The following is a 144,179-nucleotide window of genomic DNA, read 5'->3' on the forward strand; positions in this document are numbered from 1 at the left end:
ATTAATTATAATCCCATGAAAAATGTATGCAAAAAAATAAATTATTGAGGCTAGGTGATAGGTACATGCTAGTTCAAGCTACTTTTAGGTATATTTTTAAACTTCCATACTTAATGATATGAAAGCAGAAGAATTATTAAAATAAGATATAAAGATGACTGCTATTCTCTTTTTTTGCCATAGATTGCCTGCTATTCTTCAAAATTATGCTGAAATAATTCTGTAATAAGACAAGAAACAGAAATAATAGCTAAAATATTGAAAAGCCAAGGAAAAGCTGTCTTTATTTGCAGATCATATTTTTGCCTAAAAAAAAAAAAAAAAAAAAAAAATCAAGAGACCTGATTGGAAAGCTACTATAAAATTATTTTTTAAATCAATAACTTTTCCAGTGACCTAATAATAACTTATTGGGAAATATATATTAAAATCCTATTCACATATAAATAACATTGGCAAGAACTGGAAGGGGTCTATATAAAAAAAAAAAGAGAGAGAGACAACAGGAGAACAAAAAGATTTTATAGATTGAGAAATCCATTATTCTCTGAGATACATTCATCTATTTTTGTGCAATTTTAACCAAAATTCTAGTGGGCTTTTTTTTTTTATGTTGAAAAAAATTAATTTATTTTTGGAGGAGAAAACAGGAAAAAGTAGCCAGAATACTTTTGTAATGGAAGAGTAATAACAGGAGATTCATTGTACCAGCTATAAATACATATTATAAGCCCACAATAATTACAATGATTTTGAGCTACTAAAAAAAGATTGATGAATAGATTAATATTTCAGAACAGATAGCCTTGAAAGAAAATTCAATATACCAATAAATGAAGCATCACCAATAAGGAGGACATGGATTATTCAATAACTAGTACTAGGAAAACCAGGCAATCATTTGGGAGAGAAAAAAACAGATTAGATGCTTGCTTCATACTATATACTGAAATACATTCCAGATAAATGAAAGAGGCAAATGTGAAAAACTGTAAAAGAACTAAAAAAATATATAAATGAATATTTATGGGAAAGAACTAACCACAAAACAATGGAAGAAATCACACAGATGCATAAACACCTGTATGTCAAAAAATTATAAACAATATTGAATAAGCTGCAAAGTAAAAAGATATTTGACATACATATCATAAAATGGCAGTTAGTATTTGCACAAAGGTCCTTAAGTCTTTTCAAAGAAGAAATTCCAACACTTTTTGGGCAACAAGAGCATTGTATTGTGGACATAAACTCAGAGGGAACCACTTTGAGGAAGAGAGTTCGTTTGGAAGAATCATTTGTCCCATTTTTAGAATGCTCAGTTTTTGTTGTCTGTATGTTTTGTTTTGTTTGTTTCCACCTCATTTCATGTGTACAAGGTGATATTTGTATTACAAATTCATTTTTCTCCAATTTCTTTTTCAAAAACACCCCTAGAATATTGTACTTTCCTGGATCCTCTGGAAGAGGTTCACTTGATTTAGCTCATTACAAGCCCAGAGGTAGGTATTCTTACTAGCCCCATTTTCTAGATTAGGAAGGATGTATCTCTGACTTTAAATGCAAATAGGTAGCAAACTGAATTATGAACATAACTTATCCAAAATAAAGTCATCATCACAGGAGAAGCTAAGACAAGTGAACACAATATATAGAGCAGCAACTGGTAAAAGCACCTGCTGCCCAGCCAGTGTGGCTCAGTGGTTGAGCACCAACCCAAGCACCGAGGTCACTTTTTCCATTCCTCAGGGCACATGCCTAGTTGTGGGCTCGATCCCCAGTCGTGGGCATGCAGGAAGCAGCAGATCGATTCCCATCAATGTTTCTACCTCTTTCTCTCCCTCTCCCTTCCTCTCTCTCTAAAATCATTTATTGGGGCTACAATGGGGACTGTTCTAAGCATGTTCTGATCTAATAATATGCATGAATTGTCTCATGTAACCATCAAGAAACAACCATCACCCAGGATTTAGATGCTTTTATGATTTGTTTTCCACATTAGGAAACTGAAGCACTGAAAAGTTTTTTAGTTTGCTGAAGTTCACACAGCTAGAAAAATACTAGAAGCTATATTTGAACCACATAGTTGGAGCTGGAGCCCAAGCTCCTTGGCCACATGTAACCATACGATATACAAAGAAAGCCCTTTCATCCACAAAGAGCTCCTTTGACCCTCACAATTTTGTGAGGAGATCAGGAAATATTCTCCCCAACTTACACTAAGGCAGTGGGAAGCCAGAAATGGGTTATTGGAGTTAGTAAATTTTTTTTAATGATCTGAAAGAAGCTGACAGCAGAGAATGGGTGGACATTGTGATAAGGAATGACTGGAGGAAAAACAAGCCTTAAAGGCATGGATCAGAGAAAGAAGTGCCCGAACTTTAAGCGGATTAGCCACAAGCCACAGGGAGGGTAGGAGAGCTGGGAACAGACAAGAGGGGGTTATCCTGAGCATGGTGAGAATGGAAATTATTCCAGCTCACAAGCCATCAGGCCTATGGTGAAGCTAGATGATAAACAGTGGGGAAAAAAAACCCACATCCCCAGCATTCCCATCATGTCAAACTCAGTGGCTACCTTCCTGAAATATTAGCTCCTCTTAAATGTCATTGTTTGTCTAAGAATCCTGTTGTTAAATTTATATCTCTGTTTATTTACCTCCTTTGTTAGTTTAGATAACAAGGCTAAAAGTGTCTAAACCACTAAAATGAAGTTCCCATTACAAAAAAGGATTTTCATCTAGTTTTTAAATACAATCCTGATAATAAAGTTCATATAAATACTTTTAGAATTTACTTCCATAGAATTAAAACAGTACTAGTTAACTTCTGAATTTTTGCTTCCTTTTTCATCATATTATTTTTTTATTCCATAATATTGTGAATTGAAAACAATGGACAAGAAGCATACATGTTCTGAGAAACTTATATAAAAGGATCTATGTTAAATATAGTGGATCTCCACCATTTAAAAGTAGGAAAATAAAGAATGTTTTTGCTCTATGACTGTTGCCCACTCATTTATCTGATTTTTGTTCAAGTCTGAATTGATAGGTATCAGAAAAGATACACATATTCTCTACTTATTTCAAAATGCTCTTAAAATCAGTATGCATCATCAACTTCAAGGGAAATTCTTTTACTACTATAAATTACAGCATTAACCTCAAGTTTTATGTAATATCAGTATCATAAGATTTATCATAAGAACATTATCTCTTTAGGTATAAACATTTTAATAAATTTCCATCTAAATCCTCTCTCAAAAGTGAGTAAATTCCATACACTAAGCCCTTTCTAACTTCCCCTTCCTACTCCAAACATGCATTTTTTTCTTTGTATAATTTTTTGTCATCAAAATCCTTCAGTGACCTGTAGCAACCAAACAGATTTCCTGTATTTGATCTCAAATAGTTAAAAAGAAAAAAAATGGGGGATCATTCAGATTTAAATATTTGGTTATGCCTCAGGGATAAAAATAAAAGGCACTCTTAATCCATGGCTCTAACAACACTGTTCTGATTTTATTATTATTATTATTATTATTATTATTATTATTATTATTATTAGTGCTGGCATGAATGAAAGATAGGATGATTCATCCGATGAGAATTTTAATACTGGTGGAAAACTACAGAAAATCCAAATGAGTTAAAGGTGAAAGAGATCAGGGCTTTGTGAGGAAAATGTATTCAGGAAAAAAGAGAGTTTTATGAATGCAGGAAAACAAACATAAGTTTGAACTCTAATATTTAAATCCTGTTAAATTCCAGTGACATATGACACCAGGACAAGAGAAGAGCCGAGGGTGAAAAGTTTTCTAAGCTGACTATTAAGCAGATGTAACTCACTGATGAGTGTGCCCATATGGGATTTTAATTACTGGGACATCTGTTTATCGAAGTGTACTACTAAATAGCGATCAAATACAGAGATCAAATTACATGGGGAGGAGAGTGGAGATGACATTCATGGCTCAGAAAAGGAGAGCTATTGGCCAGGGGAAAATCAATCCCGGCTTTACATCTCACCAACAGAGAAGCAATTATTTTAGATGTGGGGCTGGTTAGCATCCTAGGTCATGAATTTAATTAAATAACCCTCAAGTGGCAGAAAACAGAGCAAACCACTGTATTTAACTGTCAGTAAGACATGCTGCAAATAAATGGTCCAAATTCCTCCTCTTTTCCTTCCCTCCTCCCTCGTAGATTTGGTGTAGTTTTCTTAAACTCACAACTCTCTTCCTTTTCCTGGGTTAGCCTTTCCTTCCCAGTGGCATCCAATAAGCTCATCAAAATAGATAGCTTGAACCAGAGGGAGGATTGCCTTCCATAGTCTCACAATGAGATACTTGGAAGAGGAGGGAAAGGGGCAACTATTTGAGTTGCTTCCTTGGGCTTAATAAAAAGACTAACAATTCAGAGAAATATCTTGGAATCAAAGAGAAAACCATGTGGCCCTCTTGGTAGTTAGTTAGCACCTTGGAAGGTAAAGAAAAGCTGAGGGAGGGAGACTCAAAACAAGTGATTGGGGAAAGAACAGTAAGAGAGATAACCAAGCAAAAAAGAGGGCAAAGATAAAGCATTGAATTTTGAAATGAATATTTAAAAACCGATCTTATTCATTGTGGCCCCTGGCAACCCTCTGCTGAGCTCCACTCAACAGCTGGCAACCTCTTGTCCATAGCTGGCTCTCAGTAGAAAGGTGATTGTTTTTACAGCCTTCACCCCAGCTCTCCATTCAGCTTTCCTTCCCACACCTCACCACTTCCTTCAGCGACACCACCATTCTTCCAGCATCCAACTTAGGTACACTGGTTCCTCTAAAACGCTTTCCTTCTCTTTGCAAATAACAGAAACCAACAGGGGAAAACTTAAGAAGACGTAAAATTGCTGGACAGATACTTGGGTAGCTCATGGAACCCAAGAAAGAGTTGAACCAAACCTTCCACAGGGAGAACTGGACCATGGCAGTTCCCAGGACTTCAGAAGCTGGAATCCACTCATTACTCCAAAGAGGTCCATTAATGACTTAGCTACCAACTTCCAATCACTGGCTCTCTGTGTAAAATCCGAAATTCCTGGGAAAATCTGATTCATTCATTCTCTCTCTCTCTCTATCTCTCTCTCTTATTGTATGTATGTACAAGCTCATGCCGTTTAATAAACTCTGAAAATCATCCTATAGTGTGGGTTCATTCCTTTGAAACTGGTTCTTTTTGCTACAATTTTAAAGTCCTAACAAGAACTATTTCAGACACTGCTAACATGAGTTAAGTGGATGTGGCTGACTGCACAGCCAGATTTCAATGCCAAGTGTGAACAAAGTGGCAGCAGCCTTGACACAGTAGAGCTTGAAAAGAGCCTGTTCTTGCTTGGTTGAGCTACATTTTCAAAATGTCCTGGCCAAAGTCCCCTCAAAGGGTGCCAACAACCAGGTTGGTTTATGGACCTCGCAGCTTCATTCAGTCATTCATTATTTACTGATCGCCTGCTGAGTGCCAGGCAGCTATGCTAAGTGATGTACTGGATACAAAGGTGCTTGGTTCCTGCCCTCATGATGCTTAAACCCAGACCTGTATCTCTTGTGTGAGCAACAATGCAAGAGCTTCTAAGAATAATTTTTCACATGAATACTGTTATTGTTTTTTAACTCCCTACCCCACCCTGTTGGATGAGAAACCCAAGAATTTTGTCTGAGTTGTGAGGCAACCTCATTGTTAATGAGGTGAAGATTTCACTCCTCATACTCAGAGAATTAGTTGAGAACTGAGATTGCTTCACAATTAACCACAGCCAGGTATCACTTATTTTTATGATGTGATTTGAAGGGTATGAGGCTGGGTGGGTATGGAATTACTTTTTGAAAAATAACTGTTTTCTTCCCCATCTGAACCAGATAGATAACTGAGCGCAAGTTAATTTTTTAAAATTCTAGCCATTTTCCCTAACCTCAGTTGTGAGCTTACTTTTGGAAGCTCCAAAGTCAGGAGCTTCTAATTAGCAAGAGCTGCTAATGCCACAGAGAGTCTACCCAGGGCTACATGTGCAGTGTCTATAACTGGTTTGGGTTTAGATCTGAGAAAATTTGATGTTCTGGCTTGGTTTGATTCCAATTTGAACAAGTTGACAGAGCACTTACCTTTTTTGGTTCAACTTAAGGTGTTAATTTTAAGGTTTAGCAAATTATTAAGGTTCATTCTAGCTGTGCGTTGAGGATTTAAGTCAGTTTATATCTGTGGTAAGACTATAAAAGGTATGACTAGAAAATAGCAGCAGCTGGAGGATGGGTGCATTGGCCCTTGGCCCTGAAGAGGAGATATGCGTAAGTGGAGCAACAGAGTATCTGTTATAGTTGACCTCCTGTGGTGCTCAGATCCACTCGTTTCTTTCAGTAAGTTCTGCCACCTAGTAACCAGCAACTCTGGGACTCTGGTTGGCCTTTATTACTGAGGAAACCCAAGAAAGTTAGTGGGAAAACTACAGTTGCTGCAGCTGCAGTGGATCTCAATCCTAAAGTAACTGATACTTTATTCCCTTCTCCACCACCCATTGTAGATTTGCCTCAGCCTCAGCTAGCAACCATGCTAGTCTAGGCAGATCACATCACAGGCGTGAACACCATAGTTGTGAACACCAGCACAATAGTGACAAGATGACATGGGGATCTGGGCCATCAGCTAATACAGCTTTGTATCATTGGCCCTACTCATGGTCAGTCTTACATCTGTCACTTCCATTTGGTGATGGATAGATGCTGGGCTCACCCAATTTATGACTTGCTGGATCTGACAGAACCCAGCTCATGAGAGTTATCTCCAGCTGCAAAGTTGCTTTATGTCCCATGGTCAGATACTCCATTTCAATCTTTAGTCTGTAAGAGCTTCTATTTGAGTGGTGTATAGATCTTTACTAGATATGGCATGACCTTGCTTCAGAGTCCTAGGAGTCTATGTTGTGGTTCTCCTGGTAGATTACTCTACATGGGAATCTTTTTCCTTTTAAAAGCTTTATTAACTTTAGTAGATGACTGTAATTGAGCTAACAGTTTTGTCTGGTCACTGGGCAAATGAGACATTTGAGACCTCACAAAAGGGTGCAGTGTGGAGACTAGAACTAGTTTTATCCTTTCTTCACAGACTAGTCACCTCAAGCAGCAGAGGACAATCTGAGAGCTTTCACTGCTGCTCCACACAGCTTAAGAGGGGAGATGAAAATTCAGGGCTTCTGCAGTCACATAGTACCGGGAAGCTACAGGTAGGATTGCAGCACATGAATTCTTGACCTGGGACAGCAGTGTGCAGCATGGTGCTGTCGTGCTGCACAACCCAGGTGGTTGCAGTCTACAGTTCACATTTTCTTAGGAGGAAAATGCAAACATTTAAGAAACTGTTTCCCTATGTTGATCCCCAGCCCAGATATCTGTGGTCTCATCATAAAAATATTAGGTGGTTGTTAGCTATTCTGTCACTTAAAATCTTATAACTCACTTTAATTACTTAATGATGAGAGTTAAACTTGTATATGTAGTTATGGCTTAACTGGAGGTAGTTAACTTGCTTTGCTTTTAAGAACAACAAAGAACACACAGTATAGATTTAAATGAGGTTTGTCAACAGGCATAAATGTAGGGATGCCAACAGCTACTTTAGTTTGTTAACAAACATTTCATGACCAATATAATGTGTCTGGCACTAATTCCAAACATATCCAGTAGTTCAATCAACTTTCCACTCCGAGGAACTCTTTGCACTGACAGCCCATGGACCAAGATATCAGGCTCCAGGGAAACAGCTGCACAGACAGCCTCCCTGATGCCACCTTCTGGGTGGTGATCTTCCACTGTGATACTTGGGCCATATGTGCATTTTGCATTGGAGATGATGGTGTCAGCATCCAGGGGTTTAATGGTAAACAGGTCGATGACGTGGATAGAAATATCTTGTTTGGAAAGATCAGCAGCAGCTGCTAAGACTTCATGCAGAGTAACTCTAGCTCCAATAAGTGACCTTGTCATTGACTCTCTGGCAACTCACGTTGGCCTGTCCAATCTCAAATCTTTTTTGTGGGGTGTAAATAATGTCAGTTTGGGTCGATTGGTCCAAATGTAGCTTATCCCCTTGGTATTGGTCACCAGGAACACAGCATACTCTGTCAGACTGCTTCACTTAGGTAAGAAATGGTGCAGTTGGGAACTGCTTGGAAAATGGCCAAATCCTCCAGGACCATCTGGTGGGGGCCATCTTCACCAACTGATAGCTCACAGTGGGACCCAATAAGGTTGATGTTGGTTTAGGAGATGGTTCCCATCTGGATCTAATCAAATGCTCAGGTCAAAAAGACAGTGAAGGTGCTAACAAAAGCAATGGTCCGACCATGGATGGAGCATCCCAGTGCCACATTCACTATGTTTACTCTGAATAAGACATTTGATGAAGCACTCAGGATGCTCCTTCTTGAATATCTCAAAGAAGGTGGAGTTCTTGGTGTCACCGTCCAGCACAATGACTGTATCATTTGCATGGCCTGGCTTAGCCAGAGCCAAACCACATGCTTTGAGAGTAGCTACCTTGTCACCCACGTTGTAAGCAGGTGGAAAAGCCATCTCTGTGTCCGTGATGTTGATTTGAGGCATGTCTTCAACAGGGAGTTTTGGTTCTAGCTGCCTGTTGGTCTCTATCTGGCTCTCAATTAGTTTGATAATTGCATATGCTCTTTCTGTTGGCATTGGCTTTCCATGCCAATTTTCTGCAACCTCAATGCTTGGAGTGCTCCGGCCCTTGAAGGTCTTGGCAATTACAACAGTGGGCTTGTTCTTCACTTGAGTGGCTTGCCCAGAACACCTCACACAGCACCTCGACGTCACAGCCATCTACCACTTAAGTATTCCACCCAAAAGGCTTTGTTTCTGATAGAAGTCTCAGCAGTTCTCAATGGACAAGATGCCACTGTGGCCCAGGCAGTTCATGTCAAAGCTGGCCATGAGATTATCCAGATTGTAGTGAGAACTGAAGGCCAATGCCTCGCAGATGGAGCCTTCCCAAGATTTGCCATCTCCCAAGAGGCAGAACACCAATAAGCTGGCATTGTCAAAGTACTTACCAGTATATGCCATCCCGAAAGCAGCTCCCAGTCCTGGTCCAAACTATCCCATTGCCACATCAACAAATGCTTGCAAAGTATGAATCAATCATTGTTCAGTTTCTCTGGGTCCTCCTGTTTATATTTCACGATGTGGAAGAACAGCATGGACATGATCTCAGCAGCACTGCTGCATGATGTGGGGTGGCCAGAGATCAAGGTGCACTTGGCTCTTAGGGGTGTGCAGGTGATTGGCCAGGTCCCACAGCACCTCCACAGTATCTGCCTCAGATTTGCCTTCTTTGGCCATGGTGGTGCTCACCTCAGCATTGGCCATAGCTGCTACCCCAACAGAGTCTGAGGAGAAAATGTCTACATGGGGATCTTTCCCCATTACAGATCCCTTTAATACCATGGAATCTGCTGAGTGATATGGCAGGGCTGCTTGCACTGGTGCCTAGACCTGCTGCAGAGCCAGTCTTTTACAAACTCTGTCACCTGGTAAAAGGACTGAAACAATATTCTGAAGTGCATGGGAAATAACTACTGAGTACACTTAACGGTGGTCTTTCAGGCTCCATTCTCAAAGGAACCAGCTTCCCTTCAGTCAGTGGGTTCCAGATATGAGAATTGACTCAGGTCTAGAAACTAGGCCAGTGACTGTGACTTTGTATTGGGGCAGCTGCCCTTAGTTTCCTGACCATCCACTCTTAATTTTTTATATAATTTATAAATTGATACCCTTATTGACTGCCTATCTATTTTGCCTCTAGGAACATTGAGTTCTGTTAACCATCATTATAGCTATGGATTGGGTCCCTGGATGCCACACCAATTTTGCAATAATTACACACATTTTGCTTCTGACAGTTACATTCTGTCCCTGGCATCTATTGTGTCTGGACCCTGCCATCCCTATTAAGGAGCCCAGTTCTGTAACAGTGCCTTCTCCAGTCAACCCTGGCATACAGAAGAACACCACCACTGAAATTCTCAGTAATCCTTACCCTCTTGATAGTGCATTCCTTATCACTTTGGTAAATGGTGTATTCTCTAGAACTTTGAACACAGCCAGCTGGTGAGTTTTTCATCCCTACATGCTGAAGTACATACCCACCGCTATGAGCTATTTGATATCTTTTTCCAGTCAGCCATGGCAGTTGTGGCATTTCCACTTCACTTAAGTGTGGGCTGTTGATTTCTCTACGCTTTCAAAAGCCATCCTTACACATGGGGTCCTTCTTGGGGTAATAAATCTTTATCCTGGGAGAGTGTTCCCATTATCTAATCCAAATCTAGTCAGTCTTCTTCACAATTGTACTAGTATGTTTGAGCTAAATTTTTCCCATTTGTGTACAAAAAAAAAAAAAAAGTACTATAATGGTCCCTGAATAAGGATGATCCCAGCTCATGTTCCAGAAAGAAGAAAAGCGAATGCAGCCTCGGCAGAGTTGCTTTCCAAAGATCTGCCATCTTGCAATAATGATATAATATTCTTGATCCAATCTTAAAATCAAGATTCAAAGCTATAAGGATTATTCCAAAATATGCTTTGCTTTTGCATATAAAATATGTCCCTGATTTGGCCTTACATTTAGTGTTTATGAATACTAGAGTAATGGTTTAATTAGTATATCTGCTAACTTAAATTGCAGGTTTTATTATAGAACATACTTTTCTGTGGAGGAAATGGGAAGTGAGGGAAGCAGTAAGCTCAAATGCTTCCAGATTTTGTAATAAAATGCTGATTCTTTTTATAGAGAATAACTTTGACTCCTTGATTTTTTAAAATGAATTGCTTCATTTATAAAAGTGAAAAGAAGAGTAGCAAATACTATCTATTGAGCACTTATGTGCACAGTTGTGCAGGTTGTGATTGCACAAGGGCGCCAACACACCTAACGGGGTGTGGTTCACATTGTAGACATCATTATTGACATATTTATTAAGAAAATTTTCCAGCAGATGGCAGTAAAGTGTCTTGCTCAAACAAAAATAGAATATTATAATTTCTACCAAATGGAAGTAAAGTGTCTTGAGGACTGTATACCTTTTTCTATGTACATAAAAGCATCATATAGACTAATGGTGGCACCGCTTACTAAGTTCCAAGACCTATGCTCACTCACCCTTGCTTAATCCTCAGGATCCAATGAAATGGGTGCTATTAGGAACTTGCCAAAAGCCACTGAGTCAGGTTGTAGTAGTTTTGAGATTCCAATGTGGGTCTGTAATTTTAGAGTCTGTCCTCTTTTGCACTAACCGATGATATTTCAGAAAACTATGGCCTGGGGATTTAAGGAGACTTGACCATAGAGAGCCTTGTTGCCCTAATGCTCAGCGCAGCCTGCCACCTGTTCTACTATGTGCTTACCACAGGGCTGGGTGCCATTAGGGACTGAAGAGCAGGGCACATATCACTCATCCCAGAGAAAGGTCATACTTGAGTTAGCAAAGAAAAAAATTGAGAATGATGACATTCTTTTTGGCATTTTAATTACATTTGTATGATTTAAACTACACATGCCACAGAAATTCAAAAAACAGAGAACCCAATATAGGTTATAATAGTTCTCAAAGAATTGAAATTTTTATATAAAAAATACATTAGTACCACCAGTAATGCATAATGTTTATATTTTAGTATAAATTTTAGCAAGATTGCATTGCCACAAGTTCTATATGCATGTGAAAAGCTTTTTTAAAATGTATATTTATATCAAATACCCTTGCAAAATGATATATTAGTATAATATTCTTGATACAATGCTGTAAAAGTGATAAGCCATAAATAGCACTCAGTTTAAAATCTCTATAGCAAATACTAGTCCATCATTAATAAAAAGCAAGCCATTTATAAATATTTTACATTAATCCCTAAATTATCATTGAGGATACCTTTTCCCTAAACCCACTATAATAAACAAAAAAGTGAAAACTCCATCTTCTGTGAAACAAACTGCTGTAACTTTTACTTTTTATTTTAAAGTAGCATGTATAGCATGAATACACCTTTCTAAAAGTTTTTCTATCTGTGCAAAGACTCAAAGATGAACTTGAAATTATATTAACTTGTAAATGACAATTATTATCTGGGTTGTGGGATTTGGAGTGCTGCTTTTGCCTCTTTATTTATCTTTTCATATATCCTAAATTAAAAAAACAAACGTATTGATTTTTACAAACAATAAAACTCACCATTCTTTGAAGCAATTATCACTGAATATGTATCTAATTTTATGGCCTACCAAGACCTCTTAAGAACAAAACATAAGTATTTGTTACTAAAAAAATAATTTTATAGACAAATCAAATTTTAAAAGTCCAAAGTCCCTTCAACAACTGGTAAAATGTAATAGTTACAGTTAAGGCTGTCATTTGATCTGTTTAATCTCTGAAACAGAATAGCTACAAATCAATATTTTCTAGGCAGTGAGTTTTGTGGTCAAATAAGCCAGAGTATACACAAGTCACATTTGCTAGCACCTAGTTTAATCAAAGGGTTGGCAATTTGAAAACACAACAGACAAATCCTTCATTCTTTCAAGGTCACTCTCTAAACTTGACATCTTGGATTGGAGATGGCCTCACCCAGGAATTTAAGGTCAGGGTTTATGAACGTAAGGAAAGGGCTGACAATTTGAAAGCACAACAGACAAATCCTTCATTCTTTCAAGGTTAGTTTTTAAACTTGACATCTTGGATGGGAGATGGCCTCACCCAGGAATTTAAGGTCAAGGTTTATGTTAAGCAGAACCTCAAATCAAGTTTAGAAACAAGCAAAGTTTTAATCCTTTCTTTAAGGGGGTAGTTTGAGAGGAAAATGTTAGAAAAAGAGGTCAACCTCCTATAAATATGAGGTTGTCATTTGTTTTTTATACTAAATGAAATATACCTCCTGTTTTGTGTTCAGATTCTTGTGCCTATTTTACTCCCTATGTGCAGGCAAATGTGTTTATATTAGAAAACTCCATGAGGGCAGGAAATGTAGTTTTTCTTTATCATAAATCATCTGGTATAAACTTCATTTATCTGAGAGAATGGGACCTGGTCTGCCCAATTGCTTGAATTTTGGCCCAAATGCGTAATCTGTCATTGACTGTCATTGCCCATTAAGCCATTAAGCACATATTAGCTTACACAGAATGGGACAGTTTACAAAATTGATACATGCATTGATTACTTTTAAGAAGCATCTTATTAGTAAGCTGAGCAAGTATTATCACCCTTGCTAATTAACAGCTATGACTAGAACCCAGATTTTCAACATCTCTTTCAGGCACCACTGATTGGCATCTATTTCCACAACAGGGGAACTGAATGAATGAGGGTCAACCAACAATGAGATTCAACCAATTCTATTCCTCAAGTCCTAACAATAAATTGTTCAGCTAAATGAGATAGCCTAATGATAGCTGAATTTTAAATAAACTGCAAAGGGAGGAGGACAGTGGGGACAGGGGTTGGTCTGCCCAGAGAACTGGAATTGTCAAAATTCAAACCATGGGTGAAAATACCAAAGAACACCATCAATGAGAGATACTATTTTTGCTCTAGCACAAATTAAAAAAGAAAAGGTCTTATAATAGACTTTTCAAAAAATAAAGTTTCGTGTGCTTTAAATGGTTTTTGGTCAGGAAATATGTCATAGTATAAATTTTCCAAATTGCATATGATCGAATTATAGCACCCATCCACATACTATCAAATATTTATTACTTTCTTAGTTTAATACTCTTTGATAAGCATAAAGTGATGTGTGAAGTGAAAACCTTGGAGAACAACATACAATGGCAGGAAAGACATAATAGGAAATTCACCATTCCCATGACATCAGAGGATGTTTTATAGTATATAGACCAGTTTATTCATGACTGACATGGTCATCTAAAAAAAAAAAGTTCTTACTGTAAAAAAGGTAAAAACTATCTTTCTTTTCTCAGATTCTTAAAAGGTTCATAAGACAAGCAGGCAGACAGGAAAGAGGAACAAGACTTACAAAATTGGGAATAAAAATTATATTTTCTTATGCAATATGTCAAAGAAATTACTGCAAGGAAAGAAAATAGGTCCAAGGAATATTAAAAAGTCAAACTGCAAGCATCCTTGGCTGATATATGGAAAAAGAAATGGGACAATCTTGGATATAATGATATTTTAAAAGATGCAAAATCTACACACTCTGAGGAAATAATGATAAATAGATTAAAAAAACACATACATACCAACAACCAAAGATTCCTAAATCTAATCACATATTCTTCAAGGTTAGAAACACACTAGATAGAAAAAATGAAAAAGACAATTCTAATGCTGTTTATTTAAATTTTATTGAAACCTCTTTTTACCCTATTTTAGCTCCCCAAGTGAATGAAGATGCATGTAAAGCCTGAGCCATATGGTATTCTTTTCAAATTATGGCTTAAATCTCTGAAAATGGGACTTTCTGTCCTAGCTTCACTTTCACTTGGGAAAGTAAAAAAGCAGGCATGTTAAATGGGTCATCAGTATTCCCTTGTCCTTCACTTGAGAAAGTGAAGCCAGGACAAGGGAATACTGATGACCCAGTTTACATGCCTGTTTCCTTGTTTATTCATGAGCAGAGCTAGACTAGGAAACCTTTCCATGAAAGTGGAAGGCATGTCTGCAGTAGCATAATGCTTAATGTTGACTTCTATCCTCTCCAGCCCTATGAAAGGTAAAAAATCTTTAGGTGGGGTAAGTAAGGAGCTTAGAAAACTTGGGATGAAAAAAGAGTTTCCTAAGTTCTTAAGGTTACCTATGTCCTGTTATTCATAGAATCTATGTGTTCAGTTAATGCATTTATGTCACCAGCATTAGAGTCTCTGTACTCCTGTCATCAGTTTCCTCTTTCAGCTATTTCCCTTCTATAACCTACTGTGGAACTTGGAAGGCCAGTTTTCCTTGCCTATGCCTATGAAGAATTGGCCAAAATAACTATGAATTTTTGAGTACCATCTTTCATCTGTATCTAGTTGGAGGTGTATGTGTATGTATGGTTTTTAATAGACAATAACAAATGCCTTAAAATTCTTTAATGTCTTTTTAAATCTACTGTTAGAGTAAATCCTGTGTAAATGACTATGACTAGCTTCTCATATATTCAAGCCACTAATTTTTAAAGTACTATACAAATTTAGAAAATATTATCTAAAGATATTTCACATGGAATAAATCTAGAATGGACTTAGTTCAAATATTTAACAACTGTTATTTATTTAACAACTGTTATTTATAAATACTTTGCTGCGAATTTGAGCATAAAACATAACTCTGCTCGGTTAGTAAGTGGTTGATAGCTGTCCGCTCTCTGCAAAAGTATATCTGAAGGCCCAGCAGGGCGTGGCTCAGTGGTTGAGTGTCAACCTAGGATTCGGGACATCGAGGTTCGATTCCCGGTAAGGGCACGTGCCTGGGTTGCAGGCCTGATCCCCACTCGGGGGCATGCAGGAGGCAGCCCATCAATGACGACTCTCTCATCATTGATGTTTCTATCTCTCTTCCTCTCTCTGAAATCAATAAAGGTTTTTTGTTTTTTTTTTAAAGTGTATCTGAATATCCAGGAGAATAATATCTGAAAAATAGAATGTTTTATTAGATACTGGTGAAAAGATTCAGCCCAGTAGGTACAAAAGATTAATATAAGGTGTTTTATCCGAAATAATTTTATGAATGAAACTTCTGAATAATAATGCTTTGTGCACAAGGATGGAGACTATCAAGAGAAAGAACACCAACTCACAAGACTGTGCTAGATAATTAACAAAACATTTAAGGGGTAGCAATTCAGTGACAAAGAATGGATATTTTCAAAGCAAGATACTTGGATTCAGTGGTAGTATTTTATTAAAATGAATTTGTTTTTATTTATTGTTTACTTTTTTAATCCTCACCCGAGGGCATGTTTTTACTGATTTGAGAGAGAGAAAAAGGAAGAGAGAGAGAGGGGGAAACATTGATCTAACCTGCAAGTTAGGTATGGGCCTTGACCAGAATCAAACCTGCCACCTTTTAGTGTATAGGACAATGCTCCTACCAACTGAGCCACACCAGCTCGGGTGAAAGCAACTATGCTTTTATCATGTTGTGTGATTGATGTTGCTTTAATGAACATAGCTAATAGATTTTGTTTCATCAGTTAGACAACACACTAATCAACTTCTGCATTCTGATTGTTTCAGAGGTTATTCTCAATGTATGTTTTAATCAGGCCTGGTTACCCATAAATACAAAAATTTCTGGGACCATACTTCATATTAAAGAATTATTTCATATGTGGTTTACAAATATTCCATCATATAAACCTAGGAAATTAATCTATTTTATTTCTAGGGCATCTACAGTACTATAAATTTATATTTATATATAAAACATTTTATGAAAGATTTAGTATAAAAGTATTAAATATATTGATTAATGTGGGATGCTTCATACACCATAGAAAAATTTTACATTCATATAAAAATATGTCAAATATAATTTGGCAGACATTCTAGAATATAATAAATGACTAAAAAAATCTAAAGTATAATTTCAAAATTTCCAAAACATTTGAAATAAGTAAGCCTCCTAAGGTGTTTTTTCCAGATAAAACCTAATGTTCGAGACTTGCTTTGTCCTTTGTTAGTTATCTTTATCCTCAGATACTTGACTTATAAACTCATAATTGAAAGTATACTAATATCTTCCACAATTTGTCAAGTTATAGTGGACAAAACAGCTGTATTTTCTTAATAGTGTGCTTTTATAGGTAGCCATAGTTAAACAGATATATACAAACATAAAAAGCTACCTTAAAGAATGTTTTTCCCCTAAAGACCACCTACTCTAGGCAAAATTGTCCTTCAACAGATCTCTTCAAAGTATTCATATCCTGAGGAAGTCACAACTGTTTCTCTCTCTATCTGAGTTAGTCACAAATTTTAAAGTGGCCCTCACCTTCCGAGGCTTTATAAATATGCCAGACACAAGATAGGTATTTTTTTAAATGTAAATGGCAAGAAGTATATATTTTTTAAAAACACCCAAACTTTAAAAATTGTGCTGCTATGTGGTAGGTGCTAACCACATACTTCTCATAAAGGAATCAAAATGAACTTCCAAAAAAAACCTGGAAATTTATTTTCTCAGCCCGTCAGCCACTGCTATCCCAATTTACCTCTATATGACCTTTAAGAATATAAGTGAATTAACCTTAATCTAGACCCATGTAGAATTTGGGTTATTGCACCCATTCTAAATCTTTCCCCTAACTACAAAATTAAAGGCATACTCAATGCCCTTAACAATGCCCAGAAGGCCATCTGGGACCCAGCAACTAAATACCTCTCCAGCTTCCTTTACGATTAATCTCTATCCCAGATTTTGTCAATAACCTCAAAGGGTACGCGCCAGGCCATTTCTTGCTTTGCCCTGCTGTTTCCTCTCCTAGGATTCCCTTCCGCCTTCCACGCACCTCCCCGCATTTCCTTGGCTAACTCCTGCTTATCGTTTAAGAGTCAGCTCAGGTGTTACTTCCTTTCAGAAACTTTCTCTGGGACACCCCTATTCCCCTATCCCAGGGTGAGTTAGGTACTTTTCTTCTTTCATTGTATTGTTAAACCCCATGCACTTGCCACATAATATTTTAATTATCAGTCTATATGTCTGTTGCACATAAATGTCATGAAGGCAGAAACTGCACCTTTACTCATTCATTTATTTCTCTAGTGCCTGGTGCCTAATAGATGCTCAATTAATGTTCAGCAAATGAATGAACATACTAAGGAGTAGGCAGGAAAAGGAAACTGAGATGTTACAAGGACAGAAGAAGAATCAGGAAAGCAAGGAATCAGCAAATCCAAGAGGTTTTAAGAAGCAACCAGAGAGAACTACAGAAGGTCCCTGGGTTTGACAGCAGGTCTGTGTGTGGCAAAGACAGAGCCAGTGCGGATGAGGAAATTTACTCTGCGTGACCACAGCTGACCAGGCAAGGAAGGCCGGGAAGGGGTTCACAGTGTGGGGATCGCCCTCATCCTTGGCGGTCGCTACTATTCCCTCTGACAGAAACACCCTTTCTTTGCCCGCCATTCCGACCTTTCTTCAAAGCCAGCTTTTTTCACTTGTACTTGCTCCACTGAGTTCCCCGGGAGCACCTCGGTGCACCCACTTATTCCTTCTTTCTAAGATGAGTTTATTAGGAAGTCTCGCACACTGATTTTCTAACTGTTTCTTCTGGTCTCCCCAGCTAAGTTATAAAGTTCCTTGCAGAAGAACTTTGTCTTATTCTTTTTTGTCTCTCTCAGAGCTTTAAGGGTACATGTAGGCATTTAACAAATACTTAAAACTGCAAAAGGAGTGGGCTAATAGAATGTTAATACACATCACAATAAAAGACAATTAAAGATTACACTAGTATATGTTTTTAAAGAATGGAGTGGTCTGCAGATATATCAGTTTTAAATATTTTTTTGGCCTGGAGAGTTTTCATCCCTCCTATGTCTGTCCCCAGCCACAGTAAACTAGTATTTTTTTACTTCCTGCCTGGCTTTCCCTCCTCTTTCTAGTGCTCTGGTACTTTTAGATTTAAGAAAACACAAAATTCTGCCTGAAGCAAATATTCCCAAAGGCATATTTATAAGAGTACATAATATGAGGTATGTATTTTATCTTGGCTATCCAACCTTCCACAAATCTCACTGATTTATTTTTATTTACTTTAGTGGCTGATTTTTAACTCTTAATTCAGGTTAGTGTTCATTTTTATAGCAAGTTCAATAAAACTAGAACCTCAGTAGTCTAAAAGATTAGACTAGAAAATGAAACATTCAGAAATAATGTCAACTACTCATTTTCAAGAGCTGATGACTGTCTATAGATGATCCACTCAGCTCCTTACTGCCCCCATCGCACTATAGCTGGTCAGTTTCTTACTTAGAACTGGGGGTGGGGTGGGGTGTAATTATTTTATTTGAGTGTTCCTTTGAAGGAGGAAGACAGAACATAGGTATTTGATGCACAGAATTGTATTCTGAGGTAACTTTAGCAATGGAAAACCTACTATCCTGTGGCTATGGTGCCTGAGGTTCAGCCAAACTGTTGGAGATCTGGAAAGAGTTCAGAGAAGTGAAGGCTGTTAGTAGCTTTCAGATGAGTACCTAAAAATAGACCTATTGAACTGTAGAGATTAGTTTACAAGTTATAATAACATACAGTTTTGCTCATTATTTGAAGAAGTATACAGATAGTAGTGCCTCTTTAATATAGTATTATAACTGACTATTGAAATAAATTTGACCTCCATTCCTTTTTATTAATTTTTAAATTAGTCTTAACTACTTTCATGTTTTATATCTTAAGAACAACTTCGTGTGTGTGTGTGTGTGTGTGTGTGTGTGTGTGTGTGTGCTGAATATGTGCCTGGGATTGACCTAACTCTCTTCATATAACATCTCATTTAACTTTACAATGACCCTATAAAGTCAGTATTCTTATTACCCCATTTTATGGGTAATCATACTAAGGTTTAGAGACATTAAGACTTTGATAACGATATTACAGCTTGTAAATATAAATCCAGGTACCCCAATTCCACAGCCTGAGCTCAGAGCCACTATGGGATACTACTTCCACAGACCCTATTTTCTTAAATCAAAACTCCTGAGCTCAATTTAACCAGCTCTTGATAGCTTAGGGTCACACCCTGGCCATCAGTGGCTGTGGGAAGGCAGTCATTCTCTCAGCCTTTGCTATCAGTAGTCAGTCCTGCTGGCTGCTGCCCACTGCTAGCAGCTTGACCTTCCTACCTTACTACTTTCAATCTGCAATAATCTAAGAAATACGACCACTTCATTTGTTAAAACTGTTCGTAAAGAGTCAATGAACTTCAAATGACTGTCTGAGGGCATCTCTGGTAAGTCCATGAACTTTGTGGAGAATATTTCAGTGGCTCTGAGACCTTTCTCCTTTTCTTTCCCTTTTTTAAGAATTTTATTGATTTTTAGAGAGAGAGGAAAGGAGAGGGAGAGAGAAACATCAATGTGTGAGAGTGAAACATCAGTTGGCTGCCTCCTGTACGCCCCCTACCAGGGATGGACCCTGAAACCCTGGCATGTGCCCTGACCAGAATCAAACCAGCAACCTTTCTGTGCATGGGATGATACTTGACCAACAGAGCTACACTGGCCAGGGCTCTCCTTTATAAGATCTTTGCAGTGTTCCCAGATGAGTGACGCTAACACACAGCAGGAAAATTACTAAAAGTTACTTATCAATATTACTAAAAGTTACTTATCAATACAAATTATGTATATTATGAGGTTTTTATGTGTTGACACACTATTTACTTCCCAAGAACACTAAAAAGAGGGTACAAAGATTGTGAAGAAAAGGAAGTGTGAATTATGTATGTGTGAATTTTATTCATCTATGTTACCATCCCTGTCAATACAACCAGTGAGAGTTAAGTAGGAGAACCCTCCCCCCATCTTATGGAAGAAAACATTGACCACCAGAAAAAACAATTGACTTCATTTTCATTTTCTTCACCCACTTGCAGGCTAAGAGCCCTTCTTACCTTACTGAACTGTCTGACCACATGCTTCAGGATATTGGGAGGAACATCATAGAGAAATGGCTCAAGGGCTGGTAAATAAATAGGCACATTTTTTTAAAGATCCTCTTTATGGCTTTTTTACTATATTGAAATACAAAGTAAAATACATACCAAAGTAAGCAATCAATGGAAGCTTGACAAAAATTCGTGTCTCATATTCCTGGAATTTGAAAATAAAATCAATTTCCTGGTCTAAGCTGCAGTTGCTTCATTTTTTAAAAAGAGTTGTCAGAAAAACTTCTTTCATTGGTTTTATCATAGAATAAATACCCTGCCAGTTGTCTTTATGCCAAATTTTAAAACATATAGTGTATTATTGAGCTCTTAAAATACCTTTGAGGAAATTAAAATTAGAAATCATAATGCTATAAACTAAAAATTAATATGTATTTTATTAGAGTAAAAATTTGTATATGTGAAACTGTGAGATAACTAGTCTCCTATTTCTTCCAATCAAAAAATGAGAAAATGCCTAGTTTAGTGTAGAAAGCCATTATCAGGCATTCCATGTTCTCTAAAAGGCCTCATGGCTTATAGGTATGTAGTCAGAAATATCCTACTGTGTGCATTATTCAGTGAGCATTTGCAGATGTGCTGCTATCATGGGTAGAAATTGCCCCACTCACAGATAGGAGCACAACAGAATCTCCTGAACTGTCGAGGAAAGCTCAACAATAGTGAGTGTATCATCCACAAGCAACAGAATAGGAACCCGCAGGTACCTTTCCCACCATCCCCCAGCACTCTGTATTTCATGGGGACACCATGTGGTGCTGCCCCCCTGCCAAAAGTGTGGCTGAAGAAGAACTCTGATGTGACTGGAGCACATCCCTGCAGCCAGCTCTAAGGCCAGGGCTGGTTGTGATTCTGTTTCCTTGTATTCAAGTCAGCTCCCTTCACTTTGGAAGGCTTCACAATTGGGTTTATCTACAGCTGTTTCCACTAGAAATCCACATCTGCTTGTTTGTACAGGGATGGGGAAAAATAATTTTAAGATTAAAATTTGTTTTCTGTTCACATATATTCTACAAGTAAATTCTTTCCAAAGATATGTCTATTCACTTTTGGAGGTTTATGAGAACTCCTTACCAAAAAAGTTCCAATAAGTTAGCTTTGAAAATATTAATACATATAAAATATATCATAAAATGTCAACCTACATATATAATTTATAAATACAATAATATACCAATAACACACAAAATATGTGTAAAACCACTAAGTGAAGAAAATATGAAAATCTTTTCTCAAGAAAAGAAAATAAAGTTAATTTTTACACATTTACATATCCCTTTAGGAAGAATGCTATTTTATGTAAATTTAAAATAACTTTCAACACAATTTTCTAACAAACAAAATTATAGAAAAATGGAAAAAAAAGCAAACTAAAGGGCCCCCTAAATGGAGTAACCATTGGTTAATGGTAAAGCACTTTCTTGAATAGAAGTCATCTTTCTACTCTTTTCTAGGATTATTTTACAGAGCATGAGGGGAAATAAAAACTCTGTCATGTTAGAATCCAATCTGGTGCTTTTTCAAAGTACTATCCTTTAAAAATACTATCCTTTTCACATTAAATTGCCTTGGCACCTTTGTGAAAAATCAATTGACCAAAAAGGAGTCTATTTCAGATTCTCAATTCAATTACACTGATATATAGGGTATCCCCCAAAATGTATACACACTTTGAATTATTATAAAGTCAGTATTTATTAACATACAGTTCATTTTTAAAATTTAAAAGAATCTACAGAAATGAATAATTTTTTTTGTCAATGCCTGTTTTTAAACTGATGACTCTTCTGGTCCAGGCACTACTGATAACGCGAAGCAATGGAATTGCAAACATCAGGAGTCATTTCATTCGGTATTTGTGCATCCTCAATTCATCAACTGTTGCCAGTTTTGTTATCAGCTGTATACACACTTTGAATAATTATAAAGTCAGTGTTTGTACTTCAACTCTGTTTTCAAATTTCCAGTAGCATTTTAGGATGAATTTCCTTTGTTCAAAGCTTAGTCTGACTGAAAAGAAAGAAATATCAATTGAGCTATCAGCTGTTAAAGTGTGTTTACATGTTTTTGGGACACCCTGTATATGTCTTTCAGTAAGTACCACACTATCTTTATTATTGTAACTTTGTAGTGAGTTTTGAAATTAGGCAATGAAAAATCTTTTTCAAGATTGTTTTGGATAGTCTGGTCCTTCACATTTCTATGTGAATTTTAGAGTTAGCTTTTCAATGGGGGTGGGGAATGGGGACAGGGAAGTCAGCTGGGATTTTTGATAGAGATTGTGTTGAATATATAGATCAACTTGGGGAGTATTGTCATCTAACAATAGTGAATATTCCAATCTATGAACATGGAATGTCTCTCCATTCACATTTCTTTAAATTTTTTCAGCAATGTTTTGTAGTTTTCAGTATAGAAGTCTTATATTTCTTTTGTTAAATTTATTCCTAAGTAGTATATTCTTTTTGATGCTATTATGTATAAAACTATTTTCTTAATTTTATATTTGAATTGATCATTATTAGCATATGAAAATAAAATTTTTATATTTTGATCTCATATCCTATAACTTTCTCTAACTCTTATTATTTCTAGTATTTGTGTGTGTATGTGTGTGTATTCCATAAGATTTGCTACATACAAGATCATGTCATATGATGGATTTAAAATTTGGTAGCCTTTAGGTAAATGTGCCTTATATTAGGTTATTTATGGCTGTGAGCAAAATAAAATAGTTTTTGCAACTTCATACTGTGATTGGAAAAAATTATATGAGGTTAACAAACCCTTTTATTTCTTTAAATCAGTAAGTCAAGTAATATCTTACTTTGAACTAATGAATAACAGATTATACATTTTGCTAATTGTCACTGCATTTAGTAGCTAGTGTTTACCCTTAGTCATACATAATATATGATGACGTCAGAGAAGGAGTCATGAGCTATCTATTTAGGGCAGCCTGAATTTGAGCCTGGTTTTCCTATGAACTATCATAACATCTACAGTTCTATATTCATTCATTTTTCTGTCATTTCTTAAAACTGACTCCTGTCCACACTGATCAAAGCTGTTGTAGCCTTGGCCGGTATGGCTCAGTTGGTTAAGCATCATCCTGTGCCCTGAAGGTTGCTGGTTTGATTCCTGGTCAGGCCACATGCTTGGGTTGTGGGCTTGATCCCAGGTAGGAGGCACACATGAAGCAGCAGATAGATGTTTCTCTCTCACATCGATGTTTCTCTCTCCCTCTCTCTCTCTCTTTTTCTCTCTCTAAAAATTAAAATAAAAAAGAATAGTAATTAACAAAATAAAATTATCAATACAAATACTTGATACCATTTCAAATGTTTTTCACAAAAAAATGAGAAATAATAAAAATTATTCATTATTGCTTTGCTTAATGGATGGTTTTTAACAAAAACTGTTTAAAATAAAAAAGTGTTTCTTATTTAAAAGTTAATTTTGTTCTGAAAGTATTCTGGCAGAAAGGGTAATAATTAAAGGGGACCTTAAAAATAAATTTTATGACTTTGGGTTAGGCAAAGTCTTCTTAGGTATGGCTCCAACTGCACAAGCAACAAGAGAAAAAAATATATAAATTAAATTTTATTAAAATTTAAAAGTGTTTTTGCTGCAAATGATACCATCAAGAAAGTAATAACAAAATCCACAGATTGGAGAAAAAATACTTGTAAACCATACATCTGATAAGTGCTTGTATCCAGAATATATGAAGAACCCTTACAACTCAAGAATAGCCTAATTTTTAAATGAGCAAATGGTCTGATTAGATCTTTCTTCAAAGAAGATATATGAATGGCCAATAAGAAAATGAAAAGATTTTCAACATATTTAACAATCAGGGAAATACAAATCAAAACCATAATGAGATACCAATTCAGACCAATTAGGAAGGCTATAATAAAAAAACAATGATAAGTGTTGGCAAGGATGTGGAAAATTGGAATCCACATACATTGCTGATGGGAATACAAAATGGTGCTCACATTGAAAATTTGGCGGTTCCTCAAAATGTTAGTTGTCATATGAGCTAGCAATTACACTACTAAGTATCTACTCAAGAGAAATAAAAACAGTCCACACAAAAACTTGTACAATAATGTTCATAACAGCATTATTCATAATAGTCAAAGAGTAAAAACAACCCAAATGTTCATCAATTTGGTAAATTGCTGGTGTGGCTCAGTGGTTGAGTGTGGACCTAGGATTCAGGCGATCGGGGTTTGATTCCCAGTCAGGGCACATGCCTGGGTTGTGGGCTTGATCCCCTGTTGGGGGTGTGCAGGAGGCAGCCGATCAATGACTCTCTCGTCATTGATGTTTCTATCTCTCTACCCCTCTCCTTTCCTCTCTCTGAAATCAGTAAAGATTTATTTTTTTTAAAAATTGGTAAATGGCTAAACAAAATGTAGTATATCAATACAATAGAATATTATTTTGCAATAAAAAGGAACTAAATATTGATATATGCTATACAAGAATGAGCCTTGAAACTTATGCTAAGTGAAAGAAGCCAGGCACAAAATGCCATATATATAATATGATTCTATTTAAATTAAATGTCCAGGAGAGACAAATACAGAAAGACAGAAAGTAAATTAATGGTTGCCTGGGGCTAGGTAGGGAAGATATGGAGTGATGGGGTGATGAAAATGTTATAAAATTAGATTGTGGTGTGGTTGTCAATTCTGAATATACTAAGAGCTAAAGAACTGTGCACTTTAAATGGTTAAATTATATGGTATATAAACTATATTTCAATAAAGCTGCTAAAAAATTAAAGGGCCAACCATCATGATAAGAACACAATAAATCAAATAATTATCTTAGTAATCATTTTATAACTAAGGTGATAGAATGAACTTATTCAAATACCAAAATTAACATAGAACATTTTAATAGGATGCCTCTAAATAAAAACAAATGAAAATGCAATTGCCTGAATATTTTAAAAATATGTGTAGGGCCTGGCCAGGTGTGGCTCAGCAGTTGAGTGTCGACCTGGGATCCAGGCGATCAGGGTTCGATTCCTGGTCAGGGCAGATGCCCGGGTTGCGGCCTCTATCAATGACTCTCTCATCATTGATGTTTCTATCTCCCTCTCCTTTCCTCTCTCTGAAATCAATAAAGATACATTAAAAAATAAAAATAAAACAAACAAACCAAAAATATGTGTAGGTAAGCTTATTAAATAAAAGATGCTTTTTCAGTTTTTAACCAGGTATTTGAAATAACATAGGCACGGGCATGTAGTAAGGCTATCTGAAAACATGCAAGAAATTTCAAGGGGCTGCTCATTGGTTCTCTTGGACCGGAACCGATTAGAGAATGCTTACAGAAGTTGACAAGCCTTTGGCACAAAATAAACTTCAATATGGCCTTATAATTTGAAAGCTGCCGCAGAGTAACAAATGAGAAATATCATTAGTCCTGAAGCTCCTGCATTTTCCCTACTGAGATAGTGTCAAGTCAGACAGACTTGGACTCTCATCCAACAACTGACAGAATCCAAGAGACCTTGAGGTAGGAAAAAAGGATGATCCAGTCCCTACATGAAGAAAATATTTGGATGGACTTAAAGCCTTGGAAGATTGCTAACAGGACAATGACAGACAGAACTGAATTTAATACCCAGTGTATTTCCCGAAAGTAAATATTGTATCAAATGTAGGCCGGAAGAGCCTTAACTTCTATTAGTAAACCTAAATATTTTACTAAAACCACCTTTGTTAAAATAAAACACAATAAAAGTTATCTTACTTTTACTCCAGTGATATTTATACATCATAATATCATAATAATTCATTAAAAACCAAGTTATATAAACTTGGTAGTTTATAAAAAGTATACAGGATGGGGAAAAGTAGGTTTACAGTTGTGAGTATATGAAACACAGAATTTATTCTTGTATTATTATTTATTAATTATTGTATTATTTATTTATATTACAACTGTAAACTTACTTTCACCCACCCCTGTATAATGCTACCTAATAGACTATTTGCAAGGGTTCTCAGCTATAATTACTATTGACTCCACTATGAATTATTCATGCTCTAGCTCACACATTCCTTTATTTCCAAAACTTACAGGAAAATGAAACTGTTAAGTGCAGGAATCTGAAAGTGATAGAGACTTTTTTGGGGATATTAATAATGTATCTGTGGAAAATCTAAAAGTTGAACATAATTATAGTACAGCCAGGGCAGCACAGCTTATGCCTGTAGAGACCCTGCAGAGGCCAGAGTCACTGGATCGCTAGAGGGGAGGGGCAGGAGGACGGGCTGTGGGAAGAGGGAGGAGGAGCGAAGAGTTTGGGGTACGGGGAGGGAAGAGGGGGAAAGAAAGGACAATAATGATAATGGGATAAAGAAATGCGAGGTCAAAGAAGAAATACATATATAGGTTAAAATTACATATATATATATAAGTACGCTGTCCTGGACAGCTCAAAACTGAAAATAGAATTGTGGTTTCTCAACCAGAAAGTAAAAGAATCACAGAATTTGTTAAACGGGAAAAGGCATTAGCACATTTACAATCTTATTCTTCCTACCATGCATTGCTAAAATTACAAATTGAGTCAAAATCCAACAAATCTTCACGAAACACTAAAAATTAACCACTTATTTTACTTGAAGATCCTCAGAGCTTTCTGGTGACATGTACAAAGAAAGCAGCACTGGCAGAATGTTTGTGACCGCGACAGCCAGTGCATGCTCTGGAGTGTGTCTCCCAATCTGTGCCAAGGCCCAGGCAGTAGCAGCCTTAATATGGTCTTCTGGTTCTTCTGACAAGCAGACTGACATCTGGGGTGCACCCTGCAGCGTTGATCAAAAGAGCAAGTGTTATGAATCTAGAGCAGGATTAGAGCCTTGCGTGTCTCTCAGACATTAGAAGAAATCATTTTGGCCTTGATCCTTTTTTCCTAGATGGTTCAATAAGTGAGCACAGCACAGGGGCTGTCATTTTTCAAGTCAATAAAATGACTAGAACTAATTTACCTTAATTATCTGTTACAATCCAACTAAACTATCTCTGCTAGCATTTACTCCCCAAATAGAGGCATTTAACCAAACAACAGATGTCAAGATTAGTATATAGGAAAAACCAGATTCCACTGTGACAAATTTAAAATGTTTAGATTTGAAAACCTTTTATTTTCCTTTGTAAAAAAAGTTAATTTAGAATCCTTTAAAATTGCATTTTTCACTAAGTATAATAGATCTGACAACAAAATACTATAGATTTGAAATCCAATGAATAATGTGAGCCAGAATTCTATTTAAGTAACTTTTAGATGAAATATATTCACTAAAACCTTTCCTGAACTAGTGGATAAATTCCCATTAATTTTGGTAAACTTTTAAATGATCATTTTGCCCATTTTAACATGACTGAATGTCAAAGTAGAAGTGATTATTTTTGTTACACAGATAGCACATGATTATATTTTGCACTTTAGGATTCAGTTTTATCTAAATAAAACAGAGTTAACTCAAGGGCCTCAAATACATCTGTTTCTATATCTAAGGCAGCATCAAATAGCCAAATCACATTATAATTACAGATTCTGTATAGGAGTAATTTTATTACGAATTTGAGACTATAATAATTATCACCTTAATTTAGTACCACTATGGCCAATGTCACATTGTCATGTACCATAGCAAAGTTCAAGTGATCATATACACTTTTTCCCCTGTGCCTTTACATTTGATTATTAAGATCAATTTCTTGAAGAGAGCTGCCATATTTCTTCATTGGCTTCTTTTTTCCAACTAAAACTGTTTGTCTGGCAATACAAAAGGTCAGACCTGTCTTCCCAATGAGGCAACTTAACAGAAAGTCTGTACTCTGGGACGTATCAAAACTGCAGAAGCTGGAGGGAGCGAAGTCAGCCCCCCACCACCCCACCCTCCTAACACTGACTCACTGGCCTCAGATGTTATGAATAGTAAATGAGATAAGAAACATGCATGTGCTTGGAAAATTATAAAGTATTATTTAAATGTGAAGTGCTGCTATTAGTCCTTATGGTGCTATGTGGGAAAAAGAATGACACAGAACTGTGCATTTGCCTCAAACTGCTAGTTTCAGTTAGTTGACCTTCAACTAACTGAGAGACAAGTAGGTGGGAGAGGCCAGCAGCCACTCTGCCCTCGACCAAAGGAGGGGAGCGCCTCCTGGTTAGTTTAGGGAGGAAATAGAGAAAGCAAAAGCAGTTGCTGCTGCTTTCATCATTCTTCCTATGTGTAAGCTTTCTGATGATCCACAACGGCACCAAGAATCAAAAATCCCAGTAATATCCCCACAGTGACCCTTCAGAAAGCGGCACTACTGTTCTAGTCACTATCATAGTCTTTGGTAATAGGAGAACAAAAGGAAAAGCGTAGGATAAAAAGCGAGTAAAGCAAAGAATTATCAAGGAATAGGTAGAAAATAAAGATCTGAGGCTCTCTTTTATTCTGAGGATTAGCAAGGGATAAAAAAAATCCACACTTCTGTTTAACATACAGCAGCAGGTTTTCTATGCTGATAAGAAACCCACACATTAGAGGGTCACTGGAGACACTGTAAGCACACAGCCTCTGAAGCATTGCTCAGATCAATATTTATGCACTCAATCAATATTTTTGAGCACCTACTATGTGTCAGGGCTACACTGTATGGTGGGTTAATACCAAGTTGTAAATTGAGATGAGGCCAAATTCCTAAAGCAAAGACATAGCATCGCTCTCTGGCATGTGCTCTGAATTGCCTTCATCTAAAAAGAGAAATTAATTCATGAAAGCAGAAGGAAAGTGGATAAAAAGGGATGTCCTAGCTATTGTCATCTCCTACCCAAATGACAAGAAAGGGGAGGGTGACTACTGCACATGTAATTACACTAGTTGTCTTTAATCACAGTGTGCTTCACGTGTTTGTAAATGTACACAGTCAACCCTTCAGGATGCAAACACACTGAGTATTTCAAAACAGGTAATACTAATACTCAGAGGTATCGATGTTTTGTAGATATTAAGTACTGAGTAAAGCTTTAAAACTGCCTACAAAGTAAACCTTACTTCAAGCATTGCTTTCGGAAACTTACTAATAAGCCTTGAAAACAAGCTGAAAAATTCTTCAGGTTCCTTTCACTCTGGTCAGTCATATTTGATAACCTGTGGGAGAGTATTACTGTGGTTCTGTCTTAGAATATCTCACTGCAGTAACCAGAAGAAAATCAAGAACAAACCTTGCTAACGATCACCGCCATTGCCAGGTTCCCAGAATGAGCTGCCACATAGCCCAGCATCATGATGCCAGGCAGCCTTATGTTTCCTTTGCAGGACCCAATGCAGTCAATCACGGCGGCAACGCCTCCTGCGTTAACGATCAACTGCGAAAGCTGAGGGGAAGGAAGGAGAGCTAGGTGGCTGTGACTGGACAGGACAGGATGATCTGTAAACATTACTATTGTCAAACATTTTTACTTAGACCTAAAAACACCTGGTAAAATTTGAAAAAGTATGATTTAGTGAAATTACTATACTTATTGAAATATGCAAGTACAATAATTCTATTTTGAATGTACAAATATACTCACTGTGCAGAGTTTACTCTGTGCTTCATTTTTCATGCATCAGTGGCACAACTTTTATCTCTATCCTAATGGATGTCAAAACTCCCACCTAGACACTAAGCCTAGGGCTAGTTCATAACTAGCTAACTACTGAAAGCCCCAAGCACAATGTGTGAGCATGAAGCAGATTACTCATTGAATGCTGAACGACAATGTCAGACTTGAAATATCCTAGCCTAATTATTCCCCTTTGCAAACAGTGATTACTAGCTGATTACATTTCAATTATAAAAAAATTTCAAGCAAATAAAGATGTTAGGTGAAATAAAGAATGAGGACTTTCACTTTAGTGAAATGAAACTGATTAGTCAAAATATACACAGAAAAAGATACAACTGCAGAAGGCACCCAGGCTTGCTTCATTTCTATGCCTTTGGCATCTAAGAACTCAGGGCAGGAACCACCACAAAAGGGCAGCTCCTAAAGGAGTCACACTAGGCTGGGGCCTGCTGGTCTCTCCCACCTGGAACTGTACAGCTCTCACTACTGCCAGATCACCTAAATGACAAGAATGGAAAGTCTATGGTCCCCACGATCTAGAAATGGAAAGCAGGAAATGATTAAAAACTGAGATTTCTGTTTCAAACTATATAACCCAGTGGGGTTCTCAACAAGGGGTACTTTTGTCCCCTGGGAAACATTTGGCAACATATGGAGACACTTTGAATAGTCATGATGTGGAAAGGGATGCTACTGACAGGGGCCACGGATGCTGCTAAATATCCATCCTACAGTGTATAGGACAGCCCCCTACAACAAAGAATTATCTAACCCAAAATGTCCATAGTGCTCGGGATGAGAAACCCTGACCTAACCAAATCATGTGGCACAGCACCTGGGTCTTGTATACAAATTGCTATTTTACTTTACAACAAAAACTGACTGATACTATTATACTTAAAAAGCTTCCTTTTTTTTTTTTTCTCTTCAAACCTCAGGTGTATGCTTTGCTATCTCTCTAAATAAAGTAGAAGCATTTTTTTTCACGTATTCATCTCTGTCGTTAAGGCTGGTAAGTACAACTGGAAAAATCTCTGCTTCAACCACCATTTCTGCCAGATCCACAGAATGTTTTGCAATCCTACTGAGAGCTGAAAGGATCTGACGCTGTCAAGCAAAAACTAAAATAAAACATTACATAGAGTCCACTGCAGAGATCAGATAGAATTTAAGGAGCTTTATACAATCAAATTCCCTTATAAAAAGAAAAAACAATTACATATGTAACATAACCTAAGATTTCTGAATCTCAAGACATTCATTCATATCTTAGTCTTATACCTAAATACTCAATTTCTTAAATTCCCTAATTTCCAAATTGAACACCTTAGTTTTCTATGGACTATTTAAATCTTTATCACAGATGATCAAAGAATATGACCTTTAGATAAATACTATTTCTTAATTATTTAATGCTTAAGTTGTTTATTTACAATACATGTTGTAATAAGTATAAAAGCAATCAGGCAGAACTAACATCTTATGTTTGACATGAGGCTGATAACATTTCAAAAAACTTTCCATTGCTTAGTTAACATTAACAATATTTAAACCTTATGGGATATAACTATTAGCATATAAAAGTATAATTGATGACTATTAACTGAAAATCAGATTGTAGAAAGCTATAAAAAAAAGACAAACATAAATATGACAATTTTCATAAAAAATTTAAATATAATAGTGGTGAGCTAGAAAACCTTTAGGTGCCTTCCCACCTTGAGATTCAATCATTATGTGATTCCTTATTTTAGTGATTAATGTTAATACGGATGCTACTTCTAATTTTTAACATTGAACATGTTTTTCCCAGTGATGTCTTTATTATCTAATCCTTACAGCACAATTTTCACATATTAAAAGACCAAATACATAATATAGTCACATCTGTTTTCAATAATAATTTATAAATTATCTTTGAAAATATATTAATCTATACGCATTTCCATTTTCTTAGATTAACAGAAGTCTGTTTTTTAACTTATTTTTAAATACCTTCAAGTGGGCATCAGGGTTCAGAATCATCTGGGCTAAGTGAGCAATAGCTCCTGCATCCACTACCGTCTGTGCTAACACGAGAATGCTTTGAAATATCACTGAGGTCGGAAGCAGCAATCCTTTTCAAAGCAATCTCTGGCTCCTGGATACAGAATACTAAAAGAGGAACTGCTCCCGCATCCACCACAGCTTGTGACAGTTCTGTGGGTCCAAGAAAAGTAATTAAGTGAGTATGGGTGACTGACCCTTGTGCAAGCCATTTTTCACCCTGACAGATACAGCAAAGAAAAAAAGGGGAGGGTGTACTTCAGTGTCTCGACATCTGCATTTCAAATCAGCCTTCCTGGTTTCATAAACCATGTGGACCAATCCTGAGCTGAAAAGAATACAGGTCAATAGATGGACCTCCATTTACATGAACACATTTGAGGTAGATTAGGCTGAAATGGCTTGTTATTTTCTTTTTTAAGAGAGTAAGCAGATGTCAGCTGTTTAAGCTCTGACAATTCTACACTCCTCAATAGGCAAGCATTTTATGCATGGTTTACAATAACAGAGAAAATTAAAGTACCAAAATTTACCAACCACACTAATTAGGCAGTATTTTGTACTATTTACATGAGTAAACATTAACATGAATCTTGTGCTAATCATTCCGATTTTTAAATTTCATTCATCTTATAATATTTTTAAACAATTTTTAAAAAACATATAAAATAAAAAGATACATTTTTATCGTACATATAAAACACTTTCAAAACGAGTTCTATGACTAAACAGCACACTTTATATCAATGTTAATGTTTAGATAAAGGAATAAATTTATCTTAACCATTTTACTTGCCAGAAACAAACATCTTTAGAATATACACATTGATTTACTTGTGTGTCTAAGAATAACAGCTATAAAAATAACACATTTTAAATTTTAGATAATGAGAGATAAGCAGACCCATATAATATATATGTTAAAAAAATGTATTTTTGAGAAGCATAAAGCACAATACATAGTTACAAGATTCTACTTTCATTGTATTCGTGGCCTCCCTTACTGATCACATATACCCATATCTATAATCTCTTCCTTTCAAATTATGTTCTCATTTTTTCACATATGTAGTGCCTTGACAATTTTTGTCTTAATAGCCAAGCTATCCATTTAGCATATTATTTAAATTTTTTTAAAGAAAATGTGGTGTTAAATTTTTCAAAAGATGGATAATATCACATTTTCTAAAAGGAAATAATGTTAGAAAATACAGATTAGAGCCCATTACTTGTTTTTCTTAAATTATTACAATTACCTTAGAAGTCCAAATATTGTATAAACAATTCATTCATTCTTTCATTAAACAAGTATTAATGGGAGGTTATTACATGCCAGACGCTTTCAATTCTGGTGCCGATGACCGACTTTTACAAATTAACGCTACATTGATGAGCAAATATGTTTCAATTTTTAAAATCTAGTGTGAAATATGAAATACAATGGGAAGTCAATATGCAATCTCAAAAACCAGAGGCAGATAAGAGAAAAATGGTTTTTGACAACAGCTGCAACAGACTGGAATATCAATCTAGTACTGTAACATTCCCCAGAAATATCTCTGTGATTCTACTGCAATTGCCTGAAGACCAACAAAACAGCAGGTGAAACAGGTGATCACTGTTTCTCTTCCCTCCTACACCACTCAGAGAAAATGGAAAAAAAAATAAAGTGTGATATTATGTGTAATTTCTACATATAATTTTCATATTTTATGTTAAATACTAACATGTTAATTCAGTCCAAATTTTACGGGTGTTGTAATATCAGCTTTATTGTACATATTTAAGGATATATACATACATATATATATGTATGTATATGTATATATAAAATGGGCTGAGCTTTTTTTTCTATAAAGTATAAGGATTAATTCATCTATTTATGTATTTTTACTTTTATAGTTTCTAAGAGTCAAGACTATGCAGTAAACTACAACTGTTTAAAAGTACTATTAATAAAAATTTAAGATTCTTTTTAAAAAACAACATCCATTATCTTTGTAATCTCCACACATTTTTTTCTTTTTTAAAAAATTATTGATTTGAGAGAGAGAGAGAAACATCAATTTGTTGTTCCACTTATTTATGCATTCATTGGTCGATTCCTGCATGGGTAGGATCGAACCTACAACCTTGGTGTATTGAGCTGACACTAACCAACTGAGCTTGGGCTTATCCTTTTCTTTTTTAATCCTCACTTGAAGACATACATAGAGAGAGGAGGGGAGAGAGGGAGTGAAAAATATCTATGTGAGAGAGAAACATTGATAGGAGGGATCAAACCCACAACCCAGGTATGTGCCCTGACTGGGAATTGAACCGGCCACCCAACCGGCAACCCTTTGGTGCACAGGATGATGCTCAGTCAACTGAGCCACTCCGGCAGAGCCTTATCCTTTTCTTAAATAACAAAGTGCCATGTCCCCTTTCCCTTGGAGTCTATAATGTTAATAATAAAGCAACCTCTGTTCTTCTAACTTGTTACCCAATTCCATTATAAGCTGTTTTCTGTTCTCTCTAGAGTAGTGATGTTAAATGCGGGGAAGTCTGGGAATATCAGTGAAGAAAGATTTGCTATGAAGGTAAAGAAGCATTCAAAGACCTGGATTGGGCCTAGTGATTTTGTACTTGCAATTTCCTATAATTTACATCTCCAAATTTATACCATTCTACAAAACTGACATTGGCAAAATGCACACCCTACTGTATACACAAAATACAGGCCCTTTCAACCTGCCTCCTATCACTACTCTTTCTCCTGTAGCGTATCTTTCTGCTCTTCCCTACTATTGTGTCTTCTGGCATTTTGGTACTAGTGATTAACGGTGTCTACCCAACAGCCTTTGTCAGCTAGGGCATGGGCTTGTGAACCAATCCTGGCCAATGGGACCTGAGTAGGAATCAGCTAAAAACATCTGGAAGTATTCCTCAGTCACAGACAGAGACACACAGGAGGAAACACTGCCTTTTTGCTGGACATGGCCATGTCTGCATATGACATCTGGAATTCCTATGTCCATCTTGCAATGATAAGGAAAGAAATGACCAATATGCTGAGGATTACTGAGTACAACAGTGAAAAACATCTGGGTCCTCCATGACACTGCTCAGCTTCATAACCAACCTTGGAGCTGCCCTGACTCTGAACTTTGTGTCCTGTGATATTAAAAAATATCGTTATTGTGTGAGCCACTTGTAGTTGATATTCTGTAACTTACAGCCAAAAGCATCCTGGTGTAATTCTGTCCTCTCTCATGCTTAGTGTATATTATCCCCTCTTCCTTTAGTCATTGAGTGTTCATTAAGTGCTTACTCTGTGCTAGAAACTTAACCAGATATTGGGGAAGCAGAATAATAGAGTAAAACATTGTTCTGTTCTAGAAGACTCTGCCCAGGGTGAATATACAGACCGCTGCAAGTATGGAGCAGAGCTAGGAGTCAAGTTTGTAGAGTGGAGAAAATGTATACAGGGGTGCCACTTCAGGAAATGCTTCCCACCTCACTTCTTTTTCCCTTTTTCTTTTTTCCTTCACTTTTCTGCTCTAAAAAAAAAAAAAGCAGTGGTAACCAAAACGTACCAAATTCTGGAGAAATTTCACAGAGCTCATTTTTAAACTCTAATCTGGGGATGAGTTTTGGTTCAATTAACTATCATGTTATGAAATCAAAGGTTAATATGTACAGATTCAGAAGCTCAGAAAGGTGTGACCAAAAAAAAAGAGGAACCAAGAAATTTCTTTCGTATCTGAAAATATCATAGCCTCATTTCAAATTTTAAATGAACCTTCAAAAAAGATTTTTTTTAATCCTCACTTGAGGATATGTTTGATGTGTTTTATTGATTTTAGAGAGAGAGGGAAAGGGAGGAAGGGAGAGAGAAGGGGGGAGAGAGAGAGAGAGAGAGAGAAAGATCAATGGATGAGAGAAGCATCATTCAGTTGCCTCCATACTCACCCCTACCAGGGAACAAACCCAAAAGCTAGGTATGTGCCCTGACTGGGAATTGAACTGGCAACCTTTCGGTGCTCAGAATGGCGCTCCAACCAACTGAGCCACACCAGCCAGGGCAAAAGAGATTCTCAAAAAATACACCTTCAATTGTGCAATAACTGACATAATCATATATTATTAATAACAAGCAAGAGTAGTAGTTAGGCAAAGAAAAATGCAGAGAAAAAAGGCTATATGTTATATCAGCATACTTACAGGATTTACACTGGGTTGATGGTACTATTGGTGATATAGTTTTCCTACATGCTAAATTTTCTTCTAAGTAATTACATATTATTTCTTCTTTGATTATTAGAGAGAGAGGAAGGGGGAGAGAGAAACAGAGAGAAACATTGACATGAGCGTGAAAATTGATTGGCTACCTCCTGGAGGAACCCCCACAAAGGATCAAACCTGCAACCAGGCATGTACCCTGACTGAGAATCGAACCAGTGACCTTTTGGTACACAGAATGACACCCAACCAACTGAGCCACACCAGCCAAGGCTGATTACATATTTTTAAAAAATAAAAGATATATGAAGATGTTTTTTGTCCATACATGTAGCTTATTGCTAGGGCTAACTATATTAACATTACTATTGTAAATGACAAATATAAACATTTTAGCTTATTTCTCAATATGGCAGAAAGTTTCTTATTTTAAAAAATGGTGGGAATGTATGTCTCCTTTAAAGAAAATATTAAGAAAGCATGTATATTCTTTGAAGAATTACTAATATACACTAAAAATATTATCCATTTACTTTTTCAAACTTTCCCTCTTTCCTTAATCTATGCCCTTATTAAATTTAAGTTAAAATATTACATTTTTTTAAATGTTAAGTGTTATTAATCACTTTTAACATTTTTAGTTTGCAAATTGTCAGAGAGAATAAACTAAATTCCCCATTCAAAAATAATAATAAAACCCATTTGTTGCATACATTGTAGACAACTAAATATACAGTCTTCAAATTTGATGATCAGCTGTCTTCAGTAGGAATAACTAGTTCTATTGGGCCTCGTGAATAGCTCCGCCACAGGACTGTGACAAGGATTGGTGGTCGGGTCATCCCATCACAGTTTTGTCTTAGTTTTTCCATGGTTCTTTCTAATAACATTTATGAGGCTTGTGTGCATGAAATTCTTCAAATATTAATAATGTGAAGATTTGGGGTGACAACTCTTTGATTCTTAGACAGTTTCTGTTTCCTTATTTTATTCTATGTTGTTCTTAGAACCCGGATTTTTGTTTTCTGAGTTTTTCCCCCTAAAAAATAAATGACTGAACTTATAGTACTCTCTCACTGACAGTTGTGAAGTGTTACCACTTAAGCTGATCAAAATCTTCTATTTAGAATATTCAACAAAGCTCAGTATAACTTTAGATTTAATTTTAAAGCAAAAAGAGATGAATAAAAGGGAGGACTTTTAAGATGAACAACATTTATAAAATTAGTACTATCTAAAGCTGGATGAATGGAACATTAGAAATGACTTCACTCTGACTAAAAGGGAAGGATGCAGACAGGCATGCCCATCAACATGTAATAGGTATGACTGTAACAGGAAAAACTAGATGAATCAGGCAAAAGTAATTTTGCTTTAGTACTCACAATGGCCTCAATCCCTCCTCTTAACTGTTATTTATGACTAGTTCTTTGTTTAGATTAAGAATGGTAAACTGAAATGTCCACAAGGCCCAGGCAAGTAATTATAGTGAAGCCAAAGGGTATAAGAAAAATACCCAACAGGGGAGCAGCAACAGACTGGAAAATTTTAGGCACCAGCTACAAGGAGCAGCAGTTACTCAGCTTCAGCCCAGTGTGGCCAGGTAGGAATATAGGCCTGCTTTTGTCAGATCTTCTGATTTTTCAAGAGAAGCCAGAAATCTGATTTTTAATAAGAAATTGCCTGGCTTTTAAGTATTGGCACCTTTTTTTTCTTTCTTTTAAAGAACCCTATGGGAGACAACATAGTGTAGACCAAATAAAACACATCCACCTGTGGGCCAGCTACAGCCTGCAACTGCCCATTGTACAATCCAGGCTTAAACCTCACATCTTTTAAAATGGCCTGGGGGGCTTTCTGGGTGTGGAAAGGTGATGTACTTTCTACCTTTGATTCTTGCAGTCATGTTTACGAGTCATAAAGGAAGAACCACTCTAGTGGTTATTTAAGAAAATTCCAAAAAAAATTAATGAAAACCTAAAAATTGGCCTTCAAAAAAAAAGGGTTAATCTAAACATATTAATCTCAACTAATATTTTGCCTCACAAGGCAGATGTATGAGAGAATTTAAGCAAAATTAACTGATCTGTGATGAGAACTCAGAAAAAGAACTCAAAATGAAGGGACCCTCTAAAAGGAATAAAGGAAAGTTTGTATTTAGCAAACTAATTTTAAAATAATCAGGCAATTCTAATTTCTTTTAACTTTATTGCTTTTTAATTTATTTCTGTAAACACTACTTTTAACTCACTGTTCCTAAGCCCTACAAAAAGTTATATTTTGGTTCATTGAAAATTAAAAGAAAGTCAAGAATTGTCATTTCCCTGAACTTGGGTGGCCTCGTTGATCAGTTTAAAGATAGGCTGGTATTTGCATCTAGGTTTAAAACATATAGGTATATCGCTTCAAAATCTTTTTGAAATAAAGCAGGTTAAAATATATTTAAAATTTAGCTACCCTTTATGTTAATCTTATGTTATAATAATCAGTCACCTTATTCAACCAAATTTTTCATGACTTGATGAAATTATAGCAAAAACAAATATGCTTTTGCAATTTCCCAAGCTGGTTATACAGTGACCATACTCCAATATGATTTTAGGAATGTCACTTCCCAAGTAGAAAAAATTTATCTAGTTTTTGGTAACAGATCTACTTCTGTGTAACAAATCACACCAAACTTAGCTGCTTAAAACAGGAAACATTTATTATCTCATAGTTTCTGTAGGTCAGGAATCTGGGAGCGGCTTAGCTGGGTGGTTTGGTCTGTGACCTCTCACTAGGCTGCAGTTAAGATGGGGCTGTAGTTACCTGAGATTTGACTGGGTCTAGAGGATCTGCTTCCAACCACACTCCTGCAAATGTTAGAAGGCTTCATTTCCTTCTCTTTTCTAGGGCCTTTCCAATATATGTTCATGTCGAGGCCTGCCCCAAAGTGAATGATCCAAAAGAGAAAACCCAACACAAAAGCTGCAGTTTTTTATAATCTAATCTCAGAAGCAATATATTATCACTTCTGTTATATTTCATTGATACAGTGTGGTAGGAAACTATACAAGGATGTGAAGGAAGCAGGCAACATTAGGGGGCCACCATGTAGGCTGGCTACACAAAACCCTTACTTCCTCACCAACGCATCTGAGACAGGCATCACCCTTCATAGGTAATTTACACTCATAGCTATAACTCTGAGCTGAGAAATGGGTATCTCCAATTTCAGGGGACAGTGAGAAAAGGGTGGAGAAGTGATTTGCATATTATTATTAAAAAGTCGAATATATGATTTTTATCTCTCTCCCCCACTCACAAATGTCATTTTTCCCTCTTCTTATCATTTCCACGCCGTTTCTCTCCATCCAATCTTCAGAGTCACTGGTCTAACCCTTACATGTGAGTTGAGTATTTGAGAGATTAAGGGTTAACATACATACATATATATGATTTGAAGGTCAAATAATTCTGGCTCCTTTAAAAGGTCAAGTGAGTCAAATAAGCCACTGATCTGAAGTTAAAGGGCCTTCATAAGAAATTACAATCAGCTGGAATGGACAGCTCACTCTTACAAGGCTCAAGTATAAATAGCAACTTCAAATTATGTTAAGAAGCGGAGATGAGAGAAAGCAAAGGTAGGAAAAGATAAAGACTTGAGAATGGCCTTGGGAAATAATAAGTAGCATAAGATTTAAAGAAAGTTTTAAAACCCCAATTTTAACAATTTTTAGTTTTTGACTTAAAACTACTTAACAGCTGAGACTAAGTGAGAATGAGGCAACCCTGCGGAGAGAGCCTGGAGTGCTCTTGTGGTGAAGAAAATAAATTACTTGGAGCCAGAGCTTTAAAAAATATACTTTTGCACCTAGAATTTTTTTGTTTTCCACTTGCTTTTATATAGTATTGCAACTATGGTTGCAGTTTCACCCTACCTACAATTTTGCATTCTGCTTTTTAAAAAACTTAAATGGAAAATGCATATTTATTATTCAGACTTCACTGGCATTCACACTTTGCTCCAGCCCAGTTTAGATAAGTCCCTGACTTTAAGGAGCTCAGGTCATGGAGGAGGCTAGATAGTAAAGAGCTCCTGGTGCCCTGGTGGAATTCTCTATAAGAACACACAAAGGAAAGAAGAAACAGAAAAGGGAGACAGAAATGAGACACTGGATGGTTAGAAAGTTTGCATGGCATTTTTATAAAAGTGGTCCCTGGTCAGCAGTTGTTAGTGTGACTCATTTTGAGTAGTTCCTTGAAGCTACACGCAGGCTTCCACTGTCCACTTTCATTCCTGAGGATGAAGCCAGCCCAAAATTTTTAACAACTGCATAGTATTCCACTGAGTAAATTATAAAGTACAGTATAGTGAAACCCTTTGTGCATTAAAATTATGTATTAGTTATCTACTACTATGTAACAAATGAACCAAGCTCAGCAGCTGAAAACAACATCATTCATTGTCTCACATTTCCTGCAGGTCAGGAATCCAGGAGCAGTCTTGCTGGATGGATTTCATGAAGTTGCCATTACACTATCAGCTGGGGTTGCAGTCATTTAAAGGCACAACTTGGGGAGGATCTGCTCCCAAGCTCACTCATGTAGTTGTTGGGAAGCTCAGTTTATTGCTGGCCACATGGACCTTTTCAAGGCTGTCTGGGTGTACTCATGTCATAGTAGCTGGCTTTCCCCAGAGCAAGAGATGAAAGAGAGAGAGATGCCACGACAGAAGCCTTGATCTTTCATAGCTGGTCACCTGTTCTCAGAAGTGATATACCATCACTTGTGCTGTATTCTAGTGGTCACACAAACCAATCCTGGTGTGATGTGGGAGAGGACTATACAAGGGTGTGAATACCAGGACCCAGGATCTTTGAGGGGCCTCTTGGAGGCTGGCTAACATGGGACATACATACTTATATATATAACTCCACTGGTTATGCAACCATACATATATACGTATGTGCATGCATGTGTGTATTTACTTAGGATAGAGGCCTAGAGGTGAACTTACTTAGGGGAAGAATGTTGACATTTTTTGAGGTTCTTGATATTTTAAATTAAACCACATGAGACTGCTATTTTTGTTATGTCAAAACAAGTCAAATATAGGTAATTTCATATAGGTCAACCCAATATGCACTACAATATTGTTTCCAAAGGGGATGTATCAGTCAGTATATGTCCCTTTCAACAATGTGTGAGGCTAGCAGTTTGGCAGTTTACCTTATAAAGTTCATTTTAAAATTGAATCATCCTTACTTCTCCCCAAATGGTATTTTTAGGTCGATATTTCTTAATTACAGCACACTACAGTGAGTTAGAAAATATGGTTGAATTACACAGATTAATAAACATGAATATTGCCCAGTCAGTATGGCTCAGCAGGAGGTCGCTGTTTGATCCCTGGTCAGGGCACATGCCCATGTTGCAGGCTAAATCCCCTGTAGGGGTGTGCAGGAGGTGGCCGATCAATGACTCTCATCATTGATGTTTCTCTCTCTCTCTCCCTTCCTCTCTCTGAAATCATAAAGACATTAAAAATTAAATAAATAAACATGAATATTAAGTATGACTTTTTTAGACTATGGCATTACCACCATATTTGCCTTTTAACAAATAACTACAAAGCATAAGACACAGTAATTTTAAGTCAGTGCTGACCACTATATATAAACATATATTTGAAAGTACATTAATTAGCATTTCGCAATGCTATATATATAATTTGAAATTTTCCAGTTGCCACATTTAAAAAGTAAAAGGAAATAGGTAATATTAATTATTTTTTTAACTTTTTTAAAATTTTTGTTTAAAATAGTACAGATGTCCCTTTTTCTTCCCAGTGACCCATGCCCCTCCCCAGTCCCTCTCCACACCATTGTCAGTGTCCTTGGGTTGTGCATATATGCTTATAAATTCTTTGGTTAATCTCTCTCCCTCCACCCACCTGCCCTCCTCCATCCCTCTGAGATTCATCATTCTGATCCATGCTTCCATGTCATTGAATCTATTCTGTTCATCAGTTTATTAAGTCCTTTGGAGTCCATATATAAGTGAGATCATGTGATGTTTGTCTTTCTCTGCCTGGCTTATTTCACTTAGCATAATATTCTCCAGGTCCATCCATACTGTCCCAAATGGTACGAGATCCTTCTTCTTTACATCTGCGTTGTATTCCATGGTGTAAATGTCCCACAGCTTTTTTAACCACCCATCTACTGATGGGCAATTGGGCTGTTTCCAGATATTAGTTATTGTAAACTGTGCTACTATGAACATCAGGGTGCATATATTTTTTCTGATTAGTGTTTCAGGATTCTTAGGATATATTCCTAGAAGTGGGATCACTGGGTCAAAAGGCAGCTCCATGTTTAATTTTTTGAGGAACCTCCATACTGTTTTCCACAGTGGTTGCACCAGTCTGCATTCCCACCAGCAGTGTACCAGGGTTCCCCTTTCTCCACACCCTCGCCAGCACATGTCATTTGTTGACTTGTTGATAGTAGCCGTTCTTACAGGTGTGAAGTGACACCTCATTGTGGTTTTAGTTTGCATCTCTCAGGTGCCATCAGGTAGAGGAAGTATTGAGTAGGGTAGAGAGCTAAATGTCTCAAATACTTTTTGGTCAATATAATGATGATGGTGATAAAGAAATTGTTTGCTAGTCTCATATATAAAGTTCTAAGTGATTTAGGGATCTGAGATTACAAGGTTGTATTTTATTGTTCCATATTCTGAATTCTGAAAAGAAAAAAAAAAATGCCAAAAAAACTTCAGACGATTTTATCAACCAACTGTTCATAACTTTAAAAATCACAACAAATAAAAATACAGGAGAATTTACAACATATGTTTTAACTAGCATGCAAACCCCAAAAATGACTAAACAAATTAGGTAACTACTGAGTAACATTATAATTAAAATGCTATCTTGTTTAACACACTTGGCTCCTATGCCCAAAGAACATAGAAAAGACATTTATTTTCACTTTGTCTTTTTTCACCAACACCTAAGTAAATAGGAGAGTATTTGTGGAAATAAATATTAGAATAAAAGTAGGTAGAATATATATCATCTCATAAACATCATTTGCCTCTATGCTTGTGTGTTTTCAACCCCTCCAAGGTAAAAAACAAGAAAAAAGAAAAAAAAAGTATTATAAAAAGAATAAGATGGTATAGAAATCAACATTATTTATAGGCATCTGTAAAGACAGTTATCTGTAGGGCTTTTAAAATAGTTTTTATTAACAGGCTCTTGTCCCCTTCTCCTGTCCACCCTTACTTACTCTAAGACATACACTACAAAGTCCCTAGTTAACTCAGGTATTTGTTTGTAATGTGGATTTTTAATTACTGCTTCCTACGTCTGTTCCATACAATTTGGGATATTGGTATTCACATATAGGTGGTATGAGTGGATGATAAGAATACAATGCTTGCAAAAAATCTGAATTTTAAAATTGTTTTCCCCTTTAATCATTTCACCATTCTGTATAAGAGAGAAAGGAATCGGGCTGGCCAGCTCTGTCTGGATTCTTCCCTTACATTATTTATTTAGTAACCTGGATACACTCTAGTAAGTGTCCGTAGCATCCAAACCAGCCATTTCCTGGAGGCGCTGCTCAGCTTTGGCAGCTGCAGTCTCCCCTCCTAACTGCTCCTGAGCTGAATGGAAACGCCTCACTTGATCTAGGTCCTAAGGACATCAGTCGGGTCTGTGGGAGGAAGAATAGTCACACGTGGAAACCAGCCACCGGGGCTGAGAGCAGAGGCACCGGGCGTGGCCTTCAAACAGAGGGAGGAGGCGGCAGGAGGGGTGATGAGCTCGGACACGGTCCTTCCTCGCGTGAAGACCAAGGCGCTCTGAAGGGTTTCGAGTAACTGCCAGGCGGCTCCACCATAAACTGCTGTCTGACCAGAATAAACCCTTTAACCTCTCTACTTCAGTTTCCTCATCTAAGATGACAATTACCTCGGTGACTGAAACGCTTTAGAACACCTAATCACACGCATTCCTGTTGCCAGGCTTGAGAACAGCCAACACTTATAAGAGGCCAAGTTCATCAGGGACAGCATGTTCAGCAAATGCTCCCAAAACAAGCACCTAAAACTTATTTCTGAGCCCAAACGTGGAAGACTGTTCCTGCAAAAAACACATGGCTCCCCCTTCCTGGCACTTGCAGCCAGACTACTGCCCTCCTGTCACCAAGTCCTCCGGCGGCTGCCACTCCTGACACGGTTCCCTGGAAGAGCTGGGCGTCAATGGGACTGTCCTGCAGGCGGGCGAGGCGAGCAGGCTGCCTGGGGCGGGGAGGGGGCCCTCCCAGGGGAAGCCTGTGGCTCCGCAGCCCCTGGTTCCTTCTGCCTCCCCCTCAGACTTCCAGCCCGCCAGGGTCCTCGCCTTGCTGCTTGGATCTCCAAAGCAAGACTGATCTTTAGAAACAGTGAGAGCGTTTACACGGATTAGGATCATTCTGCAGAGTGGGAAAGTGTGGCGAGAAGGAAGGAGAGAGACAACCAATATGAGAAGAATTCTACCTCAGCCTTTTTAAGGAGCAGCACAAAATTAAATAACATCCTCAAAGTAAGAGATACTTTTATCAGTGTATTCAACAACTGGTGGTTCAATCATAGAAATTTAATGACACAATTTGTATGGAATTAAAGAAAGCACACATGCCGTTTCTGGTTGTTAACCCCCTGTTCTCTTTGGTTATCTATAAAAAGCTTTAAAATCCATACACAAAAGTAACCTATAGAAATTGTATTTTTTATTTTTTTAAATTTATCTTTATTATTGTATTATACATGTCCCCTTTTTAACCCCATTGGCCTCCTCCACCCCCTCCTACCCCCTCCTCCTGCCACCTCCCCAGGTCTTCACCTTACTATTGTCTATGTCCATGGGTTATGCATATATGCATATAAGTTCTTTAGTTAATCTCTATCCAGGCACCCCTACCCCTTTCCCTCTGAAATATGTCTGTCTGTTCCATGCTTCAATGTCTCTGGATCTATTTTGTTCATCAATTTATTTTGTTCATTAGATTCCACATATAAGTGAGATCATGTGATACTTGTCTTTCTCTGACTGGTTCATTTCACTTAGCAAAATACTCTCCAGGTCCCTCCACGCTGTATCGAAGGGTACTAGGATCCTTCTTTTTTACAGCTGCATTGTATTCCATTATGTAACTGTACCACAGATTTTTTTATCCACAGCACTTGGGCTGTTTCCAGGTCTTAGCTATTGTAAATAACCGTGCTATAAACATAGGGGTGCGTATATTCTTTCTGATTGGTGTTTCAGGATTCTTAGGATACATTCCTAGAAGTGGAATCACTGGGTCAAATGGCAGTCCCATTTTTCATTTTTTGAGGAAACTTCATACTGTTTTCCATAGTGGCTGCACCAGTCTGCATTCCCCCCATCAGTGTATTAAGGGTTTCTTTTTCTCCACACCCTCGCCAGCACTTGTTGTTTGTTGATTAATGATGGTAGCCATTCTGGCAGGTGTGAGGTGGTATTTCATTGTTATTTTAATTTGCATCTCTCTGATAATTAGTGATGCTGAACATTTTTTCGTATGTCTCTTGGCCATTTGTATGTCCTCATGGGAGAAGTGTCTATTCAGATCCTCGCCCATTTTTTAATTGGGTTGTCTTTCTTTTGTTGAGTTGTATGAATACTTTAGATACTTTGAAAATTAACCCCTTATCAGATGTATCATTGGCAAATACATTCTCCCAATCCATAAACACGGTATATTCTTCCACTTATTTGTATTTTCCTCTATTTCTTTTTCCAACATCCTGTAATTTTCTGAGTACAGGCCTTTGACGTCCTTGGTTAAGTTTATTACTAAGTACCGTAACTTTTTTTGCTGCAATGGTAAATGGGTATTTTTTTTTTAGTTTCTTTTTCTGAGAGATTATTATTGGCATATAAAAATGCCATTGATTTTTGGGTGTTAATTTTGTGTGCTGCTATGTTGCTGAAATCATTTATTAAATCTAGTAGTTTTTTGGTGAGTCTTTAGGGTTTTCCATGTACAATATTATGTCATCTGCAAATAATTACAGTTTTACTTCCTCCTTTCCAAGGATATTGGCTTGTAACTTTCTTTCTTTGAAATGTCTTTATCTGGTTTTGGGACTAGGATAATGCTGGCCTTCTAAAAAGAGCTTGGAAGTGTCCCTTCCTCTTGGAGTTTTTGAAATAGTTTGAGGAGGATAGGTGTTATTTATTCTTTGAATCTTTGGTAAAACTCCCCTGTGAAGCCATCTGGACTAGGGCTTTTGCTTGCTGGGAGTTTTTTTTATTAGTGCTTCAATTTCATCAACTGTTATTGGGCTATTCAAGTTTTCTAATTCTTCTTAATTCAGTTTCGGAAGATTGTACTTTTCTAGGAATTTGTCCATTTCATCCATGTTTCCAGTTGGTATATAGTTGTTCGTAGTATTTTCTTACAATCCTTTGTATTTCTGTGGTATCAGTTGTTACTTCACCTTTTTCATTTCTGATTTTATTTATTTGGGTTCTCTCTCTGTTTCTTGATGAATCTGGCTAAAGATTCATCAATTTTATTTATCTTTTCAAAGAATCAGCTCTTGGATTCACTGATCTTTTGTATCATTTTTTTAGTCTCTATGTCATTTATTTCACTCTGATCTTTATTATTTCTTTCCTTCTACTTACTTTCAGCTTTTCTTGTTGTTCTCTTTCTAATTCTTTTAATTGACTTATTAGATAATTTATTAGAGCTTTTTCTTGTTTCTTAAGGTAGGTCTGTAATGCTATGAACTTCCCTCTCAGGACAGCTTTTGCTGTGTCCCATAGATTTTGGGTTGTTGTGTGTTCATTTTCATTTGTTTCCAGGAAGTTTTTGATTTCTTCCTTGATCTCACTGGTAACCCATTCATTGTTTAATAACATGCTATTTAGCTTCCATGTGTTTGAATGTTTTTGAGTGTTTTTATTGTAATTGATTTCTAGTTTCATTCCATTGTGATCTGAGAAGATGCTTGATATGATTTCAGTCCTCTTGAACTTGTAGAGAGACTTGTTTTATGTCCTAACATGTGGTCTATCTTTAAGAATGTCCCATGTGCACTTGAGAAAAATGTATATTCTGCAGCTTTGGAGCGGAATGTTCTGTAAATGTCAATTAAATCCATCTGATCTAGTGTGTCATTTAAGGTCACTGTTTCCTTGTTAATTTTTTGTCTGGAAGATCTATCCAGGGATGTCAATGGGGTGTTAAAGTCCCCTGCTATGATGGTATTGCTCTCAATCTCTCCCTTGAAGTCCTCCAAAAACTTTATTATATATTTAGGTGCTCCTATATTGGGTACATATATGTTTACCAGGGTTATATCCTCTTGTTATATCAATCCCTTTAGTATTATGTAGTGGCCTTCTTTGTCTCTTGTTACAGCCTTTGCTTTGCTGTCTGTTTTGTCAGATGTAAATATTGCTACCCCTGCTTTTTTTTTCTTTTCATTTCCATTTGCATGGAAAATTTTTTCCATCCCTTCACTTTCAATCTATGAGAATCTTTTGTTCTGAGATTGGTCTCTTGTAGACAGCATATATATAGGTCATGTTTTCTTATCCATTCAGCTATCCTATGTCTTTTGATTGGAGTATTTAATCCATTTACATTTAAGGATATTATTGGTAGGTACTTATTTACTGCCATTCTCTTTCTTTACACCCATGTTCCTCTCTCAATTTCTTCTTCTTAAAGCACTCCCTTTAACATTTCCTACAATGCTGGTTTGGTGGCAATATCCTCCTTTAGCCTTTTTTTTTTTTTTTTTTTTGGTCTGGAAAGCTCTTTATTTCCCCTTCAATTTTAAATGATAGCCTCGCTGGATAGAGTAGTCTTGGGCTCAGGTCCTTGTTTTTCATTACTTTGAATACATCATGCCAATCCCTTCTGGCCTGAAGTGTTTCTATAGAGAAATCAGCTGACATTCTAATGAGTACTCCCTTGTAGGTAACTTTCTGTCTCTCCTGCTGCCTTTAAGAGTCTTTCTTTGTCTTAATGTTTGTCCTTTTGATTATGATGTGTTTTTTAGTGGGTCTCTTTGGGTTCATCTTGATCGGAACTCTCTGTGCTTCCCGAACTCTTGTGACTTTTTTCTTCACCAAGTTTGGGAAGTTTTCTGCCATTATTTCTTTAAACAGGTTTTCTATTCTTTCTCACCTTCTTCTCCTTCTGTTACCCATAAGATGCAGATGTTGTTACGTTTCATGTTGTCCCCAAGTTCCCTTAAATTATCCTCCTGCTTTTTCATCCTTTTTCCTTCTCTAATTGGGTGTTTTTTTCCTACCTTGTCTTCCAAGTCACTGCTTAGATCTTCTGCCTCATTTAACCTACTTTTGATTCCTTCTATTCTTCATTTCCATATGATTCTTATTTATGGTTTCTATTTCTTGTTTCATGCTGTTGTAGTTCCTAATAAGTTTCTTGATATTATCACTAAGTTCCTTGAGCATCCTTATAACCATTACTTTGAACTCTATATTTGATAAATTGCTTGCCTCCATTTAGTTTAGATCTCAGTCTGGAGTTTCTTTTCTTTCATTTGACAGTTGTTTCTTTGCCTCCCCATTTTTGCTGTCCTTTTGTATTTGTTTCTATGTATTAGATTAAATTGCTATGCCTCCCAGTCTTTGAGGGTGACCCCATGTAGTAAGCTTTTTGCGGGATCCACTGGTGCAGTCTCTTAGGTCTCCTGAGCTGGGAGCTCTAGAAATGACCGTTGTGTGAGTTATTTGGGCTCTCTGGTTATAAATGGGTCTTGAATGTTGTTGTCCCGTTCATGGGAGGAATCTCCTCTCAAGCTGACTGACTGTGAGGATCACCCCCGACCATGTCGTGCAAGCTATTGTGCAGGTGCTGGCAGAAAAAAACAAAACACAACAAAACAAAACAAAAACATACACATGACCCCTACAACAATAACAAAAGCAACCACAAAAACAGAGAGAATTAGGAAGGAGAAAAGAGAACAATAATAGAAAAAAAAATACAAGGAGAGAAATAAAAGAAAAAAAAAATACGAGGAGAGAAAAAGGGGAAGAAAAAGGAATATGAAAGGCAGAGATGAAAGAAAGAAAATAAGAATAAAGAATAGGGGAAGGAAAATAGTATAAAAGAGAAAAGGAAGAAAATAATTATGAAAAGGAAAATAGAGGAGAAAGCAGATAAACAAAAAATAAGAATAGGAAAAACAAAGAAAAAGCAGGAGAAAGAAGAAAAATAAGGGTAAGAAAAAGGAAGGGAAAAACTAGATTTATGAAAGAAAAAAAGACTAAAATAATAACTTGACAAAGAAGATAAAGAGAAAAAAAAGTAGTGTCATTCATCTCAGCAGAGTTTAGTGCCTCCTGGGAGCTCCCTTTGGATCCTGTTCTTCTGATGACTGCAGCTGACTGTTCTGTCTGCCAATTCTGGGCTTCCCAGGAGGTACTTAGGTGTTAACCACTGCCAGAAACTACCTTCTTTTGACTCTCAGCAACCTGTTTGAAGCTTCAGGGAATCCACAGTTTGCGCCTTTCTCCACAGGACTTGGCTGCACATGAGAGGGGCCAAGCCGCACTCCAAGGCAGGTTTGTTAGCAGCACAGAGCCCAGGGCTGGGTCAGAAAACTTCCCCAGGTTCCCCAGGTTCCACCTCTACCTGCCTTTACCTGCTAGCCAACTATCAATCTTAATCACTCAAAAGTCTGTTTCTGAAAGGCCTCTAGGCAGAATCAGGAGTCTAGGTCTCCTATGAGTGGGCAGTGCTGCTCAAATTTCAGGGAAAGTGATGACTGTGTTTCGTTGTTCCAGAGATACTACTCTGACAGTGTCCCAGGATATTTTCCTGCCCTTGGCTGGGCGGAGATCCTGGTATGCAGACCAGTGAGATCAGCTGGAAACCTGGAATTTCTATCAGCTCGCCTATGAGGAACAAGAACCCATCAGGTTCCCGGGTTAGAGGGGCAGGAGCTCTGTGAGGTTTGGCCTCTGCTGTTATCTCCTCTGCAAAGGTCAAGATGCAGGGGGTAGCGAGCAGGGTTCCTGAGGGTCTGACAGGCTGTATAACCTAGAGTGGGCCTTTTTCCTTTTCCTGAGCTGTGGCTTCTGGGAGGCACCAGCACCTCTCAGGGAAAATGGCCATTTTGGTTTGGGGGGTGCAACCAAATGCAGGTCTCCCAGCTGCCTCTTTTCCAGGTCTCCCCCCAGTGCTTCCTACCCCAGCCTCAGGCACCTTCAGTCCACACCACATTCCCTCTAGTGAAGCCTTGGGTGAGTAGCTGCAAATGAAAATCCTGTGCTCTGGGTTTAAAAAACAACAACAAACAAACAACTAAAACCTGTGGCTTTATCTCCTACCAACTCCAGACTCCCAGGGGCCAGAATTCCCCCCACCTTTCATACCTGGATGTTATGTGGCCTTCTGGTATCAGCTCCAGTGCTCCGGGTTGTGGAGCCCAGCCTGGGTTCAGGGCCTAGATCTTCTCAGAGAAAAGACCCTCCCATAGCCAAGAGGCTCCTCTTCACTCTCCACCTGCCACAGCTGGAAGCTGGGTCAGCCCTTCTCATGACCTTGCCCTTCCTACCAGTCTCCGGGTGTTTTGTCCAAGTCTCCTCAGCTGGACCTCAGTTGGTAATTCCTGGTGAATGATCCCCAATTTAGTTGTATTTCCAGTCTGGCCCTGGGAGAAGGTGCAAGAAAGGTCTGTGTATTCAGCTGCCATCTTCCCAAGTCTAATCCAGATAGATTTCTTCAGTTTTTGGACAAGAAATTGTATTTTTTAAAAGGAAAAGTCAAATCATGCCCATTGGTTTCTGTCTTCTACTAATTGTATGCCTACTTTATTTTTATTTCCTATACATAAAATCTTTTCCTTCTATTGTCCTTAAAGATACATTTTATTTCTTTTGCATCTCTATTTGAGGTATATATTTCTTAACCAGTCTAATCAAAGATTTCACCACTAATACTAAGAAGAAAACATTGAATGACTGTCCTCCCATTAATCTCAATATATTCCATTTTTAGGAAATCGTGAAGAAAGAAATCAGGTTATTTGGATGTAAATCATCTATTCTCACTGATATTTAGGATGTGAATGATGAGTTCTTTTATTGCTTTCTATGTAACAATTCCCTTTCCTTCAGAGAAGTCTATGCAGTAAAGCTCCTCTGGGAACTCCTGGGGCCCAGGCCTTTAAGTACTGTGAAATATTGAAATTACAGGGGGAAGTCCATGTGGGAACTAGATTATAGCAAACAATTGGAATGGCCCTAGCTGGTTTTCTCAGTGGTTAGAGCATCAGCCCATGGACTGAAGGGCCATGGGTTTGATTCTGGTGAAGGGCACATACCTCAGTTGCAGGCTCTATCCCCGGCCCTGGCCAGGGTGCTGCAGGAGGCAACTATTTGATGTGTCTCTCTCACATCGATGTTTCTCTCTCTCTGTCTCTCCCCCTCCCTTCCACTCTCTCTAAAAAAAATCAATGAAAAAAATATCCTTGGGTGAAGATCAACAACAACAAGAACAAATTGTAATGGAATCCCTAAAACAGACCTTATTTACAAACTATTATATTTTAGCCTCAAACTCAACAAAAGGGAAGTATGAAAAGGTTATCTATCCGTACCTCCCTAAGAATGAATCTGCATAGTTGTCCCTCAAAGCTCTTTTGCACCACCCTTTGAAATACTCATGTTACAATCTGTTTTCCATTAAGTCCTCTGGCATTAAAAAAAATTACTAAATATATTCATGTAGTTTCCCCATGATAACCAGCTTCTGGTTTAAAACACTACCTTAGTTTTCTCAATCAACATATATTTAGCAATAGTCCTAAGGTGAACCTATCTGGAAAAACAAAATCCAAATATTAAGAAAATAATTTCAATACACCAATTCTGAATCATTCTAAGCATGACAGTAGTTTTCTTTCTCAATTTACTTTTTTTCCCCTTTTTTTCCTTTGTTTTCGTTTTATTTTTCCATCACCATTTATCCCCCCATACCCTCTTTCACCTGAAATCACCACACTGTTGTCTGTATCCATAAGTTCTTTCTCTTTTTTTTCTTTTTTGTTCAGTCCCTCCAGCCACCCTACAGCCCCAATTTACTTTTATATAATTTAATTTATTTTTTTCTCTCTAATAGTGTCACCGCTTTAAGAACCAAATTAAACATAACCATGGGAAAACGTCTTACTGTTTCTGTTTTGAATTTCTTCTTCAAAACTCTTTCAAGAAGTATTTAGTGAATCCGTATGGCACATGGCTAACATGGGCTTTAGATTCAGACAGATTTAGACTCGAATTCCAGTTCCACCTTTAACATAACTTCAGGAATCCTCTCTAAGTTCCACTTTCTTCCTCTGTTTAAGAAGGAGGGTAATACCTACCCGCAAGGCAGCAAAATCAAAATGAGACAATGTATCTGAAGCACACTGTACAGAGCCAGGGACATAGTAATTACTCAGTAAATGGTAGCTACAATTTTATACATATGTAAACATTGAAAATCTGGAAAGTGAAGAAAAATATCTTAATTCTATCACCCTAGTAACACAAACATGTCTCTCTCTGTAATTTATGTCCACATAAAAAACTTATTTTTATATTATTATAAATTTAATATACAGTTTTGTCCTTTTTTACATTATAATCACTTTTCCATGTTACCATGTAGTATTCACAATTGCCTTCTTAATTTGTTGAATGAGAGTCCGTTAAGTAAACTATCATAATTTAACCTCTAAACTCCTGCCAAACATTTGAGGTTTTTTGATATTACAAATAATGCTACAATAATATTTGCATGAATATCGCTTTTCTTTCTGTGGAATTCTTTCCTTAGGGTGAATTACTAGCAATGTTGATCATTAGAGTAACCATAAATTCTTTTGTGACTTAGTTTTACCAAACACTTTCCCACAAGTTTAGACAATCTGTGGCACCTCCACCCATGGGCATAAACACTATCGAGTCCTGTCCACCCTCCGGTATTAATACCGCTTCCTTTCATTTACGGAATATTGACCGTGCGCCAAGCGCTGGTCTCAGTGCTTCCCATGTCTGCCATCCTCACAGCAAATCTCTGAATAACTCTGAAGCAGTTGCCCTCTTTTTGCAGATAAGGGAGTAAAGGTTCAGAAAGCTTAAAAGCCACATCCAGTGTAGCATGGCAGCTAAGCGGTAGGACCTGGGCTCGCACTCGGGCCCTGCCCAGTGCCACAGCGCTCTCACCCACTTGGCTGTGCTCCTGCTTCATTCTTTTTTACCCCCAGGGAACCAGAGGTGGGAAAAGCTATTTGCACGGATATTTTCATACGCAGTTCTTGATTACTAGCAAAGCTGATCATTTCTACATGTGTGTTAAACTGCATATTCTTCTAGTGTTACTTGTTCATATTATTTATCGACTTCTGTAAAGAGGCGGGCGAGTTTGTTCCCTCTGTATTTTCCTGATCAGGTGTCAGCACAGCCTTCCCGCGAGAGGGCCAGGCCCTGAGCTGTCATCTGTAAGAGGTGAGCCTTCTCTGTCTCCTTCCTGCCTAATATGGGCTGAATACAAGCATGTTCTAGAAAGTTATGTATCTTTTTAATGTTACTCACTTACATGATACGGCCTCTGGCTGATTTGGAATAATACCCTATGTCGGGAGTGAAACTGAAGACTCAATGTACCCTGAGGGGTGACAAGCTAAAATAGTTTCTTAACTGAACCAATTTACCAAGGTCTTTGAGAATTAATATCTCATTCGCTCCAGCCTCACCCCCTCCCACCCTTTCTCTTTCCATCTACAAATTTCTCTTCCTCTAACTAAGATAAAGACTGGAATGTGCAGATTTTTTAATGAATTTGCAATCCAAACAACTTGAGCACCATTCAAAGCTTATCTTCCATAATGTATAAAAACATCATCAAACCCTCACCCATGCTTTACTACGCAAAGCCAGATTTATCTAATACTAGATATAAACTTTAGTAATCCTTTTTAAAATATGCTCCATTACCTGCATTATGTCTTGCAAAATATCCAAGTGCCCAGGCTGCAGCCTCTTTGACTCCAGGGTCAAAATCCTCCAAGCATATCACCAGCGTGTCCAGCGCTCCACAATCAACTATGGCCTGAGCTAGTTGAGGGGAATGTTTAGCAACTGCCCGTAACACAAAGGCAGCTGCTTTCTTGTAGAAACGCTTCAAGGATAAAATAGATAAAACTCAAAATGAGTTGAGCACTTACATAATGAAAAGTTAAAATAGACCAAAACTAACGTAAAAATAACATTAATATAATAAAACTCAACAGCTTTTAAATACAAAAGAAAAACATCCTGCAACGTCATTTCGATTTTTTTATGCTCCCCCATTGCTTTTGTCCAGTAGCTAAACAAAAACAATGTAAGTCTTATATTACATTTCAAATGCTTTATTCTAAAACATGCATTTATAAAATAAAATATTATATTTCCTGCAAATCGTATTTCTTACAAATTCATTATTTTATGTAACGAGCTTTTTATGTATCTGCATTACACTAAAGGTATTTGTTTGACCCATGGGAACTCTTGGATTGTTTGCATGTGCAACTAAACTGTCAACTCACAAATTTGTTTCCTTTACTTGCCTTCAGTCTCTAAGCCTGGTAGGCCTTTCATGACCTCAGCTAATCTTTCTGGTGTGCTAAGTTATCCTGAAATAACAACCATGTTTCGAGATGCACTTATCAATCATTGGATCAACATAAAGGCAAAAAATTCATGATACATTTTAAAACTTTTCCTGGCAAATAAACTAGCCAAACAATGGGACATGTTATTTATCCCTTTTTAGAAACTTTTTTTAGGAAGGTAAATACAAATGACTTAACATGATATGAATACTTCATATTTATAATATTTTCTACATATGAGTTTTATCAGATTAAGAAATAAAACTGAAACATGATTTTTCTTTATATAGCTAAGAAAATTAAATGTTTAGGAAGTATTTAGCTGTAATACTCACTGTGGCTTTATGGTTCACATAATGACACAGTAATGGCTTCTTAACTCTTTTATTAACAGAACCTAGTTAATCCCCTATTTTAGATTGTTTCTATTTCTTTACAGTGACTACTAAAAAAGTGACTGGATGTCATAGCACCTGTTTTGAAAGCATTCTATTTACTTAGGCTAAAATATTAAGATATAAAAAAATTTATAAAGAGAGAAAATACACCAAGTATATTTTTAACATTATATCTCAAAACCTGGTATATATTGATGATCTAAGAAATATGCTATTTAGTAATGATGTTTTGATTTTATGTATTTCTTTAGTTTCTTAAGTGTTACATATGGAGATATTAAAATATTTGTTGTAAAGTCTCATTTTATATGTCAGAAACCAAATACCTACTAATTTATTGTAAAAATTAGAATAGAGTTTTAAAGTAGCTTTTCACCAATTTTCTTCTTTAAAAAACATTTTTATTGACTTTAGAGAAAGAGAAAGAGCGAGAGCAAGAGAGAGAGAGAAACAGTGGTTGCCTCCCACACTCACCCTGACCAGAGATCAAACCCGCAACCTGGGTATGTGCCCTGACTGGGAATCGAACCGGAGACCTTCCCCTAGGATGACACTCAACCAACTGAGTCACACTGGCCAGTTCTCCACAGATTATTATCTTATAATTGTGGAAAAAGAATGGTAATACATTTCTTATCATTACCTTAAGCTAATTTGACTTTTTATATTGTAGAATTTTCAAATTCTCAGATAATTTTTTGGGTATTAATCATCACTACTGACTTCAGAGCCTGTAACCCACACTTTCTGATCTCATTCCCCTTTCTCCTAATTTCTGCTTTCCCCAAATCCTCTCTTCTCTCCCATTTCTCACCAAAGGAATTTCCTTAAAGAAAAAAAAAGAAAAAAAGAAAAAGAAAAACCAAAGGACTTTGTACCTGGTAAAGAAAAATTAAATCTCCTGCAAGAAATGAGTTAAAGGACTGGCAGGTGAAGGAGACAGAAGCCTGTGAATAATGCTTCACATTCTCAGTTTCTTGTCACTTTTCTGCCCTAACACATTTTTGTCTCTCTTCAACTGATGGACATCATTCCACTTAGAAAACTTCTATTAAGAACCTTCTATGTGGGATACAAAATACACACTCTGTCCTCAAAGGAAGGAGTTAAAAGTCCAGGAAGAAGAAAGTCTAACAGTTTTGATGACAGAAGGAGTATCTACAAGAAAAATTAAATTTCTGTGACTCCTTGTAGGGGTAAAACAGTCATTAGTAAGTGACTCTCCAATTTATAAAAATAAGGCAAATTTGTCAACAATTAGGACTTGTGTTTACTTTTTAAAATTCTGGTAAAATACACATAACATAAAATTTACCATTTTTACCATTTTAAAGTATACGATTCCGTGGCATTTAGTGCATTCACGATGTGGTGCAACCACCTTTCCAGTTCCAGAACATTTTTATCACCCCAACAAGAGCCCTGTGTGTTAAGCAGTCACTCCTCCCGCCCCGAGGCCTGGGCAGCCACTGGTCTGCTTCTGTCTCTGTGGATCCGCATTGTCCGGACAGTTCACATAAATGGAATCATTTAATATGTAGCCCTTGTGTCTGGCTTCTTTCTCTCAGCATAACCTTCTTAAGGTTCCTCCATGTTGCAGCGTATATTGGTACTTCACCTTTTTTATGACTGATAATAAATATGCCACTGCATGGATACCTCACCTTCTGTTTATCCAGTCATTCTTCTGGTTGTTGAATATTGCTGCTATGAATATTTGTGTATAAGTTTTGTCTGAACACTCATTTTCAACTCTTTTGGAAATATAACTATTGAGTAGAGTTGCTGGGTCATATGATAATTATGTTTAACTTACTGAGGAACTGCCAAGCTGTTCCAAGCAGCTGCACCATTTTATGCACCTACCAGCAGTGTATGTGGGGTCTAATTTCTCCACATCTTCACTAACACTTGTGTTTTCCATTTTTATTATGGCCATCCTAGTAGGTAACATGCTAGCTCATTGTGCTTTTGATTTGCACTCCCTAAGGACTAAATGCTGTTGAGTATCTTCATATTTGTTGGCCATGTGTATATCTTCTTTGGATAAATGTCCATTCAAGTCTTTTGACCACTTTTAATTGGATCGTTTGTCCTTTGGTTACACAAATAGGAATGTAGCCTTAAAGATATGTCAAGAAAGATATATTCCTAGGTTAGGTTATGATAAACTAGCAGAATGGAATGAAGAGTCCAAGACCCTACCTACAGGAAGATCCTTCCTTAACTACTTTGGTGGTGCTGTACAGAAACAAAGTGGAACCACACAGACAGAGGGGGGAAAGTGGGGCACTCTTAAATGACCATTCAAGGGGCCTAACATCCTTTCATACTTGGTAAAAATGCTTTATCAAACCTTCCATTAAACACATTCTCCTTCCTTTTGGATGCTTCTCTCCCCCTTGCTTTAAAGCAATTTCTTATAGTTGCCATTAACCAAATTTCACCTGTATATAAAGATTTCTGTAAACAACTTTTTATTTGCTTAAGGCTTTATATACCTAAGGCTGATCCTATAATTTTAATACACAGAAATACCGCTTTATGTATAATTCCATTACATTTTAAAATCTGTTTTCTCTTTACGTTAACAATAATGAGGGAAAGCTGCATATCAGCCTCAAAGTAGAATGCCCTAAAGATACTAGTATGTTCAGTTCAAAGAACTGAATGTTTATTAACATCTTAATACTTCTAATGCCTACAAGCCTGCAAATGTACCTAAACTATCAATTTTTTAAGTCCAAAACATAACTTTTTAAAAATTCTTACATTCTCTTCTGGCAACAAATAAAACAAGCTGTGGAAGAATGTCCCTTGACAACTGCTTCTGCCAGGTCGTCATTATAATTAGCCAGCCTGCCAAGAGCCAAAGCAGCAGTCTGTTGAATTGTGGGGACCACATCCAGGAGAGGCCTCAGCAAAGACACTACACTTGAGTTAAATTATGAAAGAACACAAATCATCAAAATTTACATTAAAAAGCAAACACACACTTCAGTATATGTGCAAATAAGAAAATTAAGGGGAAAAATCAACAAAAACAAAAATTTAGCCCTAAAAACTAATGGGCCTTAGCCAGTTTTGCTCAGTGGTTAGAGCATGCAGACTGAAGAGTCTCAGGTTCAGTTCCGGCAAGGGCACGTACCTGGGTTGCAGACTCGATCCTGCTCTGATCAGGCCGCCTATGGGAGGCCACCAAGCTATGTGTCTCTCTCATATTGATGTTTCCTTTTCTCTCTCTCCTTTCCACTCTCTCTAAAAGCAATGGAAAAAATATCTTCAGGCGAGGATTAAAAACAGCAACCAAAAAAAAAACGAATGGGATATTTAGAAGCATGTAATTGGCCAAATACAGAATAATACAATCTGTAATTATCAAAGAAGCAGCATAGTGTGGAAATAAGAACGGCTTTGGGGTTAGAGAAGAGTTTAAATCCCTGATTGGCAAATACTAGCTATGTGACCTGACAGGGCTGTCCGGACAAATGCAAAGAGAGGTTGTGAAGCACATGGTATAATGCCTAGCACGTAAGGGGGGCAGGGCTGATTCCCCCACCCCCATCCCCCAGCCTTTGCAATTCTATCTTTTAGGGCTGAGTTCAGATTCTTTCCTCTCAATGAAGTCTTTCATTTGTGTTTTATTTTTTTCCCTCTCTCTGACTGTTGGGTCTTTTCTCTGATTCCAAATGAACTTAGAGTTTGTTACAGAAATTTTTGTTAGGATCTATCTGAGAGCCAGGGGAGCTAGGAGGGCCATTTGGCTAGGACCTCATATTCATGAAGGGCTGCAAATCACATTTCTGACATTATCTCCAAATAAATAAATTATTTGACATAAAAAAGTATATTGTATTATCAGGTTTGATAATATTCATTTTAGGATTGAATTCAGAGTCAGTATATCATCCTCACAATAATAATAAAAATAGTTTATATTTATGGAGCACTTATATGCATGCATTGTTTTAAAGATATGTTTTCCATATTAATTCACTGATTTCTCATAACAAACCTATGATGGAGGCCCTATTATTATGTCTATTTTACAGATGAGAAAATTGAGGTTAAAAAAAAGGTTTAAAAAAATTGTCACACAAGTAATAAATGGTGGAGCAAGGTTAGAAATTCTGATATTCTTTATTGATAATTGCTAAATAAATAATATGTATTAAAATTGAGGAGGTAGGGAAAGGAAGACAAATAATAATTGCATTTTGGTCATTTTATTGAATATTCCAACTCTTTATATTAACTTTGCCTTATTAGACAATATATAAAATAGCCAATGGCTATTTGTGCTTTATGACGGTGTTTTACAGTTACAAGAAAAGTAATGATGTTAATGATGGTGTTTTAGTCTAAGGTTACAAGAAAGGTAATGATGGAGTTCAAACTGGAACAAAGTGCTCCTTTACTTTCTAAACTTTATGTAATTTACAGCAGGCTATTCAACTGATGCTATCACATCTTTTCTATAAAAACATATTCCAGTGATCTATAAAAGCATATATTACCAATATTCTTTTATAATGTTACATCCAGAAACATTTGAAATGGAATAAAAAAAAAACCCAACATTTACAATAACATTTAGAATTAGACTAAAGTAAGATAAATAGTACTACCAAGTAACATAAACTGAGCATAATGATGCTTATCTCAGATACATTTAATGATGTGACCTGTGGCTTTTCATAGTTTCCTTTTTCACTTAGTGACCATTTTTATGTCTAAGTTTCCTTGGTTAGATCGTCTTATACAAGGCCACAGTTGCAAGTTTAAATCCCACACCAGCTGGTTAACTTTGCAGGCACAAAGCACTCCTGCTCATGCCCGGGTCATAGCTCCTATCAGACAAATCAACATGCCTATGCTCATAAGTGTTGCTTATATTATTATATGTACTTTTTTCATAGAGGTACTTTCTGAAATCTCTCACAAAAAAAAGTTTAAAGCACAGAATTAGGTATTACAACTACTACCAAGTGTTAACATGGGTCCTTCCTAGAAAGTTGGGTTTAAAACAATTTGCTGATCTCCTTTGTAGTTTGCTTTATTACTTCATTTTTTTAAAAAATTGTGGTAAAATATGCATAACATAAAAATTACCACTTAAACCATTTTTATTGTACAATTCCAATGATGTGTAATCAATGCCACCATCTCAAAACTGTTAAATGATTTTCTACAGAAGCTGCACCATTTTACATTCCCACCAGCAAACTGCAAGGGTTCAGATTTCTCCACATCCTCACCAACACTTACTCTCTGGGTTGTTTTAAAATAATAGGCATCCTAATAGCTGTGAAGTGGTATCTCGCTGTGGTTTTGATTTTCGTTTCCCTAGCACTAACGATGGTGAGTGTCTTTTCATGCACTTGATTACTGGCCATGTGCACATCTTCTTTGTTGAAATGTCTATTCAAGTCCTTTGCACCTTTTTTAATTGGGTTGTTATTTGTTGTTGAATATAACTTGATATTTTTATAGTAAATATGCATCATTTAAAAAAGAAAAGCTAAAAAAAGAAAAGCTAAATTTGTTAACATATATTTAAAGTTTCATAATAAATACATTAATGTGGCAAAAAAGTGTAAAGTATAAGTATGCTTAGACAATTAAAAAGGTATTTAGCTTGTCAAAGGAATACCATATGTATTTTCTCCTCCATCTGGCTGAGGAAAAATAACGTCAATAAAATGACACATAATCCCTTCCCTTCTACTCCTGATTCAACATCCAAGTTAGGCTTCGGCATGGAAACTTCTGCTCTATCATAGTTTCCCTGTATTCCTTAGTCTAGACAGTAGCATAATGAGGATTTTTAAAAATTTTTTAATCTCTGAACTTATACAAGTAAAAGCTAAAGTTTCCATTTAAAATATCTGTTTGGAGGGGGGGCAGGTAGAAGAGAGTAAACGGGTGATAAATGGTGATGGAAGGAGATTAGACTTTAGGTGGTGAACACACAATACAATATACAGATGATGTATTATAGAATTGTACACTTGAAACCTATATAATTTTGTTAACCAATGTCACCCCAATAAATTCAATAAAAAGTAAAATATCATTTGAATAAGATCATTCTTATTATAGAAAATATGGCCCCTAATTTCTACTCCTTAAATCACCTCTTAGTGCCTTATCATTATTAGTCCCCAGGCACATGATTTTTCTCTCTTACACAGTTTAAGCATGGAGACTTTGTTATTTAATTACAGGTTTGTCCTAAAAATATAGGTAATGAGCAAGGGACACAGAGAGACAAAAGGGAAAAGGGGAGAGGAAGGGACAGAAGGGAAGAGAAGGGGAGGAGAGGAGAGGGGAAAAGAAGTATATATAACATGAAAAGAAATTTTTCCTTACCTGCCTGTCCATTAGGAATCCATAGTGAATGATCATCAGTGAGGAATGCATGAAAATTTAGAGTCCAAAAATTACAGTAGTTGGAATAGTTGATCTACTATCTGATACACTAGGTCTCTGGGGAGCAGCTAATGACCTCTTTTGGGCCTCCACTGAAGGAGCCAGCATGATCTAATACCTAATATTAAAAATAATTCATATATTGTACTCTAATATTTATAAAACAATTTAGTCTACTCTATACAAACTGATAAAAAGTGTGAAACTATTTTTGAAATTTAACTTATAGGAGAAATCTTTACAATCCCCCTTCAACTTTATAGCTTTGAGCTCCGTTTCTATTTCTCTTGTTCCAGTGCTGTACCAATACCTACACTGCAATCCAGTTATGCCCAAAACAAAAACAGCCTTGCTGACCCTGATCAGGGTTTACCAAGTGGCAAGGAATAGAACTACACACATGAGTCAAGGCAGCTCTTACTCCCAAGAAACAAATAATCGAGTGCAGGAGATTATAGAATAGCCTCAAAATAATCACAGCTCTTTCCTCTAACTTCTTTCAACACAACAGAGGCCTAACTACTTTGATGTTGCATGCCTGCTGCATATGTAAATTAGAAAGGGAATGTCAAACATTTCCAAAGACAAAAAAGTTACCCGTTCATTCTCATATTACATATATATAATTTATATACATATTACCTCAATCTTCTGTTTATAAAGATATTTAATATCTCAACTTTGTTTCTTTAAAAACAAGTTGTAAACTGGGCCTTCGGGCCCATTTAAGTCATAGTAACAATTTCTGGTTGCCCTGGTTATTTCTTATCCTTGTTTTGTTTTTCAATTTTATTTATTTTTATTGTGGCAAAATATACAGAACAAAACTTATTATTTTAACCATTTTTAGATGTATAATTCAGTGGCATTAAGTACAGTTGTGTAACCATCACCCACTATCATTTCCAGAACTTTCCATCATCGCTAACAGATACTCTATACAAATTAAACACTAACTCCCCATTTCTCCCTCCCCCCAGCCCCTGGTGACCTGTATTCTACTTTCTGTTTACTGTAAATACCTCATATAAGTGGAATCATATATTTGTCCCTTTTTGTCTCACTTATTTCAAACTTAGCATGTTTTCAAGGTTCATCTATTGTAGCATGTACCAGAATTTCATTACCTTTGTAAGATGAATAATATTCTATTGCATGTATACACAACATTTTGTTTGTCCATTCACTGGTGATGGACATTCAGGTTGTTTCCACCTTTTGGTTATTGTAAATAATGCTCATATGAACATTGCTGTACATGTATCCATTTGCTTCCCAGCTTTCTATTCTTTTTAGTGTGTACCTTGGAGTGGAATTGTTGGATCAAATGGTAATTCTATGTTTAATTTTTCAGGAACCACCAAACTGTTTTCCACAATGGCTGCAGCATTTTACATTCCCACCAGCAAAGCACAAGGATTCCAATTCCTCCATATTCTCAGCAACATTTATTTTTGTTTTGACTTTTTATAATAGCCATCCTAATGTGTATGAAATGGTATCTCACTATGGTTTGATCTGCAATTCCCTAATGACTAGTGATTTTGAGCATCTACTCATGTGCTTATTGGCCACTTTTAAAACTTCTTTGGAGAAATGTCTATTCAAATCTTTTGGCCATTTTTGAATCAAGTTGTTTGGAGTTTTTTTGTTGTTGGCTGAATATTAGGAGTTCTCATATGTTCTGGATATTAATCTCTTATTAGATATATGCTTTGCAAATATATTCTCCCATTCTGTGAGCTGTCTTTTTACTCTTTTGGTATTACCCTTTGATGTCATACTTTATATTTTTTGACTTAAATGTGAAGTGATTTCTACCATATATATTCTTTATTTCCAATTTTATTTAAAATTATCATAAACTTATAAAACATGTTCAAAATTTATTATTGCAAATTTTTCAAAGCTTTAAAAATGTAAGTTCCAACAAATGTTTTATTTTTATCTAAAATTACTTTCTATATGACCACTTATTATGAAATTGCCACTCTAGTTCATTCAAGTTTTAGAAGAAGTGGTTTTTATACACAATTAATCAATGCACAGCAAAGAAATCACCTCTGACTGCCAGTGTTACTACCTACTCAGGCATTCTGTTTGGAGTCCATTGGGACTATAAAAGAAACTTCATGCTTTTAAAATAGAAGGAATCACTTGTCCTGCTTATTACATGACTGCCTATGTTGACAGACAATAGACTAAGGTCATTAAAGTCCTGTATTTGGAGGTAAACTGACTGGGTTCAAATCTGGGTGCTTCCAATTTATAGCTGTGGGGATCAGCAAGGTTACTTTAACATCTCTGTGTCTCAGTTTCACCATATATAAAAAAATGGTAAATTCTAGAACTACCTCATAAAATTGTTGTGAGAATTTAAATGAGGGAAAATTTCTAAAGTGTTAGGAACATGAGTCAGGACAAACAACAAGGCTGTAGTAATAAAAACAGCATGGTACTGGCACAAAAAGAAACACATAGGTCAATGGAACTGAATAGATAGTTCAGAAATAAATCCATGCCTATACAGTCAATTAATCTATGACAAAAGTATCAAGAACATACAATAAGGTAAAGACAGTCTATTCATAAATGGTAGTGGGAAAATTGGACAGATACATGCAGAAAAAATGAAACTAGACCAACTTCTTACACCATATCAAGAATAAACTTTAAATGATTGAAGACTTAAATGTGAGACTTGAAATCATAAAAATCCTGGAAGAAAACATATGCAGTAAAATCTTGGACATTTCTGGAAGCAATATTTTTTCTGATATATCTCTTTGGGCAAGGAAAACAAAAGAAAAAAATAAGCATATGGAACTATATCAAACTAAAAAGTTTCTGCACAACAAGGAAACCATCAACAAAATCAAAAGACAACCTACTGAATGGGAGAAGATATTTGCCAATCATGCATCCGATAAGGGGTTAATATCCAAAATTTATAAAGAACACAGACAGCACACCAGAAAAACAACCCAATTAAAAAGTAGGTAGAAAACCTGAACACACACTTCTCCAAAGAAGACATACAGATGGCCAATAGACATATGAAAAGGTGCTCAATCATCAGAGAAATGTAAATCAAAACCACAATGAGATACCACCTCACACCTGTCCAAATGGCTATTATCAATAAATCAACAAACAACAAGTGTTGGCGAGGATGTGAAGAAAAAGGAACCTTCATGCTCTGTTGGTGGGAATGCAGACTGGTAGAAAACAGCATGGAGGTTCCTCAAAAAAATTAAAAATGGAATTGCATCATAACCCTGTGATTCCACTTCTGGGAATATATCCAAAGAAATCTGAAACATTAATTCAAAAGAATATATGTACCCCCATGTTCATTAACCAAGATATAAAAGCCATCCAAGTGCCCACCAATAGATCATGGATAAAAGTGCTGTGGTGTGCATACATAATGGAATACCACTTGGCCACAAAAAAGAATGAAATCTTACCTTTTGTGATGACAGAAATGGACCTAGAGGGTATTATGGTAAGTGAAATAAGTCAGACAAAGAAAGACAAATACCATATGATTTCACTTATATGGGGAATATAAAGAACAAAGCAAGCAAACAAACAAAATAGAAATAGACTCACAGATACAGAGAACAGAGTGTCAATTGACAGAGGGGAGGGAGGTTAGGGGGGCTGGGTGAAAAAGGTGAAGGGATTAAGAAGTACAAATTGGTAGTTACAGAATAGTCACAGAGATATAAATAATAGCATAAGGAATATAGTCAATAATATTGTAACAACTATGTATGGGACCAGGTGGATACTTAAAATATCAGGGGGACCACTCTGTAAAGTACATGATTTTCTAACCACTGTGCTGTACATCTGAAACTAATACAGAATGTTGAATGTAAACTGTAATTGAAAAAATATCTATTAAGACGAGGTGTTAAAAACACAATTGTCTTTGACCTCAAGAAACTTATAAAGGAACTGTGAGAAATAAACAAGTGCAACACACTATGATGTATGCAACTAAATAAGAAGTAGATTGTGCTCTGCAGACACACAGTAGAGCATCTAATCCAGGCTTTAAAGAACACAGAAAAGGCAATCTGGGAGCAGTGACATCTAAGTTGAGATCTGAAGGCTTTTGGGCAGATTGCCTGCTAAAAAAGTGGAGGGACTAGAGAGGTAAATGGATTGGAGACTATTCCAACCAGAAAGAACTATTTAAATGAAGCTCAGAACCAAAAACAGTTTGATGTGTTGACAAAACTGAGAATGCAGTATGACTACAGTGCAAAAGAGGAGAGAGAAGTTTGGAGACAGAAGGCTAAGAAATGAACAGAAACCAAAATCCTGAAGTATTTTGCATTATATCTGAACATTAATGTCAGTGCAGTGACAGAACCAAATTTGTACTTTGTAAAGAAGGATCACTCTGATTACACTGGGAAGAAAGGATAAAAGTGGACAAGACTGGAGGCAGGAAGCCCACTTAAGAAGCTGTTCTAGGAACCTAGACCAGATGTGAATATAGCCTGGAGAACAGCAAAGAGAAAAGTGAAAGGTCTAAAGAGATATTTAGGAGACAAACTGATTAGTGTGAAGAAGATGGAATCGGCGATACTTCCCGGTTTCTGGCTTGGACAAGGGATGCATGATTGAGGCAGGCTGTTGAAGGAGACATGAAAAATTCATGAAAAATTCAGACCGGCATGAAATGTCAAGTGCGAGGGGAACATGGCAAGAGATAAAACTGGAGAGTTTGGTTGGGGCCAGATCAAATTTGGATATAGGTCAAATTAAGATTGTGTGATGTTATCCTAAGTGAAATAGGAGGCGAAACGGAGCTTTATTATTTATACTACTTACTCTCAGGGAAATAAATGAAAATGAAGGCTGAATAATTTCCAGGTCCACCATGTATGGCTGAGCAGGCTGTGTACTGCACAAATCCGGGGGATGCCACTCACATAGATCATGATATAAATGATACTCCCAAAGTCAAGCAAAGCACAGCAGCCATCCTTGACATAGCATGTTACATGGTTCTCTAGTTTGTTTCATGTGAATAAATGTCTTATCTCCATAGTAAAATAATAAGCATCTCTAGAGCAGAGCTTTGCCTTATACTTCTTTCCTGTTTCTCAAATTACCTAGCACAGTTCTGAATATACAGCTAACTCTTACTGAAAAACTTGGGGTCCTGGCTCTAGAAACCACCATTCACTTTGATTTTACTACTCTAAGCACTACCTGTTCTATCACAGAGTAACTCCATTTACACTTACCAACTCTAATAGATTTAAAATTATTATTTCTATAATAAGATATTACATTTACATGATTATACTTTTACTGAAGCAAGTTTCATGACACTGATGAATTTTACACCTTGTTCTCATTTTCCTTCACTAGACATTTTTTATTTGAAAATATTTAAATGTTCCTCCTTTGCACTTTTTTAGAGTAAGAATTTTCAGGACCTGATTTGGTTTCTCCTAGCCTCTGTGATTATATACTTCTGGCCACTATCCCTGCATTTGATTAAGAAATCATAAATTGTGGTATCACATGTCTGTTTGTTTTGTTTTCTGTGGAATGTTTTTTCACTGTCATAACTATCCAGTCAATTATGATTTTAGATGTTATATCCCTTACAGCACAGAGTCTTATAATTTATTTAAAAGGTCAGAATGAATCACAAAACATATGTATAGTCTTTTTACATTATGATCAAAAGTAACCTATTATATTTTCATTGTAGTTAATGCTATAGTTAGTATCTAAATTTTGTTTGGTGATTCACTGTTAACTTGGCTGTTTATGAGTGAAGGGCTACCACACCTGATATGTCATTTTTGAGTGGGGAGAAGTGAGAGGAAGATGAGACCGAGAGACTGACTCACTGAACAAGCTAGCAACTCTTCTAAGAGGGAAAGGAAGCACAGCATGCATTTATTTACTTATTTAACATAACTTATATAGCATTTATCATTTTCCAATGAAAACTGGCCTATTGCCAGGTTTAGAATGCATATTAATGGGTATAATCTGCTGAACTGATATTATTCTACCATTAACATTACTATAGCTGTCTTCAGTGATTACTGTATTAAACCAATGCAACTGCCTGACTCCAGACTAGGTCACAGCAACCACCATCTATATATGTGGGATTTGAACTGAGTGAGCATGTAGAGCATACAAGTTATGGTAAGTTCAATTTATATATACTTTAGATGAAATGATTGGAACATACATGTTTATACTTACATAAAGAAATATGAAAAAGAGCTTAACTGTAGTTTTCAAATAAGCAACACTTTGTTTGCTTTAGTAATTCCTTTTGGACATATTAATAAGGCAAATCCTCTCATTAGCACATAAAAACACAATGAAAAAGAGCAGAGATTTAAAATGAAATAAAATTCCATTGATAATTTTCACCTTTAAAGTTCCTTTCACAGTGAATAAATCCAAAAATTCTTAACAACTGAACTACTAATTTATCATTATGCCTATATGGAAATGGTTTTCACATTATCTTGAATACATGGTATGTATTTAAATAGTTTATTATAAAAAGTAAGAAAACAAAAGCCTCCCAGGTATGCAGAAATTATGTCAAAGTCAGGAATAAAATGTACTAGTGTCTTAGGCTACCAAAATGAAATCACATGACTGGGGGAAAAAAGCTTGATCAGAATATATAATTGATGCATACATATAGTGGATCATTCAAAAGCATTTTTAAAACCAGGTGATTTTTAAAAAAGAATAAACCATTTGAATGTTTAAGTTAATTGACTATTAAGAAAAGTTTTCATAACCAAACTTACAGGTTATTTTTTAATTAAAAGAATATATTAGAATATTCATTATCTGTCTCTATTTAAAATAACTAAAGAAGTGTGTAAATTAAATCTAGATAACATGAACTATGTTAAAATAAATTTCTCAGGAAAAGAAAAATCTTAGTGTCCCATCAAGATATTAGTCAATGAGTGGATAAAAAAGCTGTGATACATTTACACAATAGAATACTACTCAGCTGGAAAGAAGAAAGAAAGAAAGAAAGAAAGAAAGAAAGAAAGAAAGAAAGAAAGAAAGAAAGAAAGAAAGAAAGAGAGAGAGAGAGAGAGAGAGAGAGAGAGAGAGAGGGAGGGGAGGGAGGGAGGGAGGGAGGAAAGAAAAAAAGAAAAAAGAAAGAAAAAGAAAGAAAGAAAGAAAGAAAGAAAGAAAGAAAGAAAGAAAGAAAGAAAGAAAGAAAGAAAGAAAGAAGAAAGAAAGAAAGAAAGAAAGAAAGAAAGAAAGAAAGAAAGAAAGAAAGAAAGAAAGAAAGAAAGAAAGAAAGAGAGAAAGAGAAAGGAAGGGAGAGGGGAGGGAGGGAGGGAGGGAGGGAGGGAGGGAGGGAAAGGAAGGAAGGAAGGAAGAAAGAAATCTCACCTTTTGCAACAGCATGAATAGACCTGGAGAGTATTGTGCTAAGTGAAATAAGCCAGTTAGAGAAAGACAAATATCAAATGATCTCACTTATATGTGGAATCTAATGAACAGAATAAACTGACAGACAAAATAGAAACAGAGGCATGGATACATGGAACAGACTGACAGCTATCAGAGGGGTGGGAGGTTGGGGGGCTAGATAAAAGAGGTGAAGGGATTAATAATATATATATATATATGTATGTATATATGTGTGTGTGTGTTTAGACACAGACAAGTGTGATGATAGCCAGAGGGGAAGGGTGGTGTGGGGTAGGTGGAGGTGGGAAAAATGGGGGATGGGCACATGATGCAATGTGCAGATAATGTTTGATTGAGTTGTACACTTGAAAACTGTACCCCAATAAATTCAATAAAAATGAATAAATAATTTTTAAAAAGACATTAGTCAAGTGAAGGTCACTTTAAAACATTAAGTTATATTCCTTTTGTACTCCATTCCTTCATAAGCCATACTATAAGTGGAAATAGATGGCTATTTAAAATGTCTTATCTAAGTCACTTTTACTTTGGTGATCACTTAGCCTAACAGTTTGGATTGATTAAATTCCATAATATATTCTACATTGTACACTTATGAGAAGAGAAAACCTGCCACTAATATACTAAAGCATGATATTCTGTATCTTAAGTGTTATCTATACTTTCACATTTCAGTATCAAATTTTTAACATAATATAAGTAGCAAGTGTACATTCACAAAGGCCATTGAGTAGGACTGGCTGGCGGGGAGGGAGAAGCCTTTTTTAAAAGTGCATTTTTAAAATGTAATATGCTCTAATAAACTTTAATTAGTCAGTATATATGAAACATTGTCTGTCCAGCACTGTTTTGAGTACTTTGAGGATTATACAAGCGTGCATAAAAGCACACACACATACACACACAGAAGAAAGTAAACTAATCCACATGAAACAATTGCAGAACAAAAGGTTATCAATTTTGAAATAACAAAAATTTTTAAGTGGAAAACAGATTAGTGGTTGCCCAGGGTTATAGACAAGAGGGAGGTGGGTGTGGTTATAAAGGGGCAGCACAGGGGGCATCCTTGTGGTGATGAGTTTTTTATCTTAACTATGGTGGTGATGGATGCACACAGAATAAAACTGTATAACACAAACACACACACACAAATAAGTACAAGTCATGCTGGGGAAACCTGAATTAAATCAATGAATTATCAATGTCAGCATCCTGGTTGTGATATAATACCACAGTTTTGAGGTATATGGCATCTTGTATTATTTCTTACAACTACATGTGAACCTACAATTATCCCTAAATAAAAAGTTTTTTAAATGATTAGAAAATTCACTTTCTCCATTCTAAATGCATCTCCTGACCCCAAATAAAAACATATAGGGAATATCCAAAATCCTTCCCAGTGACAAAACAAAACAAAAAACATCTAGATGCAGCAGTAATTCCAAAAAAAACCCCAAGTAAATACTATGTCTAAACATTCTTGCCCTGTCAATATGTTAATTTTCTTTAAATTCAATGCTAATTTAAATGAATTTTAAAGATCATATCCAATAAATTAAAGGTTTCTCATGATGCAGTAGTGACAAAATGCTATCTTACTTTGAATTCAAATGGTGGTGGAGTCGTGCTGAGAGAGTGAGAGAGAGGAGGGAAGGGGAGGGGAGGAGAGGAGGGTCACAATTATCTTATTTCTTTATTAACAGATAAAAGCAAATCACACACACACACACACACACACACACACTCACTCTTCCTCTCCCTCTCTAGTCTGCATGATTTCGGTCTGAGGGGTGAAATGTTAACACCTTAAGGATTCCTCAAAGCTAGGTCTTGACTGGCTTTGGATCTCCTGGAAAATATTCAGGCATATCATGGCTCTTTCACTAATGCAAGAAGAGAAATAGTGTGTCAAAAGCTGTGGAATTCCTTTGGTGTGAAGAAGTCGAAGGTGATCAAAGGCAGGGTGAAGTGTCTGGGCACCCGGATAAAACGGGTCTGATTAGGGGAGATTCCCATTCACCTAAAATGACTTCCAGGCAATTCGTTTAGCTTCGACTTTCAACCTGACACATGCTTGGTAGCGATCAAGATGGAAATAGGGATGGTGGGCCCCTCACACCAACCTGTGAGCCTCACCCCCAAAGGCCCTCCTTGCCCTAAAGAGCCTGAATGCTCCCACAACCTTCGCAGTGAACTGGAGGAATTTAGGGACACTGTCCTCCAATCCCTACCCTTCTCCCCAAAACTCAGCCAGCAGGGGACAGGGGTGGGGTAGGAGGCCCGGGCATGCCGAGGGCTGAGGAGGGGAACCGGGGACTCGGTGCCAAGAGAGTCCCGGGGGCACAGGGCGGCGACAGGCCCGGGATACGGGTGACTGGGGCGGCAGGGCTGAGGACCCGGGTGACTAACGACTCAGGCGCAGGGCAAGGTGGGGGCACGAGGTGACACAGCCCCGGGGTGCGGGGCGACGCGGGTTCAGGTGAGGGCTCACCTGCGTTCTGCAGGGTCTCGATGTTTTGGGGTCTGGTCGCCAGCTCTGCCACCATCTGCACGAGCTGGGTTCGGGCTTTCTGGTACTGCTCGAACACTGCGGAGAGAGACGCGGTGGGCGGGCCGCCCGCAGTCCCCCGGTTCCCCCGCCCGCCGTCGGGGCGCCCGCCCCCGCCCCTCCCTTGCAGCACCTGCCTCCGCGTCACGGTGCCCCGGCTCCGCGCCGGCCACAGCTCGGGGCGACCGGGCTCGTCAGCGCCCAGCCTGCGCCTGCGAGTCCGAGGAGCCGACCCGGCGACGGCGACAGTGACTCGGCTTCCGACGGGAGCCGGTCCTCTCAGCCAGAACAGGAAGGCTGCAAAGGCCAGTCCCGGGAGCGACGTCAGTGCCCGGGGCCCGCGCCCCAGAAGACGGCCAGCCCCGGGGGCACTCCGCCGGCAGGGGCGCCCCCGACGTGCCAAATGCGCCCATCCGAGGCAGGAGTGCAGCAGCGCAAGTGCCACTGCCCTGATGGGTAGGGCGTCGGCGGGGAGCACAGGTTCTTTACAAACCGATCCCAGACCCACGCAGCTGCCTGACTGCACCGAGAGCCCCCAAAGCCGACAAAGCCCTGTGCAAGTGCAGCGAGGCAATGAAACTGGGGAATGGAGCTGTCTCGGCTTCCACAGTCAAGAGAAATCTCACATGTGGCACTGGAGGATCTGATCAACACCTTGTCAATGCAACCTGAAAGTCAGATGCTTCCCCCTTTAGTCCAGCTCCTATATACCTCACATCTCGGTTTCAGAATTCCCTGGTGGGTCAAAACGACGCCGACCATGCCCTGAATTATGCTGCCCTGAAAGCACTTAGTAAGCACTCCTAAGAGTCAAGGAGAAAAGCTTGGGAGGAAACAATGTGATGAGTGTCCTGCCTTCCCTGACTCTCTCCTCCTTCTACCTGTGCTATTTCCTCACTTTCGTGTGATTTTTAAACATTTTCACTTTTTAAAATTTAGGTTTTATTTTGTTGCTGAATGACATTCCCCCCACCCCAAAAAGGGGGGGGGGAGAATCTTTACCTGGAAAGTCTTAATTCAAATGATTGTTACCAGATTTCCCTAGTTTATATAACTTTAACTCTTTACTGAGTCTTTTAACAAAAAGTAGGCACTTCGTCTATTACTGGTTTCCAGATTCTCTAAAAACTGTATACCAAATGTTTCAATCACGGGTGTCAACTTAAAATGCTTCTTCATCAGAAACTACAATTTCACCAGGTGTCAAGTGAGTAGACAGCCACTGCTGCTGAGCAGTGCCGAGACCAGACACCTCTTGATATCTCCTCTTCAAGAGAAGGGAGCATGCAGACTTAGCTGGCTCTTTTATTTGGGTGAGTCCTATAAAACAATATTGGAGATCTCATTCTGACTTGAGTTCTCTGATGAAGTCGTGATATTTTGTGGAGCCCCAAATAGTTGGAAAATGTTCCACAAAAAGAGAGAGAGCGGTATGTTCAGTAAGGCAGGTGCCTGTCTTTTGCTCTGAAATTCAGAAGCCAGTGATACCCACAATGCCTTCACTTAACTCTAAGGCTTAAATTTCACCATGATCTCCATGTTTCCCTAAGGAAACAGAGTTTTTAAAATTAAAGTTGTTGTGTGTTTCCTTTTTGAGATGTAGGGAGGGAAACAGATTGTACAAGTAATTAAAATTGCAAATAAACTTTCATTGTAATTTTGTTTTCAGTTCCTTGTTGCATTATGAAAAAAAGCCCCCTTAAAACTAAAAGTTTCCATAATTGGTTTCAGTCCTTAAACAATCAAACTCCAAAGCTAGTACAGCTGCCATTTTTAGTGATTGTTTTACTATCACTAGTGATTCTTTTCTTTTTTTACTATGTATTTCTACTTTAAAAATATTGAGATAAGAGTTCAGGGGTGAAAAAGGTGTAAACCTATAAACATGTCTATTTATGGAATGCTACAAAGTGAAAACTTTAATTCAAGTGGTATCTAATATATTTTTAACCACAGATTCTGAGAGTCTGCCATTAACAATGTCTATGGATTACATTGGACTGTCCCTGATAAAACACAATATAGGATTCCTACCTTATATCTGAAATTGAAGATATTAAAGAAGCTAGATCCTTGCTCCTTAATTCTTTCTTTTTTCAGAAGTCTTTAAACTTAAGTGGATAAATGTAACAAGGAATGATTATAATATACATATATATAAATTGCTAGTAATTCAAATATAAAATATGGCAACAGATTACTTTTACTACCAAGAAAGCTAATCTGTTTTCTGAGCCACTTTTCAACTTCCTAACTTTAAAATAAAATACCATTGTTTTGACAAAGTTAATTGAATGCCCCCACAATCTAAAAGTTAAGCACTGAGAAAGAAAACGATTTAAAGGGATATTTCAGGTTTTTTTAAAAAATGCTATTTCAGATAAAGTTCTTAAAGTACCAGCTGACTTTAAATACAGATATACAATGTACTTGACACATTAAATTATACATTTGACTGAGAATGAAACATCTAAACAACTTGCAAAAATGTGTCAAAGAAAGATTTGTTTGGAAGATGTCAGCTGTTTTGAAAAAGCTAATCTTATATAACTTCAAATCATCTTTGCATTCCTCTATTTATGCAAGTGAGACTCAAAAAGATGACAGTATAAAGCCAGTTGAAAAACCCTCTTCTGCTTCTCTTTAAAAATTAGCTTTGGAAATTCAGAAAATCCCATTATCATGAGAATATATTCTACACTTGTCTAAAAGAAATTTTGTTAATTTTAACATATATGTTATTTTTTCTTCGGCTCCTAGCTGAATTTTAAAATTAAAGCTTTATATACGCTAATTTGATATTAACATCTACATTTTAAAAACTGCTGTTGAGGTGAATCAAGTGTGTGCATACATATGTGCTAGACATTTTGCTAATAACAGAATGTGCCTGTCTTCTAGGACATGAAATCTAGTGGGAGACAGACATGTAAACAAAGTATTAATTCATTCAACAAGCATATAGTGCAGCCAGCCCTGTTTTAAGGGCTGTAATTGCTCTAAGTACTGTAAGTGCTTTGGGAGCAAAGAGGAGGGACTTAGGGTAACCTAGGTGAAGAGGTGAGGCTATCTAATAAAACATCGCTTAAATAATAAAAGGCTTCTTGTTTTAAAGAAAAATTAGCTGTGTTATCTAAGTATTAAATCCTCTTCTTTCCTCCCCCAAATAATTAAAACATAGTGATAGCATTTAAATAGGCATTCATTTGGCAACTGTGCGTGATTCAGGTTATGAGAACACAATAATCATTTCGTCAACACCAAATCTAAAATTACTGAAATAATTCCATATTTACATACTTAAGTTAAAAATAAAGGATTACATACCCCATTACTAAGTGGATTCAAAATATTATCTATAATGAGGAAAGCAAACATATTACATCTTAAATGTTGCATTGCCACTCTTTTGGGGGGTGGGGAAACGTCAGGATTTTATGTTCAGGTATGAGCAGACCATCTAATTCTGCCATCAAGTTTGTCAATAGGGCAGGAGACTCTTGGACACTTCGGTCAAGGAGGGGAAGATTAATATTTCTATGCTTGTGTCTTATTTCCAATGTTTTGCTTTTCAAGCCTTTTAAAGTCAACTCTTTACATTTTAAACTTAAAAGTTCCTACATTTCTTTTAGTGTTAAGGTCAAAGAAATGTTATAATGACAGTGATTCGGCTGGCCCCAAAGTTCTAAAAATACACCTGTATCTTCTCCACTAATTCAGTGGATGCAGAGATTTTTCCCACTCCCAAAGTAAACTGTCAATAGTGGAATTACACATAAGAATAACTTCATCTCCAAAGAAACCATATAGTACAAAGTGATTGATATTAAAATGTGATGATTCTAACGTAGAAGTCTGAAATATAGCATAACATTTTTCTAAGGCAAGGGGATATGCATAAAAACCAAATTTTTGCTGCTTGGTTATGTATGTTCTGTGTGATGTGTGAACATCATCTAAATATTTACGTGGGTGTTCTTTAAAAAGTGTACCCAAACTCCATATCACCAGATAGAAAACTCTAAGCGCCCTACCAAATAAGTCTGTCAGACACTCCCTCCCATCGCCACCCAGGCCCATCACCCCTTTAAAATCTTGGTGGTGTTGGACTTCTCTCGGAGAAGGTAGATACTATTCCTTTCCCACCTTTTAATTAGTACAGGACACGAGACACAAAGGTGGAAGATGCCACAGAGGAAACCGACCCCTGGAGCCCACCAAGCCCGCATCCAAGCTATGATACCAGCTAGGATCCGGGAGGATCCGGCCCGCGCATCCCTTAGGTGCGGACTCTGCCAGCCCCCAGCCGAAGGTTCGGGGCCAACGCCGCAAAGCCGGAGGCGGGAGGGCCCCTGCGCGGCGTGGGCGCGAGGTTCCCAGTTTCACCGTGCGGGCCTCTCAGACACCTGCGTTCAGTGTTGGATGGGGTGCGGGGGCTCGGAGGAAGGTACGGATGTAGACCTCGGTGACCTCCAAACCTGTTCTTTTATCCCGAAGTTTCTAGAACCCCAACGAGAACCTCCGCACTCTCCGCGCACTTTCTAACGCGGTTAGGGTCAGGCTATCTTTCGGGTTAGAACCCCGAGAGGCCTCCGCCGCGAGTGGCTGGGCCCGGCCAAAAACGGGGCGCGAGCGAAGCCGGGCGGGGAGCGTCGGCAGGAGGAAGGGGCGGGGGCGCGCGGCCCGAGGGCCGACTGCGGAAGAGCAGCGCGGGCTCGGCCGGCCGCCTCCCTCCCGCGGGGCTTCCCGGGGCGCGGGCAGCGCGCGCGTGGGTGGAAGTCCCTAGTTCCAGCTTCCTCGCAGCCCCGCTGGCTGCCGGCCTGGGGATCGAGAGCGGCGGGGCCGTGGGTCCCGCAGAGCCGGCGTCAGCCGGGGGCGGGGGGGAGCTGAGGAAGGCCTCAGTTCTTTCGCTTTGCTTCTGCGGCCAACCTCCAGCAGGAACCGCACCCCGCGCGGGCTTCCGCGGAGAGGTCCTGGCCCGAGCCTGCCCGCGGCGCCCTGACCCGCGGGCCCCGAGTGGTGAGGCCGACCCGCAGCGGCGAGCCTGGAGCGGGCGGAGACCGGAACGCGGGAGGCGAGGCCCCGAAGCGCTGGCGCAGCCAGAAAAAGCTCGCCACGGCTGTTCCGGTCGGCCTTGCTTCCCTCTGACTTTCTGCCCTTGGGACTTATAAAGAGTGTCCTGTTGGGGGTCGGGGGAAGGGGAATGGCGTGGGGGCTCCAGACTCTCTTTGCCCCGAGTGGGGTGTGGGAACCCAGCACCACCTTACATCAGCCAGCTCCCTAGACCTCGCGCGCAGGCGGAATCCCAGAGGCGGGGTGAAGAGCCAAAAGCTTACTTTAAAAAAAAAAACACACACAACTTCATCTCACTGCGCATGTGCGAGCCTCAATTTTTTTTTTTTTTTTTTGACGTCAGTTCGCTTTATCAGGTCCCATGCCAAAACTTACTGCTCATTGATTACTCTGGAGAACGACTGACTGTATGCTCGGACGCCTAGGAAATACTGCAAAAGTACATAAAGTTTTCAAGGTTTTGGCTTTCATAAAAATAACAGACTATCCATTCTGCATCTCCCCCCCCCCCCCGCAGAGATTATCAGAGTCTAAAGTGAGCTACGCTAACATGTAGGCTAGACTGTAAGATGCGGTGGCACAGCATCTCATTAAGAGGAGGAGATACTTGCACTGCCATTTGCAACTCCTGTCATTTTATTTTTTGATATTTCAGAGGAAACATCTGCACGCTGCTAAAGCTGAATTACTTTACCTCCTACTCCAGCGTTTCCCCATATTTACTTTTTAAAGTTTAGAATAAAGGTTCTTAAATGAAAAAAAAAAGATTAATGACTACATATAAGAAGAAAATACTGATACCTTTCCCATTAATAAGATAGGAAATGAATTATAAAGAAATGCTCTTTATTCTAGGAGTGCTCTTCTCCCCCCCCCCCCCCCCCGTGAAATAATACATTGTTGCTTATCATTTTAATTATAAGTCAAGGGTAAAGGTCTTGGAAGTTTGCAAATACACGGAATTATACAAATAATGCCAGTATGTTGTTTATGGTCAAATTCCAAAGAAAAATAAACGTACAAACTCTTTGCTTAAAGAGTACATCAAATGAGGACAGTGGAGATACAGACTTCTTGTAGCACAGTTGGATAGAAAAAGATTATTTTTTTAAATGTGATGCTTAATGCTTTAAATGTATGTCAAATGTTTAAGACTGCTACAAGTAACTGGTATCAATTATTTTTCTGGTAAAGGATATTCCCAGAACCCATTGCAGACCATTAGAGCATAGTTAGACTTGTGTTGCACTGGAGTCTCTAAGTTTAGAGAGCCTACATGAATTCTGTATATTAAAGTTCATGAAAATGCATCTTCTTAAGTCTATTTTAAAGGTTGCTCTTATTATTCTATTGTAAGCTTACCTTATTGTAATAAATTTCCTTAAAAGTGTTCTCCAAAGTGGAAAGAATCTTAATAGGTGAGTAATTTGAGTAGAATGGTTATTTGATAAAAGTGAGTGAGGTCCACTGGATCATAACCTCTTTCTCCTTAGAAAACGATGGGATAGTTTGAAGAGAACTCAAGTGAAAATATTTTAAGAAAATTGTCATGAGGCATATTTAGAAAGAAACAGCTGGTAAACACATTTTCCCAAGCTTATTCTGAGTTCTTCAGTTACACTAGAAAACAAACTATAATGAATCATATTCAAAGCAAAAACACTCTCCTGAGTTAATTACTGATAACATTAATTTTCTGATTCATGAACAGCTAGATGCTTTCTAAACATTATCTTCCCAGTACAATTTATACTTATGTATTCTGGAAGTTTGTTTATTGAACTTGGGAGTTTTGTTCAGGAGATTGGAAAGTAGTCAAAAATTATGTGGTAAAATTGTATAGAAATGTAACCAATTCCAATAAAAGGTCCTCTGTATGGAAGTACATTATGGAAATGACGTGGTTGTCAAACTTAATTGCTTGGCTTTTGAGTCCCTGTAGAAGAAATTCTACAGCCTTAGGGGTGGAGACTCAAAAGCAGCAGCATTTCTGGTTTCAGTTTGAATAAAACAATGAAATCCATCATTATTCAAGTCAATAGTGATAATTCAGATGAATATGAATGCACTTTGATCTTATCCTTCAATTCACTGAAAGACGCAGTTGTAATGGAAAAGGGAGATAATCTCTTTAACTTGGTCCAAAGCAAGTTGTTGGAGCTTTTCATTCTTGAAAGACCATAGAAAGGAACTTTTCACTAAAGCCTTGCTTTCCTATTTTTAAGGTGGGGGGGGGGTATCTGGGCAACCTACAGGTCATTATGTTGCCTCTAGGAACCAAGTAGTGCTAACTTTCTTCTTTGAAGCAAACTGTCTTATTTAGTGAACTTGACATTTTGTGCAACTTAAAGGTGAACCGCTTCTATAACATCATACCTAGGAATCATTTTAGGAGTCATGTTGATCTGACTTTACCATCTGATATGATTAAGACATATTAATTACTTTCAGTATATTTTAAAGCTAATTTAAACCAAATAGTATATTTCAAGGTGCGTTGTCTTAGTAGATTTGCAATATCCAATACTAGCCCCTTAAGTGTTCCTGTTGAACTGTAAAGATAGTTAATACCATGTCAGTGGTCTATGAAAGTAAAAAACTCACTTTAAAACTTCATCTTATGGCTATTTAACCAGTTTTCAGGCACTTTTGTTGGGAAAATAGCAAATTTTACAACTTATTTACAATTTATCATTCTCCTTAGAATTCTGGAAATATCTGTCAGATTTTTTTAGTACAATCTACCACATTTGAAATATTATTAGGTAAAAATATAATGAATAAGGATATCTGATTAATGCCACTAGCCTGGAAAATGTTTAGCTTTCCATTTAGTTTATTAAAGATATCCAAGCTTTATTGTAGCTATTAGTAAGGTTTTATTTTTCTGATAAGGGCTGTTGAACTTCTGGAATCCTATGGAAATTCAACAAATATTTGTTGAGTCATGTTAAAAGGACTCCAGAATCCACAAAGATAAGTAAAACAGATGCTTGTCCTCAAGGAGCTTTAAACTTAGAAATTTCAGCACATATGTCGTTTACATGAAATTTCAATCCATGAAGAACACTCAGCTAACTTAACTATGTAAAACCAGGACATTATTAAGAGTGAAGAAATTTAGCAGGGCACATATTTCCTGAGTTATTCTACTTGCTAAATTAAAGACTTTGCTGGATACTTTGGAGATTTTTCTTCAATAAAAACCTGTTTAAAACACTAACCAGATTTGTATTTAAAAAATAAACCAGTGTCCTAGAACCAAAGAAAATAGAAAAGGCAGAAAAATTCACAAGGGTTAATGTCAGTCATTTTCTTTTTGCATCAGTGTGGTCACTCAGTCCACACTGCCAAGGGGTGATGTGGATCATCACATGAAATGAAGGCGGGGTGGGGGGGGGAGTGTTCCAGCCACTTCTGTATAACAAGAACAAGTATATGGATATAATGTTTAAGCTAACACAAGTGGTTATATTATGGATTTCGTGCAAAATATTCGTGGCAAACAAAGACGAACCGTAGTAGCGTTTGCCTGTGGCTCTAACCCAGAGGAAAGACACCATTACCAAGAGCAGACACAACCATAGCCTTTTCTTTGTGTCGATTTGACTAGAAAGGAAGTGGGCGTCTGGTCTTGACTTCTTTCTTTACCACTATCCTTATTTCTGATGAAAATCTTTCTACTGGACTGGCCACTGACAAAGAATTTCGGCTCAAGGTGCAGCGGAGGACACCTGGGACTGGGACTAAGCAAAGCACCCCTCTCTCGGGGGAGGGAAGGAGGGGGGCTCAGGTGCCTATTCAGCGCACAGCAGGCGCTGCAGTGTGCGTTCCCCGCTCCCCTATTGTCTGCGGTGGGGGCAGGGCGAACCCCGGGGAGCTGGCTTTTGAGCGGAGCTGCGGATCCCGAAGGATGAAGACGGGGAGCTGGGGCGAGAGATGTCAACCAGGGCCACCCCCAGAGTTGCAAACGCTCGACCCCGAGGTGTACAAGGAGGCAGCCGTACCCGCGGCAGCCGCGGCGGCGCTGGCTGCAAATCGCCGTCGTGTGGTTGCTACTGGCAACCGAGCCTCTGCAGAGAGCGCAGCCACGCAGCCCCTGGAAGGAAGGTGACGAGGGAAAGCGGCTGTGGCGCAGCGGTTGCGCGGGCTGGGCCGCCCATAGGGCTCTCCCTCCCGCCCGCGCCCAGCGGTCCCTTCGGGCCTTGACCGCAGCTGTGTCGCACGAAGGGCCAAAGGGCTCTTGGGTTGGGGGTGTCACTGCCTCGTGAGCGTCAAATTACTGGCACCCTCCGTGAATGCAACATGGCAGCTGGGTCTCGAAGACTGAGTTCATTTACTCCGCGGGAAAGGCGGGGGCCGCGGACTCGCTGAGCACCTGCCTCCAGTCCCGGAGTCCGCCCCGCTCGCGCCCCGGACTGGGAGCCCGGACGAGCCCAGGGCAGCTTCGCGCGGGCACCCGCCGCGCCTTCACCCCTCGGCCCTTTGTTCTCCACTCGGTAGGCTCCTCACGCACCGAGGGCTTTTAATGGAAACCCTCGAAGTCAGCGAGCCGGGTGGGGCTCCAGACCGGACACTGCTCAGAGTTCTCTAGATTTCCGATCTCCCGAGGGCTCCGAGCCGCCTCTCGTCGGGTGGCTTCCTGCAGGAGGCCCGGCGCGCAGATTCCCCTCCTCCCAGCTGAGGTGTGACTCCGAAGACCCGGGCGGGGGTGCGGGCGACCGGGGCGGAGGGTACGGGCAGGCGAAGAGAAAGTGCCCGTCGCGACCCCCAAGAAAGTTAGCTTCTTCTCACCGTGGAGAGGAAAGCTGCGGGCTCAGAATAGCCCCCGTCTCGGAAAAACGGGGAGGAAAACACCCGCTTGGGTCTGCTCTGGACTTCGTCGCGCTTCGCACGAGCCCTTGCGTGGTGGAGGCCGGTGTTGCCCCAAGGCATGTACCCCCGCCCGGGGTCCAGGAGCTGCCGAGCCGAGCCGCGGAGCCACGCCCGCGAGTGGGGAAGGGGCTCACTCCGGGGAGGGGGAAAGGGAGATCCTGGGGGGAATTTGCACTTTTAAAAACCGCGGTTAAAAAAAAACAAAACAGTCATGCTACATAGGTAAGCCAGTTGCGACGTTCAACACAACGTGCTATTGAAATACCGAAATCTGCCACCAAATGGCGGCTCCTGCAGTCGGCTGCATTGATAGAGGACTTTCCCGGCGTCGCCCATTTTAAGCTCTTTCACTTCTCTGCCGTTACCCTGACCCTCCCTCCCCATGTCCTTCCTCCTCCCTGTTTCTGGGTGCACCTGGGACTCCCGGGTCAGAGGCGTTTTTACCCTAGGGATCCGGCGGACGCGAGCTCTGCGGAAAGCCGGCTGTGTCCCCGAGGGCTTTCGGAGGCGACAGCCCACCTCGGACCGCCCTCTCCTCAGCCCGGCCTGGGCGCCCGGGGTCGCGAGGGCGCCTTGGGGGCGAGAACATCGGGCCTCCCAGGTGCACTCCTCGGAGACCCAGTTAGGCGTCGCGTTGGATCCCAAGGTGGCTCTTCGTCCAGATCTTGAGATTCTTGCCGCGCGCCACCCCTCCTCGGCACTGCCCCCCGGGCAGGCGCCCTTCCCGGGGCGTTGGAGCTCAACTGCAGGGCCCTCTCCCATCGGCCTTTCCAGTCACCGCCCGCGAAGCGCAGCCTTGGGGAACCTTCGGTGGCGGTTTTACATTTTGTTAATTTAGTTTATGATATAGCCAACAAAATCCCCAACTCCAAGGACACCTTACTGAAGGGAAAAGGGCATAAGATTTGAAGCAGGAGGACTGAGAAGGGCAGAGGGAGGAGCTGATCTGGAACGGCCCCGCAAAAATGCGCTAACGTGGGCTTCGCAGGGGAGGCCGCAGCCTCCCGGGACGTGGGTCCGTTTCCTGCGGGCGCCACCTCGGCGGCCCGGCGGACTCGCCAGTGCCACGCCCGGGGAGAAGCCGTCCTTCCGCAGGAAGAAGGCCACCTTGGAAGGCCACGCGCACCCTGCCGTCGCCGCCGATCGTCACGGGTCCAATGTTGGAGAAACGACTTCGTTTCCCCGCCAGCCAGGCGCTGCAGGGCCTGAGAATCTAGCTTTCAAAATTGGCGGGACGCGAATCCGCCCGGCTAAGCGCGGCGCGAGGCGAGCGGCGCACGCGCAAAATGGCCTCCGGTGCCCCGCGGCCTGGGCTCGCGCGGAGCCGGGCCGAGCCCCCGCGGCGCGGGAGGCGGCGAAGGTCTGAGCCGTGGCTCCTTGCACTCCGAGAGCTGCTAGTTAAAAAATAAGGAGCGGGAGAAGGGCCCTTTCTTCCTAACGTGTCTATTAGGCAAAAGGTTCCCTGACCGGGAAGGCGACGCTGCCGTGAGAGGGAGGTCATTTTCTGCGGGAGGGCGCCCTGGGTGCTTTCCACCGAGCACCAGAACTTAAAAAGCCATTTGGGGGGCGGCGGGAGGGTGTGTGGGTGTGTTGATCTTTCCACCCTAAGCACCGTCCCCCGGGTTTCATGTAAGCCGCGCTGTGCTCGCCTGTCTTTGGCGTTCGAGTATCTTCCACTCTTGAGGGTATTGAGACCTAAGACGGTAGCTCCTGGACAGACCCATCGCCAGCCTTCTCTTTCTCTCTCTATAAGGTCTCATTCCTTCCATCCCAATTTTCAACGCGTTTCTCCGAGTACCCTGGTCCACAGCCTTCCAAGTCTCTTCTCTCAGATTGGGTTCTCGCCACTCAGGATAGCGGGCTGGCGGGAGCCGAATCGGCCCCGAACTTGAAATCACGTTCTCTGTGAAGTTTTGGTTTTATGCTGACCCCCAACAGTCAGAGCAAGAAGTAGTATTTGTGTTGAAATGGGATTCTGCTATTTGGGGGAGTTCCTTCTGACAGTCCCTGGAAGGGGTATTTTAAGACAAGCGTTAACTCCCTCACTGGAAGCTTTTGAGTGTTTACTCATTTTTTTGGAGGGTTAAATGAGACTTCGGGGTGAGTTTTCCACATACACTTGAACTCCTTCAGAAAACCCACAAGGATCTTAGAGTAGCTTTTCCGGAGACAAATGACTTTTGATGCCGTCGACTTGAAGAGACACGTTGATGGTGAAGTCTTTATGCGACTTAGAAATTGCACACTAAGAAAAAGAAACTGGTGCAAATAAAGGAAATCCGTTTCAAGAACCAAAAGAAGAAAAAACGTTTTAAAAAAAAATAACTACGGAAACAGGAAACACTAGACTGTGTAAACATTTTCTGAGACTTTCATAATCAAAACTGGGCGATCTTGAGATTTGCAAGATCTACAGGCTCCAGGTCTTCATGGGCTATTTCCCAAGTCTGATTTACTGAGACGCTCTAATACCATCTCTTCCTTGTAAAGGACCCCCGCCTATCTGAAATCTGTAGTCCCAGTTTAGTTCAAGATTTTATTTTGGAGGAGTCAGAATGTTTTTTAGAGTGACCTTAGCAATAATCACCTGTTGTAGTGTTCATTTTATACTTGAAGAAACATCCTCAAGTGAAATGACTGACTAACCCAAGAGCCTTGTGCTGGATCTGCGTTCTGTGTCCTTTGCACCAATAGATGTCTTCAAAAGTATATACTTTTTTTAAAGGGTCATTTAAATGTAATTGCACCAAGACACACACACTCCCTTTTTTTTTTTTTTATAAAATTTGAGTTAGACTGTATGGGGGAAAGCACTAAACTAAATCAGAATTTCCACTGTCATTCCAGGGGCAATGAATGAGAATATGTCAAACCTTTAATATTAAAAAAAAAAAAAAAAATGAGACACTAATACTTCCTTCACCCAGGATTCTAAAAGAGACTAGCGTCCCCGTGCAGAGTGTTTCTAAAATATAAGTCTGTAAGCTATTATTGAAAAACCATACTTGTTAATTCCTTTTTGGACAGTGCAAGCAACATGTCACATGTGTTCCTTAAGTGCCTATTAAGATTCGTAACAAAACTTTATCTTGGTAGGCCCATATGAATCTACCAAAAGATTTCATACATGAACTAAAACTCCAAATATTGGGAAAAGAATAAGAGGAAAGGATGAAGAAAAGACCCTACCAGAGAGATCCTAACATTGGCACATACAGATATGGAAACAAAGTTAATGTGGTTGCTAGGATAAGTCAGTTTTTTCTTTTTTTTTCTTCCCCAACTCAGTGCAATTAACGGGGCCGGCAATTTAAAAGCAAAAAGTACTTGTAAAGTGGTATGCATGTGTAAAGCAAGATAGATCACTATTTACACAACAGCAGCCAGCTTCATTCTCTTTCTGCTTTTAAGCTAAAATCTGTGAAATCAATTTAGGCTTTTTCTGTGGAATATTTTGTTAGTACGAACTTTGTAGTATAGAATCCTAGAATACTTTTCAGAAGCAAACGCCAAACTTAAAGCCGACTTTTAATGTACACTGCTTTTACTGCTAAGAGTTACAAAGTTAGCAGCTCTGCTAAAGGTTTTGTAAGGTTGAAATTTTTTAAAGGGGTAGTTTAGCCAAAGTTTTAAATCTTAATTGTCAGAGCCATGATGGCTGATTATGGGAGAATTCAAAACATTGTAATCTTCTCTTTTACTAAAAGACAAAAGTTTTAGTTGAAATATACTTTAACGCTTAAGCAATTTTCAAACCGAGTAGGGAAAAAATCCTTTCAAATAAAATAAATGTACGTTTTCAAGTATGATAAAAGTGTTAAATTAAGTAAGCCATAAATGCAGCATCTGATATTTTAATAAGTAATTTCAAAAATAAATCCGTCATTAAAGTCTAAGTCCCATGTTGATTTTACAACTTGGTTTTGTATAAGTCAAATGACAGTCCACTAGCATTTGAAGTTTTCAGCCTTTGGAAAGTCTTTTCATTTTTTTATACACACGATCATCCAAAGTAAAAATACCACTTGAAACTTTAACATTCCTTTGTCTTAGATAACATCATGAAAAACTTGAGGCCTGGAAAAATAAGTTAAATTCACCAAAATTGGCAAAATGGGTAACTTTTACTTCAAAGATTATAAAGTAAATAAACAGATACATCTTTCAATTGGGCTTTCAAGCAATTATACAACAAATCATGTACTTCTTAGCAACATCACTACTTAAGACAGCAATGAATTCCCTTTAGCTTTTACCTGTTGTTATCCACAGTAGCGTTTCCAAAACTTCTGCACATTGTGCTTTTCATACCAAATTTTTATTACAGTCTTAGCTATTTTCTAAATGAATATCCTTTTTATTGGATTTTCCCCAATTACAAATGAAATTTAATTTTACATCTATAATTAGAAACAACACTTACAGTGGAACTGTACAAATTTAGGTCAAAATAAAAATATATGTATTTTGTAGTTTCATAAAACTTCATTTACTGTATTATTAAAGAAAGCAGAAGTAACAACAATATATGTAAAGTAATGATTTAATGACTATAAGCAAGACAAAGCAATAGAATTGTGCTTCTTTTGCAGACTGGGGACAATGAAATTGTTTGGCTACAATTTTCCCATACAAACATGAAACAATATTCATATAGAATAAACACCCTCACAAATAACTGATGGGTGATGAACACACACCAAGTTCGACCAAAGCAAAATACAAACTGAAAATTGTTGGAGTTATTCATATTTTAAATTCAACATGCTCGCTCTATTTAAAAACTAATACCTATAGAAGCTCATGATAAATTGCTTCTATTTCCAGACATTAGAGAGAAGGCATATACCATTGTTTAAAACTGTAAAAGCAACTCTTAAATTTTAAATTACTGCTATACCACATATTAAAATAATTTTAGGTAAAATGTCTTCTTCCAGCAATTTGCCAGTTTATTTTAAAATTTGTTTTAAGATTATAGTGATCAATATACACTTTTAAAACACAGTAATTTCATCATAAGCAATCGGAAATGAAGACACTATTTCCGAATTCCTTGGTTAAAAAGTTTTTCTTTACTGCAACAATATATTTTAAAAGTAAACATGTATCACTAGAGAAAGTATGATTTGCCAATTGCTTCCAAATGAACAGACTTAAGAATTAGATATCCACATTAAAAATATGCTATGCCTAAAAGGCTCAAACATAGGGTATCTGCAAAGGTCGAACCAGTTGGGAGAATTTTAACAACCATTTCTGAATGCATGAAACACAATATTTTCTTTATAGTATTTATAAATATATCATACAATACTGTTTCCTGTTATGTCATATACCAATATGGCATTGTACAACAAGCATAATGCCATCTGATTCTTACAAAAGCGAATCATTTAAACAAGTCAGTAAAATAAACGGTAGTACCCGCTTTTAGGCATACAGATTGTAAAACTGAAGTTTACTTTCCTTTGATCGGTTTTTCGTAGCAACAGAGAAGTAAAAATCAAACAGGAATCAAAATGGCTAAATATGCAAGAAATCGTTATTCACAGTGACATGGCTACATAGAATGCATTATTCTATGCATATTCTTTCTGTTTGCTGAATTTCCAGATAAAAAGCACTTGTTTTCTACAGGTTCACAAAACAGCTTAATAACAAGAACAATCAAGAAGAATGTAACATAGGCGTTAGTTGAGATTAACAAACTATGGCGAAATGTTTATATCCACTGCAGAATATTTTCAAATCCAAACAACGGTTACAGAAACCATTTCATATCTTTCCTAACACACAGAAAAAAAATCTTGTCTGCCTTCTCAGCAACCAATTCTTTATAGGAACAATCTTTTCAATTAACGTCCATATCAACATCACATCTAGTCCATCTTTTATAGCCAAATTTAATGCACTACAAAAGAAAGCAAACTGGACGATAGTCACATGTATTAGCATCTATAAAGCTGTAATGGCATGAAGATATCTATATAAATCAGGGGTTTAAAATTGTTTTCCTTAAGGTCTCAGGTATCAACCAGATGAAGTTGCTGACGACCCATTTACTGATGATTTTCGAGGTCTATTGGCAAAAGAAGATTGGTGGTTACCGCTGGGGCTGTTGCTGGTTCCATTCATAGTACTGGAAATGTGAGGAAACTGAGGATGAGGAGACTGAACTGGAGTATTAGGGCTAGGCAAACAAGAAGAGGTGGAGGGAATACCTCCTGCTGGGCTGTTGGCCTTGTCACTCCCAGAGTCACTTTCCAGTTCTCCAGCATTTGTCAGTCCATCTCTCTGGTGACTGATCTTCATTCTTTTACAAGTAGGTCGAACTCTGTATTTCAAAGGAAGCGGACCATTCTACAAAGTTAAAAGGAAAAAACCATCAGTCTTAACTCTTTAAATACAGTTTACCACAATAATCTGTATTAGATATGCTACTTACCCTTCTCCAGGTATAAATGTAGGCAATATCCATTAGTGTGTAGTAATCTTTTAAAGGTTCCTCTTCATACATGACATCGATCTATTGAAAAATGGTATTTCCATTAAATATCACAAAGAAAGAACAAAGGTAAATCTAGGTTTTTTTTGGTCATCTAAATATAACCCAAAAATGCTTTAAAAATCATGTTCTCCAAACATTTGGACAAAGAATCCCTTCTGATATCTCAAATGAGGAAAAGATTTCTTGAAATTATTAAGGGATTTGTTTTCATAGCATAAGACAGAATTTATTTTAAGAGATTTCCCAAGTTAAGTACTAAATTAAATTTTTTAAAAATTTCTATTGCTTTTTTGGGTTCAAAATCCAAAAGGAAAAAAGTCACTGAATTAAAAAAAAAAATCTATATAAAATGCATGAACACTAATAGTAAAGTACATACCTGGAAAGTATTAGGTATGTCCATTTTACTTCTGAGAAACTTTCTCAGGTGCATCACAGTCATTGCTGCTGGGCATCGTAAATACCTTTTATCATTGACCTAAATACATTTGGAAAATTTTTTTTATTCTTAACTTTCAGATTAAAAGAAAAGTTCTAATTAGACTGCCTGAATGATTAAAGGTATCCCCAAAAGGGAGACATGACTAAATTCTCAACCATACTTTGAGAGTTTACTACTTTTGTAAAAATTAAATGAATAGATTCCTGATATAATAAGGAAACTTAAAGTATATCAAAGCATTAAACATTAGTTATTTAAAATATTTTGTAACAATAGTAATCATATATGAAATAAATTCTATTTATTAACTATCAGATATAAGTCACTCTTAAACATCAAATATGACAATTTTCTTCTATTTGACAGCATCATCTGACCCTAGAATATTCTATAGGGCAACATACACTCACAAAATTTAAAATTTAAATGTTTCTCTCCATGCTTTTGGGACATGGAACCTTACCTCCTCCTTAGATTTCTCCTTGTCTTTGTTTACTTTCCGATCCAATCTGAGAAACAGATCATTTATTAGTGGAACAATGTAGCTAATAAACATATAAGTATAAAACACATTTCCTAAAAAATTTACCTGTTCTGGTCAAAGAATTCAATGGATAAGCTTATTATCTCATCATCGGTTATAATTCTCTTATCTTCATCTGCAACTTCTCCTCTGTCTTCATTAGAGCCATTGGCAGCTATAAAGACATTTTGAAATTCAATTTTAAAAGTATGTAATTATCTATTATATATATGAGAACAGAAGTGATACTTTAGATTAAATTTAATTTTAATAAATTACTGAATAAATTCTCCCTCCAAATAAAATGTCTTCCCCCCTCCAAAGAGTTTACCATCAGCTGAAGGATGAGCTGCATAAAAGTCTCTTCTTCTCTTCATTTCATCTAAGGAGGAAGGAGAGTGGAGAAAGACTTAAATATTTGGTAAAGCAGGTAAAACTGATAAAATACCTTTTAAAAATTAATTTTTAAGCAAGTTACCCACTTTTGAAAAGCCCTGGAACTAATTTGTATACAATATCTTGAAGAGTTTTATCTGACCTGAAAAATAAATTAGAAAAGTAAACTATCAATATGACAAAAACTAAAAATGTCCATAAATTATAGATTCTTTGTTTTCCTGGTGCTATCATATTTTAATTGACTATGACACTGTCTACAACTACATTAATAAGATAACAATTACGGGAATAAAAGTCCTTTATATAGTAGCACTATTTTAAATCAGTAGAAAAATACTTTATTTTATATTCACTAATAAATTCTTCAAATTTTACTGAGTCAAGCAATGCATGCCTTTCAAGTTACTAAATTAGCTATGAAGAGAATAAAGAGAATAGAAAGCACTTTGTACACATTCACATTTGCCTGTAATAAAGTCAATAAACAATAAAAAAAAATGGAGAACTGATTCAGTTCTTAAAAATCTTAAAACCACTTGAATAACACTGAACTTTGTTTAAAATTAGTCATTATTAACATGGCAAGAAATTAAGAGTTACCCTCCAAAAAAGAATACACATTAGATGGGGATTCAAGGGTAAGTTTTCTGTGAAGAAATGAACAGGGTAATACTTCACTGTATTATGCAATTCCAATAACACAAACAATGATTTTAAACATTTTCCTACCTTATGTTCAGCAGTGGTCTGGTTTTATGAACTTGGACATCACAGATAGGACAATACTTGCTGGTCTCCAGGTAACGCACAATACATGTTTTACAGACTAGAAGGAGAAACACATTTTGTAAGTTTAGAAATTATATGCTAAGCATTAAAATTAGTGTCAGAAACAGAGAACAGTAGCAAAATGGTAAATGCCAAAAGATATTTTCAGTTAAATTAAGTAAACCAATATCCTGAGAACACTTATACATTGCACTTATACGATAATATTTCATTAAATAAGTATCAATAAAAAGTCACTAAATGCAAGAGAAGAAACAATTCTATCACTTTGTACCAACACTCCCAAGGACTGCGGAATTGTTAGTTTTCCTATTTCAGGGTGAAATGTGAAATACATATGACACAAAACAGGTCTAAAGCTTTGTACTTACAGGAATGTAGACATTCTATTATGGTTGTGGCATCAATGAAGTACCCTCCACAAAGCACACACATCAGATGGGGATTTAGCTCAGTGATCTTGATTCTGGTTGTTCGATGCATTTCTGCTTGATAAAAGATCCTGCAAGACACAGAATTATTGGCCATAATTCACAGAAAGAGAATGACATTATCTCCAACGTCTAGTAACGGTATGAAATGCTGAGGCGTTCAAGAAACTCATTTAACACTCTACAGCTAGACTGTCCCAATGTTTTCTACAGAAGAAATTTACTAATCAGTTATACTGAGTCAGTTATACTGAAAAGGTGAAAAAGGTTCCAACTAAAGTTAACTTGTGGTCCCTCAGGTCATTCAGTAGGACGAAGAAAAGGTCTGGGGTGGGGGCAGGGAGTTGAGAGTATTCGGGTCTCTTTCTTCCATTTGTCCTCCAGCCTAGCAGCCCCACAGCTGCAGCCGTCGCCACACAGTCCCCGCCGATATTTACCAACCTCTAGGGCTTGTTCGGAGCCTCCAAGTTTATTGTAAAACTTCCTTATGGATTTTCAATCGAAAACCCAGGAGCATGCCCTGGCTTTCCAGGGGTTCCTGTTGTTTTAGGCGCTTCCAACAACCAGAACCTGGCACGTTTTTACGCAACACAAAGGGAAAACAAATTCTGCTCTATCTGCATCCCTGGCATTTCCGGAGCTGGGTGCTGGGGCCTCAGGAGAAGCACCTCTAGTCGGCCTCGGGCTGGGGCCTGAGAGCGCGGGCGCGCAGGGACGCCCGGGGGCCGGGATGCGAGGGGCGGATCCGGCAGCACCGGGGCTCCGGGGCTCCGGCTGCTCCGGATTCGGAACTCGCCTCTGTCGGGGTTTCCATAGCAACTTACACTTACACTTGGCATCTGGCCACAGCTACAACTCCGCGCGGACCCGGGCGAGCCAAAGCTTCAGCGGGCGTGCGGGGTGGTTGGGGCGGCGGCAGCGGTGGTGGCGGCAGGCGCGGGGGAGGGGCCGGCGCGGCGCGGGGGCGGGGCCGGCGCGGGGGCGGGGTGGGGTGCGGGCTCCGGGGCGCGGGGGTGGGGCAGCCCCATGAGGCCGTGGCGCAGGAGAGCAGGATCCCCGCCCGCCAAGACCCAGCGGAGCAGCTTGGGGTCCCCGGAGTGGGCGAGTGGTAAAGGAAAATGCAAACCACACTCCAGGCCATTTCGGACACTCTTGGGGGCCTCTTTCCACGTCGACTCTGGGCGAAGAGCTTCTTTCAGATCTTGACTCTTTCGGGCTCTCCTGCTAGCAATCACTAGATCAAAAATTTCACGAAGGGATCTTTTGAGAATTGCCAACTGTGCACTTAGCCCGAAACCGTCAGGGCTCAAATTGCCGAGATGTTTATTGAACTGAACCTCTTTAAAGCTTTCTTCTATAATATGAAGTTCTGCTGTAGATTAGATGAGCGATACAAAGTTTTGGAAAGGCTGAAAACTGAAATCTGTTTTACAAGATGAGAAGGGGAAAAGCCCTGTGTTTTATTTGAGCTATGCTGAAGACAAGAAAAACTACTTTAATTGCTACAATAGTGACAATATGTAAAGAACCATGTGACCAACCCATTCCCAACGCTAAATCAACACCTTGTCAACCTAGAGCAACCTAGAAGAAGAAAAAATGTCATTTTCGCAGCCTAAACTCCATAGAGACCCCCACATGATGAAATGATATTCCCAATCGATATTATAAGTTATAAAAAGTCATGGTGGGAAACTGTCAGCAATGATACACCAGTGTACAATAAAGGAAGTCAATTACTTCGAGTAGTATTCTTGAAAAATACATTTCTTATTCCCACTTCATTCATTTCAGAACCTGAAATAAGACTTAGTTTCTAGACCTGTCTGAAGACATTCTCAAAGCTGCCTTGAATAGAAATCTGGGAGTCTGAGAAACTTAACATGTATCTGAGGTTTTAATTCTTAGGAAATTTCAATGTAGAGAAGGGAAATACCAATCAACATACCTCAATGGCTGACACTAAAAGTTTTAAAGTACTAAAAAATGGTAAAAACAAAACAAAACTACTTTTATGAAAGTCCCTACAGGGGCAACCAGTGACTTCAACCAGAAAGCTTCATGTGTGACTCCTCAGTTATCTTTGGCGTAATAGCTCAGAAGAATACTGTCAACATATTGTTGATATACAACGTAAGTGAAGCAGTGTCCCTAAAGAGTAGCAATATTTAAATCCATTGTACTTGGTGATTAAAGACAAGCATTCTTGGTTGTTAAAGAAAATTCTGTGACACCGCAGGACCTTCCCTAGCACGGTGATATACTTCTATCTGCCCGTGAAAGCATACCACACTAATGCCACCGCTCATGAAGTTTAAGTTAGGGGCTTCAATAAAAAGAGCTGCCTTTACTTCTTCTCTACGTTATGAAAAACCAACACCAAACAAATATTAACACACAGAACAATCAAATCTCAGTGGAGGGTTACCTACTGATTGGCTTTAAACATTTAAGTCACATGTACTTGACCAAAACCCTCAAGACTTAATTCACACAACTCCTCTACGTAAGTTCAGAAGAATTTGGCCACAACTCTATTTTCATTTATGATGGCTAATAAGTATCACTTTCTTACCTATATAAAAATCAATTATTTGTCTTTTACATCATTTGAAAGTGCTGGCATCTTAATGAAGACTGAAAACTTTTGACATGCAGCTAAGCAAGCAAAAATATACCAAACATACAATGGTAGAAATATTCAATAGTTAAAACTTGCCATTATAGATAGCATACTTAGTTGGGGCTGTCAATTTGGTAGAAGGCCTAACACCAGTAATGTCAAAATGAAGGAAAAGAGATGCAAGTTCTTATTATGTTAACAATTGGCTTGACTAGTGCAATCTAAGAAATGCAAATGAACTTCAAAACCCAGTTGTGGCTCACAGCCCAATACAAGTATGAGTGAAGTAGGGGTTAACTTGGCTCCTAGGGAGAATTTTGCTTATTTGGGCATTTAATGCACATCCAAGAACTTGGTAGAATATTAATGGTTTATCAAGTACCAAGAAATGCTCAATTTTCTTACAAAAGTGTGTGTGTGTACACACATGTGTGCACGCAATGACTTTTACTTGGCTTTAAAGATACTGTTACTAAATGTGTAACTTGCACAGGTAGGTTATTTCAAACACTTGCAGTCTGCGGCAGAAGTATGAGAATGTACTCAAGTATTAAAAATTTATAAATTTGCTCATAAAATCAACCTCTAAGGGATTCTGATTAGTCTACTTAAAATTAAAATGTTAACATAGTCTCATAAGTTAGTATACACTGTCAACAATTTGCATCCTTACATTTCAAGTGTTTAATATAGCTTATAATGTGTTTCCAGAACTTGGAGGTTAAGTATATAAGTTGAACTACTCATAACATTCCAGGTACCACCAAACTACACTTAGATTTGAAAAAATATGCCCAGAATTTTGCCTAGTTTAAGGGAATGGGTTAATGCATCCTTCTCTTTCAAATATTGAACCATGACAACTAAGCCCACTAAATCCTCTTATTGCAATTGGAAATGATCAAAGTCTGTCTACTTGTTTACTTCCAATTATTAACTGTAAATCTCTGGGGGGAAAGATCATACAATATCGCTGTCACACTCAAAAGACTGCGTAAATACATTCAATCACCTTTTTGTGCTTCTTTTCCCAAGCATCTCTTTACCATATGACCTATGCTGACATTTAGCAAAATCTGTAAAACAGTGGACTTAAGTCATAACTCTAAGTGCATCCTATAGTAGAGGTTGAGAGAAAAAATGCAGTCTCCGAGAGGGGAAAAAAGGAAAAAGCTTGAAAGAAAGAAAGGAAACCTCCTGCAAGACTAATGCCCAGTCCATCATCACTCCAAAAACAGCTCCAAATTTGAAATGGCCACTTCCCAGTGAGCACGTCCCAAGTGATGTTTAGAGAACTTATTCAAGACTAATAACAAATAACACCTTGAAAACTTTACCATTTTAAACACAAACGCAGGAAACCTTGGAAACAACTGAGAACCGCCATCTTACAAGCCATCCAATTTCACACAAGTGTCCCTCCAACTTAAGTTAATAACATTTTTATTTGGGCTTTCCCCAGTCTAACATCCACCTTGGCGGGACCGCTGCCCCCCACGTAACCCGTCCCTATAAAATGGGGGCGTTCTCTGGTGGTTTAAACCCCTCAAAAGCCCTTTCTTCGGGAGAGGAGGGAAGCCACTTGACCCAAGCAGCTCCCGATTTCAGGAACCCGTCCCCGTTTCATCAAAATCTACCTCTCAACAAAGGGCGCCGTGGCCGCGAGAGCCGCAGAGGCTGCAAATAGAAGTGTTCTTCTCGGGGGCCATGTGCGTCGCGAGGGTATAAAGGGGCGCTGGGGGGAGAAAGGAACTAAAACGTGGGGCCGCGCGCGGCGAGTCCAGGCTGAGCGGGAGGCGGCTGGAGCGGCGCCGAGCCCGGCTGGCGGCGGCGGAGGCGGCGGCGGCGCGGCGCGGCGCGGGCTGCGGGTCGGTCCCCGCGCCGCGGGAGTCGGCGGGCGGCGCGGGCGCGTGCTCGCGGGCGCGGGCGGCGCGCGGGGCCGGCAGGCGGCGGCGGCGGCGGGCGGAGGCGCGGGGCTCGGTGCCCACGCTGTCAGCGCCCTCCTGGCCAGCGGGGCGAGGCGCGGGGGGGGCCGCTCCCAGTCCACCCGCGGCCAGCTCCAGCCCCGGGCAGCCCCCGCGCGGCCCCCGGCCCCGGCCCGGGGCGCTTCTCCTCCTACGTACCCGGAAAAAGCAGCCGGCGAAAGGCGATCGAAGCGGGCGGAAAAGACAATGAAAGTTAAAAGTCGTTCAGCAGAAAATGAATGTGAGCCAAGCGGCCATCTTGAAGCGAGCTGCAGACGCCGCTGTCAATGGGCAACGAGCGCAGCCGAGAGGAGCCGTGGCCGCCGCGCTCGGCTCATGCTGCCTCCAGAGCCCGGCCTCCTCCTCCTCCTCCTCCTCCGCCTCGGCCTCCTCCTCCTCCTCCTCGGCCTCCTCCTCCTCCTCCACCACCTCCTCCGCCTCCTCCTCCACCACCACCACTACCTCCTCCACCTCCTCCTCCTCCACCACCTCCTCCACCTCCTCCTCCTCCTCCTCCTCCTCGGCCTCCAACGCCTCCTCCTCCTTGGCCTCCTCCTCCGCCGCCGCCGCCGCCACCGCCACCGCCTCCTCCCGCTCCGCACTCGGGGGAGGGAGCGCGCGGAGGGGGCGCGATCAGTATTATTCTGCGGGGCTGGGAGGTGTTTTTAATCCGGATCTGGGCTCCCTCGCCAACATCCCCATTGTCTCGCCCCGATCTCTGCCTTTAAATACTACAATTATTATTTCATAGTTGCTGTTGGGGGAGGTGGGAGGGTGGGGGGCGCCGTGAGTGTGCGTGCGGAGAGGCTGGGGGAGGGGGAGGAAGGATGAGGAGGGGGAAGGGAGGGTGGAAAAAAAAAATGCACCACTGAAGGCTGAGTGGAAACTGACACCGGCTCCAAAATGGCTCAGAGTCCGCCCGCCCCCTCCCCCGCCCCCCTGGTCACGTGCTCCCCTCATTCCTTAAGGGCGGCCTGGGAATTAGTGTCGGTGTAGTCGGGCCCGTGGTCGCCCCCTCCCCCTCGCTGTGCGCCGCGGCTGCTGCCCCTGCGACTGCGGAGATATTTCTCCACAACGCCACACGCGCCACCCAGCTCCCGACGCGGGCATCGTTCCCACCGGGCACGCAGCTCATCCTACTCCGCGCACCCACCCCCGTTATTTCCTTTTTTCTGTCGTACGCCTCCGCCCGCGACGCACAAGTCCACGGGCCCAGCCGAGGAGAGCGCTGGCCACCCGCCCCTCCCGGCCCTGACGCCCCCACGGGCTGCGGCCCAGACTCCGGCGCCGCGGCGCAGAACCTGCGCCCGAGATGGGCTCGCGAAAACAACAGCGCCTGCTCCTGTCTTCCCGCGGCCGCGCCAGCCCCCTTCCTCTCCCGCCAGCGGCCGAGGCGGGGCGCGCACGGGTAGCCAGTCTCCGGGAAGGGGCTCTGCGCCAGGGCGGGCCGGGCCTCGGGAGCCCCGCGGGTGAGGGTCCGGCTGCGGGCGAGCCCTTCGGCGCAGGTAACGGGGTCGTGGCAGGTCCCCTCTGCAGGGCGACGGATCCCGCTCTCTAAGTTTCAGAGCTGGAGCCTTCGACAAACCCAGGAGATCGCATCCTTTCCCACAGGGTTTAATTTTAATCCCGAGAAGAGACAATCGTTAGGAGTTAACACTAATCGTTCTATCTTCAGAGTAATAATTGACAACAAACACATCCAAACAAACGCTCAGTTATTCTGGTGGGAACTTATTTATTCAGAATGTAAATGCTGTCTACTTCCTTTTGTAAGATTTGAACAATGATCAAAATGGATCAATGTACAGTTAATACGAAAGATTCAAATACGTAGGCAGAATTTCCCTCTTAACTTTTTCACAAGTGTAAAGTGTCAAAATTGATGAGTGTAATAAATCCAAAAAGAATTTTTTTCTATTAAAAATAGAGAATGTCCAGCTCGCACAAACAACTGTTCAGCCGACGGGACGGCAAGGAGTTCCTGGTCGTCTTCTAGACCCCGGTGGATCGTTAACTTCCCCAAGCTAAAATTGGGTTGCTCTTTCCAGGCTTTTCGAAGCATCTTTAAGTTTCCCCACTAAGTCCTGAAAGACGTATATAATGCTACATTTTTAAGATAAAACACGAGAAAGAAGTATCCAAGTTTGAGAGAGTTCAAGAAAAAAGTCGGGAGACACTTTATAAACAAGTTTAAAATTCACAAGGATATTAACCTTTGACAGATCATCAAAAGAAGGTTTTCCTCTAAAATAGTTCATCTTCAAATCAGCTACTTGCCCTCGGATTTAAAATAATGATTTATAACCGAATCCTCTTAACAGGCAAAGTATATCTAGATTAAATTTCTCAAGTTACTTAACAAAGATTATGCTGTATTCACATTTTCTGAAAGTTTAAAGTTGATTAATGGTTACATAAAAACAACTTTGCAGGAGATACCTTTTGGAAAATTCAATTTCACCAAAATTTCAAGCAATGATCTTCATTTTTTAAGTGGTAAGAAATAAATTCGTTGTCATGTCCATTAATCAATGTAGTTTTGAATTTCCCCAGTCTTACATTGGCAATATAAAGTTTTAGAATTTTATGCATACTTCCCACTTTATAAAAAAGTCATTTGAAACCACTGTTTAAAAACCCTGTTTTGAAAGTTTAATTCAATTTCTGAAAGCAAAGAATACATTTTCAAAGCCATGTTTGTAGTTTTGCTCTGTCCTATTGGATCAAATTCATCACAAAAAGAAGGAATTTACACTCAACACTACACTTCAGAAGTTTAATTGGAGGGAACAGCAAATCACAGATCAATTCTCTATTAGTAACATCTTAATTTCAAAAGTGAAGTTTACATTAAAATATTGCTTTTGAAGTCTCCTTCCCATTAAATCCTTAACCAGCCTTCATTATCTACTGACAGATGGTTAGATTATTTTTCTTTTGAACTTTCCAAAAGCATAATTCTCAAACATCTATAAAAAGACTGGCATATTCACAGATCCTAATACTGTACCTGTAATTGTTCCATGTTGCAACTAAAACTAATCTCTGGGTGGGATCGGGAATCAGTATTCTAGAGAAGAAAAAAAATGCTGTTTATTTAAATCAAGGAAATTAAAATTCCATTACACATTTAATTTTCAGACAGGACTAATGTATAAATACCTCTACATTTAAGGTCACCAAATATGCAGGTCTGTACATCTTATGAAGTTGATTGGTCTAAAACAACACAGCACATTTCAGTCTTTAACTCTATTTTTTTAAGTTTCCCAAACACCCCTAGAAAACAGTTAAACTTTACCTTTATCTGATACTCCAAACGCCAGGAAACATCAGTTATATGAGGGAGAGATCTGCCTATACTGAAAGATACAATGATAATTTTGTACATAGCATCTACAGAAAACTTTCAGTATTTTTCTTTACTAAGAATGGTGTCTATCTTCCACCACCACCCCACACACAAAATTTTAATCCAGTCTGAATTTAAACCATTGCTAAACTTCATTTTCAAGTTTTGAATAGTAAAAGAGGATTTTAAAAATTATCTCAATAAACTTCATCTTTAAAAACATTAGCTTAACTTCAATTGTTTAACTTGCCCTTTGGCCCCTTTTCTTTTGGTCAAAATCCCTGTTTCTTTGCCCTGTTTGTTTCACACCAGCATTCTCCATTCATACCTGCAAGTGAAAAGTGGCTCAACTTGACACCTTACACAGTACCTACCTTCCCAGTAGTATTTCTAAGGAATCCTTATTATTCTAGAGGGTGAAAAAAAAGAAAACAAATCTTTGCAAACAGACTAGAATAAAATAGTAATTGTTAATTTTTTAAAAATTGAAGTAAGTAACCTGATATTCCATGCAAAACAGTTCTATTCGCTCTCTATCAAATTTACAGTCTTCTAGATAAGTGCTAAAGGAAAAAAGAAGCCAAAGTTTAGTTTCCACTTTAAAACTAAAATTGTAATAATAAAGATACTATTTGATAATAAATGGAATGTAAGTAAATCCTATACCTTAGAGTTGATTTGTCAGCTCTTTGCTTTCCTGCTTCCAGTATGTAAGTTGCAGCTGCTGCATGACAATGTTTTAAAACCAAGGGGTCGATATGTTTCAAGTCTGGGTGATCTAAAATAAATTAATTGCCAGTGATGCCTGTGATAAATTTTTCATAGTCATGTTTCTTAAATGGCTATTTAATTTGGGTACCCCCCCCCCCAACCTTTAACAAGATAACAAAAAGAATTCCACTGTAAGGACTGGCAATTATAAGTAAATGAGATGAGAAGGTCAATGGCAAAACAATAAAGAACACACATCAATAATTCTGCTGTCTCCTGGTCTCAATTACCTCTTTTTATTTTGCCTTAATAATTTTAGTGTTTGTTTTTTTAAAAACAAACAAAAAACATTATAGTCCCAAAGAAGAAATAACTATACAGTGGTCATTCTAACACTGAATGGAGTAAATTCAGAGGAAAATATGAATATAAATATTTTACAACATGGTGAAAATTTAAGAATGATTAAACAATCCCCCTAAAGATTGATTAATTATGAGGTAAATGGCTCCATGGACAGTAATATATCAAAGGAGACAAGGGGACCAGTTCAGAATATTAAAGACCATTTTCAAAATATTTTCAGGTTTTGACAGCCATCCTTTTTTCGAGATTACCCAGGTGGTGGTTACTATTTTCGTTTAAAGAACTTCCACTTTCATACTTTTTGTACGTGTTTAGTTCATGAAACTACAGAAAAAAACCCAAAAATTTGAATTGTTGGGATATTTATATTTAAGAAAATTATCTAAAATCGGTCTTAAAATATGTCTTTATACAAACACGGCACTCCGCAATTACTGACCCCAGCACTTAAAAGAGACTCGTCTCCTGGTAACTGGTGCGGAACAAAACATTATGCACCATATCTTAACGTTCTAGGTATGAAACCTGTGCAAAACATACTGAACCAGACTGTTGGAGTGATCACAGGAACTTGAGGTATTCTCTAAGTTGGAAAATGTCAACACTATTTGACCTAGTAATTACTTTGGAAACAGACCCTTTAAAACCTTTGCCAGCCTCGCACTGAAAGTCTGAATTGCCAGGGAGCTCGCCTGATGAAATCCAAGTGTCAAACAGCCTTTGGCTCAGACCAGGCTGAAAACCTTAGATGTTTAGGCCACAAACACGACTTAAACACGGGCTTTACAAAAGAACAAAGAGGCTGGGAGGAGGTATCCAGCTAGGAACGTGTAGCTGGCTACGTGCAGGTGCCAACTGGGGAGAGAATAATGTTCAGGGTCCGCTCTGGGTCCTGGCAGAGCCACAACCCCACACTCCGTCCGGAGCGAAGGGCAGAGCTCGGAGACTTCCTCTTCCCGGGGCTTTCCCCCTCTCGCTCGGTTTCCCAGCTCGCCTCGGAGCGCCCCTCCACCCAGGCCGATCCAGCTCGGAGCCTAGCGGCTTACCTAACACTGCCTCGTCCGCCTGGGCGTCCAGCAGGCTCTGGAAAGCCGCCCGGAGGAGAAGCGTGAAGGCGTTGGAGTCAAAGGAGCCGGGATCGGCCAGCATCTGGAAGCCTTTCTGCACATACTCCGAGAGCTCCATTGTGAGCGCGCTGTGACCTTCGACACGCGCACCACGTGATAGGCGCCGCGCGCTCAGCTGATGCGGCCGCGCGCGCACGCGGCTCCCGGGGGCCGCGCCGGCCGCGGGCCTCCCAGCCCCCAGGGTTCCCCGCCGGCCGCCCGGCCCTCGGCCCCGCGACCGCCCGGCTCCCGCAGCCCGCGCCCTGCTGCCCGGCGCCGGAGCTGCGGAGCCTGAGCGAGAGGGGCGGGCCCGAGAGCTTTGTGGACGTCCTCGGTGCTTTCTCTTCTCCTCCGGGCTCACCTGGGACTGTCACCAGCTCCTGCGGGGCTCCGCGGCCGCCTTCCCTGAGAGACCCCCTTGGGAGGTGGTGGAAGGTGAAGGGATCCCGCCCCGCTTCCTTGAAAATGCGCCTTCCCAGCTCTCCGCCCGGCGCGGCAGCCTGCGGGAAGCTCCAATTTAAGGCAACTGATTTTTTTTTTTTTAAGTTTGGGGCGTTTCTTTTATTTAACAGCTTAACCCCCTAGCACTGCCCTTCTGTGAAACTGTAGACGTCTGATTATGTAATTCTTGTTTATTTTCCCTTTTTCATTGTCATTTCTGGAATACGGCAATTGATTCCTTCCTGCGTGGGATGTGCGTGTGTGTAGGTATATAATGCATACGGCGCGCGTGTGTACGCAGTGGACTAAAACCACTGAAGGGTTAAATTACTCACAAAGCTATGTGACAGAATTATTAAAATTTGTATATTTCGCTGCAAATAAATACCTTTCAAAAGCAAACATACAAGTTTTGTGCTACTGTACTCAGTACATCTATGGGTCAATTTTAATCACTCAAAGAATCATCATATATTTATATCAGAAAGTTATTTTAGTAAAATACAGTTAGGACCGGCAAGGATTTTATTAAAAGTAAATTACTGTTTTGGGTACCCATAACTTTAAAGATGTAAATGTTGTATAAAGTTTAACTTCCCCTTTATATTCTACGAAGTTGGAGAACCAGAGTGATTCTCTAAACAAACAAACAACCTCAAAGCAAAGTAGATCACTCATTTTTGATCAAAATAATTTAAAAGGAAAAGTGGAAATGCCAGTTTTTTGCCAGTGGAGGGGAGGGAGCAAGAAAGGTGGTTTAGTCTTCAGGGGAGGTTATTTGAAACAGACTAAACGTGAAAGACTTTTCTGGGCATAATTGAGGTGCTTATTTGGGAAAAAATTTGTTTCTAATGAATGCAGCCGACATTTAACCTTGCACCAATACATAGAGAACACCTGATACTACGATAGGGTGCAAGCAGAGTAAGTTGGCATTAGTAACAGACAGTGCTCAGATTTTTGAAGGCTTTGAAAGGCACATGAACTAGCTCTTCACTTCAGTGAGCATGTAAGAACAGTGAATGGTTTAAAAGTCTCCCCAGCCTCTTTATGAAACAATGCCTATTAATCCTGTTCATCTTTTCTTCCTCTCTCTTATTGTGTATCTAAACTCCTTGTTTCTCATCAGTAGTAAAGTGTCAGTTGACGCATTTCCAGATATCTGATTTACATAGGGGGGTATTTTACAGGGCAGTGTCATGTAAATGTTAGATAATATTAACAACAGCCAAGCTTATTATATTTATTACACATATTTTTATGACCTTGCATAACATTGTTAATAGTCTAATAAGATGTGAGTGGATAATTGTAATCATATTCAATTTGGTGTTGAAAAAGAAAGCATTCATGCTCGAGCGTAGGTTTTAAGATTTTATTAAGAGGAAAGGAAATACAATTAAATGGTTGTGAGTTGGTGGGCATTAAAGTTGGAATAGTCACAAGGCTTGTTTCCCTAATAGCTGTTATGTTACTCTCTTGTACCTTCATAATTATCTTCTCTTATAGGGCATTGTCTTCTTCTGCCTGAATATATTTAAGTGTTAGGCCCAAGTGATGGGTACATTTCCAACTTACACAAAAATTTTAACCATGTTTTCTGATGCTAGAAAAGCTGAATTTTTCTAATGTAGATATATTTATTTCAACTCCCTTTGATGGAGGAACAGGGTTAAGTATTTGTTTCAATGCAAATAGCACATGTGTGTCTTTGTCAAGCCACTGAAATACATTGAAGTATGATTATTAAAATGGCATGATTATCCAAATGTTGATTCTCTTGGTTGCAGCAACAAAATGAATGTATTTTATATTGTTAAGAAAACTATGTACTAACACATTCTGAAAGTGTGAAAAAAAACCTTTAAAATTTGTGTTTTGATCCCTGAAAACCACAATGGAGCTTTCACTAGAATTTTAAAAATTCTACAGGCTTAAAGCTAATAGACTAACAAAGACCTTTTAAAAATAACAAGTATGTGCAACTGAAAATAGCAAAATAGATATTTAAACATCCTCCTGTTAATAATACATTTTTTCCTTCTAAACTGCAAATATTAAGATAGATAATGCTGATAAATTTGTTTTTCTTTTTTGAGAGTCTAGACATTATTCAAAGAATTATAAAGTATCATTTTAAACAACATTTTTAGAGTGTTTTAAAATACGTTGTAGCCTTTGAACTGGTTAATCTTTTTTTTAAGAAACCAATTTAATACTGGCTTCTGCACTAGGAGTACAATTACAGTGCTCTAGGGTGTTTATAGGATCTATGTGGTCAGCTTTTCCCAAAGGCCTCATTTATATTTTTGTTGGTTTTATGAAGTAAAATATTTTCTAGTATTCTTTTAGATTGTGTAAGTACTTTTGCTTTTTTGCAAAGAAAGCTGAAGGAAAGTATTCCTTTAGATTGAAAAGATCCTTGAATACCCATGATGAGGAACAAAAGCCAATACGTCTAAGTGCCCGTGTATTTTAGTGGTATTCTATTTTATTCCTGCCCACAAGGTACCTGGTCATTTTCTGGAGAGAAGAAAGTTAAAAATGCTTTAAAATTACTTATACACCCAAGAAACCATCTTCTCTGTGACCTCCTCATACTGATTCTTTGATGGTTAGTGATCTTAGAGATCTTGAGGTAAATATTAATGAAAAGAAAATTTACTGTTTTAAAGTTATTTTAACCACAAATGGACAGTTGGGGGGTGGGGGGGGGCAGGGAGAAGATACTTAACTGAGTTATACATGGCATTTGAGAGTATAGATCAAAATTATTCAGTGAAGTTTATAACATCTATGTACGTTAATTTATTAAATATCCATACTTGGTAAAGCAAGATTGGGACTTGGAATCTGTCTGAATGGTCAAGTGTTTGCATGTTCATGATCGTGGAGTTCAGTGGTTTCAGATTGAGTCTAATGTCATATACGTTGTCAAACAGACCACACTGAGTATTCAGAAGGGACAACAAACTTTTCAAATTAAACATGTAATCCAATTTTTGATAATTTCTAAATGGTCATTGCTATAACAATTAATATAGGCAAATAGAGCATTCCCCCCCCTCATATATTATAGCCTATCTTGTATATGTGGACTTTTAGATAAAACTCAAATTTATTTAAATGGAATTGGTGTCTTAAAATGTGAGTAAAGTGAAATGCTAGCCACAGTGAAGAAACGAACCAAGGAACAAAAAAATCAATGACACAATGTTATCTAAAACACTTAGCAAATTCATGCTTATGGTTTGACATGAGTGTTTTGGATTTTCTCCCCAAAACTTATATTTAAAACATTTAGACCACACAGTACAATTGCTAGCTATTTCAGTAATATTTTTGTAAGTTAGTATCATTTTAAGAATTCTTTTTTTAGATAGTTGTATCAAGGAAATATCAAATGTGATAAAACAATAAAAACAATTAAGTATTTTAAATCTAAGTTTTAACAGGTTAAATTATCCATGCTACTAAGAAACTGAGTTTCTTAAAAAGAGAAGTCTCAAAGAATTTCCTGAAGTTAGGGAACTTTAAATTGGTTAAACATTGCAAACAAGAAATTCTATAGTCAAGATATTGTCAAAAAAGGAGAACACTTTTGAATTTGTAAAGTGAAATTTGGTAGTTACCATCAAGTGTCATGACATGATTCTGTTAGCTACTTGGGTCAGAATAAGATGACTCTATCATTAAGGCATGTACTTAAGAATCAAATTATAATTTTTAATATAAAGTCTTTGTTTCTAACCAGTCTATAGTTTTGAAAAGATTTTGTGCATGTTAGAAGTCATGTCTGTTTTCTGGGGCTTCTTTTAGGAAGTTTGATTCCTTATTTTGAGGCAAAGCAAAATTTAAATGGGAATATCTGAGTCATACAGACTAAAATTGTGAAGTCTTCAACTAAGAAGAAATGAATTTATTTTTCAAAGGAAATGAGAATAAACAAATGCAGTTAGGCAAGGGATGGAGGCAAATTTTAATTAAAGGCTAGGAAATTAGAAAGGACAAAGAAAGCAATCATACTCTGTATTACATTTAATGAGAAAAGAACAGGTTGAATCATGTCTTAGACTTTCTCTATGTAGGCAAATAAAAACTAATAATTTTTCTTTAAGTGATTTAAATGACTGTAATTTACTTTTCTTTTGTATGAATTATAAAAAGCAAGTTTACTCCTCAGATTATGGCATTTGTAGATAATTCATATCTACTTTATCTACTTTTCCAATGATATGAAAATTAGGAGCTGACTAATCATCTAATAAATTCTGTCAAATAGACAATTTAGATAATAAGCACTGTTTCCACCTCAACAGCAGGTTGATTTTTTTTCTCTCTACTTAGGTTATAAAGATTACCCCTTCAGTTTCCTACATCATGATCTGGTATCAGCCAGAATGACCCATGTTAGCTACAACAGAATGAAAGTGAAGCATGGACATGGTTGAAACAAGTTTACTTTGATGAATGTATCCAATTAATTCTGCCTTATGTCTACAGACTGCCCTTTAAATTGTTAGCATATTTTTTAAAATAGAGATTAAATATTTTTAGAAAGAGGAAGGGATAGAGGGGGGAGGGAGGGAGGGAAAGGGAAAGAAAGGGAGAGAAGGAGGGAGGTAGGATAGTTTTTCCTTTATGAGGAGAAATATCACAGAAAGTTTATTTACTCTTTATTTTATCTAACACAATCCATCACAGCCAAATTCTCTTAGCTATACTGAATTCAACTGAGCTTCACAATAATGCTCAAAATGGACTGGAAGTTTCATCTATCATGGCCAGAACCTAATCAATGCAAGATGTTCTACATCTTGCTCCTCCGGGTGTGGCTCAGCGGTTGAGCATCGACCTAGGATCCAGGAGATCACAGTTCAATTCCTGGTCAGGGCGCATGCCCGGGCTGCGGGCTCCATCCCCGGTGTGGGGTGTGCAGGAGGCAGCCGATCAATGACTCATCACTGATGTTTCTATCTCTCTCTCTCTCCCCCCTCCTCTCAAATCAATAAAAATATAAATAATTTTTTTAAATGTTCTACACCTTGATATTTAAATTACAGAAACAGAATAACATATTCTCTTTCTTTTTTTATGCTGATTTTGGAATCTCTCTTCTAACACTATTTTCTCATACCTCAGAAATTGGAGTTTTGCCAAATTCATGAATTTGGACAAAAAAAAAATGGAACAAATTGGCCTACTCTATGAAATTAGTGTCTAAAGCCACTAATTTTGAAAAGTTTTGTATTTTGAGCCTGGTGGGTGTGGCTCAGTAGTTGAGCACTGACCTGTGAACCAGGTCACAGTTCCATCCCCAGTAGGGAGTGTGCAGAAGGCAGCAAATCAATGACTCTCATCATTGATGTTTCTCTCTCTCCCTCTTCCTCTCTGAAATCAATAAAAACATTTTTAAAAAGTTTGTATTTTGAGAGCATGCTTTTTACAGATTAAATTTTGAAATTTAATTAATATACAAATATTCATATTTATCTTGTTTAAAGTACTATAATTTTTAAAACAAAAAAATGGAAACAAAAATTTGAAAGGAGTGTACTATAAACTAAAACTCAGGTAACAGTAATCTGTACTTCCTTATCAAATGAAAGATTTGACCACCACTGATCAAATGAATCTATTCAGAATGGAAATTGTGTACATAAGAATACATGATCTGAATTAAACACATTACAAACACTAAAAATACTATACCAAATGTATTTTCACCTCATTTAAAGTAAACATTTAAGCTAAAATTAATATTTTAAAAGAGCTTACCTGGCAAAGAAAGGCCTAGGTAAAAGTGTTTTAATGTTTTGGAATATGTATGATATTTTAAATAATGCTGGGTAAGGATTCCACATTTTAATTGTGGTTATGTTGAATCTCTTATTTATAAGAGAAAATATATATTTTATCTCCATTGTCAAAACAAAATATAGATTTGAAATAATTTTGTTCAAAATTCAGTCTAAACATACTTTTAAAAACCTTGTAGAAAAATTGGATTCAACTCTCTCACTTATATTTTTTGCATAGATAGAACTATTCAGAAAATACCTTAGTTCATACATAACTGATTTGTACATCATGATAAATGCTCAGAAATTTAATAGATTGTTGTGAAAACAGGTGCCTATGAAACATGATAACTCCATTCCTCTTGACCCACGCTCCCATCCCATAGACTCAGTTTTTCTCCCTAAGCTTTTGATTGTTTCATTAAGGTTAAACATAAATACAGTTCTATTTCTTTTAATTATTATTTTCAAAATTACATTCCTTTGTGTAAGCATTTTAATATGTATTTTATGGAAAGGGATTGGGGAACAAGTTTTATAAAATGTTTTTAATGTCATAAAATACCAAGAAAATACAGATGGTTTCTGACTTACAGTGTTTTGACTTATGATTTTTCAAGTTTACAATAGTGCAACAGTGATATCAGTAGACACTCAAATTTAGAATTTTGGTCTTTTCACTGGGTAGCAATATGCCGAATGATAATCTCTTGTGATGCTGGGCATTATAAAATAGACTTTGCGTTAGATGATTTTGCTCAGCTGTAGGCTACTGCAGGTGTTCTGAGCACGATTAAGGCAGATGAGGCCAATCTATGATGTTTGGTAGGTTAAGTGTATTACATGCTTTTCAATTTACAATATTCTCAATTTACGATGGGTTACCTGGACGCAACACCGTGTTAAGTTGAGAAGCATCTGTAATGACTAGCAACAGAGTAAAAAGAAGAATTGTATTAACACAGTCAGTTTAGTCCATGTAATTAGACATTGGGACCTGAGTTATTAGTACCTGGGCAATTACTTAATTTTCTTTTTATTTTGCTCTAAAGGAAATAGGGCTAAATTATTTTGAGCAATATTATTCTAAATCAAATCAAATATTGGCAATTTTTATTTCACTTGCAGTGCTCTAAAGTTATAGACCAAAAAATGAGAAATTTGATAAAGGAAAAGTGTAGATGGAAATATGTCAGCAAATGAGGCCTACCTGGACTAGGAAAGCTGAATTTTCATTTGCTTTTCTTAACATTTGAAAGTGACAGAAAATTTTAAATGAGACCCAACTGCAATATATAGGTGAGTAGTTGGCAGAGGTTTAAAAACACGTTTTTGTTAATATAGTAATTTAATTAAAGTATTTAAGAATTGAAATGAATTGTTTTATAAGACCAATGGTATCAGTAAAGAGACATATTTTGTTTTATAAATTTCTATAGACAATATGCATTCTTTTTTTAAAAGAACTCTTTTAACAGTGTATATTGGAAATAATGATTTTACATTTGCCAATAATAAGAAAAGGAAAGCAATATTCTACTATATATGTTGTCGATTTGAAGGTTGCCTTAAATTATTTTTGTAACAGGGTGAACATAAATAAAAATCAAGTACAGATGTTTGTGAGTTATTTTAACCAATAATTAGTCTTTTTAGAAAACTAAAACATCACAAACTAGTACTTTCAAATTATTTTATTTTGTTTTTATTCTATTTCTAAAAGTTACTATGATCAACATTTGTCTCTTTGTAGAGACAATGACATCCCGTGATGACTAATATTCAAGTTGAGTCATAATGATAGCCTGTTATATTAAAATCAAGAATGACGGTAGGAAAGTAGTCATTTTAAAAGCAAACATCCTGTCACATAATTGGGGGGAGGGAAGAGGAGTAAGCATATGTCATAAAGTAACAGACCAAAATCTTTAACAAAGCCTTAAGTATCTGTCCTTTGACATAAATGGCATTAAAGCAATCTATTTGTGTTTGCCTTAAGCTTTCTCTCTTTGGTTAGATTTGAACATATTGAACATGATTCAATGTAAAAAAAACACTTTACATTGAAATGTCATCAGAATCTCAGGCATAGTTTTATATTATGAAATTTTATATGATTATTCCAGCTAAATAATAGTAGATAATGCTACTCTGTGTATTGGAATAATATTGCACCATTTTTGAAAGTAGTTGTTACTTTTTTTCCTTTAAGATAATCTGAATAATTATTTTCGAAATATGAGTTTAAATGACAAATTTAAGGATAGAGTTTATCCTTAGTTTGGAGTGGAATATCAATCTTTTCAATAACATGTTTGATTAGGATAACAAGATTAATTTTTAAAAATTTATCTTTATTGTTGAAAGTATTACAGATGTCTTCTTTTTTCTCCATTGACCCCTTCTACCCTACACCCTCCCCCCACCTCCCCAAGCCTTTACCACACTATTGTCTGTGTCCATGGGTTATGCATACATGCATATAAGTTCTTTGGTTAATCTCTTCCCATCCACCCACCCCCGCCTTTCCTCTGAGATTTGTCAGTCTGTTCCATGCTTCTATGTCTCTGGATCTATTTTGTTCATCAGTTTATTTTGCTCATTAGATTCCACATTTGAGTGAGATCATGTGATACTTGTCTTTCTCTGACTGGCTTATTTCACTTAGCATAATACTCTCCAGGTCCATCCATGCTGTCTCAAAGGATAAGGGAGCCATCTTTACAACTGCATAGTATTCCATGGTGTAAATGTCCCACAGCTTTTTTATTCACTCATCTACTGATGGGCACTTGGGCTGTTTCCAGATCTTAGCTATGGTAAATTGTGCTGCTATGAAAATAGGAGTGCATAACTTCCTTCTGCTTGGTGTTTTGGGTTTCTTAGGATATATTTCTAGAAGTGGGAACTGGGTCAAATGGCAGTTCCATTTTTAATTTAAAAAATATATATATCTTTATTGATTTCAGAGAGAAGAAGGGAGCAGGAGAGAGAGAGATAGAAACATCAATGATGAGAGAGTCATTGATCAGCTGCCTCCTGCAGCTGGGGATCAAGCCCACAACCCAGGCATGTGCCCTGACGGGGAATCAAACCCCAATCTCCTGGATGCTAGGTCTATGTTCAACCACTGGGCCACGCCCAGCCAGGCCATATTTAATTTTTTGAAGAAACTCCATATTGTTTTCCATGGTGGCTGCACCAGTCTGCATTCCCACCAGCAGTGTACTAGGGTGCCCTTTTCTCCACACCCTCACCAGCACTTGACCTTTGTTGATTTGTTGATGGAGCCATTCTGACAGGTGTGAGGTGATACCTGATGTTTTAATTTGCATCTGATGATTAGTGACTGAGCATTTTTTCATATGTCTCTTGGCCATCTGAATGTCCTCTTTGGAGAAATGTCTATTTAGATCCTTTTCCCATTTTTTAATTGGATTGTTTGTCTTCCTTTTGTTAAGTTGTGTGAGTTCCTTATATATTTTGGATATTAACCCTTTATGAGATGTGTCATTGGCAAATGTTCTCCCATACAGTGGACTTCTTTTCCATTTTGTGATGGTTTCTTTTGCTGTGCATAAACTTTTTATTTTGATATAGTTCCATTTGTTTATTTTCTTTTTTGTTTCCCTTGCCCTAGGAAGTATATCCGCAAACATACTGCACTGAGAGATGTCTGAGATTTTGCTGCCTAGGTTTACTTCTAGGATTTTCATGGTTTCACAATTTACATTTAAGTCTTTTATCCATTTTGAGTTTGTTCTTCTGTATGGTGTAAGTTGGTGGTATAGTTTTATTTTTTGCATATACCTGTCCAATTTTCCCAACACCATTTATTGAAGGGACTGTCTTTACGCCATTGTATGTTCTTGCCTCCTTTGTCAAATATTGAGCATATTGGATTGGGTCTATTTCTGGGTTCTCTGTTCTGTTCCACTGATCTATGTCTGTTCTTGTGCCAGTACCAGGCTGTTTTGATTACAGTGGCTTTGTAGTATAACTTGATATCTGGTATTGTGACCCCTCCAATTTTGTTCTTCTTTCTCAAGATTGCTGTGGCTATTTGGGGTCTTTTATGGTTCCATATAAATTTTTGGAGTATTTGTTCTAGGTTGGTGAGATATGCAGTTGGTAATTTAATAGGCATTGCATTTAATCTATAAATTGCTTTGGGTAGTATGGACATTTTAATGTTAATTCTTCCAATCCATGAACACGGTATATTCTTTCACTTGTTTATATCTTCCTCTATCTCTTTTTTCAATATTCTGTAGTTTTCCAAATACAGGTCTTTTACCTCCTTGGTTAAGTTAATTCCTAGGTATCTTAATTTATTTGTTGCAGTGGTAAATTGGTTTTTTTGGTTTACCTGAGAATTAATTATTGGAGCATAAGTTGAGTAGATGCACATGAAAATTTTGTACATTAGCCCTTTAAGAGGGTGCCTGCATTTCCAGCCATCTTTACCTGGCAGACAGAAACCCTGCTACTTTTCACAGCTGGGTGTTATATGGGCACCTTTCTTAGTTCTGGTGCTCTGGGCTGGCAAGCCCAGCCTGGGGTTTAGACCCCAGAGTTCTCAGTGGGAACCCCTCACAGCTAAGATCTCCCTCCAGAACTTCAGCTGCTGCCTGTGGGAGCCCAACCAGCCCTCTCTTGCCTCCACACTTGCTATCAGTCTCTATGCAGTCTCCACTTTTCATCCTTAGTAATGAGGGTTCTTTCCAGCTAGACTTCTGTTGATTATTCAGGATGGTTTTTCTGTATTTTAGTTGTAATTCTAGTTTGGTCTAGGGAGAGTGTCAGTGTAACTTCCACTTAATCCACCACCATCTTGGAATCCTCCTGGATAACAAGATTTATCAACAAATATAAAAAATATTTTGGAGTGTACTTATCAAAATATGCATTCTATTGTTTTTTAACAGGGAGATTTTCATAACTTTGCTTAAAAAGTTTATCTTTCTCTTAATAGTTGTAAGAATCGCTATAAAGTTATATAAATAAGTTAGAATGCCTTAAAGTATACTGAAGTTCATGAGATTTAAACCTTTATGGTTGTTACTTCTTTTTTACTTTGTTTTGCACTTCTGAAGAGTCTTTTTATTAAACAAGTACCTGGTACATAATAGTCAAGAATGTTAGCTGAATGAAAGAAGGTGTTAGAACATGGAGACAGAGTAAGTGAAGCTCATAGCCTTATACCACCTACTTCCAGTTCTATGACCTTGGACTTATTTTCTCTAAGTGTCATTTTCCTCAAATGTACAGTGGATATAATAATGACAACTTTTTCGTATGGCTCTTGAAAAGCAGAGCCAAGCCTTAGCATGTGTTCCATGCATGCAATTATAAGCAAATAATGTAATTTTGTAATTATAATTTTGTTTATCCTGTCATATGTTTTTTCATTCAAATTTATAGCTGTTGTGCACATGATCTATCCATTTGAGGACACCAATCACATAAGGTGCTACTTAAAAAATGAAATAAAAACTTTCAGAGCTACCTAGCACTTCTTTACTTTCAGGGACTCTAAAGTAACTCTGACAGAGCTCTTTTAATAGCAACAGTCCTAAGAGGCTCCCAGAGACCTTGATGACAATCATTATCTTGATCCTGCAGGAATCTCAGAATCCAGGTCAGTGTCCATTATGATCAGCCTACCTTCAACACCTCCCTCTCAAGTAGGCCTAGTGTGGCAATTCCTTCTCTTTCCACTTGTTCTAACTCCAGTTTTTCTTGAACCATTTCCTTTGGTTAGCAGCTCTTTAGAAAGTCTCTGGGAGCAAAATCAAGATGCCTTCACATTTCTCCTCTGGACCATCTCTTGTCTAATTTCAAGGAGTTATTGTCTCATACTCTAGTTAGAGTGATCCATACTTATGGTCCTTTTGATTCCGCTTGGAACATTTTCTACAAAGAGCCATATGCTTCATAAGGCATTGGGAAGATTTAAGCAAATTTAAAACAATAAGAAAAAAAGAATTCTTACCTACCATGGAATGGAGGACACACAATTCAGAATGTGGAGGTTTAACTCTACAACTCCAAAATATTGAACAATTCAATGAGTTTTGTAAAATGTATGAAGTCATGTAACCACACCTACATAGAAGATATAGAACACTGCTATAGACCAACAATTTTCCCTGTTCCACTGTGCAATCATTATACTTGCCCAACTCCTGATCCCAGGCAACCACTGATCTACCTTTTTTTCTTTTCTGGAATGTCATACAAATAGGATCATTCAGTTTGTAGTTTTTGAGATTCACCTATGTTGGTGTGTGCATCAGTAGTTCATTCCTTCATATTACCAAATAGTATCTCACTGTATGGATCATATAACAGTTTGTTTATTCATTCATCATTGAAGGATATTTAAATTGTTTGCTGTTTTTGAAGATTATGAATAAAGACTCTGTAAAGACTTGACGTTGGTTTTGTGTGGACATATGCTTTCATTTCTCTTGAATAAATATCAAGGTGTGGAATTGCTAGGTTATATAATGTGTATGTTTAACTTTATAAGAACCTGCCAAACTTCTCTATAGTGGCTATACTAATATTGCCTTCCCATATCAGCATTGAACAGGAGTCTCGGTTGCCTTGCATTCTCCTCATATACGGTAATATCAGTTATTTTAGACATTTTAACAGTAGTGTAGAGTGGTATGTTATTGTGGGTTTTTAAAAAATATATCTTGATTTCAGAGAGAGGAAGGGAGAGGGAGAGAGAGAGAGAAACATCAATGATGAGTCATTGATCGGCTGCCTCCTGCACGGCCCCCACTGGGGATCAAGACTGCAACCCGGGCATGTGCCCTGATTGGGAATTGAACCGAGATCACCTGGATTACAGGTCGATGCTCAACTGCTGAGCCATGAAGTCCTGGCTGCTATTGTGGTTTTACTTTGCATTTCCCTAATGAAGTGTTATTGAAGTTCTCACTAGCTTATCTGAAGTTCTTATCAAGTTACCCGAGCATCCTTATAACCATTTTTTTGAATTCTATATCTGGTAAATTGCTTGCCTTATTTCATTTAGTTTTTTCCTGGAGACTTCTCCTGTTCTGTCATTTGGGGCATGTTTTTTTGTCTGCCCATTTTGGCTGCCTCTTTGTGTTTGTTTCTATGTATTAGGTAGATCTGCTATGTGTCCCAGTCTTGGTAGGGTAGCCTTATGTAGTAGGTGTCCTGTGGGATCCAGTGGTGCAGTCTCCTTGATCACCTGAGCTGGGTGCTCCAAGAGTGTTCCTTGTGTGGGTTATTTGCATGCTCCTGTTTTGAATCTTGATTGCTATTGGCTTGTTAATACCCTGTTTACAGTGTATGAATTGCTGTGTAGGTGCTGACCACATAAATTGGAATTCACCTCAGCAGGGTCTGGTGCTGGCCAAGATATCACTTGTGAAGCTATTTGGATCCTGTACTAATGTTGTCTAAAGCTGGTCACTGGGCATGTCTTTTCTGGGGCTTCTTGGCAGGGCCTCTGGTGCAGGCCAATGCCAGATGCTTCCTCTGGCCCTGGGCAACCTGTTTGGAGCTACTAAGCAATCTGCAGTTTGTGGCTACCCATGCTAGGCCCACACACGTGGGAAGGACCAAGATGTGCACCAAGACTGGATTCTACCAGCTCCAAGCCCAGGTCAGGTCAGCAAAAGGCCCAAGGCACTCTGAGACCTGCCTCCATCTGCCATCTGCCTGATAGATTCAGCCACCGAAAGAGTATCTGTCCTTACTAAATTTGCATCAGATGGGTTCTCAGTGAGTCACCAGCTAGGGGTATGTGGTGTTCACCAGATTGATACAGGTTCAACTTGTTGCCAGTGCTGGGTCTGAAGCCAATCAGCAAAAGTCCCAGGGTATGGCAAGTATAGCTGGCCCCTGCCAGGTGCCATAAACATATGTGGTGGGGTAGGGTCTCAGGGAGCTCTCAGGGTGAGGCCACCAGAGTTTATCAGGCTAAAACAGACCAAGATTTGGCCATGTGAAAGGAAAGCTCTGCACCAGTCAAGAGTGCGAGGGAAAAATGGCTCCCCTACAGCCATACAACTCACTCTGTCCCAGATTCTGCCTGGAGCTGAAGCTCCACACACGGACCTCCGGAAGTAGGAGGGTGGGGATAACAGATATCCTATAAGGGGGAGATGGCAAGCAGACTTAGGAGGATGTGGAGGGAGTGGCCCTGGCTCCAGAGCCACACAACTCAATCTGTCTCGGATCCCAGACCTTCTGGGGAGTCCACACTCAGCAGGGTATGGCCTCCAGTAGTTCAGATGGTGGGGCTGGGGGATCTCCTGTGAAGGAGAGGTGCAGTCAGGTTAATGGGAAAGTAGGAGGAGTGGTCCCCACCCAAAAGCCACACAACTCAGTCACTGACAACCCCTGAGTCTGCCCAGACCTCTACACTCCAGCTCAGACAGCTGACTCCACAGCAGGGCATAAGCTCCACAGGGTACCGTGACAGGAAGCTCAGAGGGTGGGGCTATTGCATTCCCCCAGGCTGACTCTGCAAAGAAGGGTTTGCTCCATTCAAGAAAGATGGCATCTGCGGTGTGGGAAATAAGCTCAGCACAGTGACCCTTGTGGCTGTCCCTTCAGCCCTCTCCCCAGATTTACAGACCCCAGTCTTTCCTCACATGACTCTAGTCCCATACCCCTTCCTTCAGCTGGAGCCCAGGGTAGGTGGCTACAAGCAAGATTTTGTGCATTGGAACTATAAGAGAGTGCCTGTGTCTCTAACAGACTCCTGTCTCTCCCTGGCAGACAGAATCCCCACTAACTTTCACAGCCAGATGTTATGTGGGCACCTATTCCTGGCTCTGGTGCTCTGGGCTTGGAGCCCAGCATGGGGTTGAGACCCACGCTCCTCAGAGAGAACCTTAGCTATCCCTCCAGAACTTTATCTGCCTATGGGAGCAGGGCCAGCCCTTTTCACATTTCTGCCCTTCCTACCAGGCTCAGTGTGGCTCTTTTGTATATCCTTGGTTATAAGACTTCTGTTTAGCTATCCATCAGCTGGTTATTCAAGTTTATTGTTCTATATTTTAGTTGTAATTCCAGTGTGGTTCTGGGAGGAGGTGAGTATCCCTTCTACCTGCTCTGCTGCCATCTTGGATAATATTTCTGGATGTTCCATGACACATTGATATATGTGTCTATTTTTTTGCCAGTATCAGCACAGTCTGATTACTATAGCTTTATGTAAGTTTTAAAATCAGGTACTGTGAGTCTTTTAACTTTTTTCTTTTTCAAAATTGTTTTGGTGATTTTTGTGTGTGTTTGCCTTTTCCACATAAATTTTAGAATCTGTTTGTTGATTTCTACCAAAAAAAAATCTGGGATTTTTATTGTGATCACATTGAATCCATAGATCAATTTAAAGAGGAAGAATAACAACAACATTGCATTTTCCAGTCCATGAGCATGACATATCTCTCCTTTAATTTGTCTTCTTTGATTTCTTTCATCAATGTTTTATAGTTAAGCATGCAGATTTTATATATATTTTGTTATATTTATACCTAAATATTTTATGCTTTTTGGTTCTATTTAAAATGATACTTTAAAATTTTTCATTTTCTAATTGTTCATTGCAAGAATGTAAAAATACAATCAACTTCGTATGTTGACCTTATATTCTACTTCGTATGTTGACCTTGCTAAACACGCTTATTAGTTTTAGTAGCTTTTAAATAGACTTTCTGTAAATAGAGAGAACTCTATTTCTTCCTTCCCAATCTGTGTATCTTTAATTTATTTTTATGTGTTATTGTACTGGCTAAGACCTCCAGTGTGATGTTGAATAGGAGTGTTGAAAGTGGACATTCTTACCTTGTTCTTATCTTCAGGGAAAGTATTTGGTCTCACCATTAACATAGATATCTTTTCTTAGGTTGAGAAACATAGGAGGGAGCATCACTTATAGTATTTCTAGTTTGCTGAGAATTTATTTTTACATTATGAATAGACGATAAATTTTTTCAAATCCTATTTCTTTACTATTGAGATAACTATGCAGTCTTTCTTCTCTAGTCTGTTGAATTACATTGATTGGTTTTTAAATTTTAAACTAACTTGTATTTATGAGGTAAAGCTCACTTGGTCTTGATGTACTATCCTTTTTATATTGCTGAATGTAATTTGTTAATATTTTGTTGAGGATTTTATACATATGTTCATGAAACATACTGATCTGTAGTATTCTTCTAATGTCTTTTTTCTTCTCTCTCTCTCTCTTTTTTTGTTCAGGGTAATGTTGACCTCCCTCCTCTTTTATTTTCTACAAGAGTTTGTGTAAAATTAGTATTATTTTTTTCATAAATGTTTTGTGGAATTCAGGGAAGCCACCTGGGCCTGCAGTTTTCTTTGTTTTAATGCTTTTAGCTAAGAATTTATTTTTAAAGTGAATATAGTACTATTCAGGTTACCTATTATTTCTTGAGAACTGTCACTTGCCTTTTCATTTTATTAACATTATCTTTCAAAGAGCAAATGATTTTACACTAGTTATAGTACTTAATAGAATAGACAATAGCAAGCAGTAGTAAGTTCTTGAGCAGCACAGAACAGTAAAACATTAGTGTCTTAGGGAGATGAGTGTAATTCAGACAGGATCAAAGGAGACTGGTGTTAAGGAGAAGATCTAGCCAATGAGAGTCAGGGCAGAGGTGGCAGCAATGAAAACGAAGAGAAAAGTGAGGACTTGGAAGTCACTTTATCTATTTTTTAATCCTCACATGAGGATATGTTATTGATTTTAGAGAAAGAAGAAGGGAGAGTGAGAGACACAGAGAGAAACATCAACATGAGAAAGAGAAACATTGATCAGTTGCCTCCTGTATGCACCCCGACTAGGAATCAAACTACAACCTGGGTATGTGCCGACTGGAAATCGAACCTACAGCCTTTTTGGTGAATGAGATGGCATTTCAACCAACTGAGTCACCTGGCCAGGGCTGAAGTCACTTTGACAGAATTAATAATACCCAGAAGTAGGCAAAGATGGAGAGGGGCACTTAAGAATGAACCCAAGCTTCTGAGGACATGAGGAGAATGTCAATAGTGTACGTGCAGATTACCTGTTGGAAAAGGTAGCCATTTTAGAAGTCAAGGTCATGCTTCATCTTGGGATATGTTGAGTGTGAAGTGAGTTGTTATGGGAATTGTCAGCAAAATAGTATTGGAAGATATGACAGTAGAAGAGATTCCTGAATTAGTGAGGTCAGGGTGCCTCTGAAGGATTGGGGAATCAGAGAGGGTTACCATATAAAATATAGGATGCTCAGTTAAATTAGAATTTCTGATGAATAATGAATGATTTTTTATAAGTTTGTCCCCAATATTGCATTGGATATACTTAAAGTTATTCACTGTTTATCTTAAATTCAAATTTAACTGGGAACCTTATATTTTTATTGCTAAATCTGACAACTCTTTGACCTGAGAACTTTGATTTCACCGTATGTGTTCGTCTCAAAGTCCTCAAAGGAAGAAAGAGCATCAAAAGAGAGGATGACAAAATTGGGGGAGGAATCTGAAAATTCCAATCAGTTAGGTTGAAGACCAGGCTGTTGACTTAAAGAAAACTCATATTATCCAAATCATATGCCAATTTTCAAGTTTGGGCCATAAATACAAATGTTAACTGCATATGAGTTTTGCTCTCAACGCCATTAAAAATCATTTTTAACCAAAAGAAATGACCCACTAATCATAATATTAAAATATATTTTAAAATTAAATGTAATTTCTTTAAAAATAGCAAATCATAATCATAACCTTATCAAAAGAGGATAATATGAAAAATAGAGTAAACTACCATAAAAGTGGCATTGCAGGCTTTCAAGTAATTTGTTTCATAGAAAAAATAATATAGACTACATACTAGGTAAGAAGAGCTATGCCTTAAGCTATATATCTTCACAGCAATTCTCCCAGGTAAATATTATTATTCTCTTTTCACAAATGAAGAAACTGAAGCCAAGAGAGTTTTAGTCTCTTACCTGAGGTAACATAGTTTGGTGACTTTATACTTTGTCATTTTAGCTAAATTGGAATTATGTTTCCTAAAATTCCCTGATTTGTATGATTCCCATTTAAAATTGGCCACAAGATAAATCTGTGCAAGATTTGGAATGTAGAAGTGAGACGGCAAGTGTAACACCCAAAGCCCACTGTCACTGATCTCCTGGCTCACCTTGTTGGCTTCAGGCAGCAGTTCCCTCAGTTTCTGCCAATCTTGTCCTTCAGGCACTCTCAGTCCTGGCCCAGATTAGATGCAGCAAGAGATAGTATAAAGCCAACACATTGGGTTACCATTTCATGTCCAGCTTTTCTTACTAACAACCTGCCCTGCTGGTCTGTAGTGATGTCAGGTCCACCAGCTGAGGAATCAGCCTTCCAAAGAGCCTTTTATAGGTTCCCGGGTTAGCAACGTTATCTGACCCTCCAATAATCCTCTCCTTTATATAACTTTCCTACCTCATCGTCTCCCACAATTGGGTAAGGTCTAATCTCCGTAATGAATCCACAGCACTCCTAGTGGTTCTGCTTCCCTGATTGAACGATTAACTGATACATATAGCAAGCAATTGCTGAGTCACTTCTCAAGCCCAGGTCCGTCTGACTCCTAGGCTCATATTAGTCTTCCTCTCAACTGAAAAAAACAATTAACATTTTTATTTGGATGACACTCATTATCAAGCTTGGCTTATTGTTATAAATGGTATGATTGCTTAGTGGTTATCTTGCCAAAATTGGCTGGTTTCACAGCAATTTGAACCTCTTCTGTTTCCTAATACATTCTATTTTGAATTATAGTCATTGTGTATACATCATCTCTAGCACTGTATTATAAAGTTCTTCAAGGACCAATCAAGACTTTCTAATTTATTTTCCCAAAGTTTCTGCTACAGTATTGTGCAAATTGTTGGTACTCAATAAATGATTGTGACTTTTAATATGAGTAGTTTAGTTCCTCAAAAAATAGTAAAATAGTACCATATCAGAATATAAGCTTACATTGGGGACAGTAAATGTATGTTATGTATGTGGAAGAAATGTTAAGTTAGGATGTATAGAAAGATGAACAATTTTAAATAGGAATTGGACTACTATCCAAAAGTTGGAATGTTCTTGTTACAGGCTGAGGCTAAGCTTCAGAATGAAAGGCAGAAGGAATTCTGCCCATCTTGAACACTGTGGGCTCATTGTAGAGATTCTTGTTACATGCTACTGAAAAGATTTTTGTCCCATTACAGATAGAGTAGTACATCCATCCATTTTCTTAGTCCTTAGAAACATACTATGACTGGCTTATTCAGAAAAAAGATTTTTTAAAAGAATAATAGGTTGCTCTTAGAATCTCTGGGAGGTTCAGAGAATGAAGCTGGTCAGTAAAACCAGCTCTCTGGGAGGAAAAAAAGTGTTTTCTTAATTTCTATAATGGTTATAGACATGGCACACTTTTAAGTTTAATATGTATTATTAACATTTTCCCATCAATTAAACTTTAGACAATCAACAAAATAATGTTAAGCCCTGATTTGTGGTGTATGCCAATTTCTGTGGTGTAAATACTCCCACTATAGCTGATAGCATGCTCTGGATGTGATGTCACTGAACATGAAATAGGGAAAAGCTATACCAACATATACAATAGATGTAAAGAACCTTAAGTTTATTGATAACAGTAAAATAATTAGGAAATGGTTAGTTTTGAGTATTTATCTTTGTTTTATATATAATTTACTTAATTATAAGTTTTTATAATTTAATATTTAAAATTAGATTTAATGACTGGCTCACAAAATTTCTGAAAATTTAGCAATTACCTTTTACAAGCTGTTACTGCTGGCTCTATTTTGTATACCAATGCTTTGAGGCCATCCATCCAGGAAACAGCACCCCAAATCACCCACAGCACTGCTCCATGGAAGATAGCATTGCAAACAAATGAGCAAATAGCATGCAAGATTCCTGGGCACAGGTGTGTCATTAGCTGGGCATAGGAAGGTACTGATAGAACTACCGCCCCTTGTTGATTCAGGAAATGGCCACAGTTGGCATCTGTTACCAGAACACATGACCATTGTGTCTTTGTGTTGCTAGCTTCCAAGATCTTGAATTGGTAGATACATCTGATTGACAGTTCTCACTTAGGTGCAAGGAATCTGAAAAACAAGTATTTCACATTTTCAGCTTAGTAGGTGGCAGGCTCTGCCTCATAAAGTGAGGGGTTCTCCAGAAATAGAACTTAGCTATTGGATGGCAAAAAGATAACAAGTGTCTACCCAGTCCTATATATCACCCCTTTGACTGCTTGATATCAGCATACAATTTTCTCCCATTACTTAAACTTCCAAAAATGGAAGAAAGAAAAAAGGAAGAAAAGAAGGAAGGAATAAAAGAAGAACCTCGGAAGAAAAAAAATGATTCTAACATGATGATTAACCCCTGCCCCCCCACCAAGTTCAATGGAAAATGTGTTCACCTGTTTTCCCAGGTGGTCAACCCAGTCTCATTAGTAACTGGATAGTTCCAAGTCTAGACCTCAGAACAAAGTGCATTCCTCTTCCAGTTTCATCACCAGCCCCTCTCAATATTCTGTTATCTGTAGACTAAGTTGTAAAGTTAATCACTAGATTAAGAGCCTATATAAAATAGTGGGGAAAGACTTGAGGAGAAAAATAGAACTTAGTTAAAATTTATAGATATATACCTGACTTAGGAAAGAAGGAAACAGGCCTCACTTATAAATCACTAGCCCAAGGTAGATGTTATGATTTTCCTCCTCTATCACATGTTCCATGTTCCCTTTGCCTTTAGCTGGTTGGGATTCTTAAGCCAAAGAGATAATTCAAGCTAACATTCCTGAGAGATTTGAGCCTTAATGGTCCTGCACATATAGGGTTTTTATAATTTTCACCATTGCCAAGGTAGTATTAGGAAGTGACCTGATGTATCCTCAAGAATCAGTGCATACTCTTCCCTTACCCTTTATCTAGTGGCAGCCTTATTTTCCCTTAGTAGTCAGGAGTATCTGCCCCAGAAGACAATGTTACACTTTCTTGAACTGGTATTCACTGGCATGAGAAGCCTGAATTGGCCATGTAACATTCTCAGCTTATAATTTAAGGGAACCAATGGTTTGCCTTTAAGGGAAGCATTTTGCCCCTGGGTACTAAGACCTCTATACCAGGGCCCAGTATCATTGGATTGGAAGCAAACATTGGGCAGGATCACTAGGGATAATAGTAAAAGGTTCCACTCTTACTCCTACCTCTTGGTCCCCAAATCCATCTATTGTAGCTGTGGGAGAACTGGTTGCTGGTTAAGAACATTTGTGTTGTCCCATAAGAAAGCATACCATTGTGTCACGGACATATGTTATTGTCTTCAACAGACTGTTCCACCATTCTATTAGGCCAGCTTCTTCTGAGTGATGTATGCATGATAAGTAAATCCCATGAATGTCAACTCACTATGTTGTTTCTTCTCCTATAAAGGGAATTTAATTTTTGAGAATATACTATCTTTTAAAGACATTTATCAGCTTCACTATATATGTGACTTAAACAGAGATGTGAAATAAATCATTATTGTATTATAGGTTTGTTATGATGACCTTTATTTCTGTGATCACACAGGATGGGGTTTTTCTCCTTGGTGACTTCTTGGTGTACAGAGGTACACAGGGGATGCTCCAAGTCTCAGAATGTGGCACTTCCTGTCATAATAGCTCTTGTTTTGCTAAATAAGGAGTCACTGAGGAGATACTTCTAGATTTTTAGTTCATCTATTCCTTTATTTTCTTTGCAACAGAGGAACTAAACACAATGTGGGCTCAGGGTCTGACTGGCCCATGTGAGAAAAACTCAGATCATAACTTTATTTCTATTTTTATTTATTCAAGAAATACTTATTAAGTATCAAATATATATATGCTGAACTCCCTTGGTATACAGCAAGGAACAAAACAGATAAAACTTCCCCTCATAAGCTATTATTCTAAAAAAAAGAAAACCAACTAAATAAATAATACAGTACATTAGAAGGCAACACATTCTATGCAGGAAAAAAATAAGTCAAGGAAGAAGGACAGAGAGTTCTAGATGGGGAGGTGTTTGCATTTTTATAGAGGGTGCTCAAGGAAGACCTTATTTGAGCTAAGATTAAAGGAAGCAAGGAAGCCATCTCAGTCTGTCCTATAAATCAGTTTAATTTGAGAATTAATAATCCCTCAATCATCAAAGTATTTGCGTTTACAGTGTACACTTACCCTGATCAATGACTTGCGGGTACCTTTGGGAAAGTCCAGAGGAAGATTCACAGTACGTATGTGTGATGTTGTTACAGTTTCTTTCTCCAGCGGCCCCAGCCTCCCCTTCATTGCAGGTACTCTGGGTCACTGAACTGTCTCAGGTTCAGGAACTAGGTACGTAGCTCTGCATTTCCACCATTAAGGCTCACAGCAAGTCTCTATTTACCAGATTTAGACATTTTTGGTTATGTAGATCAAGTAGGCCCTAAATGGGCTGACCACCTATTTTGGTTCTAGAGACTGAATACTCAAATAGCTGCTAACAAAGATCCCTGGAGAGCTCATTCTCTTTACCACTCCCATTCTGTTGCCACACACACCTGCCCTGGTGATACAACCCTGGAACTTGGAACTCCCATTGTGAGTTCACTGGGGAACGAAATTGGGAATTCATTTCACCCAGCACACCCCCAGGCTACACAGAATAGCCAGTATGATGTGCATTTGTTTTTCAGTGTTGGCACTCACCTCACCAAGGATTATCTTCTGTACCTTGCAAGGGAACACAGTAAGGAGTTGGGAGAACAGCCTCTGCACGATCAATCCATTTCAACATTTTTATCTCCCTACTATTTGAATTTTTTCCTTGACATTCTATCAAAGAATTTAAAGTCTCTCAATTTTATTTAGCCAGGTTTTAGTCAACCAACTGGGCAAACCATTAGGACCACTCCCAGCTGCTTGAGTCAACACACCTAATAAATTCAATCTGACCTAAAATTCTGTCCCATTGTCTTTGGCCTAAAACCCTCAAAATCTATTTCCAAAATTTACCAATATAAATTAGCATAATTCTACAATTCTTTTTATATATTGATAGTATTTCTTTTATTGGGTTTTGTTAGAGGCTATCTCTGCCAAGGCATGCTAAGATGTATATAATATATGTAACTACATACTATATGTATTAATATATAAATATATGTATTGCATACACTGCATATATAGTTATGTATGTATGCATAGTCATATGTAGTTATATATGTAATCATATGTGTATATAGTTACATATGTATATATAACTACATATATACTCATACACACACATAAATATATATAACATAGGTAGATAGGCAGACACAATGAGGGATGGAGGAGGTAAAGTATGGAGAAAATATTTCTTATCAGGCTAGGTCTTTCCAAAGTTTTCAGGAAAGTCAAGAACAGTCTTATCGGCTTCATTTGTCAAGGGAAACTCAATGGGGGTTGGACATTCAGTGTATTCTGAGTTATTCTAATCCTCCCATACACCCATACTCCAACCTTCAAGGTCCTACACTTTCTCATTCAGTGCCTTAACTTGAACATGAGGAATCTGGTGAGGCTGGTATTTGAAATGATACTGCAGTCAGATAATCCACAAGATCTAAGTTGATATTTGATTTTCAGTACTGTCAGCATTTATTTTGGGGCCTATCAACCCTGCTTCACAATAGATAAGAGATCCTTTAAGAATAATAATAGGAAGTCCCTAGTTTTAGTTCGTGATATAAGCTGAGAGTTTATAACTTTGAGTGGGCCATTCTCTTTCTTTAAACTCTCCAATATCATTAGAAGGACCTACACTATCCTGTAGTCTTTGCATTCTTCACATCTTCATATTGTTCCTCAGGAATAGCCCTTGGGTCTGGCTCTCAATGCCTTGTATGAAATAGCACTTCATGCCAGGTGACCATTATTTAATTAATTAATTAATTAAAATCATTTTTTAAAATTTTTCAATTACAGTTGACATACAATATTATATTAGCTTAAAGTGTACACCCCAGTGATTAGACATTTTATAACTTACTATTGTTAACTGTGACATGTAATACCAAAGTCCCATTCTTCAATACCTCAAAGTCCTATTCTTTAATAGTTGGATTTTTATTCCCTTCAGTCCCAGCTGGACCAGATAACTAATCCCAACTTCCCTATCACTCTAAATATTTTGTTCCCACCACCACCACTGTGACTACCCTCTCTGGAGCACTACAGAAACATCAACACACTCATATATCTCTATCTTTGTTTAAGACTCCATTCATATCATGGCTTTTCTGTCACAACACTGTACATGCAAACATTGCAAGAAATTAAATTATAGGGATAAGAAATTTTATATCATTTCTATTTTTTATGTGTGCTGTTTAAGAGGTCTGGCTTTGAATTTGAAGGCCTGGGTTCTAACACTAGATCCAAAGTATACTTGTATGATCTTGAGCAAATTACTCAATTTTTAAGCCTCATTTTTTTCATGTATAAAAATGAGGATAATAATATTTACTTCAGTTTTGGGTGATGTTATGAGAATGAAATAAAATAATCTTTAAAGTGCTCAATGGCACATATTAAGAACTCAGAAAGCTCTGAGCCTCTATTTATTAAGTGAAACCTCAGGAGGATTTGGAAAGTACCCAGTTTCATAACAAAGACATTTACAAATGATCATAAAATGCCTCAGCAGGTGTCTAATCTCATCTATTATAAAACTGTCATGATTAAAAAGCAACACACAGACTGTATCAATTCTATGGAGAGTCTCAGTGACTGGATAGACTGCTCCTTGAGTGTAAGTACTGTGTCTTATTTACCACTGTATCCCTACATACTACGACATCTCACAGAGGAAATGTCCAAAATTTAATGTTTCTTTTGATCTTGTGCCCAAATTCTAAATGTGTCCTTTATTTTTCCAGCTTCCAAAGTGCTGTGCAACAACACACTCCCAAACAAAATCCCAGTAGGCTTTTTCTTTTTCCTTTGTGGAAATTAAGAAGCTGATTCTAAAGTTAATATGAAAATGCAAAGCATGAGGAATACTCAAGGCAATCTTGAAAAAAAGTTGGAGGACTTCCATTGTCAGATACTAAGACTTATGTAATAAAGCTATAGTAATTAGGACAATGTAGTATTCATGCATAGATAAACCACCATCCAGAATAGACTAAAGAATCCAGAAAAAGACCCACACATATATGGTTACCGGAGCTATGCAAAAGGTGATACTGAAGGCCAGGAGGAAAGAATTGGTACTGGGTCAATAGGATATCCATATGGAAAAAATATAAATCTTAACCCTTGCCTCACACCTTACACAAAAATAAGTTTCAGGTAGATTGCCTATGAAAGATAAAATTACTATAGAGCTTTGAGAAGGAAACACAGGAGAAATATTTTCAGCATGGGAGGAGGCAAAGATGGCTTATTAAAATTAAGAATTCTGTTAGAGGTTGAAAAGGAAAACAATAGAGTGGGAAAAGATATAACAATACATGTAATGACAAAAGACTCATCCAGGACACACAAAAACTTCTACAAATCAAGAAAAGGACAGAATACAAACAAAAAAAAATAGGCCAAAGGCTTGAGCAGGGTTTCACAAAAGATAATGTAAAAATTGCCAGCACACCTATGAAACAATATTCAACTTCTTTAGAAAATAGAAAACTGCAAATTAAAATCACACTGGTTCTACCAAACATTTAAAGAAAAATTAATACAATTATTTTCAAATGTTTCTAAAAAATAGAAGAGGGGAAACACTAACTTACACTTATTACTCTGATAATAAAAAATAGAAGAGGGGAAACACTAACTTACACTTATTACTCTGATACAAAGATACCAAAAAGAAAACTACAGACCAATATTTCTTATAAATACAGATTCAAAAATTTTTAACAAAATATTACCAAATGAAATCCAACAGCATATTTAAAAAATTATACTATGTGGTACTATGACAAAGTGGGAACTATCTCAGGAATGCAGAGAAGCCCAACAAAAGAAAACCCAATCAATGTAATATACCACATTGGTAAGATGAAGGTAAAACATTACATGATTATCTGAATTGATACAGAAAAGGCATTTGACAAAATCTAAAACCCTTTCACAATAAAAATACTCAGAAAACTAAGAATAGAAGGATACTTTCTCAAAATGATAAAGGGTATTTATGAAGAACCCACTGCTAACATCATACTCAATGTGCTAATAGTGAAAGACATTATCAAGAAAGTGAAAAGATAATATATAGAAAGGAGAAAATATTCACAAGTCATATATCTGATAAGGTTCTAGCATCCAGAATATATTAAGAACTCTTACAAATAAACAACAAAAAGACAAAATCCAATTAATTATGGGTGAAGCACTTGAACAGACATTTCCCCAAAGAAGATAAGCTAATAGCCAAGAAACACACGAAAATATGCTCATCATCATTAGTCATTAAGGAAATGAAAATCAAAACCACAATGAGGTACCACTTCATACCCACTATGATGGCTATGGCTATAATAACCTTTCTTTTAAAAAGTCCAGAAAATGCCCTGCCAGAGTGGCTCAGCAGTTGAGCATCCAGATCGAGGTTTGACTCCCGGTCAGGGCACATGCCCAGGTTTTGGGCTCAATCCCCAGTAGGGGGCATGCAGGAGGCAGCGGATCAATGACTCTCTCATCAATGTTTATCTCTCTCCCTCCCTCTCTCATCCTCTCTCTGAATTCAATAAAGACTTTTTTTTTTAAATCCAGAAAATGACAAGTGTTATTTTTCTGTAGAGGATGTGGAGAAATTGGAGCCCTGAACATTACTGGTGGGAATCTAAAATGGTTAGGCTGCTGTGGAAACAGTTTGTCAGTTCCCTAATAAGTTAAACAGAATTACCATATGACCCAGGAATTCCATTCCTAGGTATTATATATACTTGTTGAGAGGAATTGGAAAGAGGTACTCAACCAAATACATATACACTCATAGCAGCACTATTCACAATAGTCAAAAGGTGAAAACAACCCAAATGTCCATCAGTGGATGCATGAATAAACAAATTGTGGTACACACATACAATGGAATATTATTTCTCTATAAACACAATGAAGTATTGATACAATATAAAGGAACCTTGAAAATATATGCTAAGCCAGCGATTTTCAACCTTTTTCATCTCATGGCACAAGTAAACCAATTACTGAAATTCTGCCACACACACAAAAAATATATTAACCAAAAAAAAAATAGGTATGATTTTGATTCATTCATACCGGACAACTATTGTTGTGTTTGTTGTTGTCATTTTTTTTGACAATGTAATGTAAAAGAGGTCAGTGCTCCTAAATGAATAGTGAAGTATTGCATGTTTTAAAAATTTGTGTGGCACACTGGTTGAAAATTGCTGTGCTAAATGAAAGAAACTAGAAGCAAAATCACATATTGTATGATTTAATTTATATGAAATATCTGGAATAGGTAAATCCATAGAGACAAAATGCAGATTGGTGGTTGCCATGGACAGGCGGGGAGGAGTCAGGGAATAGGGAGTGAATGCTTAACGGGTACAGAGTTTTCTTTTGGAGTAACAAAATGTTTTCAACTAGATAGAGATGGTAGTTGCACAACATTATGAATATACAAAATGCTATGGAATTTTTCACTTTTAAAGGGTTGACTTTATGTTATGTAAATTTTACCTAAAAAAGGAAGGAAGGAAGGAAGGAAGGGAGGGAGGGAGGGAGGGAGGGAGGGAGGGAGGGAGGGAGGGAGGGAGGGAGGGAGGGAGGGAGGGAGGGAGGGAGGAAGAAGGAAACCTCACTCATTAGAATATCCACTAGAAGAGCAAAACTGAAGAAAGACATAAATACTAAGTTTTGGCATAGATGTGGAACAACAGGAACTCTCATAAACTGGTGGTAGATGTGTAAATTGGTTACAATTACTTAAGAAAACTGGAGTATCTACTAGAGCTGAACCATACGCATAACCTATGACCCAGCAAACCTTTCCTTTAGTACGTACACCCCTGAAATGCTTACATATGTTTATTAAAAGATGTGTACTCAAATATTCATAGGAATACTATTTGTAATAGGCCAAATCTGGAAACTAGCCAAATGCTTGTCAACAATAGAATTGGTAAATAGATTACTATACAGCCCAAAGAATAACATTCTAAACCTACATGGAAAAATATGGATGAAACTCATGAACATAATATTGAATGAAAGAAACCAATCCAAAGAATGCATGCTGTATGATTCCATTTATTTAAGGTTCGAAAGCCACAGTGGTATCTGTTGGGGAGGTAATGACTGGAAGGGAGTAGTTGTGCCTCTGGTGTGCTAATGATGTTCTCTTTCTTTTTTTATTTTATTTATTTTTTTGTTAATCCTCACTAGAGGGTATTTTTTCTGTTTTAGAGAGAGTGGAAGGGAGGGAGAATGAAGGAGAGAGGTAGAAAGAGAGATATGAGAGAGACACATCGAGTGGTGGCCTCCTGCACACACCCAGACGAGGGCTGGGAATCGAACTTGCAACCAGGTACATGTTGTTGACCGGGAATTGAACCAGTGACTCTTGGGCGTGTGGGCTGAAGCTCTAACCACTGAGCTATGTAGGCCAAGGCTGATGTTCTCTTTCTTGATCTGTTGCTGTTTTCATGGGTGTGTTCAGTGCATGAAATTTCATGAATTATACAATTGTGATATGTGTCCTTTTCTGTTTTTATTATTTCTCAATGAAAAGTTTAAAAATCTTTTTATAAAGACATTTTGGTTGATAGAGGAAATTTTTTTTAAGGGCTTTGAAAGGGTATTTATATACCTTTGAGGTATCTAGAAAGCTTAGAAATCTGGGGCAACTTGGATAGTGTAGTGGGAATCATTGGGCCCTGCTTCTTCTGAAGTTATAATAGCCACGAGGAAACTTGCACTCAGAATTTTGATTCCTATTTTGAAAGGATAGCATCATTTAATTAGTAGAGAATTTTCTAGAGCTGGAGAGGACCTTAGAGATGGCCTAGAAATTAATTTTATTAATTAGGAAAAAAGGACAGATCAATTAAATAATATAAACTGCATATTCCCTTCATTGTTCATATGAGCAATCTTAAGAGATTCTGAATCTTTCCATTTCCCATTTTTGGTTCATTTCATATAATATTAGGATTTGAGGTTTTGAAATTATATTTAGAAAGAAAACTTAAAACACCAATAAAGTACCCTCTTAATTATTTTTCCCACATTGAAAACAAAGTAGAGTGGATCTTGGGCATTTTTGAGATTCAATAAATAATTAAATTAGGAAATACAATGTCATTGATCTTTTAGAATATACTTCCTAAAGAATTATACATGATATTGAAGTAATAGAATTGAATAAACTTAAGAAGCTAATCAGCTAATTCTCTTAAAGCATTCAATCTATATCTTTTTAAGAGAAGCTTCAATAATCATGAAAACTTCTGTAGAAGTTGAAATATTTTCTGTTCACAAAATGCCACCAAATCATTTACTGCAAAAGTCTAAGTTATTTTTATATTTTTAAAAAGCAAAAATAAATGTAAGATTTTGTCAAAATCTGTCAATTCTTTTGAATTCCAGTCCGTTTATATTAAACTAGGCATGAATTGACAAGATCTTAACCATAAGCTTGAGACAGTCATTTTGATCTTCTCAGTTGGAATTCCTGTTCTCAACACCTGTCTTTGATGCACATACATAGTTCCTTGGCTGTCATCCCTGTGCCCATCTGTTGGCGTGGCTTGCTGCCCACCCACCAGTTTGGACTCTCACCCTAGTGTGTAGCAGCCTGTAGCATGTAAATGCATTCTCTGCCTAATATTTAGACATGGTTTCCACCAAACTTGGATGTTGTTTATTGCATCAGATTTTTCACTGTATATTCTTGACAGATCAAATGTGGAAAACAACAGTAGAGGTTAGGTAGAAGAGATTGAGGGAAGTGAGCTTCCTGGTTTTTAATGTTTTAAACCTGCTGGTTAATTTCACCAGGGCTGCTACCTTGGTGAGACACAAAGGTTATCATAGGAGTGTCAGCAAGGGTGTAGCTGATGGAGGAAATATCTCCACCCCTTTGGTGAGATCAACCACAGCAGACAACTGACCCACAAAAAACTGTGCTTGCTCTTTTAAATTACCCTAAGTTGCCAAAAGGCTAAATTTCTTTTTTCTTTTTTTTTCCAAAAAAATTTTTGTTTGTGACACTTCTTCATATCATGCTTAGAAAAACAAGAGGTTTTTCTAAGTGCTTCTAGGCCTTAGAGAAACTACTCTTTAATATGGCTGAAATAGAAAATTCTTCTGAAGCCATTGTTCACAGCTCAGTAAGAAACTTGATTATGATTGGCTTCGGGTCAAAATGATGTAGGTGAACACAGTACTCAGAATCTCCCACAACCACATCAAAATTACAACTAAGCTACAGAAGAACCATCATTCAAAACAGCCTGAAATCTAGCTGAACAGAAGTTTTATAACTAAGGATATAAAGAAAAAGCCACAATGGGACTGGTAGGATGGATAAAGACACAAAACAGGCTGGTGCCATATCCGCCTGTGGTAGTTAAAAATCAGGAGGGATATCTCAGCTGTGGAGGAGCCATAGGTTCCAGTCTCAAACCAGGCACCCTCATCCCAGGGTTCTAGTGCTGGGAAGAGAAGTTCCCAGAATTGTGGCTGAGTGAGACAGGTATCTAAGTTCCCAAGTATTCCTCTTAAAGGGCCCACACATGAACCTACTTGGACTCACTTGCTCTGTGCTCCAGCACTAGGGAAGTAGCTTGAAAGGCACCAGGGACATACAGGGAGGAACTGAATTTTCAGGCTTCAGGACAAGGGCTGGAGAGGCAGCTTTACCCTGACACAAGTGCTGGCAGATGCCATTGTTCCTTTACTGAGTCCTCCCCTCACAAAGTCGACTCCATCAACCTGGATAACACTGTTCATACTGCTCTGGTGATTCCTTGATACCTCGCCCCACCCAACTTACTGGTGTACCCAAGCCATTTCCAGTGGCTTTTGTATACAAATCACCTGCCTTGGCTCATGCTGCAGACTTTACTAAAATCTCTCAAAGGTTCACAAATCACAAACAAGCAACATCTGGCCTCAGTGAGCCCCATACCTCTTGCTAAGTGGCCCCAGGCCCAGCACTAACAGCCACTGGCAGATAACTTTGTAGCTCATGCTGGGTAGCCCCGAGCAGGGCACAGGTAGCCACTGACCTTGGCATGCATTTCCTGGGAGATCCCATATCCAGTGCACCTCACGGACAGCTTCAGACTGCACCAAAGCACCACCCAACCACCTCCACAACTAACACACTGAAGCAGGAGACTCCAGGGGGAGACTCCACGGGCACCAGAGCCTTACTAAACAGGTCCTGCTCTGTAGGGTCAACCCTTGCACAGCAGGTCCTCTGTTATGGGCACTGCCAGTCCTTGCAGCCAATCAGCCTAGGGATAAATCCCTTCCATTGACAGCAGTCAAGGCTCAACTGCAATAAAAGGGTGGACACAGCACACACAGGGAGCGCACCTGAAGTGCCCGGCTCTGGTGACCAGGGAAGCTGCACCACTGGCCCTAAAGGATACTTACTACAGAAGGCCACTCTACAGAGACCAGGAGACATGGCAGCTCTACCTAATAGAAATAAACACAGGGAGGCAGCCAAAATGAGGTGACAAACACATCTCAAATAAAAGAACAGAATAAAACTCCAGAAAAAGAACTAAACAAAATGCCGGCAAGCAATCTATCAGATTCAGAGTTCAAAACACGTATTATAAGGATGCTCAGTGACCTCAGTGAGAATTTCAACTAAGAGATAGAAAACAAAAATGGAGATAGAAAACATAAAAAGGAACCAGGCAGAAATGAAGGCTACCCTAACTGAAATAAAGAACACATTACAGGGATTCAACAGTAGAATAGATGACACAGGGGATCAAACCAGCAATTTGGAAGGTAAGGAAGCGGAAAACACCCAATCAGAACAGCAAAAAGAAAAAAGAATACCCCCAAAATGAGGATAGTGTAAGGACCCTCTGGGACAACTTCAAGCCTACCAACATTCATGTCATAGGGGTTTAGGAAGGAGAAAAGAGAGAGCAAGGAATTGAAAAAGTATATGAAAAATAATAACTGAAAACTTCCCTAACCTGGTGAAGAAAAAAGACACACAAGCCCAAGAAGCACAGAGAGTCCCAAACAAGATGAACCCAAAGAGGCCCACACCAAGACACATCATAATGAAAATGCCAAAGGTTGGTTAAAGACAAAGAGAGAATCTTAAAAGCAGCAAGAGAAAAGCAATTAGTTACCTACAAGGGAGCACCCATACGACTGTCAGCTGATTTCTCAACAGAAACTTTGCAGGCCAGAAGCGAGTGGCAAGAAATATTCAGAGTGATGAAAAGCAAGGACCCACAACCAAGATTACTCTACTCAGTAAAGCTATCATTTAGAATCCAAGGACAGATAAAAAGCTTCACAGACAAGAAAAATCTAAAGGAGTTCATCACCACCAAACCAGTACTATATGAAATGTTAGAGGGTCTTCTTTAAGAAGAAGAAAATAAAAGATCAAAAATATGAATAATAAAATGGTAATAAATACATATCTATTATCAATATGTTCATTGTGTATTATTTACAATAGCCAAGATATGGAAGAAATGTAAGTGCCTATCAATTGATGACTGGATAAAGAAGCGGTTCGTATGTACAATGGTGTATGACTCAGCCATAAAAAAGAATGAAATTGTCCTATCTGTGACAACATGGATGGACCTAGAGGGTATTGGGCTGAGTGAAATAAGTTAGACAAAGGAAGACAAATGCCATACAATTTCACTTAAATGTGGAATCTAAAAAACAAGGCAAATGAACAAGCAGAACATAAACAGACTCATAGATACAGAGAACAGACTGATAATTGCCAGAGGGAAAGGGGTTTGGGGGGACTAAGTGAATAAAGTGAAGGGATTGAGAAGTAAAGATTGGTGGTTACAAAATAGTCATGGGGATATACAGTACAGCACAGGGAATATAGTCAACAATATTTTAATAAGTATGTATGGTGCCAGTTGGGTACTGGAAATATCAGGGGAACACTCTGTAGAGTATATGATTGTCTAATCACTATGCTGTATACCTAAAACTAATACAAAATAATATTGATTGTAAAGTGTAATTGAAAAATTTTTTAAACAATTATTTTAAATATAAATTCTTGAGTACAAGTATCATGCTATTTTCTGTATTTTATTATATGTAGAAAATGTTGGGAGTATGCGATAGAAAGTTAAAGCATAAAATTTTAAACCCCAATGTAAGACAATTTAAAGTCAGATATCTCTGACTCTTGAAATATGGGAGAAGAGGGCGAGAATCACACATATAGAAGGAAACAGATCTTATAAGGCCTGATGATTTATTCTTTGGTTCAAAAGAAAATGACTCCAAGTCATGAAACCCAGGCATCAATCTTACAGAACTTTTGGAAGATGGATTAAGTGTCTTGCGGTTAGAAAGACAAAGAGTATTTAAGAATATCAATATAAAATCATGAACCCATTACAGTAGCTTTTGTACCTTAAAAAGAAGTGCTGAATTAGTATGAGAGTAAGATTTGGGGGTTAGTTTATTTGCTGCTGAATGATATGCATTATCTTTTTCTTTTAACAGGTCTGGTAAGTCAGAGTAAAAGAATAAATATTTTATCTTAAGCAATTAGTTAACATGTATTAAGCACCTAGTATATACCTAGCATGTGCTAAACATTATAAGAGATATAAAGTCCATTCATTAAAGTCAGCGTTTATCAATAGAAGGTTGTGGTAAAAGCAACATTGAAGAATCAGTTTTCTGGCCCTGAATACACCAATTGCCAACTATGAAATCTCAAACAAATTGCTTAATCTCTTTGAATCTTACTTTCCTTATCTGTAAAATGAAGAAAATAATGTGTGCCCTGTGTTTTTTTTTAATGTGGTCACTGTTATAAAACAGTTGACTATGAAAAAGGAGTTTTTTAAATCGTGTAAGGCTTTGAGAATAGGAAAAATCATCATCTTACATTTCTTGAAAATCCTTTACCTTGTTATTTGAAAAAAATTGTTTATGTGGGGTACAAATTATAGAAGGCCTCAAATGCCAGATTACACTTTTAGATTTTATCAGTTGGGGAGTGACATGCTGTAACTTGCTTATTTGATCACATTCATGTAACCCACTCACATTTCAAAAGCCTAGGTTGTTTTAGCTTATTCAGAATATTCTCATTTCATTATGAGTTTCATAAGACTATCATCATCACCATCTAAAAGTTGTTATGTGCTAAGCATTGTTTTATGCTTTAAATATATTTACTCATTAATCCCCACAACAACTCATGCATAATTACTATTACATTGTTATCCTTATTTTATAAAGATACTAGGAACAGAGAAATTAGATGTTTTTTCCTAGGTTACACAGTTGATAAGCCAAGCAGCTGGGATTTGAACACAAGCAATTTAGCTTCAGTCTGTGCTCTCCAAAAAATAGGAAACACCTATTTATTGAACGCCTACAAAATGACAGAGACACTTAGACTCTGAAGTCACAAAGAAGGAAAGGGCACCATGGCTCCTTTTAAGGAGTCTATTCTTCATGAAAGCATTCTTATTAATTATACTTTCCCCCTAGTTAGTCATTAACACTTATTATTCACTTATTTATTCATTTAACATTTATCTATTGAGCACTTACTATGTGCTGGACATTGTTCTAGGTGAACCAAACCAACAAAATTATCTGTCTTCAAGGAACTTACATTCTAATGAGGGGAGACAAGCAATAAAAAAATAAGTAAAATATACATCAGAAGGTAGTAAGTGCTATGGAGAAAAGTAAAGAAGAGTTGAGAGAGAGTGGTGGGGAGAAGGTAGGGGTTGTGATTTTATATAGGTTAGTCAGGTAAAGATTCACCGAGAAAATGGCTTTGAATCCAAGACCTGAAAATATCTCTGAGGCTATCTGGAGAAAAATTATTCTTGGTAGAGGACCAATAACTGCAAAGATCTTGAGAAGAGAGTATGCCTGAATGTTGGAGGAATAGCAAGGAGTGGTCATGGCTGGAGCAGAGGTGGGGGACAATGGGGAACAGACCACAAAGAGCACTTGAGGCAAGAGCTAAGACTTTGACTCTGAGATGGGAGTACATCAGAGGGTTTTGAACAAAGGAGGGGGTTTTTAACGGATCACCCTGGCTGCGTATTCAAAATAGACCTTAGGTATGGGGTTTTCTATGTTACCATAGAAAAGGGGGAGAAGCTGTATTTCAGGGCCAACAGCAGTGTCCGGCACACTGAGGTTGCAGCGCGGAAACCAGTTAGGAAATTATTGGCTTGAATTTAGGTGTGAGATGATGGCAGCATGCACTGTGATAGAAGTAGTGATAAGTGATTGAAGTCAGGGTAGACTATAAAGGTGGATCAGAAGGATTTCCTCACAGAAGGGGGGGGCAAGGTGCAAGAGAAAAGAGAAAAGTCACGAAGGACACCAAGGTTTTTGACCTGAGCTATTTGGAAGGATAGAGTTACTATTTATTAAGATGGGGGAGACAGTGAGATTAATAGTCTTTGTTTAGAGGGAAAATCGGAAGTTCTGTTTTGGGATTAATTTGAAATGCTTTTTAGACACCCATGTGATGCTGGGCATATATACAACTGTGGTTCACAGGAGAAGTCTCAGCTGGAGATGTAAAGTTGGGAGCTGTCTGCACACAGGTAGTTATTAAAGCCTTTAGCTTACTTGAAATCAACCCGGGGGGAAAAAATTCACAGACGGAGCCCTGGAATACATCACTATTTATTTGAAGGAGATAAGGGAGCAGCTAAGGAGACTGAGAAGAGCATCAAAAGGAAAATTGTGGATAATCACTGCCATTGTTTGGAAGAGACACAAGATCTTGTTTGGTTTTAAATTAGAGTTATCCATTCTCCAAACAATATTATATTGGTTTATCAATAACTTGAAAGCAGTGTGTAAAGTGGCATTGTTTCTTTTTACAAACAAATAGCCCATTTAGTGCTGTGTTTGAGTGCTAATAAATATTTAGGAAATTAGTCGCAGAAATGATTTTGGGGAAGTTGTTATAGCCCACTCTAGAAGGTCAAGTGTTTTGCTTTTGAATAAAACAATTCTAGCTTGAGAGTATGAAATTAAAGTCCCAGTTCAATTAATTAGATATTAATGTTTTAAGTAAATATGCTTAAGGTGAGATTGCTCTATGGTCAGTTTTAGTGAGGAACTGAGTGATCTTTGGGGTATTGGAAGGTCTTTAATGCAAGAATAACATGAATCCAGGGAAATGTATGTGAATTATTAGAAGAGTTGTCTGTTCTCTCTGAGATGAAGTTTGCCAGCTAATTGAGTTCATTACTTTTCACATAAAGGAGATAAAGTATGTCAACACTGTAGCTGGATAATAGAAGGTTTAGAGCAAAAATATGGCCAACCCTGAAGCTTGAATTTTAATTTCCAGGAAACAAGATATAAAGACAGCTAGGGAATGAGGAAATGAGGGTTTTAGCATTCAGGACTGAATATGAAAAGAAGATTGGCAGACAAAAGGGCAAAGCCAGAAACTGAAAAGGTTGGGGTAGGCTCACAGTATACATTCCTCACTTCTTCAGGTTTATCCCCTGCTAGATAAACTGCTCTCTTATCAACCCATCTTGGTAATCTCAGAACTCATTCATCACACTATCCTACTTGAGCAACTCCATTACTGTGTTTCATTAGCCAGAACATTCCTGGTAAGGAAATATTCCAAATCACTTTGGGCAGCAGGACACATGTGCATTCAGCATATCAGCCAAATGTTACCTTCCCGCTACAGTCTCTATACAAACCAAGTGTGCCAAACAGTGCTGTTAGCCCTGAAATCCAGTTTCTCCCCCTTTCCTATGGTAACTCCTGATATTTAGCAGACACAGGGCCACCCAGAATAAACATTACTTTTCTGAGGCTCCCTTGCCATTCCCTCAGACAACATGCTCATTTTGAGATTTACAAAAGATGTGGTCTCTTCCATGAAACCCACTCTGATTCATGTCCCTGAAAGGTGACTTTGCCCTTCTGTGAACTCACAGGATTTTATCTGCACATCTCTTAAGGTCGGGTGTACATTCCTTAACACTTCTACTATCTTGTAAACTCCTTGAACATATGAACGAGATTTTGTTTATATGTGATTGCTTCACAGTTTATGTTTTGCAAGTAGGAGTCCCTCAGTCAATATATATATTTTTTTATCAAATTGTTGGAGTAGTTCCTCTTTTACTCTCTTCTCAGCTGTTTTTTATCTCACTCTCCTAATGTTTATTTTTTTCTTCACTTTTATTCTTTCTTATGGAATGAAGACAATATAACTAAACTTGAGCAAATGGGACCTAAGAGACTCTGCTTTCTTTCTGCCGTCTTTTAACATCATCTTTGCCAAGAAAGATGTTCATAATTATTTGATTAATTCTACTTTAATGTAAGTCATTGGTGAAAAGCTTCCTAAAAATGTACTCTAAGTCTTTCTCTGAAATCCTAGTCATCCCTTAACTGCCTGCTCAAAGTCTCCCCTCTCCTTTTAATTCTACTTCAGTACATCAGCAGCATCTATTAATTGTTTTCTTTTCTCAACTTCTATCGAATTTACAATGTCAAGTTTTTCTTTTAATTTAATTCCATTTAAAATTATCTCTGTTGTTTAACTATTATAATCCCAACTAAATTATAAGCTCTTTGAATGCAGAAATACATATATTTATATTTAGTTATGGTTAGTTGTAATTATATAATCACCAAATAGCAACCTAACCCAGGTCTGGGAACATAATAGATATTCAATAAGTACTTATTGATTGATGGATGGATTGGATACAGAATTATATTCTATAACTTTGAGTTGAATGTAAACTAATTTTTTCTTATTCTTTTTTTGAAAATATATTTATATAATGTGTCCAGTTATACATCTAATTTTATTTTTTGGCCAACCCTGAAGCTTGAATTTTAATTTCCAGGAAACAAGATATAAAGACAACAAGGGAATGAGGAAATGAACTGAATGCCCATCTATTTATATCTCTCCATTTTAAGGTGGTTCTGGGGCAATGCTTTCTCTGCAATGAAAATAAAACATACAAATTTAACTTGGAGTTAGAAATTGGAGACAAGTTAAGAAACTTTTAGTTGTATACTTATTAGAAATGCTTAACAATCCACTTTTGTCTGAAATGGAGCTTTTTTCAAATTTGTGATTTTATTGCTGTTATATTATATTGACTAATAATTCACCTTCGTAGGGCTATCCTGGTAAGGACTGATGAACAGCAATCCTTTAGAGACCAGGGTAATGATGCAATAATACTGATTAATGAGTACTCCTGAATAAAATACTTCTAAAGTCCTAGTATGTTTATTATCGCAAATATGAAAACATTCCCTTGTGGGATCTAATTTACATTTCAGATATATTTTTAAATCCCTTTAATAGAGCCTACATAGATGAAGATATATAATCACCATAAGAGTAACGACAAACTCAGAATTCACAAGATATAAATTAATGAGGCTTCACTCTATTGGCTATTAAAAACCAAGTGTTCAACCTATAATTCGTTTTTCAAATATGATTGTAAAATTTCCACAGCTTTTATGCAAGATGAATATCTAATCAAGTTACAAAAAGAAGAGAATATTTTCTTTTCCTTATATAGTTGACTGTCTAAATTCATAACATCATTATAAAAGAATATTATTATAGCCCAACCGGGGTGGCTCAGCGGTTGAGCATTGATCTAGGATCCAGGCGATCATGGTTTGATTCCTGGTCAGGGCACATGCCCTGGTTGGTGGCTTGATTCCCAGCAGGAGGCGTGCAGGAGGCAGCTGATCAATGACTCGATCATAATTGATTTTTCTACCTCTCTCCCTCTCCCTTCCTCTCTCTGAAATCAATAAATTTTTTTAAAAAGAATATTATTGTAAAAGTGGCAAATTTCTACTACCAGCCTGGAAGAGTCTTAGCTCAAGTTTGACCTCCAAACGTGACACAGATCAAGTCTGAAAGTCAATCAACACTTACTGTGTAATAGCTGCTGTTCTGGGATTGCAAAGTATATATGACATTGACAGTGCTGTTAAGAATTTAATTGCGGGGAAAAAATGTATGCTAACATATGACACAAATTTTCAGCAATAGGAAGAAGAAAAGAATTATTTTCAAACTTTTATGTCAGTTAGCAATTATGAGTTCCTGATTAACTGGAAAAAATCAGAAGTATGTATAATTTTCACCTTATAATAAGCCCAGGGCAAACATCTCACAGTCCTTTATAAAACCATACAGCCACAGTTATGAATGAGACTCATGCCATTTCAGATCAGAATTTTAAGGTTTTGGGTCATGGTCATTAACAAACTTTCAGAACAAATTATTAGTTATTATGATAATTGTCTTGCAAGGTATTAATTTAAAATAATGTAGAAGCAGACTTTCTAAGCATGAAAATATGTAACATTCCAAATTGACTTAAAATTTGGAAATATCACTATTTTATTTTAACCACTAAGTCTAAAGTGCATATTTATCTTATTTTTAAACCAACTGATTTAAAAATACTCTAAAAATGATTAATTGTACTGTATAAGTCAGTAACATACTTTTTCTTAAATTGATCTTAAATGTGTGTTTTCAGCTTGTCCCCAAGGAGTCTCTGGCACGATACTTGTCACAGTGATTTCAGAAATTTGTCAGTGATAAAGGGAAGTATTGTAGACACATGATGGTTTTCAGGAATTGCTACTCCACAGTAATTTTAAGTGTGCTTTACTTATTTGTATGCTCTTTTTTGGGCTTATCATAGGTTGGACCTACATTTGACCTGTATTAGAAGAGAATGTGATATTTGCTAAGAAATTTATTAGCAATTTGATGTGGTGAATTAAAGATATTTTAAATTTTACTTTACCTTTCTAATCTTCTCTTCCAGTGAAAGGGTTTTTTGCTTGTTTGTTTTTTTACAAAGCTGATATTTATCATTTGAGTCTAGGAAAAGCTAATACTAACACATGGAAACTTGGAGTCAGGAATGAAACCAAGGCACCCATGTCCTTCAGCATATTAAAGCATGGGTGGTAGGCAGCTTCCAGTCTCATGCCCTGTGTAACCCCTGAGTTGGGCGGAACTGTGTGACTCATTTTTAATGAATAAAATACAGCAGAAGCGGTGTGTTACTCTGAGATTAGGTTATAAGAGACCACTGCTTTTCTCTTAAGTCATGGGTTTCTTGCTCTCTCCCTTAGGGCCCTCACTCTGAGGAAAGCCAGCTTCCATGTGGTGAGCTGCCCTATTGCAAGGCCCATGTGGTAAAGAACTGAGAGAGTCCTTTAGTCAATAGCCAGGGAGAAACTGGAGCCCTCAGCCCCTCTTTGCAAGGAATAAAAGCTTGCCAGCACCCACGCGAGGTAGCTTAGAAGTAGGTCCTTCAGCCCCAGTTGAACCTTGAGAGCACTGTGGCCTGGACCACAGCTTGTCTGCAACCTCATGAAAGACCCTGAGCCAGAACCACCCGGCTAAGCAGCCCCCAGATTCCTAACTTGCAGAAACTGTGAGGTAATAAATGTTTGTTTGTTTTAAGCTGCCCAGTTTGGGGGTAATTCATTAAAGGTAATACAGAAAGTAACTTATGACACTGTTACTAAAACCCATTAGACAGAGGCCCGGAAGGACCAGTTTTAGACCATATTCTGTTCCATAACTGATGATGTTATATAATTACGAAAACTCAGGTATAGCATCTTATATTCTTTAACATGAGATTTCATTTTCCAGAAGTCAGGAAAGAAAGAGATTAAGCTCTGGTGTCAGCCCAACCAGTTATTAAATATGTAAAGTTGAACATGTCATTTAACTTACCTAAAACACATGTCTTAATTTTTAAATAGAGGTAATGATAGTACTGTTGTGAGAATTGAATGAGAGAATTCACTTAAAGGGCCTGGCACCAAGTGCTCATTTAACAATGTAAATTACTATTATTGTTGTTATTATTATTATCATTATCAGATCAGAGCAAAGACAGTGGCAACTTTGATTCTAAATATTTTTTCTTTACGGCTTGAAAAAGAGCCACCTATTCTTTATAGAATAAGAGCATGACTAAGTGACTACCCTACAGGGAACAATTACTAACATTTATTTCATGTTATAATTTAATTACCAGCCCTTAGAGAGTGTTTCCATTCTTAAAATGACTATTTTTACTTCTAACTGTCTTGTTTAAGCTACTTGATGTTTTCATAGCTCTAACACGAGAGAAAAATAAAAGTAGTAGGATTATTAAATTGGATAACAAAACTTTTTTTGAGTACTTATTAGGAAACATGGATGTCGATAGAACATGAAAAATGTCCATGAGACAATGAGTGATTTTTTTTCAAACACAGCAAAACTACCCATTCAAATTAATTGTTTCCTTCAGAATAACTTTTGTCATTTGATAAGCATGTATCTAGCACCTCCCATGTTCCAGGCACTATTCCAGGTGCTAGGGATACAAGGATAAATAAGGAATTTACAGTTGGAGACAGAAGAGTACGCAGGCAACTTCAGCTCAGTTTAAGGGTTATAGTGGGATAAGCACTAGGTGCCATAAAAAAAAGTGTGAAAGAAGGTTCCCTGGTTTAGGTGAAGATTGAGACAGGTCCTGAAATGTTAACCAGAGTCATTTAGGCAGGAAAAATGGACAAGGAAGGTGGGTTAGTGGTCCTGGCTGTGCAGGGGCCTAGAGGCAAAATATGTGGCATATCTATGAGGCAACATGTAATTCAATATGACTGGGTATTTTCAGGCCAGGAGATGGGGAGTAACCAGAAATGAAGCAGGGGTGGGAAGCAGGGTTCATAAGGAGTCTTGCGAGCCATTCCAAGGATTGGATTTTGTTGTGAATGCATTAGTGAGCCAAAGAATGATTTTAAGGAGGGAGTGCTCTCACAGGTTATACACTTACTCAATAATGCTCTCTTATTCAAAGCTTTACAGATCTCCTTTTTTTTAATCTACATTTTTTTGTTTTTTAATTTATTGATTTGAGGGGGGGGGAAACATCAATTTGTTGTTCCACTTATTTATGCATTCATTGGTAGATCCTTGTATGTGCCCTGACCCGGGATCAAACCCACAATCTTGGCACACCTGGACAATGCTCCAACCCACTGAACTACCCCACTGAGGCCTTACAGATCTCATTTTAAATTACTTTCAGCTCACTCTTTTAAATATGCTTAATGCTGATAATGCTTTTGAGAATGGATCTGATTTGAGGATGGGAAACAGAAACCATTTAGAGGAATTGGTTTTAGTAAACAAAGTTCATGGAGCAGGTTAATATTATTTGGGGTCAAAAATTTGCTCTGATTATAAAGGCATAAGGCCAAACCTTTACTTCT

The 144,179-nt window shown here is 38.0% G+C and overlaps 3 protein-coding genes and 1 pseudogene across 13 annotated transcripts; all 4 read right to left on the minus strand.

The window, feature by feature from the left end:
• Window positions 1-7,646: 7,646 nt before the first annotated feature.
• Window positions 7,647-9,253, minus strand: LOC308567168 (transketolase-like protein 1 pseudogene; annotated as a pseudogene). The gene has a single exon. The product of its transcript is annotated as a transketolase-like protein 1 pseudogene (transcript).
• A 4-nt stretch (window positions 9,254-9,257) lies between these two features.
• On the minus strand, window positions 9,258-72,199 carry SPAG6 (sperm associated antigen 6; the record flags this gene model as incomplete). Its single annotated transcript, XM_081158577.1, is given in 15 exon segments — window positions 9,258-9,436; window positions 15,650-15,674; window positions 20,655-20,735; window positions 20,738-20,774; window positions 27,353-27,354; window positions 27,356-27,547; window positions 29,965-30,117; window positions 31,285-31,458; window positions 32,347-32,428; window positions 32,430-32,550; window positions 54,656-54,839; window positions 58,485-58,505; window positions 58,507-58,528; window positions 58,530-58,641; window positions 72,109-72,199. Coding segments are annotated over 15 exon segments (1,440 nt in total). The 5' UTR covers window positions 72,164-72,199.
• Window positions 72,200-86,640: 14,441 nt separating this feature from the next.
• BMI1 (BMI1 proto-oncogene, polycomb ring finger) lies at window positions 86,641-96,291 on the minus strand. Of its 7 annotated transcripts, none has more exons than XM_081160453.1 (11): window positions 95,955-96,162; window positions 92,340-92,442; window positions 91,149-91,279; window positions 90,718-90,814; window positions 90,072-90,127; window positions 89,921-89,971; window positions 89,656-89,764; window positions 89,530-89,575; window positions 89,004-89,102; window positions 88,562-88,642; window positions 86,641-88,476 (listed from the first exon to the last, which is right to left on the minus strand). In XM_081160453.1, the coding sequence occupies exons 3-11, from the start codon at window positions 91,258-91,260 to the stop codon at window positions 88,147-88,149; spliced, it is 981 nt and encodes a 326-aa protein (XP_081016579.1). In that variant the 5' UTR covers window positions 91,261-91,279; window positions 92,340-92,442; window positions 95,955-96,162; the 3' UTR covers window positions 86,641-88,146. The 7 variants fall into 7 exon arrangements, with proteins under 7 accessions (XP_081016579.1, XP_081016581.1, XP_081016578.1 ...); XM_081160455.1 differs by having other exon boundaries at window positions 91,149-91,262; window positions 92,335-92,442; XM_081160452.1 differs by having other exon boundaries at window positions 92,335-92,442.
• A 1,218-nt stretch (window positions 96,292-97,509) lies between these two features.
• On the minus strand, window positions 97,510-101,478 carry COMMD3 (COMM domain containing 3). Of its 4 annotated transcripts, XR_014000433.1 has the most exons (9): window positions 101,271-101,459; window positions 99,814-99,925; window positions 99,647-99,710; window positions 99,522-99,556; window positions 99,097-99,157; window positions 98,958-99,014; window positions 98,806-98,865; window positions 98,009-98,073; window positions 97,510-97,898 (listed from the first exon to the last, which is right to left on the minus strand). XR_014000433.1 is itself a non-coding variant. In XM_081160518.1 (8 exons), the coding sequence occupies exons 1-8, from the start codon at window positions 101,407-101,409 to the stop codon at window positions 97,860-97,862; spliced, it is 567 nt and encodes a 188-aa protein (XP_081016644.1). In that variant the 5' UTR covers window positions 101,410-101,478; the 3' UTR covers window positions 97,510-97,859. The 4 variants fall into 4 exon arrangements, 3 of the variants coding, with proteins under 3 accessions (XP_081016644.1, XP_081016643.1, XP_081016645.1); XM_081160518.1 differs by lacking the exon at window positions 98,009-98,073 and having other exon boundaries at window positions 101,271-101,478; XM_081160517.1 differs by lacking the exon at window positions 98,009-98,073 and having other exon boundaries at window positions 97,510-97,879; window positions 101,271-101,468.
• Between the last annotated feature and the right edge of the window lie 42,701 nt (window positions 101,479-144,179).

This window comes from Miniopterus schreibersii, assembly GCF_964146895.1.
Source record: "Miniopterus schreibersii genome assembly, chromosome: 1".
Taxonomy (NCBI): Eukaryota; Metazoa; Chordata; class Mammalia; order Chiroptera; family Miniopteridae; genus Miniopterus; species Miniopterus schreibersii.

Excerpts from the sequence above, each read along its gene's own strand:
- BMI1 (XM_081160449.1), bottom strand. The coding sequence starts at position 91,260 with ATGCATCGAACAACCAGAATCAAGATCACTGAGCTAAATCCCCATCTG. Across the intron at positions 90,815-91,148 it reads AATAGAATGTCTACATTCCT|TCTGTAAAACATGTATTGTG; the intron begins GTAAGTACAAAG and ends TTCTCCTTCTAG. Across the intron at positions 88,477-88,561 it reads ACATTTATACCTGGAGAAGG|AATGGTCCGCTTCCTTTGAA; the intron begins GTAAGTAGCATA and ends TTAACTTTGTAG.
- COMMD3 (XM_081160517.1), bottom strand. The coding sequence starts at position 101,409 with ATGGAGCTCTCGGAGTATGTGCAGAAAGGCTTCCAGATGCTGGCCGAT. Across the intron at positions 99,158-99,521 it reads TTAGAAATACTACTGGGAAG|TATAGGCAGATCTCTCCCTC; the intron begins GTAGGTACTGTG and ends TGTATCTTTCAG. Across the intron at positions 99,015-99,096 it reads GTTTGGAGTATCAGATAAAG|ACCAATCAACTTCATAAGAT; the intron begins GTAAAGTTTAAC and ends GTGTTGTTTTAG.